General features: G+C 44.6%; 10 protein-coding genes across 19 annotated transcripts in view; 6 read left to right on the top strand and 4 right to left on the bottom strand.

Annotated features, from left to right (window-relative positions):
* The window catches only part of keap1a (kelch-like ECH-associated protein 1a), a 17,083-nt gene extending 7,060 nt beyond the window's left edge, over positions 1 to 10,023 (bottom strand). Inside the window, exons 1-5 of one of the 4 annotated variants that reach the window (XM_084200600.1) lie at positions 5,017 to 5,777; positions 3,946 to 4,929; positions 2,793 to 3,832; positions 2,363 to 2,562; positions 2,048 to 2,204 (exon numbers count right to left, since the gene is read on the bottom strand). In XM_084200600.1, coding sequence (XP_084056726.1) covers positions 2,048 to 2,204; positions 2,363 to 2,562; positions 2,793 to 3,002 — 567 coding nt within the window. In that variant the 5' untranslated portion in view covers positions 3,003 to 3,832; positions 3,946 to 4,929; positions 5,017 to 5,777. The other 3 variants (XM_084200599.1, XM_084200598.1, XM_084200601.1) reach the window with 3 other exon arrangements.
* Positions 10,024 to 27,310: 17,287 nt separating this feature from the next.
* On the top strand, positions 27,311 to 34,696 carry crlf1a (cytokine receptor-like factor 1a). The gene is made up of 8 exons (XM_084200581.1): positions 27,311 to 27,630; positions 30,130 to 30,408; positions 30,855 to 30,984; positions 31,081 to 31,250; positions 31,963 to 32,195; positions 32,272 to 32,365; positions 32,449 to 32,630; positions 32,755 to 34,696. The coding sequence occupies exons 1-8, from the start codon at positions 27,573 to 27,575 to the stop codon at positions 32,776 to 32,778; spliced, it is 1,170 nt and encodes a 389-aa protein (XP_084056707.1). The 5' UTR covers positions 27,311 to 27,572; the 3' UTR covers positions 32,779 to 34,696.
* On the top strand, positions 34,693 to 36,812 carry odf3l2a (outer dense fiber of sperm tails 3-like 2a). The gene is made up of 6 exons (XM_084200584.1): positions 34,693 to 35,118; positions 35,344 to 35,454; positions 35,670 to 35,783; positions 35,903 to 36,044; positions 36,122 to 36,308; positions 36,488 to 36,812. The coding sequence occupies exons 1-6, from the start codon at positions 35,073 to 35,075 to the stop codon at positions 36,644 to 36,646; spliced, it is 759 nt and encodes a 252-aa protein (XP_084056710.1). The 5' UTR covers positions 34,693 to 35,072; the 3' UTR covers positions 36,647 to 36,812.
* Positions 36,771 to 38,422, bottom strand: ebi3 (Epstein-Barr virus induced 3). Of its 2 annotated transcripts, none has more exons than XM_084200582.1 (5): positions 38,225 to 38,422; positions 37,826 to 37,982; positions 37,479 to 37,705; positions 37,213 to 37,379; positions 36,771 to 37,072 (listed from the first exon to the last, which is right to left on the bottom strand). In XM_084200582.1, the coding sequence occupies exons 1-5, from the start codon at positions 38,352 to 38,354 to the stop codon at positions 36,923 to 36,925; spliced, it is 831 nt and encodes a 276-aa protein (XP_084056708.1). In that variant the 5' UTR covers positions 38,355 to 38,422; the 3' UTR covers positions 36,771 to 36,922. The 2 variants fall into 2 exon arrangements, with proteins under 2 accessions (XP_084056708.1, XP_084056709.1); XM_084200583.1 differs by having other exon boundaries at positions 37,826 to 37,943; positions 38,225 to 38,419.
* Positions 38,423 to 39,513: 1,091 nt separating this feature from the next.
* Positions 39,514 to 45,332, top strand: yju2 (YJU2 splicing factor homolog). Of its 2 annotated transcripts, XM_084200579.1 has the most exons (9): positions 39,514 to 39,794; positions 40,019 to 40,895; positions 42,499 to 42,599; positions 42,721 to 42,865; positions 43,058 to 43,192; positions 43,288 to 43,469; positions 43,559 to 43,703; positions 43,790 to 43,961; positions 44,802 to 45,332. In XM_084200579.1, exons 3-9 carry the CDS (start codon positions 42,580 to 42,582, stop codon positions 44,915 to 44,917), a joined length of 915 nt encoding a protein of 304 aa, XP_084056705.1. In that variant the 5' UTR covers positions 39,514 to 39,794; positions 40,019 to 40,895; positions 42,499 to 42,579; the 3' UTR covers positions 44,918 to 45,332. The 2 variants fall into 2 exon arrangements, with proteins under 2 accessions (XP_084056705.1, XP_084056704.1); XM_084200578.1 differs by lacking the exons at positions 39,514 to 39,794; positions 40,019 to 40,895 and adding an exon at positions 41,934 to 42,083.
* Positions 45,333 to 51,828: 6,496 nt separating this feature from the next.
* LOC311126600 (SH2 domain-containing adapter protein F-like) lies at positions 51,829 to 60,106 on the top strand. 2 transcript variants are annotated; one of them, XM_084200594.1, is made up of 9 exons: positions 51,829 to 52,200; positions 53,009 to 53,255; positions 53,464 to 53,565; positions 53,709 to 53,961; positions 54,085 to 54,251; positions 54,332 to 54,437; positions 58,042 to 58,219; positions 58,338 to 58,457; positions 58,654 to 60,106. In XM_084200594.1, exons 2-9 carry the CDS (start codon positions 53,013 to 53,015, stop codon positions 58,838 to 58,840), a joined length of 1,356 nt encoding a protein of 451 aa, XP_084056720.1. In that variant the 5' UTR covers positions 51,829 to 52,200; positions 53,009 to 53,012; the 3' UTR covers positions 58,841 to 60,106. The 2 variants fall into 2 exon arrangements, with proteins under 2 accessions (XP_084056720.1, XP_084056721.1); XM_084200595.1 differs by having other exon boundaries at positions 52,067 to 52,200; positions 53,009 to 53,201.
* Positions 60,107 to 63,443: 3,337 nt separating this feature from the next.
* spmap2 (sperm microtubule associated protein 2) lies at positions 63,444 to 65,355 on the top strand. The gene is made up of 7 exons (XM_084200593.1): positions 63,444 to 63,526; positions 63,637 to 63,698; positions 63,958 to 64,024; positions 64,125 to 64,251; positions 64,537 to 64,693; positions 64,899 to 65,098; positions 65,181 to 65,355. The coding sequence occupies exons 1-7, from the start codon at positions 63,465 to 63,467 to the stop codon at positions 65,220 to 65,222; spliced, it is 717 nt and encodes a 238-aa protein (XP_084056719.1). The 5' UTR covers positions 63,444 to 63,464; the 3' UTR covers positions 65,223 to 65,355.
* A 1,302-nt stretch (positions 65,356 to 66,657) lies between these two features.
* On the top strand, positions 66,658 to 84,481 carry LOC311126598 (phospholipid phosphatase 2-like). Of its 2 annotated transcripts, XM_084200592.1 has the most exons (8): positions 66,818 to 66,898; positions 67,037 to 67,116; positions 80,733 to 80,884; positions 80,966 to 81,052; positions 81,183 to 81,358; positions 81,444 to 81,501; positions 81,607 to 81,783; positions 82,768 to 84,481. In XM_084200592.1, the coding sequence occupies exons 2-8, from the start codon at positions 67,050 to 67,052 to the stop codon at positions 82,951 to 82,953; spliced, it is 903 nt and encodes a 300-aa protein (XP_084056718.1). In that variant the 5' UTR covers positions 66,818 to 66,898; positions 67,037 to 67,049; the 3' UTR covers positions 82,954 to 84,481. The 2 variants fall into 2 exon arrangements, with proteins under 2 accessions (XP_084056717.1, XP_084056718.1); XM_084200591.1 differs by having other exon boundaries at positions 66,658 to 67,116.
* A 6,481-nt stretch (positions 84,482 to 90,962) lies between these two features.
* On the bottom strand, positions 90,963 to 102,298 carry LOC311126597 (TLE family member 5-like). 2 transcript variants are annotated; one of them, XM_084200589.1, is made up of 8 exons: positions 101,532 to 102,298; positions 99,762 to 99,859; positions 99,538 to 99,601; positions 99,341 to 99,385; positions 98,655 to 98,717; positions 97,968 to 98,042; positions 97,525 to 97,698; positions 90,963 to 94,362 (listed from the first exon to the last, which is right to left on the bottom strand). In XM_084200589.1, the coding sequence occupies exons 1-8, from the start codon at positions 101,556 to 101,558 to the stop codon at positions 94,276 to 94,278; spliced, it is 633 nt and encodes a 210-aa protein (XP_084056715.1). In that variant the 5' UTR covers positions 101,559 to 102,298; the 3' UTR covers positions 90,963 to 94,275. The 2 variants fall into 2 exon arrangements, with proteins under 2 accessions (XP_084056715.1, XP_084056716.1); XM_084200590.1 differs by having other exon boundaries at positions 97,525 to 97,695; positions 101,532 to 102,297.
* Positions 102,299 to 102,853: 555 nt separating this feature from the next.
* Positions 102,854 to 131,011, bottom strand: LOC311126596 (guanine nucleotide-binding protein subunit alpha-11-like). 2 transcript variants are annotated; one of them, XM_084200588.1, is made up of 8 exons: positions 129,981 to 131,011; positions 114,011 to 114,195; positions 113,562 to 113,716; positions 112,624 to 112,752; positions 111,937 to 112,065; positions 109,108 to 109,237; positions 108,373 to 108,526; positions 102,854 to 108,269 (listed from the first exon to the last, which is right to left on the bottom strand). In XM_084200588.1, the coding sequence occupies exons 1-8, from the start codon at positions 130,114 to 130,116 to the stop codon at positions 108,079 to 108,081; spliced, it is 1,209 nt and encodes a 402-aa protein (XP_084056714.1). In that variant the 5' UTR covers positions 130,117 to 131,011; the 3' UTR covers positions 102,854 to 108,078. The 2 variants fall into 2 exon arrangements, with proteins under 2 accessions (XP_084056714.1, XP_084056713.1); XM_084200587.1 differs by lacking the exon at positions 112,624 to 112,752.
* Between the last annotated feature and the right edge of the window lie 9,610 nt (positions 131,012 to 140,621).

The raw sequence follows: 140,621 nt of genomic DNA, 5'->3' as shown, positions 1-140,621 counted from the left end.
GTTCATTGGCAAACTTCAGACGGCCCTGTATATGTGCTTTCTTGAGCAGGGGGACCTTGCGGGCGCTGCAGGATTTCAGTCCTTCACGGCGTACTGTGTTACCAATTGTTTTCTTGGTGACTATGGTCCCAGCTGCCTTTAGATCATTGACAAGATCCTCCCGTGTAGTTCTGGGCTGATTCCTCACCATTCTCATGATCATTGCAACTCCACAAGGTGAGATCTTGCATGGAGCCCCAGGCCGAGGGAGATTGACAGTTATTTTGTGTTTTTTCTATTTGCAAATAATCGCACCAACTGTTGTCACCTTCTCACCAAGCTGCTTGGCGATGGTCTTGTAGCCCATTCCAGCCTTGTGTAGGTCTACAATCTTGTCCCTGACATCCTTGGAGAGCTCTTTGGTCTTGGCCATGGTGGAGAATTTGGAATCTGATTGATTGATTGCATCTGTGGACAGGTGTCTTTTATACAGGTAACAAGCTGAGATTAGCTCGTTACCTGTATAAAAGACACCTGGGAGCCAGAAATCTTTCTGATTGAGAGGGGGTCAAATACTTATTTCCCTCATTAAAATGCAAATCAATTTATAACATTTTTGACATGCGTTTTTCTGGATTTTTGTGTTGTTATTCTGTCTCTCACTGTTCAAATAAACGTACCATTAAAATTATAGACTGATCATTTCTTTGTCAGTGGGCAAACGTACAAAATCAGCAGGGGATCAAATACCTTTTTCCCTCACTGTAAGTAATACAGCACAAAATGTGGCAAAGAAATTTACTTTTTGTCCTGAATACAAAGCGTTGTGTTTGGGGCAAATCCATCACCGAGTACCACTCTTCATATTTTCATGCATGGTGGTGGCTTCATCATGTTATGGGTATGCTTGTCATCGGCAAGGACTAGGTAGTTTTTAGGATAAAAAACCCGGAATACAGCTAAGCACAGGCAAAAACCTAGAGAAAAATATGGTTCAGTCTTTCCAACAGACACTGGGGGACAAATTCACCTTTCAGCAGGACAATAACCTAAAACATAAGGCCAAATCTACACTGGAGTTGCTTACCAAGATGACATTGAATGTTCCTGAGTGGCCTAGTTACAGTTTTGACATAAATCGGCTTGAAAATCTATGGTAAGACTTGAAAATGGCTTTCTAGCAATGATCAACAACCAACTTGACAGAGCTTGAATAATTTTTCAAAAGTATAAAATGGGCAAATATTGTACAATCCAGGTGTGCAAAGCTCTTAGAGACTTACCCCAAAAGACTCACAGCTGTAATCATTGCCAAAGGTTTTTCTAACAGGTATTGTCTCAGGGGGGTGAATACTTATCTAATCAAGATATATGAGTGTTTTATTTTTCATTAATTTTTACTAAATGTTAGAATTCTTTTTACACTTTGACAGAGTATTTTGTGTAGATCAAATTACAATTAAATCCATTTTAATCCCACTTTGCAACAACGAAATGTGGAAAAGGTCAAGGGGTGTGAATACTTTCTGAAGGCACTGTACATGTACAAGAATGGTCAGAGAATCCTGCATATTTACCACCTCAAACCTGATGATAAGCATAAGCACATTTCTAATGCTTTCACTCTAGAACTGATGAAGGGGGATATACGGTGTACATGTGCATCCCTACATTGTGGAAGCTCTGGGATTCCTACGAAAACCATAACACCTTCAGTGGCTTCCTGCTCTTCACAGTGTAAGAACATCATGGATGCTGTAATGGTCTCGAGTGTAGAGTCTGTATGTCAGGGCCTCTTGGAGCCAAAATGGCTCCTCTAACGTCTATCAATAAAAGGCAGAATCATCTTTGTCTCGTTGATGTTTTATAGTCTTTATGACATCCTGATAAAATAGCTCATGTGTACAGCAATATGACAGCTGTTCGACAAACAGCAACATTATTTTGGCCCAAATCCAACCCACATCTGAAAGGTTACTTCAGGTGACTTCAGACACAGAGCCAGCCACATTGGCTACATTATGCGGGTGAGATACAAAGTGTGTGTGTGTGTATGTATGGTTCCTACCTCGTTGAAGTGTGTGTTGATGTACTCGCGGCTCCTCAGGTGCAGCTCAGTGCAGCCAATCTCCTCAGCGAAGCGAGCGATGCCGATCACGTTGGCAGGCTCCAAGTTTTTAGTGAGGTAGTCACAGCAAGCCTTAGCCACGTCTTCTATCTGGTACCTGACACACACACACACACACATTTTAGACATGTTCAATGAGGTAGTCACAACACGCCTTAAAAGTACAGAAGGATTCATCATATAAGACACCAGGAAGCACTTTATATATAGACCATCTACCAGTCCAATTATTCATGTCACCACATAGTCTCTTACCTCAGGGCGGCCAGTAGGACGTGCAGCACACACTTCTCCCCCACAGTGATGCGTGAAGTGTAGGCGAAGTCAATGAGCCTCCCTACCACCAGGGGGCAGACATCACGTAGCGTCACCTCAGAGGCGTGGCACTCCTTAAAGCTGCTGGTGAACATGGCTTTGAAGTAAGGGCTGCATGACGCCAGCACCACTTTATGCACCTGGTGGGGGAGGGGAGGGGTGGCCAATCTTATACATGTGGGTGGGGTGCAGGCTTTTACTCCAACCAAGCAGTAAAACACCCGATTCAACTAATAAAGTATTTGACAGCCTCTTGCTTTGATAAGCAAACCCCTGGGGTAAAGCGCAAGGTTAACGCTGTATTTTACAGTCAAGTATCACCTTACACAGCTTTTTATAGTATAGTAGGAACAAAGAGCAGCCCTCTCACCTTGAAGTCAGCGGTCATGTCCTTATAGGTGACGTGGAGGGTGATGTCACACAGCATCTCGTGCCTTCTGAAGTCCTCCATGGCCTGGAGGGCTCTGGAGGGGTGGGTCTCTATGGTGTAGTCCAGGTAACCAGACCCCCGCATAGACGGCACCGCGATGGCAGAGAAATCTGCATCCCTGGTGAGGCGCTTCTTCCTGGGGCACAGCATCCTGACCGATGGGGGGGTGGAGGGTGGAGGTTGTGGGAGTCTGTCTGTTTTAGGGATTAACCAATCAATGGACTAAGCATTGATTTTCCCTGAATCCCCCACGTCGAATTTTGCACCCGATGAATTCTTATTGAATGATTGTAACACAGTGCATAGTGCATAGTCACCCTCAACGCGTGATACTTATCGATACTACTAAACGTTCAGGAGGAATGGGATTTTCCACCCAGTATCTGTTATTACAAATCAAAGTCCTATACAAGTAACAGCCACGTATCCCTCCATTTGTCCGATTTGATTATTAGAACTTCCGCATCCATCACTGTTGGCCGTATTTCCTCGAGAGTCAATGTGTTGATAATATTTTCACCTCTCTAGCGTGGCTATCTAGTGACTACCCTGTTACAACACACACATCATCGACGCAAGTCAGTCAGATATCACAGAATAAACCGGTCATGTTACTGAGATTACTGATTTAATCCAAAGACTTCTAGTTCAGTCCAGCAATTCCAATTTCAGTCCAGAGATTCACATTTTTGTCCAGAAAGGCATAAATTAGTCCATATTTCAGCTTTTGGTCCTGATATTCCTGGTTTAAGAACAATTCCTATTTGGTCCATGGAGTTCTAGTTTAGTCCAGTGATTCCATTTTTAGAGCAGATATTCCTGATTTAGTCCATGAGATTCCAGCTTGGTCCTCTGGTGTTGGGCCTCCAGTTGTGGGGTTCCGGGATGAATCATTGGTTGGCCATTCTTCACTTGTTGTCCCCTAAATCCATGATGTCTAAGATAGCGACATCAGGGATGATCTGGTGGCTTCTGTTAGTCTGGGAACAAATTAAGAGAATAAAGTCAATAGGAGAGGTAGCATGTGTGTATCCAATGGAGTGTGTGTATATCAAATGTTTTAACGTATCCTTGAAAATTTGCTTTGGCATACCTAATGAATAGAACACAGCTTTGGTGACACCCCTGTCTCAAAAACACATGTTTTTCACCTCTTAAACTTTTTGAAAATGAAGCTTTTCCTCTCGACCGTGCCATTCTGCTCGTAAAATGATTACGAACTTTACCCTCTTCATGTACACTGAACAAAAATATAAACGCAACATGCAACAATTTCAAAGATGTTACTGAGTTACAGTTCATATAAGGAAATCAGTCAATTGAAATAAATTAATCAGGCCCTAATCTATGGATTTCACATGACTGGGAATACAGATATGCATCTGTTGGTCACAGATTCCTTAAAAAAGAGATAGGGGCGTGGATCAGAAAACCAATCAGTATCTGGTGTGACCACCATTTGCCTCATGCTGTGCAACACATCTCCTTTGTATAGAGTTGATCATGCTGTTGATTGTGGCCTGTGGAATGTTGTCCCACTCCTCTTCAATGGCTGTGCGAAGTTGCTGGATATTGGCGGGAGCTGGAACACGCTGTCGTACAAGTCGATCCAGAGCATCCCAAACCTGCTCAATGGGTGACATGTCTGGTGAGTATGCAGGCCATGGAAGAACTGGGACATTTTCAGCTTCCAGGAATTGTGTACAGATCCTTGCGAAATGGGGCTGTGCATTGTAATGCTGAAACATGAGGTGATGGCGGCGGATGAATGGCACGTCAATGGGCCTCAGGATCTCATCACGGTATCTCTGTGCATTGAAATTGTCATCGATAAAATGCAATTGTGTTCGTTGTCCGTAGCTTATGCCTGCCCATACCATAACCACACCATGGGGCACTCTCTTCACAACGTTGACATCAGCAAACCGCTCGCCCACATGACGCAATCTGCCCGGTACAGTTAAAACCGGGATTAATCCATGAAGAGCACACTTCTCCAGTGTGCCAGTGGCCATCGAAGGTGAGCATTTTTCCACTGAAGTCGGTTTCGACATCGAACTGCAGTCAGCTCAAGACCCTGGTGAGGATGACAAGCAAGCAGATGAGCTTCCCTGAGATGGTTTGTGACAGTTTGTGCAGAAATTATTCGGTTATGCAAACCCACAGTTTCATCAGCTGTCCGGGTGGCTGGTCTCAGATGATCCCTCAGGTGAAGATGATGTGGAGGTCCTGGGCTGGCGTGGTTACACGTGGTCTACGGTTTTGAGGCTGGTTGGACGTACTGCCAAATTCTCTGAAATGACAGCTCTGGTGGACATTCCTGCAGTCAGCATGCCAATTGCACTCTCCCTCAAAACTTGAGACATCTGTGGCATTGTGTTGTGTGACAAAACTTGTATTGTCCCCAGCACAAGGTGCAACTGTGTAATGATTGTGCTGTTTAATCAGCTTCTTGATATGCCACACCTGTCAGGTGAATGGATTATTTTGGCAAAGGAGAAATTCTCACTAACAGGGATGTAAACAAATGTGTGCACATCATTTGAGAGAAAGAAGCTTTTTGTGCATATGGAAAATTTCTGGGATCTTTTATTTCAGCTCATGAAAGATGGGACCAACACTTTACATGTTGCAATTATATTTTTGTTCAGTATAAACATGAAAAATTGCTCTTGGGTAAACTATATGAGACCTCGAGCATAGTTTCACTTCCTTATGGCTTATAAATAGATGAGAGGACAAACAATCATACCAGAAATGACATAGGCCTAGTGTGGTGTGTGTCACCCTAGAGCTAGCCTGATCACAAGTCACAAGACCTAAACCCACAAGCCAAGAGAGAGAGGGGGGAGAGAGTGTGTCCCCTGGTATTGAACTCCTGATCTGGCTTAACGGGTTTTAACACACCAGAACTAACCCTGTCGACACAGCAAACAGTGTGAAAAATCTACAGAGCTTCAACTACTGAAACAAAGTTACACCGCTGACTTATATGCTATACAATGTAACAAATACTAGTTGAAAATAAGATGCGGTTTTATAGTACACACTGTTCAGACACTGTGATAGTAGCCAAAAGTTAACCATTAACAGACTCAACAGTGGTTGTGTCCATGTGTAACAGAACCAACAAGAACACACAGTGCTGTTCTATCACTGAGGGTTGCATCTCATTACTTTCAAGTGGCTTCCTCTCCTCAGCTCACCCCCTTCATCATTTAACAATCTGACTAGAGGCTGGCTTCCTCTCCTCAGCTCACCCCCTTCATCATTTAACAATCTGACTAGAGGCTGGCTTCCTCTCCTCAGCTCACCCCCTTCATCATTTACCAATCTGACTAGAGGCTGGCTTCCTCTCCTCAGCTCACCCCCTTCATCATTTAACAATCTGACTAGAGGCTGGCTTCCTCTCCTCAGCTCACCCCCTTCATCATTTACCAATCTGACTAGAGGCTGGCTTCCTCTCCTCAGCTCACCCCCTTCATCATTTAACAATCTGACTAGAGGCTGGCTTCCTCTCCTCAGCTCACCCCCTTCATCATTTAACAATCTGACTAGAGGCTGGCTTCCTCTCCTCAGCTCACCCCCTTCATCATTTAACAATCTGACTAGAGGCTGGCTTCCTCTCCTCAGCTCACCCCCTTCATCATTTACCAAGCTGACTAGAGGCTGGCTTCCTCTCCTCAGCTCACCCCCTTCATCATTTAACAATCTGACTAGAGGCTGGCTTCCTCTCCTCAGCTCACCCCCTTCATCATTTAACAATCTGACTAGAGGCTGGCTTCCTCTCCTCAGCTCACCCCCTTCATCATTTAACAATCTGACTAGAGGCTGGCTTCCTCTCCTCAGCTCACCCCCTTCATCATTTAACAATCTGACTAGAGGCTGGCTTCCTCTCCTCAGCTCACCCCCTTCATCATTTAACAATCTGACTAGAGGCTGGCTTCCTCTCCTCAGCTCACCCCTTCATCATTTAACAATCTGACTAGAGGCTGGCTTCCTCTCCTCAGCTCACCCCCTTCATCATTTAACAATCTGACTAGAGGCTGGCTTCCTCTCCTCAGCTCACCCCTTCATCGTTTAACAATCTGACTAGAGGCTGGCTTCCTCTCCTCAGCTCACCCCCTTCATCATTTAACAATCTGACTAGAGGCTGGCTTCCTCTCCTCAGCTCACCCCCTTCATCATTTAACAATCTGACTAGAGGCTGGCTTCCTCTCCTCAGCTCACCCCTTCATCATTTAACAATCTGACTAGAGGCTGGCTTCCTCTCCTCAGCTCACCCCCTTCATCATTTAACAATCTGACTAGAGGCTGGCTTCCTCTCCTCAGCTCACCCCTTCATCATTTAACAATCTGACTAGAGGCTGGCTTCCTCTCCTCAGCTCACCCCCTTCATCATTTAACAATCTGACTAGAGGCTGGCTTCCTCTCCTCAGCTCACCCCCTTCATCATTTAACAATCTGACTAGAGGCTGGCTTCCTCTCCTCAGCTCACCCCCTTCATCATTTAACAATCTGACTAGAGGCTGGCTTCCTCTCCTCAGCTCACCCCCTTCATCATTTAACAATCTGACTAGAGGCTGGCTTCCTCTCCTCAGCTCACCCCCTTCATCATTTACCAATCTGACTAGAGGCTGGCTTCCTCTCCTCAGCTCACCCCCTTCATCATTTACCAATCTGACTAGAGGCTGGCTTCCTCTCCTCAGCTCACCCCCTTCATCATTTAACAATCTGACTAGAGGCTGGCTTCCTCTCCTCAGCTCACCCCCTTCATCATTTAACAATCTGACTAGAGGCTGGCTTCCTCTCCTCAGCTCACCCCTTCATCATTTAACAATCTGACTAGAGGCTGGCTTCCTCTCCTCAGCTCACCCCTTCATCATTTAACAATCTGACTAGAGGCTGGCTTCCTCTCCTCAGCTCACCCCCTTCATCATTTAACAATCTGACTAGAGGCTGGCTTCCTCTCCTCAGCTCACCCCCTTCATCATTTAACAATCTGACTAGAGGCTGGCTTCCTCTCCTCAGCTCACCCCCTTCATCATTTACCAATCTGACTAGAGGCTGGCTTCCTCTCCTCAGCTCACCCCTTTCATCATTTAACAATCTGACTAGAGGCTGGCTTCCTCTCCTCAGCTCACCCCCTTCATCATTTAACAATCTGACTAGAGGCTGGCTTCCTCTCCTCAGCTCACCCCCTTCATCATTTAACAATCTGACTAGAGGCTGGCTTCCTCTCCTCAGCTCACCCCCTTCATCATTTAACAATCTGACTAGAGGCATTTACAACATGGTATTAGCAATGTCATAGCATGCCTCTAAAGTATCCACGCAATGCTGCTTGACACCGTTATCCATGTCAATAAAATCATTTCAGCCTAGAGGTTCCATGCTGCGCAACCAAACATGGTCTGCAAATTAAACATGAACTGCCAACAAAGCAGTTCTCTAACTTGATAACATCTGTTTTGTCAGTGGGATCAAAACAATTGTTCCACTTCAGTTCAATTGGATTTGAGGAAAATTGTGAATTTTTCATAACAGGATGTGCACATGTACAGTACACACACATACACACACACACAAAGAGGCGACAGAGGAGAGGCATGTTTCAACACTATGCCTAATGAGAAGGTGGTTCTGACAGACAGGTGCCTCACTACAACACTCATAGAATAGGATTGTTTGTGTGTGTGTGTCACTATTTTACACTGTCATAAAGGTATCTGGCACAGACATATTTGACTACAAAGAAAATATTGTTTCCAAGAACATTAAAGTCAACATACAAGTCATACAATGATTAGACAATATATCAAACCATAGGCCCTAAAGATTAACAAAGTTACTGACCTGAACCCAGTTGTTACATAATAACTTCCTATGCAGGGGCAAGGTTAAACTGATAAAGTGCACATAATCTGGAACCACTCAAGAGTATACTTATAATGCTAATGTAAACATGCAAAATCAATACCTTCATCTTGTTTATGTTCATTCACAATCATGATGACTCACTCCATAAAAGTCAGCTATATTCTCCTTAATAATGAACGTATTCCCTTGAGATTGTAGTTATTTACACTAATCAGAATGTTTATATAGACTTAGTTCTCGAACGCATACATTTCTCTAAATTGTTCTCTGCTTCAAGGGCCCCCTACGGGCTGGGAACCGGGGCTTCAGACCCTGTAAGCACCTGCATTAATCAGTCCCTGAATACGCACTATGCAGCTGTTGCAAGAGCTCATTTTCACTGGCTGTCCACTGGTGGCAAAAACAATGATTGATAGGCAGCTTAAACTTCTTCAATTCAACCTAAGATGTCCAGGCAAGTTTAGATTGAGATCTATGAGCGGGAGTTAGTCATGCGTGGCGCTCATCTTCTTCTTAATCAGTTTTCACTTCCTTTTAGACTGGAGTGCATTCAACAACAATAGGACATGTCAAAAGTAAAATATTACACACACTGATGTAGCCTAGCCTACATGCTCAAACCAGTAGATACTCACCTCTCCTGCTTTATTATCTCTTAGGCTACAGGGATTTATTCCAAAATAGTAGTTTTCAACTAGTGTTCTTTTCGCGGTTAAGGACACAGAAAACAATGTGGCTACGACACATTCGGCTCACTGACTGTCAGTATGGAAATAAGGCTGTCAAACAGCCGACGCAGTTGTCCTTTGATGACGCAACCGCGTAGGCCTTATGTCCGCACAAAAACAAAACTTGCCACTTCACTTAAATGGCATCGCACCTATAGAATAAAACGAGTGATTTTTTCCGACACATTTTAGAAACATTCAGATGCACAATACCTCGTTTGAAGGTGGCTCCTGTGCTTTGTGCGCATAAACGCTGCGCGCTTCGCCTTGACGAGGGGCTTTCATATCACAGCAAATGTATTTTATGCACGCTGCACGATTTCTACATCACCATGACTTAGCAACTTCAACTTCATAGCTGCATAGCCCAGCAGCATAACTTCATTACTGACGCTCGGCAAGTAAGCACAAAACAACAATAACAGCATTCCAAGAAATTAACCAGATTACCCGACGATAATAACGCAAGATATGCCAAGCCTGCGCAGTTTAGCGTGGCTGGTAGGCTATCTATGACAGACATTTATACGCTCAAAACAAATAAACGCCCATATCCTAAGGTCCTAAACAGTTTCCTTGAGTCATAAATAAATATAGTGCTCTAGGCCTACTCAATAAAACACGCAGTACCTCATATTGAAAGTCAGTCAAATAGATCACGAAGTGTGTGTGTGTGTGTGTGTGTGTGTGCAAGGTCAGCAGTTTACGAACAAAGACACTGTACACATTGCTATGTGGATATGGGGATGCATAGTTTGATGGAACAGTATCATCAGAAAGTGCTGGGTGGTGGCACATTCTGATGTGGATGCATCATCTGATGGAACGGTTTAATGGAACACCATGGTGTTTGCTTGCATGCATTTCCCCTAAGAATTCCAGCCACATTCTCGACCTAGTGGTTGTGTATCCGTATTCGGTTCGTTCAATCAATGATTTGTCAATATGCATGATAGGATCACTAATAAACGTAGCTTGTGTGATGATGTATATTTATCTAAACCCCTATCTGTATCTGTAATTATAATGTCATTGTCATCTGAACATAGTGAAATGACTGTGGGCAGGCGTGTGTGTGCATTTGTTTTATTGACAGTACTGATAGGAGAAAGTAAAGTGAAACTACCATAGCACGGTGACACAGCAGAATGGCTGCATCTCAATCTATCTGAAGAGGATTCCTTTCTTGGGCTTCCTCTCGTTTCATTTCCTTCATCTGCACTTATGTGAAAGGATTGGACAGTTGAAAACAAATTCCTACTTTATTTATAATATCCCTCCCCCATTTCTAACCTTAAGGTAAGTGTGTATTATTCACTATGTATTATAAGCTGTTTGAGGAAGGGAACGAGTGGACCCAAAGGTCCCTAGCTCGAATCCCGCCTCAGCCAATAAATAATATTTCTAAACAACCACTAAGTGTTATTATTTATCACATTAGAATTTAAGATCACCTAAGTTAATGGAATGATCATGGTATCATAATCATAACATATAGAAGTGTTATTCTAATGAGGTTGGCTTATTACTGTACTATACTCCCACTACATTGTTTATTGAATTAGTATCTTCAATTATCAGTTATCTGTTGCGGTTTCTTGTGGACTGCATATTACCTGATATAATTATAAATACATCACATCTCACTGGGAACAGACGTCACTTCAACGTCTATCCCACGTTGGTTCCACGTCATTTCACTGAAATGACATGGAAACAACGTTGATTCAACCAGTGTGTGCCCAGTGGGATGTATGACAATTTCCTCTGAGAGCCACATACACGGAGTGTACAAAACATTAGGAACACCTTCCTAATATTGAGTTGTACCCCCTTTTGCCCTCAGAACAGCCTCAATTAATTGGGGCATGGACTCTACAAGGTGTCGAAAGCGTTCCACAGGGATGCTGGCCCGTGTTGACTTCGATGCTTCCCACAGTTGTGTCAAGTTGGCTGGATGTCCTTTGGGTGGTGGAACATTCTTGATACACATGGGAAACTGTTGAGTGTGAAAAACCCAGCAACGTTGCAGTTCTTGACACACTCAAACCCAGTGGAGTAAAGTACTTAAGTAAAAATACTTTAAAGTACTACTTAAGTCGTTTTGTGGGGTAGAGTGGCTTGCGAAAGTATTCACCTCCCTTGGCATTTTTCCTATTTTGTTGCCTTACAACCTGGAATTAAAATTGATTTTTTGGGGGGTTTGTATAATTTGATTTACACAACATGCCTACCACTTTGAAGATGCAAAATATTTTTTTCTTGTGAAACAAACAAGAAATGAGACAAAAAAACAGAAAACTTTAGCGTGCATAACTATTCACCCCCCCAAAGTCAATACTTTGTAGAGCCACCTTTTGCAGCAATTACAGCTGCAAGTCTCTTGGGGTATGTCTCTATAAGCTTGGCACATCTAGCCACTGGGATTTGTGCCCATTCTTCAAGGCAAAACTGCTCCAGCTCCTTCAAGTTGGATGGGTTCCGCTGGTGTACAGCAATCTTTAAGTCATACCACAGATTCTCAATTGGATTGAGGTCTGGACTTTGACTGGGCCATTCCAAGACATTTAAATGTTTCCCCTTAAACCACTTGAGTGTTGCTTTAGCAGTATGCTTAGGGTCATTGTCCTGCTGGAAGGTGAACCTCCGTCCCAGTCTCAAATCTCTGGAAGACTGAAACAGGTTTCCCTCAAGAATTTCCCTGTATTTAGCGCCATCCATCATTCTTTCAATTCTGACCAATTTCCCAGTCCCTGCCGATGAAAACATCCCCACAGCATGATGCTGCCACCACCATGCTTCATTTTCACTGACACCCAAAAGTACTCGTTACATTTTGACAGGAAAATGGTCCAATTCACACACTTATCAAGAGAACATCCCTGGTCATCCCTACTGCCTCTGATCTGGCAGACTCACTAAACACAAATGCTTTGTTTGTAAATTATGTCTGAGTGTTGGAGTGTGCCCTTAGCTATCAGTCAATTAAAAAACATTTTTTTATTGTGCTGTCTGGTTTGCTTAAATATAAGGAATTTGAAATTATTTATACTTTTACTTTTGATACTTAAAACCTCTACAGGATCGGTGTCCCTATACCGGGACGGTTGTTGCTAACGTGCGCTAATGTGACTAGAATGATGTTGTAAGTAACAGCAAACTTTCCAGGACATAGACATGTCTTATATGGGCAGAAAGCTTAAACTCTTGTTAATCTAACTGTGCTGTCCAATATCTCTGAGGGTCCCAGAGATAAAATGTAGCATAGTTTTGTTTGATAAAATCAATTTTTATATTCAAATGTAGGAACTGGGTTCTACAGTTTGAACCCCTGCTGTCTCTGGCTCCACACCCACCCACCCCACCCGGCCATCTAGATGTGTGAAAGTTAGTGTATAAGCTAATGATCCATCATGTATGACATTCCTGGGAGTGTGTAAACTTACATTTTTCATTACCATATCATTTTTGTATGTTCTCTATAGTTATGTAGTTGAAAATGTATCAGTTGACCAATTCGGCACATTTGGGTAGACTTGATACAAAATATTGTGCAGTATTGCAATGCTTCACTGGATCAGTCTGAAACTTTGCACACACTGCTGCCATCTGGTGGCCAAAATCTAAATTGCGCCTAAACTCCTATATGATATTATGGCCTTTCTCTTGCATTTCAAAGACAATAGAACAAAGAAATTAATAGAAAATGCATGTTTTTTTGTTTGTATTATCTTTTACCAGATCTAATGTGTTATATTCTCCTACATTAATTTTACATTTCCACAAACTTCAAAGTGTTTCCTTTCAAATGGTATATTTACTTTTACTCAAGTATGACAATTGAGTACTTTTTCCACCACTGCTCAAACCGGTGCACCTGGCACCTACTACCATACCCCGTTCAAAGACACTTAAATGTTTTGTCTTTCCCATTCACGCTCTGAATGGCACACATACACAATCAATGTCTCAATTGTATCAAGGCTTAAAAATCCTTCTTTAACCTGTCTCCTCCCCTTCATCTACACTCATTGAAGTGGATTCAACAAGTGACATCAATAAGGGATCATAGCTTTCACCTGGTCAGTCTATGTCATGAAAAGAGCAGGTGTCCTTAATGTTTTTTACACTCTGTGTAATTGAGTTATTAAAAGTGAAGAATGATTGTTCTACAATCTAGAAACATTATTATATATTTATTAATGACAAATGTGAAATGTTAGAGCTGCTTTAGAGCTGTCAAATCCACAAGTGGCTCCTTGTGTTACCTCCACTGTTCTATTGTAGGCTATAGGCCCTTCTCCCGATTACACTGATAGGCTTTAAATCCCCCCATCCAAATGAACATGAAAATTATGCAATAGCCTACACTTTCCATTGCCAGTTTGAACTTCTAACACGGCAGGGATAATAACCCACTGGGCACAGACGTCAATTCAACTGCTATTTCACGTTGGTTCAACATAATTTCATTGAAATGTGGAAACAACATTGATTCAACCAGTGGGTGCCCAGTGGGAAGGAAGGGAGTGGTTTGTGACACACAAGAGCAACCGCGGGTTAACGCTCGCTCCGACTGAATCAAGTCTCTAATTTTAGAAAGAAGATAAAAAGGTCTGGAGTATGGAAACTAGTGATGCGTTGCCACTTATCAAACCAATCAAGTTTTTTGCATAGGTGGAGTTGGCTGGCAGCAGACTGGGCTGTGGGTGAAGGAAGCAGGTTGGACTGTAGTGGGAGCAGCCTGGGTGGGGCTGGCAGCAGGTTGGACTGTAGTGGGAGCACCCTGGGTGGGGCTGGCAGCAGGTTGGACTGTAGTGGGAGCAGCCTGGGTGGGGCTGGCAGCAGGTTGGACTGTAGTGGGAGCACCCTGGGTGGGGCTGGCAACAGGTTGGACTGTAGTGGGAGCAGCCTGGGTGGGGCTGGCAGCAGGTTGGACTGTAGTGGGAGCAGCCTGGGTGGGGCTGGCAGCAGGTTGGACTGTAGTGGGAGCAGCCTGGGTGGGGCTGGCAGCAGGTTGGACTGTAGTGGGAGCAGCCTGGGTGGGGCTGGCAGCAGGTTGGACTGTAGTGAGAGCAGCCTGGGTGGGGCTGGCAGCAGGTTGGACTGTAGTGGGAGCAGCTTGGGTGGGGCTGGCAGCAGGTTGGACTGTAGTGGGAGCAGCCTGGGTAGGGCTGGCAGCAGGTTGGACTGTAGTGGGAGCAGCCTGGGTGGGGCTGGCAGCAGGTTGGACTGTAGTGGGAGCAGCCTGGGTGGGGCTGGCAGCAGGTTGGACTGTAATAGGAGCAGCCTGGGTGGGGCTGGCAGCAGGTTGGACTGTAATGGGAGCAGCCTGGGTGGGGCTGGCAGCAGGTTGGACTGTAGTGGGAGCACCCTGGGTGGGGCTGGCAGCAGGTTGGACTGTAGTGGGAGCAGCCTGGGTGGGGCTGGCAGCAGGTTGGACTGTAGTGGGAGCAGCCTGGGTGGGGCTGGCAGCAAGTTGGACTGTAGTGGGAGCAGCCTGGGTGGGGCTGGCAGCAGGTTGGACTGTAGTGGGAGCAGCCTGGGTGGGGCTGGCAGCAGAGAAGTCAGCAGTGCTGGTGGTGGTGGTGAAGTTATCCAGAAGACTACCAACTATGGGGTCCATTGCATAGTCCTCAAAATCAGTCTCCTCCGAGTCAGGGTCCATGTCCTGCATGGCCTTCCCAGTTTGCCTGAGCAGGTAGCCCACACACCAATCAGCTCTCCTGAAAATGAAATAGTAAACAGAATGCAAAACAAGGCAAAAATAGATGAATATGATTACTCACAATATCTTCATCATATCAAAACCACTGATACAGTTTTGTTTCTGCCATGTTTTAATGGATGTAGTGATATTAGTTAAGAAATGTTCTGAGGTTCCTCTTAGAGGCTATAGCAGAGAAGAGCACTTACAGAGGCTGTAGCAGAGCTGACGGTGCCCTGAGAGACAGCAGAGGCAGTGGTGGTCTTCACAGAAGCTGTAGCAGAGAGGGTCTGGGAGAAAGGCGAAGTGGTCTTCACAGAGGCTGTAGCAGGGGCCAGAAGAAAGGGGAAATTAAGATTATTATATAACCTAATATGAAAATTATTTGAGGGTAAACCGTATTAAAAACAAATATATACAGGCTGGTAGCCTCGGGGTTAGAGTGTTGGACCATTAACCGAAAGGCTGCTGTTTCTAAGACCGGAGCCGACAATGGGAAAAAATCTGTTACTGTGCCCTTGAGCAAGGAACTTAACCCTAATTGCTCCAGGGGCGCTGTACAAAGGCGACCCTGGCCATGACCCGACTAAGTTAAGGTTTGGTCTTGCTGCAGACACGAGAGCCCCTAAAACCTTTGCTCATTGAACTGCAAAAGAGAGAGAAAAATCTAATAGTCACAATGAAGAGAGGAGGAACCCAAGTCACCTGCCAAAAGGATCATTGCAGCAGAGCCATAGTAGTTGAGGAAAAATTATGTAACAAAAAATATAATATTTACCATTGACAACAAGTTGAATGCAGTCCTCAATGGAGGAGTCTGAACAGAAGACAGAGACGCAGGTACTGGCAGAGCTATAGCTGATGGCCCAGCAGGTCCACTGGTAGAGACTAGAGTATGGTATCTAATTTCATTAAATTAGAAAAGAGAATACATGTTTTTTAACCTGTAAGCTTGATTAATTTTACCTCCTGGGGGTGAAATCCACAGATACATCTCTGAAGCCCTCCGAACAGAGTTGTCCACGGACCTGCAGTGGGCAATTCTCTATCTGTAACAATACATCAGGAAGCCTGTGTTAGGAAGTCCCCTGCTAGTGACTTCACAATCTCAAAGCACTCTCAAGTAACTCACCCCACTACCCCACCCACACACCCGAAACCGGGAGTCAAGGGGTGATGAACTCTGGCTCTCGCTGGAACTTTCCTTAACCTGTTGTGATTGGTTGACAAGATCACAGCTTGGGAGTTTGACACTGTGTATACTCTCTGAAATGTTACTGTTCTATATCGTGGAGCTCCGCCCCATAGGGGAGCTCTGCTCCTATTGGTTTACCCCGCTGCCTAGGCAGCGAACAGCCTGAGACAAAATTATGTACACACCTGCAGCCAATAGGAGTACAGGTGTCCCTATAAGAGGGGACGCATCCCCTCAATCAGCCTCCCTTTATCTTCAGCGACTGGACTAGACTGAAGAGCCTACGAAGACGAAGACTCAGGACGAAGATACGCCGTCGATTTCCAGCTCTCAACGTCGTCCTAGAATGAGCACACCGGGAAGTTTTCCACCCCCAAAAGCTATTTTCAGAGCTCAATGCCGCTGCTCCTCCATGGCGGCTGCGGACTCCCACGACCTATGTTTCGTGTGTTTGCGTTCACAGCACACCAAGGACGGCATCAGCGATCCCCCTATTTGCGCCAGCTGCGCCCTCCTTCCATTGAAGGAGAGGAAGCAGCGCTGGGCGTTTTTTAGGGAGGATATCCCTTTAGAGGACGTGCTATCGGTGTTAGCTCAGCTTCTGAGGCATCATCCGAAGGCGCCGACTCTGGAGAAGACAGGGATGACGGGGATGAGATGGACATTCCTATGGAACTGTCCGTCCCTCTGACCCAAACCTTCAAGACCCCCTTTCCTTTGGAGAGTGAGAGGTCCTGTACTTCCCTGGGCGATGACGACACGGGCTCTGAGAGATCAGTAGCCCTGTCCTTCGCTGCAGCCTCTCTGCGCTCAGACTTTCCTTTGAGAGGGCTGCTAGACGTTTGGAGATAGCGCTGCCCCCCATTCCCTCCGGACCGGATGTGGACATGATGGAGGGCGGCCCCTATTCTCGGCCAAGGAGGGTGGTGGAGCCTCTGGCTCCAGCAATGCCCTCGCTTGCAAATTACGTTGAGGGCTCATGGGAGGCGCCTCTGGCGGCGCGTTCGCCGGCCAAGGCGTACCTCCCATTCACCAGAGTGGAGGGAAGGCAACAGGGCTTCACAAAGGGAATCCCCAGGCTAGAGAGCGCCCTGGCTGCGTATCTCGTTCCGGGTTCGAGTCCCTGGCCCTCTTCCAAAAAGCCCACTTTGCCGACGCAGAAGGACCGTTTCACAGCACAGCTGGTAGAAAAGTCCTTTACGTTGGGGGCCCAAGCTGTAGCAGCAAACAACATTGCCCTCCTAGCGGCCTCACTGTCCCGTCTAACCACGGGTAAGACTGAGCTCGACAGGGAGGAGATGGAAGAGGCGTCCAGGATTTCTGCCGCTATTCTCCACCTGACACAGGCGTCGGCTGTCTGCGCGGGGAGGTCCATGGCCACTTCGGTGGTTGCGGAGCGACACCTGTGGCTGTCATTAACAACCATGAAGGAAGCCAATAGAGCGTCGCTCTTGAACGCCCCCTTCTCTGACGACGGACTCATCGGAGTTGCCGTCAAAGAGGTGACGGAGCGCTTCATGAAGCTCGACGAGGAGAGGAAGCAGCTGGCCAGACACCTGCCACTGGCAGGGAGAGCAGGCCACGTGACTCCAAAACCGTCCACCTCCATCGCCTCTAGTAGAGCAGGCTCTACTGCGAGGTGTCGTGCCCGGCGCAAGACGGCGGCTTCGAGCAGCAGGAGAGAGGGTTCCGCCCCCCCAGCAGCACCTGAGGCCCCGATGATGCCGCCGACGAGGGAAGTCATTAGAGCGTCGACCTGGCAGCCTAAGGACAACCAGAAGAGACGGCACACGTGACGGGACGTGGGGGAGAGAATGGAGGATGGCACATCGACAAGTTCGACTGCACCCGCTATTCCCCCCCACCCTTCTGTTGAGGGTATGGAAGAGAATGTTTTTGTAGATGTGTGTAATAAAGAGCTGGCTCCACCTGACTTTGTCACAAAAGAGCCCCTTTTTCATAATACATCCGAGAGCTTTCGACTTTTCTCACCCTCTCTCTCTCTCACCACTCTGAGTGCAGCTCAGCCCACCTAGAGTGCGTAGCTGAGCACACACGAGGCAGGTGTAAAAAAGGTATCAAGGCGCTGCTTTGTGTGACCTCATAAAGACCTCACTTTACAGACTCCGGGGAGTGCTGTAGTGAGTGTCTCACATAGCAGGCTGTAGTCTCAGCCAGATAATGGCATGATGACGCGACCGCTATTCAAGGACGGCGCTCTGTCTCAGGCTAACACCTCAGTCAGTGCAGTTCAGACCCGTGCTCCGTTCACGGAGGGCCGGAATACGACGGTTACGAGTTTAACAAACGTATCGGCGCCCCCGTTTCTCTCAGAACGCGCTAATGTTTCCTCTCCCTTTCTTGGGAGGCCCGCTTTGGGCTGTTCCACCACTTCAGTGCTGGGGAACAGCGGCGGCGAGGGCCATAGAGGAATACAGGTCCTTCCTACTGAAAGTACCACAGCTTCGCGCTCTTCCGCTTTCTCTGTATTGCTGGGAGTGGCGGTGAAGCTGCACTCTCTCCCACTGGCTAGACCAGGTGCCGGAGAAGGGTTATGCCATCCAATTCCATCGGACCCCCCCCCCCCCCCCGTTCAGGGTGGTGGTGGAGACGGTGATGAAAACGCCCGAAAAAGTGGCCGCTCTGGTTTCAGAGATTACGGAACTTTTGGCGAAGGAGGCGGTCACATTAGTTCCCCGGGAGCAAAGGAACAAAGGGCTATATTCACCCTAATTCCTGGTGCTCAAAAAGACGGGGGGAATGAGGCCGATATTGGATTTACGCATTCTCAACGAGAGCTTAGCCAAACGGCCCTTCTGAATGCTAACGACAAAACGTCTACTGGAATGTGTCCAGAAGGGAGACTTTTGTACGAGCATAGACCTAAAGGACGCGTACTTTCATGTGCCGGTGCAGCCGCGTCACAGAAAGTTTATGCGATTCGCCTTTCAAGGGGTGGCGTACGAGTTCACGAGGATGCCATTCGGGTACGTCCTGGCACCTCGCACGTTTTCCAAGTGTGTGGAGGCGGCATTGGAACCGTTGCGTCGTCAGGGAATAAGGCTACTAGCCTACCTAGACGACCTACTGGTTCTCGCCCCGTCAGCAGAGCTGGCGTTCACTCACACGACACAGACAGTGATTCATCTCACGAGTCTGGGGTTCGCTGTGAATTGGAAAAAGAGCGCGCCCTGGCCCAGTCATCAGATTGTCTACATGGGGATACAGCTAGACACTGTAATGATGAGGGCTCAAATTTCGGACCCTCGAAGGGTAGCCCTGTTGCTAGCTCTGAGAAGGTTTTGTTCTAATCACACGGTAACGGCGCTGTCAGTTATGTCACTCTTGGGTCTCATGTCGCATTTGCGCACCGACCGTGGCCGAGAGTTCTCCTGTATGCTTTCCCACCGCTGTCCTGCATTCTCCCACTGTTAGCCAGGGTGAGATCAGGCGGGCTGTCAATCATATTGGTGGCTCCCGATCGCCCAGGGGCTCCATGGTTCGCGGAGATGATTCAGATGTTGATGGCGCCACCTTGGCCAGGCGGGAGGTGCGATAGGGCAATTGCCCATAATCGGCCAACCACTGAAGGCTTGGCTCCTGAGAGGGACAGGCTAGAGCGCCGTGGGTTATCTGATTCTGTAATCAGGACCATACAGGGTTCACGTGCCAGTTCCACTTCCAGGGTGTATGCCAGCAAATGGAACGTGTTTTCACAGTGGTGTGCCACAGAAAATGTGGACCCTGTGTGCTGTCAGGTTGAGAGTGTTCTCTCATTCCTACAGTTTTTATTTGATAAGCAACGTTCGCCCGCCACCATTAAGGTGTTTGCAGCGGCGATTTCGGCTTGTCATGAGGGGTTTGGCAGAGACACTGTCTTCAGCCACCCTCTGGTGAAACGTTTCCTTTTGGGAACACGGCGGCTTATGCCAACGCCTAGAGCCACGCTTCCTCAGTGGGATTTGGCTCTGGTACTCGAAGCGCTCTGTGAGTCGCCATTCGAACCATTAAATCAAATTCCCCTCAAGATGCTGTCTGTGAAGACGGCACTGTTGCTCGCTTTGACTACTGGTATAAGAGCCCACTCCACTCGTGGAGTGGCGGCTTCTACTGCCCTTTTCAGAGGAACAGGGGTAGAGGATATCTGTGCAGCAGCGTCGTGGTCGTCACCGTCTCCATTTATCCGTTTCTATCTCTTGGATATGTCTTCTAATTCTTTGGCTCGGTCTGTACTCAGCGTAGCTGATGGGAGGCCTTGAGCTAGGAGAAAGGAGTGCAGGACTAAAAGAGGTAGGTCTCTTTCAGGTCCGCTCCTGTTAGAGGGAGACATATATGACATGACTCCTGACTGACATGTTCAGTACAGTAGAGGGAATGTTATTTATCTGCCCACCAGTATTACTGGGTTGGGGCGGAATGATGAGGGAAATAGTTTTTGTAACTTTGTTACATTACTATGGACCGGTCATAAAATATTGAAGGAATTGTGACGTCGTCTATCTGCTGGTTCAGTTTAGTATGACTCGTATTCTGGTTATCTGCCCACTAGACATTGGCAATGTTACAGGCCCAACCTTTTCATTTAGGTGGGAAGTGTTGGGCTCGGCAGGGAGTACATTTTGGAATGTTGCGCTCCGCCTTAAACCAATAGGAGCAGAGCTCCCTTATGGGGCGGAGCTCCACGATATAGAACGATAGTTACCGGAGTTGTAACTCCAGTTCTATGAGTGGAGCGGAGCCCCATAGGACTTCAGGCCCTGCCGACCCTCTAGTCTCACTGAAGATAATTCTCGGGAGGCTGATTGAGGGGAAGCGTCCCCTCTTATAGGGACGCCTGTACTCCTATTGGCTGCAGGTGTGTGCATAATTTTGTCTCAGGCTGATCGCTGCCTAGGCAGCGGGGTAAACCAATAGGAGCAGAGCTCCCCTATGGGGCTCCGCTCCACTCATAGAACTGAAGTTACAACTCCGGTAACTATCGTTAACTGAAACGTTACCCTTAAAGTTCCCATGCTATCTAGCTTGCCCGGCAGCTAAGTTTAGCAGCAACTATTGACAGCCACAAGTTAGCAGTTGCTATATAAATTATACTGTTGAAAAACAAGTTGGCTCACAGTTGCAGTATTTCTTTTTTTAAAAATATTTTCTTATCTTGTGGTATGAAAAGCTGATATTCCAGGAGAAGGTTGACTAGCTACAGTTCTGTCTCAATCGTGCACTGTCTGGATGTCGTTATTTTTTCCCTAGGTGGTTGGCTATGTCAACCAATAGTCGCACCTCTCCATTTTTTGCACCCTGCTATAGGCTGTGTCTTTCTTCCAATGAATGAGAAGCTATACATGATTGGCTTTTAAACATGGAGCTCATGGTTGACAGCCTAACGTGAGTAAAATAGCGCCAGTGCCATGCTCTACCAACTGAGCTACTGAGGACCACGCTGAGTATGATATGCACTAATATACAGCCACTGACACGTACAGGACAAGCTTGTATGTGCTGCCCTCCAATGGATCGAAATGGAGCAACAGGCCCTCCCAGTCGTACTGTAGCTCCACATCGTTGGGTTGGGTAGTAGTCTACAGGTGAAAGCAGTTTGGCAGCCAGTATCCCATCTATCCAACCCAGCTAGTTCAAATAAACACGCACTTCACACGGACTTGTAATTCAGGCCATAAAACCAAAGGGATTTAACAGACAAAACCTTCATCCCCTTCTCCTCAATGTAGTCTTCTATGATTGTTGATGGCAGAGAATAGACCAACACATTGGGTCCAGATGGGAACAGAGGGAGAGAGGGTGAGAGAGAGACAGAAGGAGACAGAGAAGGTGAAAAATAAGATACGTTGGCATGTTTTGGAGGCCCTGCCATAAGAGAGACAGACAGAGAGAGGGATAATAAAGAGATTGATGTACATCTGTCATGCATTATTTCAGGGAAAGAGCGAGAGAGAGAGAGAGAGAGAGAGAGAGAGAGACTATGTGAGGAGAAGGAATGATTGGGTCTCTCCTTTTTCAGGGGTATAATCACCACACATACTCACAATCCCTCTGAATTCCTCAGAAAGGAGTAGCCCTGCTTTGTGTCTCTGGATGGAACTGGTTCATAACCAGGTACTGATGGTCTTCAAACAAACGTCTTCTTCTAATCAGGCTGGATTGGACCGCTGGGGCTCTGGGGCTGCCTCTAGGTACGTAGAGAGGAAATGATCTCTCTCTGCTTTTCTCTGATTACCTCTCTCTCTTACTTTGTATCTCTCTCTTTCTCTCTCCAACTCTTTGTCTCTCTATCCCCCTCACTTTCTTGCTCCATCTCTCTTTCTTCCTCCCTCCTGTTCTTTCTATCTCTCCCCTGGTACATCATCTTGTACTCAGATAGAATTGGAGTGGTTCCCAGTCCTGATTAGAGGGCTCTAACCTCTGCTAAAACCTCCTGCAGGGTCCATACACAGAGGAGAATAATACACCTATCTTCACAATCTATTCTATTCTGTTCTATTCTATGCTATTCTATTCTATTGTACTGGAATCTACAGTATTCTATTCTACTGGATTCCATTTTGATGTTCCCCTAAATGGGAACTTCCTTCCCCTGTGAGACCCAAACGTAGAACCAAATGAGGAAAACATGTTATTACCCTTCAGAAATACACTGCTCAAAAAAATAAAGGGAACACTTAAACAACACAATGTAACTCCAAGTCAATCACACTTCTGTGAAATGAAACTGTCCACTTAGGAAGCTACACTGATTGACAATACATTTCACATGCTGTTGTGCAAATGGAATAGACAACAGGTGGAAATTATAGGCAATTAGCAAGACACCCCCAATAAAGGACTGGTTTTGCAGGTGGTGACCACAGACCACTTCTCAGTTCCTATGCTTCCTGGCTGATGTTTTGGTCACTTTTGAACGCTGGCGGTGCTTTCACTCTAGTGGTAGCATGAGACGGAGTCTACAACCCACACAAGTGGCTCAGATAGTGCAGCTCATCCAGGATGGCACATCAATGCGAGCTGTGGCAAGAAGGTTTGCTGTGTCTGTTAGCGTAGTGTCCAGAGCATGGAGGCGCTCCCAGGAGACAGGCCAGTACATCAGGAGACGTGGAGGAGGCCGTAGGAGGGCAACAACCCAGCAGCAGGACTGCTACCTCCGCCTTTGTGCAAGGAGGAGCAGGAGGAGCACTGCCAGAGCCCTGCAAAATGACCTCCAGCAGGCCACAAATGTGCATGTGTCTGCTCAAACGGTCAGAAACAGACTCCATGAGGGTGGTATGAGGGCCCGACGTCCACAGGTGGGAGTTGTGCTTACAGCCCAACACCGTGCAGGACGTTTGGCATTTGCCAGAGAACACCAAGATTGGCAAATTTGCCACTGGTGCCCTGTGCTCTTCACAGATGAAAGCAGGTTCACACTGAGCACGTGACAGACGTGACAGAGTCTGGAGATGCCGTGGAGAACGTTCTGCTGCCTGCAACATCCTCCAGTATGACCGGTTTGGCGGTGGGTCAGTCATGGTGTGGGGTGGCATTTCTTTGGGGGGCCGCACAGCCCTCCATGTGCTCGCCAGAGGTAGCCTGACTGCCATTAGGTACCGAGATGAGATCCTCAGACCCCTTGTGAGACCATATGCTGGTGCGGTTGGCCCTGGGTTCCTCCTAATGCAAGACAATGCTAGACCTCATGTGGCTGGAGTGTGTCAGCAGTTCCTGCAAGAGGAAGGCATTGATGCTATGGACTGGCCCGCCTGTTCCCCAGACCTGAATCCAATTGAGCACATCTGCGATTTTGTTGTCAGCACATTCAACTATGTAAAGAAAAAAGTATTTAATAAGATTATTTCATTCATTCAGATCTAGGATGTGTTATTTTAGTGTTCCCTTCATTTTTTTGAGCAGTGTACTTTTAATAGGCCCCTGATTATGAAAATAATCTGATTTTTGATTTTCAAATTTATAGAACAATTTTCTGGAAACTTTGCAAAAGGCCACATTGGGCTTCAATGTATGAAAATTTTACATTAAGAAAACGGTGAAAATCTATAAAAATCACATCAAAATGAATCTAAAGCATTAACATGTGATGTAAAATCACATGTTTCAGCTCCTGAGTGGCGCAGTGGTCTAAGGCACTGCTTTGCAGTGCTAACTGTGCCACTAGAGATCCTGGTTCGAATCCAGGCTCTGTCGCAGCCGGCCGCGACAGGGAGACTCATGGGTGGCGCACAATTGGCCCAGGGTAGGGGAGGGAATGGCCGGCAGGGATGTAGCTCAGTTGATAGAGCATGGCGTTTGCAATGCCAGGGTTGTGGGTTTGATTCCCACGGGGGGCCAGTATAAAAAAAAAAAAATGTATTCACTAACTGTAAGTCGCTCTGGATAAGAGCGTCTGCTAAATGACGTAATGTCAAATGGTATATAAATCTGAATATAAGTCATTTTGTCTAAAATAGCTCATTTGAACATATATTTTTGAAAGGATCAACTATTTTGTGTTTTTTCTATGTATGGAGAACATCTAACCTACTTTATTTGGTTGTCCTTTCTGGCTGAGCTTGGAGCGATAACCTCCTATCTTACTTTTTACAACAAAATGAATGTTTGTCAATGGCAGTATTTTCACCTCATAAACCACACCTTTTTGTTTGTCTGTTCTTTTGATGTGTAGAGGGTACATCAAAGTAGCTATTGAAGTATTTGGTTGTCCATATTTGTAGAATTTGGAAGAGAAACAATCTCTCTAACCTTTCTATTAGTATATGAATGCAACCCTTTAAGCCCAATGTTGCGTTTTTGCATCACTTACAAAACTACCTCTAGCTCTGGCTCAGAATGTTTGTTTCTTGATTTTTTGTATTTTTTTTAACATAATCACTACATATTAGAGAACACAGATTTTTTTTTTTCAAGTAATGTACTTGCATGGATGGCTACCAACATACAGTATGCTTGTGTAAGGGACCAGTGTGGTCTCAGACAAGTAGACAGGTTTCTAATGTTTCAGAGGCTACTGATGCCACAACAATCATACTGACACACAACAAATACTAGTAAGAGATGAATCTGGGTCTAATGAGATGCACTAGGTAGTTTTTGACATCATTGTTTAGTTTAGGACCTGTACATGAATGTAGGCAGTGTTGCATTTTTGCAACCATGGGTCTCACAGGGTTAAGCCACTTTTTTTTGCCACATGCCACATGGTTTTGCCATAGGCCTATGTTCCCATCTATGTGGTCTGGTTTAAAGGGAATAAGGCTGTCTTCCCATGTCTGTCACAGTAGTACTGGATTGAACCATCTCCATCCTGTCCTCCTCAATGTTTCAGCATGGTTGTAGGCAGTCAGGTACAGATCCAGAACCAGCTTACCCTCAGTGTGTGTATGTTCATGTTTGCCAACTAACAGACCATTTTTTTGCATTGATGAGAAACATTCTCCTTTCAGTCCCTTCCAATCAATCAACACCCTCTTTAGCAAATCAGTTTTATTCTAACGATCTTAGAATGGCTTATAAATGACACAACACAGGGTTTTCTTGTTGCATTAGAATATTTTTTTTACACTTACGGGATGCCCGGACACAGTCGCCACACCACGAGCGGGAATCGCCTTGGGAACAACGGGCGCCTCTCGGAGCCGAGAGAAAGCATGGCATTGTGGGACATTGGCATCTGAATCAGTTAACATTCTTAGTCTCCGTTACACTAACTGACTCAAAGAAGAGAGGGAAAGAAAGAGAGAACACAAGAGAGAGAGAGCCAGAGGGGGGAAGAGAAAGACAGAGAGAGAGAGGGTGAGAGAGAGAGAGAGAGAGAGAGAGAGAGAGAGAGAGAGAGAGAGGGTGAGAGAGAGAGAGAGAGAGAGAGAGAGAGAGAGAGAGAGAGAGAGAGAGAGAGAGAGAGGAGAGACAAACAGAGAGAAAGACTGAAAGAGAGAAAGGAAGAGAGGTGGATGCCAACTTCTGCATGACTGTGGTAGTCATTACTCAAACATTAGTCATAGTGTCCATTGAGAGGTTCAACGAACAGTGCTTTTTTTTTTTATCCTACAAGACAATGCAGTATGATTAAATAGACTGGATGTTGTGACTGTAGTCTACCTTACATCACCGTTTCTCTCATGTGAATGAAGATATTTAGTGATTTATCCAAAGCAGCAGATGACACCCACTCTCACCAATCCTACAATGTACAATCAGTGATTACTTCAAGGAAAGGAAGGTAGGAATTAAAGAAGAATTGATGGAAGGAATGACTGATGAAAATATTGGTGAAATATTTCATATAATCGGGAAAAGTGACAAGTTCCAATCTCAGCTAGTTGGTGGGGGGGGGGATATAGACTCACTCAGTGAGAATAATATACTACTGTAAGACATAATATTTATTGTTCCCTGCCGCCTAAGGCATTGTATATGGGTTATGCAAGATACCACAATACATCCCTTTCACCACCTGTCAACCTAACATCAAAACAAACACAAATCCAACCACCAAACCATCTCAGATATCACACACATGCACAAGCATAGACACACAGACACACACACAAGCATGAACGTGCGTGCGCGCGCCCGCCCGCACATACACACAGACACAGACACACACACACAGTGTGGGAGTCAAAGTCATCATGAGGAAGTTTCCTATAATACTCTATGACTCAACACTCAACAGCCCCCCAGGCAGAAAAGAAGGAGGGAGAGAAACAAAAGAGGGTGAAAGAGTGATTCGGTGAAAGTGAATGGATCTGACTTCTTGACGCGTCACAGGCCAAGAGAGGGGGAGGGAGGGGGGATTGAGAGGAGGAGGGAGGGGGGATTGAGAGGGGGAGGGAGGGGGGATTGAAAAAGAGAGGAAAAGACTGGGGGGAAGAAAAAATGACTGGCGTTAGTGTGGGAAGAGAGAGGAGGAGCTTGAAAAGTATGAACTTGTGTGTGAAGACGCAGACAGACAGGAGGACAAGCACTAGAACACTAAACGGAGTTTGGAAAACCTTACGACTACCGATGGTCTCTTTAGAACCGGAGATGGTTTGCAATCAACTGAGCAAATAATAGGTTTGAACCAAGCTTGCCCATGAAAGACTCCTCTTCTCGCATCTTCGGAATTCGGTGCTATGACCTGTGTCAATTATACGCTATTAATAGAAGCGTAAAAAGTGGAGAGTTTACCGACTGAACGAAAAGAAGATAAAAGTTGCCATAAAATGTTATCATTATTCTTCTTGATTCTGTACATTCCTGCTGTGATGTCCTCATCGTCACGTAAGTACAGCAGCTCTTCCATGTGATAACACACGTTGTCTGTTTAGCTGGTTTGGTCGGATATAGCCTACTGTTAGATAATAGCCTACTGTCTGAATCCTTGTTTATGGGCTAAACGGTATTGTTTATGCAGGTTTCATAGGGAATTAATGTACAAAATAATTGCTCTAACAATGGCAAGTCCTACATATTTTGAAACGTATATCCATTATAATGTTGGCCTAAAAATAATATTGTGAGGTAAATATTAAGTAATTTGAAATAAAATGCTGGCAATCAGATTTAGTAGGCTACCCTATGTTTCCAACCATTTGAAATTAAATTAACAGGCTAAACTTAATTATAAAGCATTTCATAAAGAAATAAAATAACTGTTGAGATCTGTATCCAGCATCACAATATTTAAAGAATGTCAGTTCCATGAACAATCACTAGCCCTTCTAGATTTGATGAAATTGTGAAATAATAGTCCTAGACACAGATCTCGGTATTCTTGACCATGCTATTGAAAACGGTGTCCTAAGAGGTTGGATTTCAACAGGTCGGCTCATAATTCGTTTAACACATGTAGCACGGGGCTTTACAGAGGCAACACCACGGTGACATCATATGGTCGGGTCTCAGGGAATGTTAACCGCCAGCTTAATGCAAAGTAAAGTAAATAAATCACAGTTATGTGCTGCGGTATGTCGGCTAGATTTTGGGTCTGTGTCCAGTTTATTTGTATAGGTGAGGTCATACAACTCACGTAGGCCTAGATGATTATTGTCCAACCATGAACTTTTTATGTATTTTCAGGTGTTCCGATTAATGAAGAAATGAATGTATGCGACAGTAGTGAGCTTCTGCCTCTATAGCAAGAGGTCTTGGACTTTTATGGTACAGATGATTGTGCACTTTCCACAGAGTTGCTGGTTCAAGAACAAGACCCACTGCTGCCATTCCCCCCCAATTACTCCAGTGATAGATTCATAACAAAGCAATACACGTTTTCTGAAAGGTTCTTGTGCATGGTTTGGATGTGCATCAACACGCTCCTCACCACTGAAGACATTTAGGCTGCCCTGTGAACGGTCTTTCACCTTCCTTTCTATGTGATGTTGAAGCTCTCTAGTTGATGTTCTGTACTTGTTGTCAACCTTTGCAGTGAAACCCCCCACTCATCATAGTCAAAGTAACTGCCATTCAGAAAACATCACATGGCTCAATATGGCTAAATGTTGCATGACTTGTTTCAATTCACTCACATACAAGGCCTCCATCAAATGTTCCACATGTGGCTCCTTTGTCCCGTAGACGGACAGAAACACAGACTACCTTTGAACTGTTCCGTGCAGAAGCGAAAAGTAAACAGTGTTTTAGAAACCAGGGGATTAGTCGCTTTTCATGCATCCTTGACGACTGACATCCAGAACCAGGAGGGTCTAAAACTAGAGGCTATTTTTCATCTTCACAACACCAGTGCTGTAATACAGGGCTTTAGCTCGACAGCTTGTGTGTTTACTTAGATTAAAAGCAGTGCTTTTCACCCCTGAGAAATAAACAGGGTGTGCAGGCTTTTGTTCCATCCAAGCACTTAACACACCTGATCGAACTGATCACCATCTTGGCTCTGTGCCTGGATGAAACAAAACCCTGCACAAATTATCAATGCTCAGTCTCAGACATAAACGAAAACAAACATTCTGTACAAGCCGTATAATCGGTGCACAAAACACTCTTACCAGAAAAAATAAAACGTTTTGTACCTTCTTTCACCAAAAACACCTTTGCACCTTTAAACCATCATCTATCTGAGCAGCCTTACCTCAGGAGACCTCCTTTCTAAAAACAAATACAATTTTACAGCCCATAGTTACTTCTTCAGAACCAATCAGGAGAGTAAATACACAAGTGTAATTGCATCTGTCGTTGAGGTCTTTAGACTGAACGTTCTGCTCCTTAATTCAGGGGCATTCCCTCTGCCTGGCCCTTCCTGTAACACTGTGATGGTGAGACCATGATCGTTATGGAGCTGGATCGTTGTTTGATTGGCTAATCACGGCCTGGCTTCCTCTCCCTGATGACACATACACAGCATCAGCGTTGCCAGTGTTTTGGTGTAAATAGTGTGTGTGTTGTTGAGGAGTTTTGGTCAAATTAACGTCTTCGCAAGAGCTTTCTCAAAGCACAACACAGCCTTTATCTGAGGCAGCTGTTTAAGACTTGTGGCTTGAGGCTGAGACTTGTAGAGGTCTGACAATGTGATAAACACTCTGGGCCTATGGAAGTGGAAATCTGGGTTCACTACTGACCTGGGAGTTACTGCTGTGTTCTAGAATACAGTGGCCTATTTGTCGGATATTCTCTTCTGAATCATTGAATCAGTAAAAACACATCTCCCTCTACTCTCTCTCTTTCCCCTCTCATTTGTTTCTTTCCCTCTGATTACTAGGAATTAATAGTTCATGCAACCATTCTTTCATCCATTTATTCACTCCTCCCTTCTCTCCCCTCCAGAGATGGCAGGGATCTACCCCCAGGACCCAGCCCTGCCCATCGGCTCCACCCTCACTGCCACATGTTCAGTCAGCCCTGATCTGGGCCTCCACGCCAGCTCTCTGTTCTGGAGCCTGAATGGCCGCCGGCTGCCCAGTTCTTCCTACAGCGTGTTGAGCCCTACGGCCCTCAGTGTCACCCTGCCGGGCCTGCCAGCCTCTAGGCAGAGGTCAGGGGACAACCTGGTGTGTCACAACCATGGAGGACATGTTCTGGCCGGGTCCTGTCTCTACATTGGGAGTAAGTGGAGCAACACACACACACACACACACACACACACACACATCTAGCAGCAGCATCTAGCACACACACATAGCTAAAAGTTAACAGTGTTATACCAGTCTTATATCAGAGGACCAACCTGTGGTGGATCAGTAACTGTGGGGCCTTTAGTCCTGTTGACTCCTGTGTGACTACACCATGTTGTGGTGCATTACTCCCTCTATTAGTCACTGGACATGGAGTCTGACACACCCACACACACACACAGGTCTGATATACACACACACACACAAGCACACACACAGTGTTGTCATAGTGCCCTATTTTCAGCGTGACATCCCTGTTCAACACCTTGTGTTCAGAATGGTATGGAATATAAGTCCCAGAATTTTAACCCCAGACAGACAGAAGAACATTCTGGACTAAAATATATCCTCTCTCCCGCCACCCACCTTCTCCCTCAGTGCCTCCAGGGAAGCCAGTCAACTTGACCTGCTGGTCCAGAAACACCAAAGACCTGACCTGTCGTTGGGCACCGGGTGGACAGGGAGAGACCTTCATCAAGACCAAATACACACTCAAATACAAACTCAGGTACACACTCCTTACACACACTTAATACACACACGCATGCACACACATTCTAATACAGTCTGAGTCTAATACACGTGTGTGTGTGTGTGTGTGTAGGTGGTATGGCAGAGAGAAAGAATGTGAGGAGTACAGTGCCGCCCACCCATACTCATGCTACATACCTCGTGACCTCGCCCTCTTCACGCCCTACGAGATCTGGGTGGAAGCCACCAATCAGCTCGGCTCAGCCACCTCTGATGTCATCACCCTGGATGTCCTAGACGTGGGTGAGTGTGTGCATACGTGCAAGTGTGTGTGTATGAGAGAGATAGAGAGAGAGAGAGACAGACAGAGAGTAAGTCCCTGAACTTTGACCCTCTGGCTTTAGAGCTTTACATCTTGCCCCAGTTAGAAGTTGCTGTTGGGCACAGATCCAGGATCAGCTTACCTAGCCCAAGTCCTAACAGTAACCATTAGTGGAGAATCATAAAACTGACCTTAGATAAGCGTCTAGGACCAACTTTATCCTACTACTTAAATCCCAACCCAGGATTTTGGGGGTGAGGGGGAACACACGCACATACACAAATGCACAAATGGGGGAGGGCAGGCAGTGTGACGAATGGAAGAAGACCAGACACACCCTGCCTTTTGGTGAGCTCATTTCCCTTTTACTCACGCTGGGTGGGCACACACACACACACACACACACACACACACACACACACACACGCACACACCCTGCGGATGGGGAAGGGCAAGGAAGGTGGGCGATTGACGCTTGACACCACTCGAGTTCCTACTCGCTGCTCCCTCATTTCCCAACCTCCACACTGAAACTAATAACACACACTAACAGTACCTGTACTGTATGAGTTACTGTTAGGGTCAGAGCCAATTAACTCAGAGGAGAAAGAAATAAGCATTATTTTAGACAGATCTTGCTGCTTTAAAGTAGTTTTCTGAGTTACCCTACCTCTTTCCCCTCCCCGTCCACAGTAACGACGGACCCTCCATCAGGTGTGAGTGTGAGTCGTGTGGGTGACCTGGAGGACCACCTGAGTGTTCGATGGGAGTCTCCCCCAGCTCTCAAAGACTTCCTGTTCCAGGCCAAGTACCAGATACGCTACCGACTGGAGGACAGCTCAGGCTGGAAGGTCATGGATGACATTGGGAACCAGACATCATGTCGTCTGGCAGGCCTGAGACCGGGCACTGTGTATTTTGTCCAGGTACGGTGTGTGTGTTTGTGTTTGTATATGTGTGTATGTGTGTGTGTGTGTAGTAATCCCAGTGTGTTCTATGCAGGTGCGCTGTAACCCAGTAGGGATCTATGGGTCTCGTAGGGCTGGTATCTGGAGTGAATGGAGTCATCCTACTGCTGCTTCTACACCTCATAGTGGTGAGGACACACTCTCACACACACTCTCACACACACACACACACACACACACACACTCTAACCCCCTCTCTCCCCTCTTATAGGGCGTGTATTATCAGGTTCGTGTGACTCCAAGTCTGGAGACTCCAATTCTACGTTACGTCGAGAGCTGAAGCAGTTCTTCGGCTGGGTACGGAATCATGCGTATGGCTGCAGCGGCATGTCAATCAAACTCTACGACCAATGGAGAGTCTGGATGCAGAAGTCCCACAAAACACGCAACCAGGTAGATAAGGATCTAAGTAGAACCCACCCACACACAGATCTTATTCAATCATTTGTATTCTCATGTTTGAATCGTTCAGCTTTTCTTGCACAGAGAAATCCTCATAGGTTTTTCTCTCTCTCAGGTCCTACAAGGGGATAAGTCATAGTACGCATCACCTCTGCCTTTAAACAACCAGCAAAGAAGTCAAGACAACAAACGTGTGTGTGTGTGTTAAAAATGGTGTCCCCTGAGTGCTGTGGTTTTGCATACACCATTCAGTGATGGAGGAAGGGGGCAACAATACAAACTTGGGGACAGTGTCTCTACAACAGCTGCCCTAGACTATGCTGTAATTATTTAACAAGACATGGAGGAATAAGACATTGAGGAATAGTAATCTTCTTCTTACTGTGGAAACACTGGCAGCTCTGAAAAGCTAGAGATCCACAGCACCCTCTAGTGGAAGCTAACATACTGGGAGGAACAGTGGAGATAGAGGGCATAGTAATGTTTCTACTCACGTCCCGGTCTTAAACCATGATGACCCAGTCGGAACTGTCTGTGACCCACTATTTGGGAACCCTGGTCTGCAGGGGGGCACTGTTACAGGACTATAGACTGACATTGTTGTCTGTAGCAGTGTGGAGATCTGTCTTAATAATAAGTAGGGTCAGGAGGTTTTCCTGATCATATGGCCCTGCCCAGGAAAACCTCCTGACCCTAATGCTAATGTTTACCTGTGGAGGCAGTTCCCCACCTTTATTTTTGTACAGAATTGTAATATCATATTTAAACTGTTATATTTTGTTTTGTTACTAAGTTATGTTTAGTTAGTGATAATTTTATTGATTTAATTATGAATTATAGTTTTGTTTTAAAGAGTTTGGAAGTCATTCTATTCACCCGCATGCCCTCGCACACACCCGCAGACACACAGCTGTGTTCAGCTATTAACTTATAGCCTGTCATGTTTATGTTACTGACGTTACACTGGGGGAACAGGAATTATGTTCTCTATATGTAATCTATACATGACTCCATTAATCCAGTTTTTACATGACTGGGCTTACATCACAAATTACTCCTGTGCCCTATTTTAATCTAAAATTACTTTGTGACAGAAAATTGTATATGAGTCTAATTTTCATGTTCACAACAGTGGCAAGCTAGTGGCGATACGTAATTGATAGCAACCCGACTGTTTTCCAGCATGTTTAGGGTCAGCGCTTGCGTTGTCTGTCTGATGTTGATGACATGGCTGCAGGGTCCCGTTACTGCGGCCTGCGGTTGTACTGAGTCAGTGCCTGTTAATAATTAACCTGTGTTTGTTGGTCAGAGCTCTGCTCACAGTCTTTAGTTACCTCTCTCTGCCTCCCAACACCCTTTATGTAAAGATATCCTATACAGTAACTTAAAGCTATACTCAGCAATATGACATCATTATGCACTGCGGGTCAGATTTCTGCTTACAGAAACAGCAGCAATGCAAATTAGGAAGAGACAAAAGTGGCAGTCTTGATCAATCTGAATTCTGTTGTTGTTTATGTATGTATGTTAAGCGGGAAGATGCCCCAATATGTGCGATGATGTCATATTGCTGAGTCTCCATTTGAAGGGTCAGATTTGAAATACCTCCTGCTTTACAGTGTGTACCAGAGAGACAGAGGGGGCATTAAACGATTGCTGCAGGTGGGCAAAGTGTAGCTAATTGTCTATGTGTGACTAACTGGGTTGAAACCTTGGTCATCTGCATGCCACAACATCGTTAACCAGCTGAGCTAAAGCCTGGGCATTAGCTAAAGCCTCGACTAGCTACCGCAAGTCTTCAGGTGTCAGGGAAGCGTACTCACCACATGAACATGGAGCCACCTCTATGACACATGAACACTAAGACGAGAAGTGAGATGGTGATTTAGATGTACCCAGGGCTGCAGAATGGAGATAACGTTTCCTCAGCTTGTAAAGACCATCTATAATTCAGCCTTCGAGGCTGTGCTTTTCCTGAAGAGGCTGGATGTGCCGGAAGTGAATCAGTGACAGAACAGCAAAGAGTAAAGGGAAGAGAAGGAGAGGAGAGAGAGAGAGAGAGATCTGTGTGCACAGAGTAGAGTTGTCAACTTATTCTGGGATACCTTTCAAGTGAAGTGGTCTAAAGAAATAAATTATAGGAAGTGAAGCAGGAAGGACCCATACAGAGGACATGTTTGGACTAACAGGATCAAACCAGACAGAATCTCTTCTCCTGCTTGTTACTGTTGTGGTGATTGGTGATTGCATTTCTAGCTCAAGAGGCTGCCAGTGAATCACAGGGCTGCCCTCTCAGACACAACTGACTGCTCTGGGAGAAAGTCCTCAGCATTCTCTGAGGGTTGACAACCCTAGTTGGGAGTGACAGAAGAACAAAGCGTAAAGGAGGAAGAGAGGCGGGGGTAGGAAAATAGAGAGAGAGATCGACAAATCATGGAGGAGGTTAAGAGACGTCCGATAATCGCTGGCAGAGAGAAAGGTTCGTAGAAGACATCTATTATGTAACATGTTTAAATTAAAACTTTAATTTAGTTCACAGGGACAGTGCTCAACACTGTCATACTTCTGTTTTAACGTCAATGGAAAAGTGAAATGTAAACTGGAGTAGGATGAGTATGGAGGGTAAACTCACAATTGTATTTTTGTTTTACATGACTGGAAAATAAACATGATCATTATCATCACCATCGTTACTCATTGCTAGGGCCAGGCCCCGGTCGCTATGCTCTCCCTACAACCATTGGCTACATCAATCATGACCTCACCAAGCCCAGTAGCCCCGCCTACTCCTTCCACAGACGTATGAGCAGCAACAGTAAGTCTCTGAGGTCAATCTCAGTCTCCTTGCCTATTTCTCTTGTATGGTGAATAGACCTTATTCACACCACTGCCATGAGGATTCACACTCCAGGCTAGTAGGGCAGGAAGCAGAAGTCTATGGAAAATACTGCTGAAATGTTCCTCAAGTTTGACCTTTAAATTCACCTTTGACTTTTATTAATATGAATTATTGTGCGTTCTTCTCCACAGTGTTCTCTGTGGATTCCAGTCCAGGACCCCAGTACCACATCGATGCCAAGATGACCCGGTTCGGCCGCGTCGGTACCCCTTCTTACTCCATGCTAGGCAGGGCAAGACGCGCCGGTGAGACTAGCTACTCCCTGAATCAGATAAATTGTTCCATCAAACTCTATTATGCCAATGGGCATTTATTGATGGACATTCTCTCTCTCTCTCTCTCTCTCCATCACTCTCACTTCTAGCTGAACTCTTCCAGACTCCAGGTCCAGGTGCCTACAGCCCAGAGAAAGCTCCGCCCCTAAACGCTCATCTCAGACCTCCCTCCTACACTATTGGCTCTCGGACACACTACCGTATAATGGATTCTGTGCCCGCCCCTAACAGGTACAAATGAAAGAGAAGAGAGAGAGAGGGTAAAGAGGGACCCTATATCATTCATATCATTCTAATCATCCTCCCAGGTACACCCTCCCTAACCTGCTGGGTTCTCAGGTGCCCCACAAGCCGTCCAGTGCCAGCTACAGCTTGGTGGGGCGCAGACAGGTTGGTGCTCCATCAGAAGACCTGTCCATGACCCCTGGACCAGGACGCTACAACAGAACTGATCCCAGTGTCTACCTCACACGACAGCCCTCCTTCTCAATGCAGGTTTATAGCTTTATCTTTTATTCATTTATGTATGGTATTTAATTTGCCTTTTAGCTATTTATTTACAATTGAATATTTTGTATAGTATTTTCTTGCATATATTTTCCTCTAGACTAGAGTATTGTGATGTTTTCAATGCCCTTGAAATTATGTTGGATGTGATTTTGATTTTGATCCAGAGCCGGACCACCCGGCCGAGTGATCAGTCTCAGAAACCTGGGCCAGGGACCCACAGCCCGGAGAAGGTCCTGCTCCATCTCCCCAGACCTCCTGCCTTCTCCCTGGGCATCAGACACTCGGAGTTCGTCACTCCTCTGGTGGTGGTTGTTTCCGACTGATGTTTATTTATTTTTATTCTCTTTTTATTGGAGTTTCACACACAGAGTTTGTGGAAATGGCAGAGCCAGTTCTGAGTTAGGTACCATTGTGTTGTTTTAATGAGCACTTTTAGCACAATGTTGGGAAAGTGCCTTACAAATAAAGTGTTTTTATTATCATTGTTAAGCCAAGTTGTGGTTTACAAATGCGTTTGATCTATGCATGTGACCTGTGTGTGTGTGTGTGTGTACACATGAGCATGTGTGTGTGTTATCTCAGTGTGTGTGTGTGTGTGTTCAGTGTGCAGGCATAGTGATAGTAATAGGTAGACTCCAGTCACTGCTCTGTCCCAGCCCCATCAGTTCTATGGAACACACCTGAACTACATAAGACCTCCCAGGAAACAGCCCTGGTAGAACCTTCTTGGTGTCCTCAAATGGATCCAACTACAGAGAGTGGGAGAGAGAGAAAGGGAGACAGAAAAAATTGAGTGAGAGGGGGGAGGAGAGAGAGAGTGAGAAAAGGAGAGAAAGACAGTGTCACACACACACACACACACACACACACTATAAGAGTCTGTACTCACGGTGATCTCATGTGGGGTACCCTTGTTGTCCCAGTGGTATCTGACTTGGTACTTGAGGGGGAAGAGGGTGTGGTCAGACCAGGAAGGGGGAGGGGCCCACTTCACTAACAGCTTCCACTTCCCGGGAACGACTCGCACAGTCACATTCACAGGGGGGTCCGGCTTCACTACACACGCACACACACACACTGGTTCACAATGATCCTCCTACTAATATTCCAATAGGTGGGAGACACACAGACAGAGACAAAGAGACAGGTTTTTACCAATATCCTCTATTGTGAAGGTCTGTAGGTGGGAGGCGCTGCCATTAGGGTTGACTGCTGTGATGTTGAGCTTGTAAGACGTGTAGAGCTTTAGACCCTCTAGGACACAGAGCCTCCTCGCCCCTGGAGAGGAGCCATTCACCCCAGGGAGAGAGGACTCTGGGCTGGGGAGAGGCGGCATGGAGGTGGGGTAGGGACGGCACTGCTGGATCTCTCCGCCTTTCATACTAGGACATAGGGAGTGATAAACTGAGAAAGGGGGATGTTTTTAGCATCTACAAGCCTCTCTCTCTCTCAAACTCTTTCTCACACACACACACACACACACACACACACAAACAATTTACCTGTAGGTGGTGATGTACTGTATGGGAAGCGGGGTCTGTGGCGGCTCAGACCAGGAGCAGAGGGCTTTGAAGGGGTAACTGGGAGACCAGCAACGTACCTCTGGAGGGGAGGGGGGGTCTGCCAGGGGCATAGGATACACCCACTCAGAACTCACCCCTCAAACACCAACAGGGGAGAGGGAGAAAGCAGTGGAAGGGGAGAGAGAAGAGGGAAAGTAGGAAATAGGGGTGGAGAGAAGGAGGAGAGGGGAGGGGGCGAGACAGAGACAGAGAAAGGAAAGAAACAGGGAATATGGAGAGGGAAGGAAAGGAAAGGAGAGAAGAGAGCTATGTGTAAGGATTCCAGACAGGTCCTCATCTCTGAGGATGCAGTCTCACCCCTTTCTGCTCTGTTCTCACCTGACGGAGCTGTCGGAACCGTCCCATCGCTGCAGAGTACACCGGTAAGAAGAGTCACCACAGCACACGCACACAGCCAGAACAGAACACACATACAACGCCGGGGGGACACATAGTCCTGGACGTACATTCCTCTTATGTTAAAAACAGACAGGCTACAATGACTGACTGACTGGCTGACTAACTAATGTTCTAATATTGACAGTTCTGCAAAGCTGCCCACAATCCAAAGTCTCCTCTCATCGGCTGGATTCCAAATAAAGTCCCTACCCCCTAGCTAACAGTGCCTACCCCTAGGTTGATTTGAAATTGTGCAACACTAGGGTTGTAAAACTACAGGTAATTTACTAAAGTTAACAGAATGTTCAGTAATTTTGGTAATTAACAGGTAAGCTATGGCAAACTATGTTAACATTGGTAATTCATACTTGAATAACTTTTACAAATGTATTCATAGAAACTATTAATTATATATTTATTTTATTTTTACCAATGAATTTCTAGTGGATAGACCAGGGCTCTCCAACCCGGTTACTGGAGAGCTACCCTCATGTAGGTTTTCACTCCAACCCCTCTTGTAACTAACCTGATTCAGCTTATCAACCAGCTAATTATTAGAATTAGGTGCATATGGTTCAAGACAAAATTACGTAATGAATAAAAAAAGCATTTTAATCAACAATGACATAGTTTGCAATTAACTCTGCAATTGTCACCAGTTTGGCCAAAACATTTACCACAAAGACATATTGACATAGTAAAATAAATAAAATATTCTGAAAATATAAACAATATTTCATGCTAAAACTCTCAAACTCTTTACAAGCATTTCGCTACACCTGCAATAACATCTGCTAAATATGTGTATGTGACCAATACAATTTGATTTGATTTGATATTAAACACCAATGGTATTCAAGTTGATGGGTAATATCTAGGGTTATGTTTTACAGCTTTGTCATTCTATTTTATATATGTAAATAATGTTTTACAGCTTTGTAATTCTAGTTTGTATATTAAAATCATCATATTTTATCATTTTATATATTTTTCATGTTTGAAAATTCCATGAAATCCTCGAAAGTTTCCAAAATTCCGGTAGTTTACTGGTAAACTTAGAAAGTTACCGGTAATATACCATCCTTTTGCAACACACACGCACACGCACACACACTGTAATATTCCAGTACCATGAAGTAATCAGTAGTTACTGCTCCAGGACAGTAGATAGCAGTAATGATACTCTTTTACGCCGTGAACAGAACACGGAAATAATAACCACGCAAATAACACAGAAAACGCTTCCGTCAGGCAGGCTCATCTGTTCCATACTGTTTGGAAGAATACTAATTGTTGTCAACTTTCATTTTCTTCAAAATGTCCAAACTCCAGTTGTTGAATGTGCTCGTCACTGAACGACTAACAGCAGCTGCTGTGGAGATATTCGGGGCCGTGTAAAAAACGGTAGCAGAGTACCAGGAAGAAATCTCCCGTTCTTAAGACGAGAACGATCGCCTTCAAAGGCTGTTGGACATGGTGACGCAACCAGAGAGAAGGTTACACCGAGCAGGTATGTTGAGTTGAGTTAATGGTTATTGCCACTCAGGCGAAATGAATGGAGACTATTGAACAGCCCATATAAGAGACCAGGTGCAGACTCATTTAGGCTATGTACATGCTTTCATTAATCACAAATGTAGAGAACACCTCGTTGGATTGCTAACATTCCCTTGTTATTTGAGGAGCTGTTATTAATGATGAAGTCCAGAATGATAAGAATGTACCTCTCTCCAGACCCTCCGCATCTCTCTCCATCTGTCTCTGAAGAGGAGGTTCCACCTGAGCAGCAGCACTGTGAGCAGGAGTGGAGTCCCCATCATGGGCAGGACGACCCAGAGCCCACACAGATTAAAGAGGGACAGGAGGATCTCAGGACCAGGCAGGAGGAAAAGCTGCTCCAAGAGCTGGAGTTTGATACCAAAGACTCTATATTCGATCCTCCCTGTGTAAATAGTGACTTGGATCAGGAGGACCCACCTCAGCCCTCACAGCTTGACCAAACCCAAACTGTGGACAGAGAGAGGGGTACTCTACCCACCAACATAACTGAAGAGATCAAAACAGAACCTGATGGAGACGGCTACAGAGTACCAGAACCAACCAATGACACTCAGGTCTGTCAGTAAATCCAGACTGTTCTGCAAAGGAGAAACCATGTTGGTGTAAAGACTGTGGTAGAGGCTTCTACAATAATATAGGCTTGACTAATCATATGAGGATACACATGTGAGAAAAACTATTTCACTGCAAAGACTGTGGGAAATGTTACAATAACAAAGGAAACTTAACCGGCCATGCAAGAGCTCACATAGGGGAGAAATCTAATTGGTGCAAAGATTGTGCCAAATGGTTTGGCAACAAAGGAAACTTGACCATGCATATAAAAAGTACACACGGGCATAGAGAGGAAAATTCTTATCAGTGCAAAGACTGTGGCAAATGCTTCAACAAGAAGGCAAAATTTACTAGACATAAAAAACTACATGCAGCGAAAATTCATCGGTGTAAAGACTGACAAATGTTTCAGCACAAAGGTTTACTTAATCAGACATACAAAGCTACACTCAGGAGAAGATCCTTATCACTGTAAAGACTGGCCAATGTTTCAAAGGTAAGGAAAACTCTTGACCCTCCATACAATATATCACACAGGGAAGAAAGCTCACAGTTGTAAAGAATGTGGCAAGTGCTTCAACAAAATGGGAAATTTGACCATCCACATGAGATCTCACACAGGGGAGAAATCATATCAGTGCAAAGACTGTGACAAATGTTTTCCTTATAGGACAGGCTTGATAATGCATACCATGATTCACAAAGGGGAGAAATCATTTTGATGTAATGCCTGTGGCAAAAGCTTCAGACAGACAGCAGCTCTGGGAAGACATATTAAAAGTTGTCACAGCAAGTAGAGATAATGTTTTAACTGTAAGAATCTCTTGACACTTGACTGACCATACCTTATCTCACAGGGGAGAAATTATATGGCTTCATAGTCTGTGGATAACACTTGAATCACAGTGGGCTCTTGACCAAGCATATGATGTTAAATACAGGAAATTAATTGTATTGCTGTAAAAAAATGTTTCAGTTGCTCATTAGCTTTCATGCTATAATATGAGATCTCATACTGGGGAGACATCCTAAAGGTATCCTGTGTGAAATAAAGGCCTTATCACAATGAGCCATTTAAAAGATCTTCAGGTCTGTTTTTATTCACTGCTATAAACAACATGTATATTGTAGCAATCCTCGCTAATGAGCCACCTTGTAATTCTCATAAAGTAGGTTAACCCTGTTGGAAAGATGCAGTAGCGTGATTGCCTTTCACACCAGCAACTCTGGTTCTATTCCCGTTCCCTCAGTTCACTAAAATATTTTTTAAAGGTTTTCTTAATGGATGACATTCTAAAATCCTCTCTTACGATGGCAAATTTAATCCATAATTTAGAATATTGCTGTGATGCAGATCCATGTTGACACTCTATTACTTAGATACTGTGATAGGGACTCAGCCCCACATTCGGACACAATCATTGTTTTGAATGAAAATATAAATCATAAAACAATAGTTATAGATTTAGTAATATTAAATGCGTGCTTTTCTACATGAGGGACTTTTATTGTGAAGGCTGGACCTAGACCGGAAGCGGAAGTGATTCTCTGCTCTCCTCAAACATCGCATTAACGGCAAGCTAGGGAGCTATTTAGCTAACATTATCACAGTTTATCCTTCCATTTCGTCGCTAAAGTTAACGTTTATTTCCAATTAAGAATGTCAGAAAGAAAAGTTTTAAACGTAAGTACAATTATTGTTCACTATGTCTGGATTTATTCTCGATTTGCTGAAAACGGGCAGTAGGTTGCTAGCCAGGCTTGACCATTGAAGCAAAACTTTTCAACGCTTAACATGACACCTAGTTACACAGTAGTAGTAGCTAGCTCAATACGCTTAGCTAGCTATATAGCTAGTAGTCGTACTCATTGTAGCTAGCTAACTAGCTATGTTTCCTACCTATCTTTCCTTTTGAGGATATACTGATATAGAATAGGCTCTCGCTGTAGAATGTAGAATGTTAATCTCTTTATGTGAATTGTGTTATCTAATTCTTGTATGTTTTCCTCTCGTTGTTGTAGCTAATGACTGATAAAGGCAATGTGAATCAGACATTTGTAGTTAAAATACACTGCTGACTGTATTTGCTCTCCTGTAGAAATACTACCCGCCAGACTTCGACCCAGCTAAAATCCCCAAACTCAAGCTCCCTAAAGACAGGCAGTATGTGGTCCGGCTGATGGCTCCCTTCAACATGAGGTATGTCAACACTCTACAACCCTGCCCAGAAACAGCCCCTAGGCCAGTGGGGTACCATGAGGTGTGAGTGCATGAATGTGTGTGTGTGTTCTGACCCTGTCCCTGCGTGTGTGACTTGCAGGTGTAAGACGTGTGGGGAGTACATTTACAAGGGGAAGAAGTTCAACGCCCGTAAGGAGACTGTGATGAATGAGCTCTACATGGGACTGCCCATCTTCCGCTTCTACATCAAGTGTACACGATGTCTGGCCGAGATCACCTTTAAGGTAAATCTGTGTTTGTGTGTACTCACCCAGTGTGTGTTGTCTGTAGACTGATCCATAGAACACGGACTACGTCTTAGAACAGTGTGTGTGTACTCAACCAGTGTTTGTTGTGTCTGTTGACTGATCCGGAGAACACGGACTACGTCTTAGAACAGTGTGTGTGTACTCACCCACTGTGTGTTGTGTCTATAGACTGATCCGGAGAACACGGACTATGCCATGGAACACGGTGCCACAAGGAACTTCCAGGCGGAGAAACTTCTGGAGGAGGAAGAGAAGAAGATCACGAAGGACAGAGAGGAGGAAGAGTTGAACAACCCTATGAAGGTACACCTCTAGAAACAGTGCTGGAGAACCTGACAGACTGATGATATGTTCTCGGCCAGGTTCTAGAGAACCGTACTGATCGTGTTCCGTTCTAGGTGTTGGAGAACCGAACGCGGGACTCTAAGATGGAGATGGAGGTTCTGGAGAATCTTCAGGAGCTCAAGGAGTTGAACCAGAGACAGGCTTCGGTGGACTTCGAAGGAATGCTGGGAACATACAAAGAGCTGGAGCAGAGGAATAAAGAGAGGGAGAAGGAGGAGGACGAGAGGGAGACACGGTGAGTACAGAGAGAGCGAGGGGAGGAGGAGGAGAAGAACAAAGAGTTCAAGTAAAATAACAAAATGGTTGTGTGTGTATGTGTTACAGGGAGATGCTAGAGAGAGCTCAAGTGAAGAGGTTAAGAGACTCCGACTCTGACTCAGACCAGGAGAGCGAGAGCAGCAGACCAAAGAAGCCCAGCACAGACAGACCTACTGACATCCTCACCACGGACAGACTCACTGACACACAGGTAGCACACACACCGAACACATACGCAGGATTCACAATACATGTTAACCAACATGCCTACTTATGTCCTGTGTGTTGTTTCTGCAGGGCCTGTCAGTAGGGGGGGTGAAGAAGGCCAAGGTGGAGAGCTGGGAGAGAAGTGTGGGGGGGCTGGGAGGTGGAGGGGCACTGGGAACACTGGTTGTAAGGAAGAAACCAGCGACCTCTGTCCCTAAATCTGGTACCACAGTAACTCCTGCAGGCTCTAACACACAGACAGGTGAGCTATGGAGACTTTGACAGAAGCTTTATGGCAGAATCTGCAATATCGAAATGACATCGTATACACCAGGCGATTTTCCTGCTTAAGGCGTCAGCATGCTTCAGTTCGGCTGGCACCTAGCCAAACTCGGCTAACCGAACGAGTGTGCTTGTATACTCCCTTAAAAGACCTTCGCTTGAAAAATGAGAAAAAAGTGGCAATAGTACTTTATCCATTTTGAGACATTGTAGCCAGTTCCTCAAAATAGTCAAATTAATCTAAGATAACTCAAGAAATCTGTCATTCATTTTGACGTGGAGCTCTGTCGCGCAATTTTACATCTAACTAAGATGTTTGGTAAGTATTTCTCAATGAAAACATTTGCATAAAAAATAGTTGTCTCTCGTTGAATGACAACAAAGACTTTATTGAAGAATCCCTACTGTTGACCAATCACTGATGAAGGGGCGTAGACTTCGGCTCCGAACTTCGGCTGTTTGGGCACACACTTTTTTTTCTGGAGGTAAGCAAAAAAAAAACTCACCAAAACGAACAAAAACGTCACAAAATGTCGTCAGAATATATGAGCAAACTCTTCCGGCTGGGACGCATGCGGACGCCTTTACAGCAGTCAACAACAACAGGATTCAAGACACTCAACACTGTCACTGTTGGCTCTTACCAATGCCTCAATGGAGGGTGCAACCTGAGGAGACAATTGTAGCAGTCTTGCCAGATTAGGATTCTGTTGTCTGTTAGCACTGCAGGAAGTCACTCTGTTCTACATGATGTTGTATGGCTGAAGATACTTCTACTGCTGTTTCTGTCATTCTAACCTCGGTACTTCCTGCTTTGCAGTTTCAAAGGCAGCTGCTACAGTGCTGACGGAGGCTGCTAAGCCAATCACAGCACAGAATGGGTCGTCGTCACTCAGCCTCCTAGGGGCATATTCCGACAGTGATGACAGTGAATGAGCGAGAGGCTGGCGATGCTTTGGCTAATCCAAATGCTCAGTCATAGTCTGAACTTCGCTGACATGGAACAGAGTTGTATGTGATATGGAAATGTGTTGATATGATGTTGGGCAATTCACTTGTTCCACACAACCCAGAACAGTTTGGGATTTTTAAGATCACAACTCAAGGCTGGTTATTAGGTGTAAGAAAGGGGTTAGTAATTTGATGCCTGTGATGATTTAAAACTACTGTAGTTGTTTCAGAGTGTATAGGAGAGTTAGCGGGCTGAATTTTATCATCCTGCAATGTAATTTGTTTTCACCTGTGATTTTAGAAAATATATTTGGACATTTCTATCTACCCACTACCCTCCAACCCTGTAAAGGTGTTAGTCATGTTTTGGCTTTTCATTAAATAATTATTTTACTCTAAATCAGTGTTTCTCTAAATGTTTTCTGGCACTGTGGCACATTCTAAAGTATTTTCTCTTGTGCCCTACCCAATCTGGAAAAACTGATTTTGAATAAAATGTCTCAGTTCTGGAGTCATAAAAATGTAATTTAGGTCCTAGTTAAGTGTTTTAAAGTTGTGTGTTATAGGGCAGGGGTCTCTGAACTGGTCTTGGAGAGACACTGGGTGTGAAGGTTGTAAATGTAGGCCTATGTTGCAGATAGAAATACAAGGAATAGAGTTTACTTGATAACTTTACCCAAAGACCTCATATTCTCTGCTGTAGTAGGCTGCTTTTGTGAGTTTAGAACATGAAATCAATGTGACAAGCAGATAACTTGAAGTTCAATCAAGGAGCATTTTATGAAAAGTTATCACACTAAATTGGCTACTATACAGGCACTGGTGTGGACTTGACTCAACAATCAAGTGATTGTAACAATGGCAACAAAAAGAACTGCTCTCTCTCACACACAGTCCAGTCATACTCCCCAGTTGTCCTGGGGAACTAGAAAATTCAGATGTCCTCATTCTCCTCCACCTCCTCATCTGGTATGGAAAATTAGATTTGGCCCCTGTGCCTGCACATTCAGTGTGACACACTTGCGTAGTGTCTTGGCCTTGTTGAAATGGATGAGGTTGGGGCGGTTTGAATTTATTGCTGGCTGCATTCAATGCGTTTGGAATGTAAGATGAAACCATCAATACCAGACCAATAGTGCCATCTGCCGGTATGGTAGGGTATGTTCCTAAAGGGGCTTGACACGCTCTTTATTTGAGCTGCTGAGCTCTCCTGGCAGGCTGGCACGTGCACTGTGGTTGGAGTTTTTGTTTATTCCAAAAATATATATATTTTTAAGTGAATAGAAAATATATACAGTGGGGGAAAAAAGTATTTAGTCAGCCACCAATTGTGCAAGTTCTCCCACTTAAAAAGATGAGAGGCCTGTAATTTTCATCATAGGTACACGTCAACTATGACAGACAAAATGAGGAAAAAAAATCCAGAAAATCACATTGTAGGATTTTTTATGAATTTATATTTAAGTCTTCACAAAGTTTTCACACACTGTTGCTGGTATTTTGGCCCATTCCTCCATGCAGATCTCCTCTAGAGCAGTGATGTTTTGGGGCTGTCGCTGGGCAACACGGACTTTCAACTCCCTCCAAAGATTTTCTATGGGGTTGAGATCTGGAGACTGGCTAGGCCACTCCAGGACCTTGAAATGCTTCTTACGAAGCCACTCCTTCGTTGCCCGGGCGGTGTGTTTGGGATCATTGTCATGCTGAAAGACCCAGCCACGTTTCATCTTCAATGGCCTTGCTGATGGAAGGAGGTTTTCACTCAAAATCTCACGATACATGGCCCCATTCATTCTTTCCTTTACACGGATCAGTCGTCCTGGTCCCTTTGCAGAAAAACAGCCCCAAAGCATGATGTTTCCACCCCCATGCTTCACAGTAGGTATGGTGTTCTTTGGATGCAACTCAGCATTCTTTGTCCTCCAAATACGACGAGTTTAGTTTTTACCAAAAAGTTCTATTTTGGTTTCATCTGACCATATGACATTCTCCCAATCCTCTTCTGGATCATCCAAATGCACTCTAGCAATCTTCAGACGGGCCTGGACATGTACTGGCTTAAGCAGGGGGACACGTCTGGCACTGCAGGATTTGAGTCCCTGGCGGCGTAGTGTGTTACTGATGGTAGGCTTTGTTACTTTGGTCCCAGCTCTCTGCAGGTCATTCACTAGGTCCCCCCGTGTGGTTCTGGGATTTTTGCTCACCGTTCTTGTGATCATTTTGACCCCACAGGGTGAGATCTTGCGAGCCCCAGATCGAGGGAGATTATCAGTGGTCTTGTATGTCTTCCATTTCCTAATAATTGCTCCCACAGTTGATTTATTCAAACCAAGCTGCTTACCTATTGCAGATTCAGTCTTCCCAGCCTGGTGCAGGTCTACAATTTTGTTTCTGGTGTCCTTTGACAGCTCTTTGGTCTTGGCCATAGTGGAGTTTGGAGTGTGACTGTTTGAGGTTGTGGACAGGTGTCTTTTATACTGATAACAAGTTCAAACAGGTGCCATTAATACAGGTAACGAGTGGAGGACAGAGGAGCCTCTTAAAGAAGAAGTTACAGGTCTGTGAGAGCCAGAAATCTTGCTTGTTTGTAGGTGACCAAATACTTATTTTCTACCATAATTTGCAAATAAATTCATTAAAAATCCTACAATGTGATTTTCTGGATTTTTTTTTCTCAATTTATCTGTCATAGTTGACGTGTACCTATGATGAAAATTACAGGCCTCTCTCATCTTTTTAAGTGGGAGAACTTGCACAATTGGTGGCTGACTAAATACTTTTTTTCCCCCACTGTACATTTACCTAAAATATTACAAGCCTGCGTTAAATAGTATAAATATAAACCAATGTTTTTTTTGTTTTTTTTGTCAGTAAATTTTTTGTAAAATGTTGGCCTATTCATTCTCAGTTTTGCTCACACGTCACTATCACTCGGTCATCACTAGTTACCACAGCCACAAAGTCATAAACCACGCCTATTTCTAAAATGTATCTTCCTAAAATGTGATTTTAAACCTAACCTTAACCACACTGCCAACCCTATGCTTAACTTTAACCTTAAATGAAGACCAAAAAAATAAATAATGTTTTACGATACAGGCAATTTTGACTTTGTGGCTGTGGTAACTAATGGAAACCCTTCACTTTCTTGTAGCAAAACAGGTCGGAAGGGGATGGGAGACGAATTCTTCATTATGTTACTAGCTGGAAGGTCAGCCAGATGGCAAGTCGGCCCACCACATGTCACGCTTGCATGTAAGAGGCTACGAGGTCGAGAACAAAGGGAAAGTGAAGAAGCCTGGCGACACAGTGGATGTAGCAAGGCAAAGAAGTTAGATGTGATACGAAGAGAAATGTGGAGATGGACAGCGAGGAGGAGGGAGAGGAATTGAGTGCCGAAGGAGATGGTGGGGCGTAAAGTACAAACGGAGTGAGCTGTAATCCAGTAGCTTTGGAGGTGAAGTGGACAAGAGTGAGGATGAATTATCTGAGGAGGTAGATGTGGTGAAGATCTCTGAGCCCGAGCCTCGCACTGATTGTCATGATAAAGATGATTCTGGTCCAGTAGGAGTGACAATTTTGTAGAAAGTGGACCCCTGCCTTTTGGCTGACCCATATGTGGTTTCTGGTTGGGTGAAAATGGAATTGGGTACTGTTGAATCAGTGAAGGTAACCTGAAGTGGACTTGTGATTATTTGTGTGTGTTTCTTCCACCCAGAAGGAGCTGGGGACAAGACCTGTTAATTGCTTTGCTCTCAGAAACAAGGCGCCGTTGAAAGGAGTGATTACTGGGGTAGCGGTAACGGTGGAGGTGGATCAACTGAAATGGATGATTCCCGGTGTCTGTGACGCCTACAGTTTGGTCCAACGCAGACCCGGTTGTGAGCATGGTGAAACAGAAGTCACTGTCTGTCCTTTTTGAGTTTTAATTCTGAGTCATTACCTGACAAAGTCATGTAAGGCTATATCAGTTATCCTGTAAGAGCTTTTGTGCCGAACCCACTACGGTGTTTCAGGTACCAAGCTTATGGTCATGTTGCAGCAGTGTGTAGGAGGGAGATGTGAGAAGTGTGCAGGAGGGCATTTCGCTACACCCGCAATAACATCTGCCAAACATGTGTATGTGACAAATACAATTTAATTTGATTTGAGCTGCAACTGTGTTAAAGATGCTGCTTATAAACACGGCAAGATGACCGGGGACAATTGTATGGTTAAACAGTACAAATACGACCTACGCAGATCGATCAAGATGGCGAGAAACAAATTAAGGGACAAAGTGGAGGAGCCATTCAGTGGGTCGGACACGAGGCGTATGTGGCAGGGGCTTCTAACGATCGCATCGCGGACACCAACGCCGCCCTACCGGACGAGCTAAATACCTTTTCTCATGCTTCGAGTGTAACGACTCTGAGCTGCCGAGGACGGCACCTGAGGACAACGAGGGCTACGTATGTAAGTCAGAGCATGTGCAGACCAGCTAGCTGTTGTGTTTTCTGACATTATCTCTCTCTAACTCAGGCCGTTATCCCCACCTGCTTTAAGATGTCCACTATCATCCCTGTTCCCAAGAAAGGGAAAGTAACTGAACTGAATGATTACCGACAAGTGGCACTCACTTCCGTCATCATGAAGTGCTTTGAGAGGCTAGTCAAAGACCACATCACCTCCTCCCTCCCTGACACACTCAACCCTCTCCAATTCGCCTACTGCCCAACATTACCTCCTCCACACTGATCCTCAACATGGGGACCCCACAAGGGTAAGTCCTGAGTCCCCTCCTGTACTCCCTGTATACCCACAACTGCGTGGCCTCACACAGTTCCAACTCAATCATCAAGTTCGCTGACGACACGACAGTAGTAGGCCTCATTACCAACAACGACGAGACGGCCTACAGAGAGGAGGTAGGTACTCTGACGGCGTGGTGCCAGGTAAACAACCTCTCCCTCAACATCAGCAAAACAAAGAAGCTGATTGTGGACTTCAGGAGGAATCAGGCTGGGCACGCCCCCATCTTCATCAACGGGGCCGCCGTGGAGACGGTCAAAAACGTCAAGTTCTTCTGCGTACTAATCTCTGAGGAGCTGAAATGGTCAAACCACATGGACACAGTGGTGAAGAAGGCACGACAGCGACTCATCAACCTCAGGAGGCTTTAGAAATTTGGCCTGTCCCCGAGGGCCCTCACAGTGTTCTACAGGAGCACCATCGACAGCATACTGTCGGGATGCCTGGTATGGCAACTCCACCGCCGCTGACAACAAAAATATAAATGCAACATGTAAAGTGTTGGTCCCATGTTTCATGAGTTGAAATAAAATATCCCAGAAATGTTCCATACACATAAAAAGCTTATTTCTCTCAAATTTGGTGCACAAATTTGTTTACATCCCTGTTTGTGAGCTTTTCTCCTTTGCCAAGATAATCCATCCACCTGACAGGTGTGGCATATCAAGAAGCTGATTAAACAGCATGATCATTACACAGGTGCACCTTGTGCTGGAGACAATAAAAGCTGACTCTAAAATGTGAAGTTTTGTCACACAACACCATGCCACAGATTCCTCGAGTTTTGAGGGAGCGTGCAATTGGCATGCTGACCGCAGGAATGTCCACCAGAGTTGTTGCCAAATAATTGAATGTTAATTTCTCTCCCACAAGCCGCCTCCAATGTCGTTTTAGAGAATTTGGCAGTATGTCCAACCGGCCTCACAACCGCAGACCACGTGTAACCACGCCAGCCAAGGACCTCCACCATCGGCTTCTTCACCTGCGGGATCTTCTGAGACCAGCCACCTGGACAGCTGATGAAACTAAGGAGTATTTCTGTCTGTAATAAAGCCCTTTTGTGGGGAAAAACTAATTCTGATTGGCTGGGCCTGGCTCCCTAGTGGGTGGGCCTGGCTCCCAAGTGGGTGGGCATATGCCCTCCCAGGCCCACCCATGGCTGCGCCATTGCCCAGTCATGTGAAATCCATAGATTAGGGCCTAGTGAATTTATTTCAATTGACTGATTTCCTTATATGAACTGTAACTCAGTAAAATTGTTGAAATTGTTGAATGTTGCGTTTATATTTTTGTTCAGTATTGTTACAGTTGTAAATATGCATATATTATTATTATTATTATTATTTGTATTATTGTTTCATTCACTTCTCTTTTTGACTTGCACTGTTGGAGCTCGGCGCTTAAGAATTTCACTGTACCCTGCAATTACATCTGCGACCCTGTGCATGTGACTAATAAACTCATCTAATCTAACTGGTTAAAACAGTTTACAGTAAGTGTATATTTTGCATTATTATTTTGATGTGATATGGAAGTAGAGGGGGTTATGTTTCTAGAACTGTACTGCAATTGAGAATCGATTCACGTTTAGATGGAGTATTTGTCTGTTTTGACTTCCAGAGCCAATTCGCCATTTAAACAGAACATGTAAGGTCCTTGGCTTGGACTAAGGAGTAACGTTAGGCTCCTTTAGTCCAATATTGGGCTAACTGTAGGGGTGCTCATGTTACTGGGGATCAGAAGTGTCCAGTGCCCGAGAGGCAGGTTGAAGTTGCCAAAGTCAGAGTTGTACAGAAGATGTCATATGCTGAGGCAGTGAAGAAAGTAGAGGAAGATGTGTCAAGGGTAAGGGATCCTAAGAGGCTCCGGGTGAGTAGTATAATTTTGCCAGTACAGAGTGATAGGCCTACGAATGCAATGTGCCTGGTGTAGGATCAGATAGGGTCAAAATAGTGGAATGGGGTGGTGGGGTTTTAATGAGTGAAGGGTTAGTTGGCAATATTTTTTGATATTAGAAAGTATAATGGATTTATACTCCAGTCCAGTTGGTGGCGGTAATGCACTATTAATATTGGATGCTAACCGCCGTAAAACCCCACCAAAGAAGAATACTTTTTTTGTAGCTAGCTAAACCTTCTTATTATAGCTCAGTGAGCTAACCATCTCTGGCTAAAATAGTCAAATTAGTTAGCTAGATGGAAATTGTAACGTTAGCCAACTAGCTAGCTAACTGAAATAATATTCTCCAAAATGCATGATTTTTTTTATTTTTTTTGACTGACGTAGCGTAGTTAGTTTACGTTACGTTGGTGGTAGGCAAACTTGTTTTCTTCAGCTCGAGCTGAGGGAAGTTAACTACTGTAGCTAGCTTGCTAACGTTAGCTAGTTAGCTACAATGACATTTTAGTGAATTCATGGGGGGTGGACACACAAAATTAAATACGTAATTGGCTAACTGCCCCAATTTCCATCAAAACGTAAGTATTGACAGTGTATCGTTTTTATGTTATGCAAATATAAACTGCATAGCTAACGTTAGGTCTTCAATGTTTATCTGCAGCAAACATGACTAGCTGTTAGCTAGGTAACTAACGTCAGCTGATTATAGCTAGCCAGCCAATAGCCAAACGTTCGTAGGTAGACCGCTGACTAGCTTGTCTGTCGCTTAATAGATTCAAACGAAATATAGCCTTCTTCTTGTAAATAAAAGGATCTGGAAATAAAGTATCTAGCCAGCTAACAAACAGTTGCTACTCTCTCAAACGTTAGTTTGATGAATGCATTCCAGTTCAGCTACCTAACTTTAGCTAGCCCAGATCCTCCTGTCACAAAGGTAACATAGTTAGCTAGTGTGATTGAAAGATTACTTTATTTTGCTCAATATGTACTATATATGGGCCTTTAAACAACTATGTACTAGAGTTTTTCCTGCTCAGGTCTTGTGGTCGGGAAAAACTATTGTCCCTATCATGCCAGTCTTTACTCCTCCTCTCAGGTCCACCGCCAATACCAAGCAAGTTATGTCATTACCTACATTAGAATGTTAATATACCTCGTAGATAAATTGTCTGACCTACCCTGATCACTCACATTGTCCAGTGACTGACTGCCAGACCCAGTGTTTTATTCCCATATTCCCTCACACACCCAGCCTGATAAGCGTCCACTGAATGCCAGTGTGTATTGTTTTTACTGATTCCATTGTCACAGTAAACACATTATTGGAAGTGTTGACAGTGTTAGTTAGATATGATGTAATATTCTGCTTTATTCTCCTTCCCTCAGACCCATGGCAAAGTGGTTAAAGGACTACCTGAACTTCGGCAGCCGGCGTGACGCCCCCCAGCCTCCGCGTCCTGACTACACAGAGAGTGAGATCCTGAGGGCGTACAGAGCCCAGAAAGACCTGGACTTTGAAGACCCCTACCAGAGCGCAGAGAAACCACAAAATGGCTGCTACGGTGGCTGTAGTGGGACAGTAAGCCTGCATGCGTTGCCCGCCTTTGCTTCTGTGCTTCCCAACGATGCAGAGGTGGGCAATGTTATGTCTTATAGGGCATGAACATGTTGTGTTATGACTGTGTTACTACAGCAGAGGAGGCTGGTTGGCTGAGATATAGGAGGATGGGCTCAGTGTAATGGCTGGAATGGGATGGATGGAACAGTATCAAACACATGGTTTTGCAGGTGTTATGACCATATTATTACAGGTGTTTAAAGGTTGTTATAATGTATTCCAGGTGAAGGTGGTGTCTCCCAAACACAGGCTGATCAAGGTGGACTCTCAGGAGTTCAGTCGCAGTAAGAGCCCCCTCAGCCCCGTCACCATCCACCAGGAACCGGTATGACATGACAGTTGTTTACATTTACATTACATTTGTTGTTTTTGTTGTTGATCTTCTCCCTCTTTCATGTTCTTTGTATCCACATGATTCTCCTCATTTTCTCACGATCCCACCCACCCACCCTACATCACTCTCTCCAGGTGCTTCCCTCTGCTCCTGCAGCAGTAGGGGACTCAGACACTGACTACTCGGACCCGTTTGATGCCAGACCAGTTCCACGGCTAAGAGCAGATTGGGAGCCTAGCCCCAGCCTACACCTTACCTTGGGCCCCAGCCCCATCACCAGTCCTACCCTGGTAGCCTTCAGCCCTAACCCTATCCTAGGTCTCAGTCTCCGTCCAGGGGACAGCAGCAGCTACATGGAACCCTTTGAAGCCCAGAGGGTTGTCACAGGTTGGTGCTTATAGCTGTTGCCTAGACACCCACACCTTGGACCTCACACCTGGCTGTCTAAAATGACTGACATACATACTGAGATGCATAGACTTATAGTTAATTTATTGAGTGTGTGTGTAGCGCTCCAGCAGGACCCAGAGCGGGGCCGACCAGGAGTGGACAGTGGAAGGTCAGGGGTTGGGATCGGAGGTCAACTCTATGATGACCCCTACGATGAGAGGACTCGCCATCGCCCCCGGGGGGCGCCACCGCAGCAGCAGGGGAGAGAGTTCCTCAGGGACGAACCGGTAACAATCTTCATCTTCTTATTTTTCTCTGTTTTGGTTTCATCATCCTCCTACATCCTCTTCTTCTCATTCTCTTCCAGAGAGAGGTCAGAGAGAGCAGGCTGCCCCAGGACGATGAGAGACCAGCTGAGGAGTACGACCAGCCCTGGGAATGGAAGAAGGACAACATCTCCAAAGCTCTAGCAGGTAGATGTATACAGTGTATTCACCCCTCCTTGGCATTTTTCCAATTTTGTTGCCTTACAACCTGGAATTAAAATTCATTTTTTGGTGGGTTCTATCATTTGATTTACACAACAAACCTACTACTTTGAAGATGCAATATATTTTTTATTGTGAAACAAACAAGAAATAAGACAAAAAAACAGAACCCCCCCCCCCATTCCAAGACATTTAAATGTTTCCCCTTAAACCACTCGAGTGTTGCTTTAGCAGTGTGCTTAGGGGCATTGTCCTGCTGGAAGGTGAACCTCCGTCCCAGTCTCAAATCTCTGGAAGACTGAAACAGGTTTCCCTCAAGAATTTCCCTGTATTTAGCGCCATCCATCATTCCTTCAATTCTGACCAGTTTCCCAGTCCCTGCCGATGAAAAACATCCCCACAGCATGATGCTGCCACCACCATGCTTCACTGTGGGGATGGTTTTCTCTGGGTGATGAGAGGGGTTGGGTTTGCGCCAGACATAGCGTTTTCCTTGATGGCCAAAAAGCTCAATTTTAGTCTCATCTGACCAGAGTACCTTCTTCCATATGTTTGGGGAGTCTCTCACATGCCTTTTGGCGAACACCAAATGTGTTTGCTTATTTTTTTCACTAAGCAATGGCTTTTTTCTGGCCACTCTTCCGTAAAGCCCAGCTCTGTAGAGTGTACGGCTTAAAGTGGTCCTATGGACAGATGCTCCAATCTCCGCTGTGGATCTTTGCAGCTCCTTCAGGGTTATCTTTGTGTCTTTGTTGCCTCTCTGATTAATGCCCTCCTTGCCTGGTCCATGAGTTTTGGTGGGCTGTCTTCTCTTGGCAGGTTTGTTGTGGTGCCATATTCTTTGCATTTTTTTATAATGGATTTAATGGTGCTCCGTGGGATGTTCAAAGTTTCTGATATTTTTTTATAACCCAACCCTGATCTGTACTTCTCCGCAACTTTGTCCCTGACCTGTTTGGAGAGCTCCTTGGTCTTCATGGTGCTGCTTGCTTGGTGGTGCCCCTTGCTTAGTGGTGTTGCAGACTCTGGGGCCTTTCAAAACAGGTGTGTCTATATATACTGAGATCATGTGACACTTAGATTGCACACAGGTGGACTTTATTTAACTAATTATGTGACTTCTGAAGGTAATTGGTTGCACCAGATCTTATTTAGGGGCTTCATAGCAAAGGGTGTGAATACATATGCACGCACCACTTTTCCGTTATTTTTTTCATTTCACTTCACCAATTTTGACTATTTTGTGTATGTCCATTACATGAAATCCAAATAAAAATCCATTTAAATTACAGGTTGTAATGCAACAAAATAGGAAAGACACCAAGGGGGATGAATACTTTTGCAAGGCACTGTATATATAATAGAGGGAAGCATCACTGAAGTGTTTTGATCTAAATTATAAACCGGGTGGTTCGAGCCCTGAATGCTGATTGGCTGAAATCCGTGGTATATCAGACCATATACCACAGATATGACAAAACATTTATTTTTATAAATTGTACTGGTTGGTAACCAGTTTATAATAGCAATAATGCACCTCTGGGTTTGTGGTATATGGCCAGTATACCACAGCTAAGGGCAGTATCCAGGCACTCCGCATTGTGTCGTGCTAAGGAACAGACCTTTGCCATGGTATATTGGTCGTATACCACACACCCTTGGGCCTTATTGCTTAAATACATCATCACAAAAGCTTTAGCAAGTAGACCAGTGCTCTGATATATTCTGGTGTAGGAGGCACTCAGATGTTGCAGTTTTGCATTTATAATTTAGCCGACGCTCTTATCCAGAGCGATTTACAGGAGCAATTAGGGTTATGTGCCTTGCTCAAGGGCACATTGGCTGATTTTTCACCTAGTCTGCTCGGGGATTCGAAACAAGCGACCTTTTGGTAACTGGCTTAACGCTCTTAACCGCTAGGCTACAGTGGGGAAAAAATTATTTAGTCAGCCACCAATTGTGCAAGTTCTCCCACTTAAAAAGATGAGAGGGGCCTGTAATTTTCATCATAGGTTCACGTCAACTATGACAGACAAAATGAGAAGAAAAAAAATCCAGAAAATAACATTGTAGGATTTTTTATGAATTTATTTGCAAATTATGGTGGAAAATAAGTATTTGGTCAATAACAAAAGTTTCTCAATACTTTGTTATATATCCTTTGTTGGCAATGACACAGGTCAAATGTTTTCTGTAAGTCTTCACAAGGTTTTCACACACTGTTGCTGGTATTTTGGCCCATTCCTCCATGCAGATCTCCTCTAGAGCAGTGATGTTTTGGGGCTGTCGCTGGGCAACACAGACTTTCAACTCCCTCCAAAGATTTTCTATGGGGTTGAGATCTGGAGACTGGCTAGGCCACTCCAGGACCTTGAAATGCTTCTTACGAAGCCACTCCTTATGAAGCCACTCCTTCGTTGCCCGGGCGGTGTGTTTGGGATCATTGTCATGCTGAAAGACCCAGCCACGTTTCATCTTCAATGCCTTTGCTGATGAAAGGAGGGTTTCACTCAAAATCTCACGATACATGGCCCCATTCATTCTTTCCTTTACACGGATCAGTCGTCCTGGTCCCTTTGCAGAAAAACAGCCCCAAAGCATGATGTTTCCACCCCCATGCTTCACAGTAGGTATGGTGTTCTTTGGATGCAACTCAACATTCTTTGTCCTCCAAACACGACGAGTTGAGTTTTACCAAAAAGTTATATTTTGGTTTCATCTGACCATATGACATTCTCCCAATCCTCTTCTGGATCATCCAAATGTACTCTAGCAAACTTCAGACGGGCCTGGACATGTACTGGCTTAAGCAGGGGGACACGTCTGGCACTGCAGGATTTGAGTCCCTGGCGGCGTAGTGTGTTACTGATGGTAGGCTTTGTTACTTTGGTCCCAGCTCTCTGCAGGTTATTCACTAGGTCCCCCCGTGTGGTTCTGGGATTTTTGCTCACCGTTCTTGTGATCCTTTTTACCCCACGGGGTGAGATCTTGCGTGGAGCCCCAGATCGAGGGAGATTATCAGTGGTCTTGTATGTCTTCCATTTCCTAATAATTGCTCCCACAGTTGATTTCTTCAAACCAAGCTGCTTACCTATTGCAGATTCAGTCTTCCCAGCCTGGTGCAGGTCTACAATTTTGTTTCTGGTGTCCTTTGACAGCTCCTTGGCCATAGTGGAGTTTGGAGTGTGACTGTTTGAGGTTGTGGACAGGTGTCTTTTATACTGATAACAAGTTCAAACAGGTGCCATTAATACAGGTAACGAGTGGAGGACAGAGGAGCCTCTTAAATAATAAGTTACAGGTCGTTGAGAGCCAGAAATCTTGCTTGTTTGTAGGTGACCAAATACTTATTTTCCACCATAATTTGCAAATCAATTCATTAAAAATCCTACAATGTGATTTTCTGGATTTTATTTTCTCATATTTTCTGTCATAGTTGACGTGTACCTATGATGAAAATTACAGGCCTCTCTCATCTTTTTAAGTGGGAGAACTTGCACAATTGGTGGCTGACTAAATAGTTTTTTTCCCCACTGTACCTGTTTCCCCGGTATTTAAGTAGTTGGCTAATAAAACTCTCAATTTGTAGTGCAGTTTGAGGGGGCAGAGTGGGAGAGATCGTTAGCCCAGTCAGACCAGGCCAGACTACCCAGAACCAGCCCCACAGACCCAGACCCAGGGGGCGCAGCCAGCCTTCGGCGGCCCGGTGACAACCCCCCTATCCTGGGTGAGAGAGTGGACCCCTGCCTGCCCTTGGAGAGACAGGTGTAAGTACCTCCCCTCAACCTCTGACTCTCAGTATAATTCAAGAAGCCCCCCCGGCCGTGTGTCACACTGTTTTGTGCCCCTTGCTATGCGTCACACAGTAATATGTCCCCCGTGCAGGTGGTACCACGGTGCTGTGAGTCGTGCAGAGGCAGAGACTCTACTGACGTTGTGCAAAGAGAGTTCCTACCTGGTGAGGAAGAGCCAGACCTGCCCACAAGACTACTCTCTCTCCCTCAGGTACCTTTACACGCTCTCTCCCTCTCGCATTCTCCTGATGTTCTACATTATACCAACCACATCATCGTAAATGGGTTTTCCATGGGTTTTCCATATTTATCTAGGCCCTAATAAGGTGATAAGGATTTTATAACGCCGCTCTCTATTTCTGTCTCTCTCTCTCTTTTGCTCTCGCTCTCTCTTCTCTCTCTTTCAGGAGTTGTCAGGGCTTCATGCATATGAAGTTCACTCGGAGTTCAGAGGGTCGCTACGTCCTGGGAGAGAACAGTCCTCCATTCTCCTCTGTACCAGAGGTCATCCACTACTACACCATGCACAAACTACCTATCAGAGGAGCTGAACACCTGTCTCTGCTCTACCCTGTCATTGTACAGACTCTCTGACCCTTCTCTACTCATTATGTGCATCCCAAATGGCACCCTATTCCCTATGTAGTGATGTGCATCCCAAATGGCACCCTATTCCCTATGTAGTGCACTACTTTTGTGCTCTCTGTTCAAAAGTAGTGCACTATATAGGGAATAGAGTGGGACACAGCCTATTTATGATACTAATACTGAAGGTGCTGTCGTCTGCAGAGATGCTAACATGGCTGCTGTGGAACTATGTGATGTTATTCTAAGAGCTTCATAATGGTTCTGGGTGGAAACCACAATGGTCAAACTGTATTATATGGCCAAAGGCAAATGCTGTAACAGAGCAGGTTACTGTATGTCAATAGAGTATTATCAATCGTCCCTATGGCACATTGATTAGCTAGCTGTACCAGGGTGGGAGTGTCATCCAATAATGTTATACAGTAGAACACTACATCACTATAGTGGAAAGCTATTATAGAAATGTGCGCTTGAAAGCTATTTCAGTACTTATATGTAAGAATGCTGGTATTATACACTGAGTGTACAAAACATTAGGAACACCTTCCTGATATTGAGTTACATTTTGCCCTCAGAAAAGCCTCAGTTTGCCGGGGCATGGACTACAAGGTGTCAAGCGTTCCACAGGGATACTGGCCCATGTTGACTCCAATGCTTCCCACAGTTGTCAAGTTGGCTGGATGTCCTTTGGGTGGTGGGCCATTCTTGATACACACAGGAAACTTGAGCGTACAAAACCCAGCAGCGTTGCAGTTCTTTACACACTCAAACCGGAGCGCTTGACACCTACTACCATACATTTACATTTTAGTCATTTAGCAGACGCTCTTATCCAGAGCGACTTACAGGAGCAATTAGGGTTAAGTGCCTTGCTCAAGGGCACATCGGAAGACTTTTCACCTAGTCGGCTCGGGGATTAGAACCAGCGACCTTTCGGTTACTGGCACAACGCTCTTACCCACTAAGCTACCTGCCGCCCACCCTGTTCAAAGGCACTTAAATCTTTTGTCTTGCCCATTCACCCTCTGAATGGCACACGCACAATTCATGTCTTAACAAGTGACATCAATAAGGGATCATAGCTTTCACTGGTCAGTCTGTAATGGAAAGAGCAGGTGTTCCCAATGTTTTGTACACTCAGTGTAGTGTGTTAAAGTGTGAATGTTTTTTGGACTTTGATCATGAAAGCTAAGTAATAATAGGTAGGTTTGTTACTGTGGTGCTGTTTGTAAGATTTTCTCATGTTCTATGAAAATAAAGAGTGAATATATATATATTTTTTTACTTAAGTCTAACCACATACACAGGTAGAGGGTAGGGATAAGGGTTGTTGTTCAGATAAATGTATTTGCTACTTTCCATTGTCCATACTAGTATCATTGATTCATTCTAATTGGTATGCTTGTGTTTAAATTGGAATTGCAAGAGAAATCGAAAAAATACCAGCATGTGCGTTCAGTAATGGTTCATTATGAAAGCCTTTCACATCAATCAGTGCGTGACATGAACGATGACATAGATAACGGCGTCACCATAGCAACCACCAGGCGTCAGTATCAGCGCAAGCAGGGATAAACATCAATGGTGCGTTCGTAAATTCACTTTGGCTGGCTTTTTAGGGTGTGTTCATAAATCCAGTCTGGAGTGCCAGAGGGTGTGTTCGTAAATTCAGACCGTTGTCAGATTGTCCGTTCGTAAATTCAGCGCGTTTCGCTCTCGGAGCGTTCAGAGCGCACACTATGCTCTGGCGGAGGAGTAGGGTTGATCAGAGCGTTCTGACCTCACAACGGCAGTCAAGCGTCCAAGCTAACTGGCTAAAGTTGTCTAGCTTGCTAGCTAGCTACTTCCAGAGACAAATGAGAGAACACCTCACTCTAACCATTTTACTCGCCATAGCAGAGCAGGTTTTTTTCATGTTATCTAGAGCGTTTGTGACTAACTGTGCTGCTGGCAACAATTTCATTGTTTTTTTGCCAACGTCTACTGACACCGGTCATATTCAATGGGTGTTGCGCGTTCGTAAATTGATCAGTAATTCGGCGCTCTGGCACACTCAAACGCGAGTGCTCTGAAATTGGAGTAGATCGCCAGAGTGAATTTACGAACGCACCCGAGCGTGCTCTGAAATCTGAGTAGATTGCCACAGTGAATATACAAACGCACCCCTACTCCGATTTCAGCGCACTCTAGTCTGAGTGTACCAGAGCGCAGAATAACTAGCTAATGAATGTATGAACGCACAACACCTGTTGAATATTACAGGTATCAGGAAACGTCGGCAAAAAAACGTTATTAAATTGTTGCCAGCAGCATAGTTACAGTAACCAACTCTCTAGATAACCTGAAAACAGCCTAACCTGCTCTGCTAGGGCGAGTGAAACGGTCAGAGTGAGTAGCTAGCAAGCTAGCCAACTATAGCCAGTTAGCTGGGTGCTTGACTGACGTTGTGAGGTCAGAACGCTCGGATCAACCACACTCCTCGGCCAGAGAGTCCTGTGTGCACTCTGAATGAATGGACAATCTGACAAAGCTCTACATTTACGAACGCACAGAGCGCACTCTGGCACTCCAGAGTGAATTTACGAACCACCCCAAGTTGATTGCGAGGAAGTGGCAGGTAGGCTACGTGATAGAATAACGTGATAACGTGTGCAAATATTTTGAGCTGCTAATCGTGGATATAGGCCCTTTTCACGATGACGTCATCTAACTTCCGCCTTTCCGCGTAGCAGGTTAACTTCACTTCCGTTCGCCCGTAACCTGAGACTTCTCAACGAAAATACAACTGTTGACCACTAACTAGCAAGCTAGCTACTTGAAGAAATTCCAAAAGGTACGTTTAAGTTAAATTAGTAAAGTTAAGAGTAATAATGTTTACGTATATGCAATGGTTTGTAACTTGCTAACGTTATTGTTAATTCATAATTGTTCACTGCCTTAGTTACTTAAAAGTGGGCTAACGTTAGCTAACAACAACTTAGTACCAGATACCGATAACGTTAAAAGGTAGCGTTACATTGCTGCCTGGCTGTAATGTAACAAGTTTACTTAGCTAGCTATCTAACCCTTTGTTAGGCAGTTAGTTTATTCATGAATGTATAGTAACTCACCTATTCAAATACTGTTGTGCATGATAGCTAGATAAATATTGATTCCTGGTCAAAGCTGAATGTTAATTTAGCTGTTTCTTTTCTCCCGGTGTCTGTATCGCAACAGTATCCCATCCAACACCGAAGCATGGCACAATCTTCGAGAAGATGCTATTGCAGTGTACCATTTTGTTCAAACAGAAATTCCCGTATCTGAGTTTTCACGGTTTCCCTGTCTTATCGAAAATTTGAACATTTTGAGTTATCACAGAATCTTTCCCAGTCTTTATTGCCGTCAACAACCCACATCGGTTTGTAAGAATTTCGTTGTGTATTAAGTTTAATGATACAAAATCAGAGCTCAGACTGAGAAACAAACTGATCCACAGTGGAACTTTGTGGAATCATTCTTATTAAATCTGCAACCGCAGCAAAACACAACAAAAAGAAAACTTATCTATCTTAACCTATCTTATCATAATGTTAGAGAACTGTTTATCTGAGAAACCTGAAGCCGATGAGCCTCCTCATTTTTCTTCATGGACCTGTAACATCGCCCTCTCACTGTCACCTCACCGTTAACTACACTTGAGACTGTTTCAATACAGTGATTGGGAGAAAGGGCGCAGCATTAGCCATTAATACATTACTGACTCTTATCTTACGGTCGATACAAACAGCAGTAATATTAAAAAGAGGCTGCAAAACAGAAACTCGTCAGCTCATAACCTTCGCTAGCATAGGGCTAATTTAAGCTAAATAAAGATAAACACGTACCTTCATAATCAAACAGGTAACCTTCAACGAAGAACTTGTAGCCTTTATCAAGCTTCGATCTTGAAGTAAGGGACCACTTGTCAGCAAGTCGTTCTACGTCGTTAAGTCGTATTGGTGGCAGATGTGAAAGGGACTGGGTGAACTCCATAATGATGTGCTACTAGCTAAGCGTTCCTAAGCGACACCGGATGTAAACATAACCTGCATCGCGGCAGAACGGAAGTTGTCTGACGTCACGTGAAAAGGGCCTATTGCGTTTACTTTATAAAAACGTATCTGTTTAATACTGTGTACTCATGCATTGACTCACTAGCCTATGTGATCATTGTTCAAGGTGCATTTTTCCTGCTGTTGTAGTAAAAAAAAGTATTTGGCGCATAGTTGAGAGAAAGTTCAACTTATTTTCTTACAAGTGGTGGTCATTTTTGTCATTTAGCAGACGCTCTTATCCAGAGCGACTTACAGTTAGTGCATACATTTTCATACTGGTCCCCCGTGGGAATCGAACCCACAACCCTGGCGTTGCAAGCTGAGCTACACGGGACTACGACAGTGGTCATGACAGCTCTTATGTCATGTTTATGCCATTGTTGGGCTATTTCCATGTCATAATGAGGTGTTATTGTTACCCCTTTGACTTTGCTCTTGTCTCCAATTGAAGAAAAGGTGTGTGTAGCCTACTGTGTGTACTATTTTCAGAGACATTTAAAGGGAAATACAATAAACAGACATTTTAGTGTTATGCTTCAACAGCTCACGTATCCATGGCTACCCGGATGGAGCAACTCGCCCAGCCCAAACCCAACCTGCTCCGATTCCCCGACCGGTACTGCCACACACACACACACACACACACACACATACACACACACACACACACACATACACACACACACACACACACAGAGACTGATCATCTGCTTATTTTCCTTCCAGCCGGTCAGTCTACTGGCTAGATGAACTCCCACCTGAAAGAAATTGCTCCACCACCACATTTGGTAAGATCAAATCAAATTGTATTTGTCACATACACGTGTTTAGCAGATGTTATAGCGGGTGTAGTGAAATGCTTGTGCTTCTAGCGCCGACAGTGCAGTAATATCTAACAAGTAATATCTAACAATTACCCCACTCTCTTTCTGTTCCTATCCCTTTTTCAGTCTCCCGGCCCCTGTCTCTCTTTCTGTCTCTTTGATGTTTGTGTTGTGGATAATTGACTTTATAATGACCTTTTTAATATTATTGTTTTTGTTGTAGAGTTGACGCCCCGCTGGTCCCAGCTGTGTAGCAGGAAGCTGCTTAATGCTGGGTTTGAACAGAGCAGGTAAGACTTCATATTGTATCATAATTATTTATGTTAATGATGTGTATAATGCATGATGTCTATGATGACTCTTGATGACTCTCCTCTCCTCCCGCTCCAGATCATCTCCCCAATGGGAGGTCAGTGTAGCAGCTCTGAGGGCCTGTCCATCCAATAGAGTGTGTTCTCTGGCTTTACCCCGCCTCCCAACAGCAGGCTGGGAACCTGACCGCCCCCTGCTGGCCTCAGTGAGTACCACACACACACCTCAATTTATAACCCACTCTATCTCGGTCTATAATAATAATAATATGCCATTTAGCAGACGCTTTTATCCAAAGCCACTTACAGTCATGCATGCATACATTTTTTTGTGTATGGGTGGTCCCGGGGATCAAACCCACTACCTTGGCGTTACAAGCGCCGTGCTCTACCAGCTGAGCTACAGAGGACCACTATCTATCTATCTATCTATCTATCTATCTCTTGTTTCCTCTCTTTGTGTGTCTCTCTCTCGCTCTATATATCTCTAGTTGAGCAGAGCAGTGCAGACTGCAGTAGCCAGTCCTAGGGTCTGCCAGTTGGCCCGTCCCAAGCGGAGGCAGGGTCTCTATTCGCCCCATTTGTCCAAGACCTCACTGGCACCCCCCCACCCAGCTGCAACCTCCTCCCGACTACAGCTCCTCGCAAGTAAGACACTTAGAATACCTCGTATTTACCTCACACAGTAACGTTTAATAACGGCCACCTAACAACATTGCAAAGTACATGTAGTGTTCATTTTTTGCCTGAAAATTGTTGGTACTCTATCTACCTCTGTCTCGCACACACACTCTCTCTCTCCATTACTCTCTCTGTCTCCTTCCTCCTCCCCACCCCACCTCCCCTCTCCCAGTCCCTAAGTCTGACCACCCCCAGTACGCCCAGGACCGTCCAGTCAGCTGGCCAGTGCCGGGGCCGGTGAGGAAGGCAGTAGCCAGTGAGAGGGTGCATGTCCTTTCACGTCCCAACCAGCGGAAGGCGCTGTTCCAAGGCTACAACCCGTACACTGTTACCCTAGCTGCACGCTCCGCTAGCGCCTCGCCGCGCCTACAGGTGAGCTGTGTTTCTCTCATTTACTAATTTATTAAAATAATTTAATTTAAATGTCATTAGTTTGTCTGTTTGTTTGTTACAGGAGCTTTGTCTGCCCCTGCCGCGGAAATGCAAGGGCAAATAGACAAATGCATCTCATCTCACACCTCTACAGTACCTCCGGCCGCCTCTTCTTCAGATACTATATCTCCTATACAGCATGTCTATGTCCCTGATCACCACTGCTCCATAATAAAGACAATCCATGATATCAGTGAGACATGTTGCTGGGTCTTTATCTGGTCCAATGGGACCACTGGCTTTAGAAGGTGGATTGTTTACTCCTGCAACGTTCAACAGCGTGCTGTTCATTCAACTGAACTGAAGTGATTTTCTGTCACCAAAGGGGAGTTGTCCTGGGCCTAGAACATTACAACGCACATTACAAACATGAAGCGAAAACCACCTGAATGTAAAAGTGTACCTTATCTTTTAGTGTGTAATTGTAGTAGGTGACAGATGTAGGAAACCTGCAAAAAGCATGTCATATCCTTAATGAATATTCCCTCTCCTGTTAACCCTCTACTGCACATAGTTGCCCTCAGGCAACAGAAAACCATTTTCTCCCTTACACCCTCCCATGTGAATTGTTTTAAATTCTTACAATGTGTGATGACATGTCTGTAAACAATCCAATGAGGTGCAGAAGTTGGTATGACATATCAATTGGGGCAGGGAACTTCTTTCAGGAAGCAGAACAAAAAATGCATTTGACTACATGGTGTGAGCAAAGGGTAAGATACATTTAATTATTTTGCATGTTTAAAGCTGCAATATGTAACTTTTGTAACTCAACAAAATTCACATAGAAATATGAGTTACAGATCTGTCATTCATGTTGAAAGCAAGTCTAAGAAGTGGTAGATCTGTTCTATGTGCATTATTTCTATGCTTCCCGTTTTTAAGTTGAGTTTAGGCTACTTTTCAATGCAATATCATACTCAATGAAAGATATGTAATTTGATGTAAAATGATGGCCTTGGTCAATGTTTTTGCCAACATAACCACTGACATGTACAGGCAATGGACACAGGGACATTCTATGGGCGAAAGGAGCATAATGGAGCAGTAGGATCATACCCTCTGATAGTGAGGACAGTCAGCTTGAGGACAGTGACAGCGAAGAAGAATGTACCCCAGAATCAGGTTGGAAAAGCAGTGAAATACTAGGTTATGCCCAACATGTATTTTCTTATGAAAAGAGTGCTTGTTTCTACTATATTTCACTTAACAAATGTTCTGTATCTGATTTTCCTTGGTGTTTTAGCCTACCCTAATGGCACAGCGTTGCCCTGAGGCAACAAAAACAATTATGGGTGTGGGGGGTAAAAGTCATTTAATTTATTTATAATTATTGATATATTATCAGAAAGCCTAAATCTTCCATGATCCATCTCAATTATCTTGCAACTTATTTCTTCTTTTTTTCTGGATGTTGCTGCAACACGGCTTTATCTCTTCATCCTCTGACTCCTCCCTGTTGCCCGATTCACTTTTCATTTCACAATAGCGCTGACGTCAGATCTGGGGAGTGGAGAGTGAGAGAATGTAAACGCACACACACCTTCACTAGGAAAAAGTAGCCCATTCTCAATTTTCCACAAAGGAAACGATTTCATTTTTTTGTTATCTCTGCTTGCGTGTGGACAATGCGCTACCCACACATTTCCGTGCGTTGACAGCGCTGGACACTCAGTGTGTGTGGTGTAGACTGCAGTCGCGTCTTTCCCCGACTCACCTATAGAGCGTAGGCCTAAACAGGTAGGCCAGGTAGGCTACGGGAACGAAATCCGGAAGAACAAGCAAATCTCTTTGTTCACACTATTTTTATCTTACCTCTGCAACTAAACTTCTCCCAATAACGTTTATGCAATTTTGATCATTCTTCTTCTGAGAAAGTAGAAGAGTGAAGATGACGGAACTACCAGTTCACAAGAAAAATATGCTGATTCTAGTTGATGTTCTCTGTGTGGTTGTCGGTAAGTGCCCTATTTCTCTCTCTCTAATAACATGGCTGATATAACATTATTTGTTGTATTACCGAAGGACACCACGCTCTCTCCGCCGTCTACATGCCCAACGCAATAGGGTAGCACTAGCCACCGATAAATCAATCAAATAGTTGTTTATTGGGTAAATACTGGATAAGACTGAGAAGGTGGGGGACTTTGTAAACAATGTTTAGGCAAGCGACACACACAAGCCACAGGGCAAAGCCCAACATGCAGGACACTTTCCAGTAAGAAGAACAGGTGTTCTGTGTTACACACAGACACACACACAGAAAGACACACACACACACACACACACACACACACACTGCAATAGTATTGTAATAGGAATAGAGAGTCAGCATTGCTCGTGTTATATCTTGTTTCATTGATTCTTTCGTTGTCTGTCAGCACATTACAGGTGTTCACAGTGCCTGGTGGAGTGGTGTAACATTGATCTTTATTGATTCAAATAGATTGTAGGCTAAAGTCATCAGTCAGCATGGGATACTAACACAACATGCATAGTCACAATTACTATGATTGTAAGTTTACTATTTCACAGTTAAAATACATTTATGATGACCATTTAAAAATAAGCTGTAATGGCTCGTGTGTGTGCGCGCGCGTTTGTAACGGAATACCTGTTATTTTGACTGGCCTTCCATGGAAAGTGTCCTGTTTGTTGGGCTTTGCCCTGTGGCATCCAGTGTGGTTGCTGTGTGTAGAGCCGGGGTTTGCATGTTGGGACTTGCACTGGACTCTCAAGTCTACAGGATCTGTAGTTTAGAATAGATATTTGGGTGGACAGTCTCCTTCCCTCTCTCCATCTCCCACTCCATCCACCTCTTTCCCTCTCCATCCCTTTCTTTCTTCCCCCAATCCCCCACTCTTTGTCTTCCTGCCACAATCCTTTGCTATCTTTATTTTCAAAATTTTATTTTTTTATTTAAGCTTTATTTAACTCTTTATCCCGTGGTATTTAGTGAGTGAGAGAGTAGGGTTGTTTAACAGTTAAGCAAGCTGGTCCTTGTTAACAAATCAAATCAAATCAAATGTATTGATCACATACACATGGTTAGCAGATGTTATTGCGAGTGTAACGAAATGCTTGAGCTTCTAGTTCCGACAGTGCAGTAATATCTAGCAAGTAATATCTAACAGTTCCACAACCAAAAACCTAATACACACAATCTAAGTAAAGGAATGGAATAAGAATATACAGTGAGGGAAAAAAGTATTTGATCCCCTGCTGATTTTGTACGTTTGCCCACTGACAAAGACATGATCAGTCTATAATTTTAATGGTAGGTTTATTTGAACAGTGAGAGACAGAATAACAAAACAAAAATCCAGAAAAATGCATGTCAAAAATGTTATCAATTGATTTGCATTTTAATGAGGGAAATAAGTATTTGATCCCTCTGCAAAACATGACTTAGTACTTGGTGGCAAAACCCTTGTTGGCAATCACAGAGGTCAGACGTTTCTTGTAGTTGGCCACCAGGTTTGCACACATCTCAGGAGGGATTTTGTCCCACTCCTCTTTGCAGATCTTCTCCAAGTCATTAAGGTTTCGAGGCTGACGTTTGGCAACTCGATCCTTCAGCTCCCTCCACAGATTTTCTATGGGATTAAGGTCTGGAGACTGGTTAGGCCACTCCAGGACCTTAATGGGCTTCTTCTTGAGCCACTCCTTTGTTGCCTTGGCCGTGTGTTTTGGGTCATTGTCATGCTGGAATACCCATCCACGACCCATTTTCAATGCCCTGGCTGAGGGATGGTGGTTCTCACCCAAGATTTGACGATACATGGCCCCGTCCATTGTCCCTTTGATGCGGTGAAGTTGTCCTGTCCCCTTAGCAGAAAAACACCCCCAAAGCATAATGTTTCCACCTCCATGTTTGACGGTGGGGATGGTGTTCTTGGGGTTATAGGCAGCATTCCTCCTCCTCCAAACACGGCGAGTTGAGTTGATGCCAAAGAGCTCCATTTTGGTCTCATCTGACCACAACACTTTCACCCAGTTCTCCTCTGAATCATTCAGATGTTCATTGGCAAACTTCAGATGGGCCTGTATATGTGCTTTCTTGAGCAGGGGGACCTTGCGGGCGCTGCAGGATTTCAGTCCTTCACGGCGTAGTGTGTTACCAATTGTTTTCTTGGTGACTATGGTCCCAGCTGCCTTGAGATCATTGACAAGATCCTCCCGTGTAGTTCTGGGATGATTCCTCACCGTTCTCATGATCATTGCAACTCCACAAGGTGAGATCTTGCATGGAGCCCCAGGCCAAGGGAGATTGACAGTCCTTTTGTGTTTCTTCCAATTGCGAATAATCGCACCAACTGTTGTCACCTTCTCACCAAGCTGCTTGGCGATGGTCTTATGCCCATTCCAGCCTTGTGTAGGTCTACAATCTTGTCCCTGACATCCTTGGAGAGCTCTTTGGTCTTGGCCATGGTGGAGAGTTTGGAATCTGATTGATTGATTGCTTCTGTGGACAGGTGTCTTTTATACAGGTAACAAGCTAAGATTAGGAGCACTCCCTTTAAGAGTGTGCTCCTAATCTCAGCTCGTTACCTGTATAAAAGACACCTGGGAGCCAGAAATCTTTCTGATTGAGAGGGGGTCAAATACTTATTTGACCCCCTTTATAACATTTTTTACATGTGTTTTTCTGGATTATTTTGTTGTTATTCTGTCTCTCACTGTTCAAATAAACCTACCATTAAAATTATAGACTGATCATTTCTTTGTCAGTGGGCAAACGTACAAAATCAGCAGGGGATCAAATACTTTTTTCCCTCACTGTACACTTCTAAAAAAAATAAAGGGAACACTTAAACAACACAATGTAACTCCAAGTCAATCACACTTCTGTGAAATGAAACTGTCCACTTACGAAGCTACACTGATTGACAATACATTTCACATGCTGTTGTGCAAATGGAATAGACAACAGGTGGAAATTATAGGCAATTAGCAAGACACCCCCAATAAAGGACTGGTTTTGCAGGTGGTGACCACAGACCACTTCTCAGTTCCTATGCTTCCTGGCTGATGTTTTGGTCACTTTTGAATGCTGGCGGTGCTTTCACTCTAGTGGTAGCATGAGACGGAGTCTACAACCCACACAAGTGGCTCAGGTAGTGCAGCTCATCCAGGATGGCACATCAATGCGAGCTGTGGCAAGAAGGTTTGCTGTGTCTGTCAGCGTAGTGTCCAGAGCATGGAGGCACTACCAGGAGAAAGGCCAGTACTTCAGGAGGTGTGGAGGAGGCCGTAGGAGGGCAACAACCCAGCAGCAGGACTGCTACCTCCGCCTTTGTGCAAGGAGGAGCAGGAGGAGCACAGCCAGAGCCCTGGAAAATGACCTCCATCAGGCCACAAATGTGCATGTGTCTGCTCAAACGGTCAGAAACAGACTCCATGAGGGCCCGACGTCCACAGGTGGGGGTTGTGCTTACAGCCCAACCCCGTGCAGGACGTTTGGCATTTGCCAGAGAACACCAAGATTGGCATATTCGCCACTGGCGCCCTGTGCTCTTCACAGATGAAAGCAGGTTCACACTGAGCACATGTGACAGACGTGACAGAGTCTGGAGACGCCGTGGAGAACGTTCTGCTGCCTGCAACATCCTCCAGCATGACCGGTTTGGCGGTGGGTCAGTCATGGTGTGGGGTGGCATTTCTTTGGGGGGCCGCACAGCCCTCCATGTGCTCGCCAGAGGTAGCCTGACTGCCATTAGGTACCGAGATGAGATCCTCAGACCACTTGTGAGACCATATGCTGGTGCAGTTGGCCCTGGGTTCCTCCTAATGGAAGACAATGCTAGACCTCATGTGGCTGGAGTGTGTCAGCAGTTCCTGCAAGAGGAAGGCATTGATGCTATGGACTGGCCCGCCCGTTCCCCAGACCGGAATCCAATTGAGCACATCTGGGACATCATGTCTCGCTCCATCCACCAACGCCACGTTGCACCACAGACTGTCCAGGAGTTGGCGGATGCTTTAGTCCAGGTCTGGGAGGAGATCCCTCAGGAGACCATCCGCCACCTCATCAGGAGCATGCCCAGGCGTTGTAGGGAGGTCATACAGGCACGTGGAGGCCATACACACTACTGAGCCTCATTTTGACTTGTTTTAAGGACATTACATCAAAGTTGGATCAGCCTGTAGTGTGGTTTTCCACTTTAATTTTGAGGGTGACTCCAAATCCAGACCTCCATGGGTTGATAAATTTGATTTCCATTGATAATTTTTGTGATTTTGTTGACAGCACATTCAACTATGTAAAGAAAAAAGTATTTAATAAGATTATTTCATTCATTCAGATCTAGGATGTGTTATTTTAGTGTTCCCTTTATTTTTTTGAGCAGTGTATAAATATATGGATGAGCAATGTCCTCAGAGTGGCATATGCTAAGATGCAATAGATAGTATAGAATACAGTATATACATATGAGATGGGTAATGTAAGATATGTAAACATTAATAAGATAGTATAGAATACAGTATATACATATGAGATGGGTAATGCAAGATATGTAGACATTATTAAGATAGTATAGAATACAGTATATACATATGAGATGGGTAATCCAAGATATGTAAACATTATTAAGATAGTATAGAATACAGTATATACATATGAGATGGGTAATGCAAGACGACATCACCTTGTGGCATAACCATGTTTGTTGACACTGAGGGCTGTGTCTGGGCTGGGGTCTGACGACAGTAAAATCACTCCCTCTCTTTTCCTCTTTCATTATTTCCTCCCTCAATCTCTCCATCTTATTTTCCTTTCATCTCGTCTGCCTCCCCCCTCTCTCTCTCTCTCTCTCTCTGTAGTGGTCTAAGGGGTAGCAGTAATCAGTCTACAATTAGTGATAAGAAAACTATTGGGATTTTTTTATTCCCAGTTCAGATAAGAGTAAGACAGGGTTGTGTGTGTTTTATTTAGTGTGTGTGTGCATACATGTGTGTTTTGTTAGTGTGTGTTTGAAGGGCATAGCCCAGCTTCCTCACTGTGTAATTAATATGGTAGGAATGTGCTGAGTCCACAAACTGGAGCAGATCTGACAAAGCTTTTCCTCTCTCATGTTTTCTTTCCCTCTCCTCCCTCTCTTACTCACTGTCTCTCGATCCACTTTCTTTCTCTCTCTCTGTTTTACTATTTTCTCCTCTCCTTTGCCCCTTGTCCTTTGCCTTGTTATCACTGCAGACAGACACTTTACACACACACACACACGCACACACAGAGGCACATTGAGTTCTTTCTGCAACAGTCTTTCAACAAAAATACCAACCAAATGCCACCCAAACCAAGCAATCATCCCTTCTGCTGATATGTGCATAACAACAGGGCCTGACATATCCATCCTTCATTTGGACCTTTTAGATCGTTCAATATTGACTGATGATTGTGTGAATGGGTCAGATTGCTGATGTAAGACCTGTACACACACTCTGGAAGAATGTGATTGGAAGACAATGATCATGTTCATTCTAAGGGTCATTCTAAGGAATCTAAATTAAGGAAGTTTCACATTGTGTCAATGTTTTTCACTTTCTTCCCGGAACTTTGCTGTGATGGGGGTCACAGTCCTTTAAAGACCTTGGGTCATCAAACTTTCTCTGGAAGTGAAATATGAGACCTAAAACAGCTGCCGTTGCTCTGTCTGAGTTATTACTGTTATTTATGTGACTTGGGGTTAAGAAGAGCATCAGCATCAAACTATAGACTGATACCAACTTGTTGTTAGTTTGTTATTTATCTGTTTGATTTTCTGGGTTTTGCTGACAACTAGAGTTACAGAAGATACTCTCCTGCTGTTTTACTGACACACACACACACACACACCATCTCTCTGACAACTATTTGTGTGTGTGTGTGTGTGTGTGTGTGTGTGTGTGTGTGTGTGTGTGAGAGAGCGAGGGAAGCGGGGGGGTGTAGACTTTTCCTGTGTGGAAAATAACCAGGATTCTGACAGTACAGCGGGATTACTACAGCCATAGAGTACTGATCCTCTTCCTGATCTGTCTCCCTATTGGAATCTCTCTATTGTCTAGATTTAATCAAGCGGTGTGTGTGTGTGTGTGTGTGTGTGTGTGTGTGTGTGTGTGTGTGTGTGAGTGTGTGTGTTGTAGCTGTTGGATGTGACTAGTAGGACAGTAGGGTTGTGTACGTTTTTTGGCTTCTAGTCTGGAGAATAACAGGAACACTTCTTAGGTTCCTCCTTCCTGTGAGGACAGAGGTCAGGAGGAAGTTGATCATGTGTCATATCTCACTAGACATTCCTCCATGTTTGTTTTCTCAGGGAGGAATCTGGAAGTTTCTATCTAGCCAGATGAGATTGTGAAAGAGTGAAACAATGTTATCCCCTCTTCTTTCTCTCTGAACGCGCTGTCCATTCTGTTACTGAAGACATACTCCCTAGGCCAAGATCACTGTGTGGGGCAGGTGGTTAAAGAAGACAGACTATGGACTCTCCTTCCTGTGTCTTCTACTGGACACACAAACGCACAGCCCTCTGAGTCTGTGCAACATCGTTGTTCTTCCTACATCGCTGAGGAAGGTAGAGATGTGTGCTACAAACTAACCTCTTCAGAAGATACCGAAGAGAATACTTGAATCAGTTTTCCTTTGGGTTCATTAAAACGTCTCCAGTACCATTGGATCCCAGGTACAGGTCGTCACCAGTTCTGTTACAATATATGCCATTCAACAGGGTTGAATTGTTCAAAATCAGTTCCAGATTTACTGAATCAATTGTTACGACATTGTCTTAATAGTGTTGGCGTTTTAATCTTGCATCTATTTGTTCACACACTCCCCTTTCTCCTCCCTTGTTTTATCAAAGCCAGCTCAGCCCACTCTCTGGAGAGAGGAACAATCTTGGTTCAACCCAACCCTTGGCTACAATAACACTGGAGCAACAACCTTACTGGAATAAAACTGGAGATTACAAAAATTATATGTTTGTGTGTGTTTATTTCTCTGGCACTGCAGCGGAGTGCCACCCACCCATACACACACATGCACACTCACACCTCACCCTCACCACTATTCTCCAGAGAGCTGTCTTATCTAACTGTTATCCTAGCACCCTACAAAGTCGACATGACCTCAAAGTAAATACCAGTTAGTACACTTCAAAGTGGCTGAGTGCACGCTTGACCTAGCGGAATTAAGGTTGACCAAATAGTCATGCTGTTCATAAGCCGCTGATGAGTGACAGTGTGAGCAGGGCCGGCGCCAGAACGAATCAGTTGGATGGGCATTTGATTTCTATAGGCGGGCCCGTTTTTTTCACGGGACCTCCTGTGTGCACGCACTTGCACAAAGGTTGTTAATGGTTGTTATTAAAAAAAAAAAAAGTGAACCTTTATTTAACTAGGCAAGTCAGTTAAGAACAAATTATTATTTACAATGGTGGCCTATTATGATAAAGACAGCTTGTGAGTTTCAAGTTTGGGGAAGCTTACAAGTAATACAATTTCTACCTATCTGCGTGCCAGTTATGATTTTTATACTGTATTTGCATTTTCGTGGAACAGTTTCATTTCAATAATAACGTTTTTCGTTTCTCAAAACTATTGTCACATGGTTCATCATTAAAAATCGTAATAAAAATCTAAAAGTTAAAATTAAACTAATGCAAGAGCGCCAGCCTTTGCCATATGGACACATTGATAGGCTACAACGTGATCCATTGGAAGAAATGAGCGCATGGAACTCAGAGATAGCCTATAGGCCAATGCAGCAAGTAGGCCAATAACTTCCATCATCAACTAAGTAAAATACATAGGCCTAAAGCCGACAAAATAAAAACAGTAGAACATATCCTGATGAAAATTCTGGTTATTTCAATTGCATGAATCTCTACTCTGCCTGCCTTTCTATCAGTCTTGATTTGAGCTATGGCTAGTGAAGTGCAACATTGTATCAACTCAGCAGGTTGGTGTGCTCAGGCGTGGGCGCTCCCTAAATTATGGTTATGAAATAAATAAAAACTTGTTTCTCACAAGTGTAGCAGGTTGAACTCTGCAAACAACGTTTCCACTCTGAGAATGAGAATGGTAAATTACTAATACTGTGGCTTGCGAAAGTATTCACCCCCCTTGGCATTTTCCCTATTTTGTTGCCTTACAACCTGGAATTAAAATTGATTTTGGAGGGGTTTGTATCATTTGATTTACACAACATGCCTACCACTTTGAAGATGCGAAATATTTTTAATCGTGAAACAAACAAGAAATAAGACAAAAAAACAGAACTTGAGCGTGCAAACTATTCACCCCCCCAGAGTCAATACTTTGTAGAGACACCTTTTGCAGCAATTACAGCTGCAAGTCTCTTGGGGTATGTCTCTATAAGCTTGGCACATCTAGCCACTGGGATTTTTGCCCATTCTTCAAGGCAAAACTGCTCCAGCTCCTTCAAGTTGGATGGGTTCCGCAGGTGTACAGCAATCTTTAAGTCATACCACATATTCTCAATTGGATTGAGGTCTGGGCTTTGACTAGGCCATTCCAAGACATTTAAATGTTTCCCCTTAAACCACTCAAGTGTTGCTTTAGAAGTGTGCTTAGGGTCATTGTCCTGCTGGAAGGTGAACCTCCGACCCAGTCTCAAATCTCCTGAAGAATGAAACAGGTTTCCCTCAAGAATTTCCCTGTATTTAGCACCATCCATCATTCCTTCAATTCTGACCAGTTTCCCAGTCCCTGCCGATGAAAAATATCAACACAGCATGATGCTGCCACCACCATGCTTCACTGTGGGGATGGTGTTCTCGGGGTGATGAGAGGTGTTGGGTTTGCGCCAGACATAGCATTTTCCTTGATGGCCAAAAAGATCAATTTTAGTCTCATCTGACCAGAGTACCTTCTTCCATATGTTTGGGGAGTCTCTCACATGCCTTTTGGTGAACACCAAATGTGTTTGCTTATTTTTTTCTTCAAGCAATGGCTTTTTTCTGGCCACTCTTCCATAAAGCCCAGCTCTGTGGAGTGTACGGCTTAAAGTGGTCCTATGGACAGATACTCCAATCTCTGCTGTGGAGCTTTGCAGCTCCTTCAGGGTTATCTTTGTCTCTTTGTTGCCTCTCTGATTAATGCCCTCCTTGCCTGGTCCGTGAGTTTTGGTGGGCTGCCCTCTCTTGGCAGGTTTGTTGTGGTGCCATATTCTTTCCATTTTTTAATAATGGATTTAATGGCGCTCCGTGGGATGTTCAAAGTTTCTGATATTTTTTTATAACCCAACCTTGATCTGTACTTCTCCGCAACTTTGTCCCTGACCTGTTTGGAGAGCTCCTTGGTCTTCATGGTGCTGCTTGCTTGGTGGTGCCCCTTTTTAGTGGTGTTGCAAACTCTGGGGCCTTTCAGAACAGGTGTGTATATATACTGAGATCATGTGACACTTAGATTGCACACATGTGGACTTTATTTAACTAATTATGTGACTTCTGAAGTTAATTGGTTACACTATCTTATTTAGGGGCTTCATAGCAAAGGGGGTGAATACATATGCATGCACCATTTTTCTGTTATTTATTTTTTAGAATTCTTTGAAACAAGTACTTTTTTTCATTTCACTTCACCAATTTGGACTATTTTGTGTATGTCCATTACATGAAATCCAAATAAAAATCCATTTAAATTACAGGTTGTAATGCAACAAAATAGGAAAAACGCCAAGGGGGATGAATACTTTTGCAAGGCACTGTACATGCATTAACAGAAATGTATGTAACCAAATGACGGGGATTAATGGTAAATTTACTAGTCCTACTGGTTACAAATTGTAATGGGGAATTTATCAAAATAAACAAAGGGCAAACAAATGAAACAATGAATGTGCAAGAACTGGTGGGAGACAGAGGAGCACATTCTGGAGAGCTGAGTGCATGCATTCTGGAGAGAGATGCCCATATCTCCCCAACACACCCCTCCCCTTCTTCTTGTCTCAACATTTTAAATTATACTCAAAACACATTATAGATGCTTTTCGCTAAGCCTATTGCCACATGCGCTGCCCAGATTGATGGCTTCCCAAATAGCCTATACACTTCTGATTTGAAACATTCCACATTTTGTTTTTAAAACAAGTTAATGATCCTCTATGGCTAAGTCAAGCTCTCTGGTAAAGTATTTTGAATGATTTTATTTCCTTTCTAATTCGCAACTGGCTGAAACCAGAGATCTGTATATAATGACGAGATGCTCATGTCTCCGCCCTAACAATGTGAGTTGTTGTCCCAAAGGCGGGAATGCAGGCGACAAGCTTAGGTCCGCATACAGTGCATTCGGAAAGTATTCAGACACCTTCCCTTTTTCCAAATTTTTTTAGGTTACAGCCTTATTCTAAAATTGATTAAATTAATGTTGTTCCTCATCAATCTACACACAGTACCCCATAATGACAAAGCGAAAACAGGTTTTTAGAAATTTTAGCAAATGTATTAAAAATAGAAAACAGAAATAACGTATTTACATTCAGTGAGGGAAAAAAGTATTTGATCCCCTGCTGATTTTGTACATTTGCCCACTGACAAAGAAATGATCAGTCTATAATTTTAATGGTAGGTTTATTTGAACAGTGAGAGACAGAATAACAACCAAAAAATCCAGAAAAACGCATGTAAAAAATGTTATAAATTGATTTCATTTTAATGAGGGAAATAAGTATTTGACCCCCTCTCAATCAGAACGATTTCTGGCTCCCAGGTGTCTTTTATACAGAACGAGCTGAGATTAGGAGCACACTCTTAAAGGGAGTGCTCATAATCTCAGCTTGTTACCTGTATAAGACACCTGTCCACAGAAGCAATCAATCAATCAGATTCCAAACTCTCCACCATGGCCAAGACCAAAGAGCTCTCCAAGGATGTCAGGGACAAGATTGTAGACCTACACAAGGCTAAAATTTCAAAAAGCCTGTATGCTTCGTCATTATGGGGTATTGTGTGTAGATTGATGAAGAAAAAAACTACAATTTAATCAATTTTAGAATAAGGCTCTAATGTAACAAAGTGGAAAAAGTCAAGGGGTCTGAATACTTTCCGAATGCACTTTATTATAACCATAGAAACACAGCCATGCAATTTCCATATACAAACATTGGCAGTAAAATGGCATTACTGAAAAGCTCAGTGACTTTCAATGTGGCACTGTCATAGGATGCCACCTTTCCAACGAGTCAGTTCGTCAAATATCTGCCCTGCTAGAGCTGCCCTGGTCAACTGTAAGTGCTGTTATTGTGAAGTGGAAACGTCTAGGAGCAACAACGGCTCAGCCGCGAAGTGGTAGGCCATACAAGCACACAGAATGGGACCGCAGAGTGCTGAAGCGCGTAAACAATTGTCTGTCCTCGGTTGCAACACTCACTACCGAGTTCCAAACTGCCTCTGGAAGCAACGTCAGCACAAGAACTGTTCGTCGGGAGCTTCCTGAAATGGGTTTCCATGGCCGAGCAGCCGCACACAAGCCTAAGATCACCATGCGCAATGCCTAGCGTCAGCTGGAGTGGTGTAAAGCTCGCCGCCATTAGACTCTGGAGCAGTGGAAATGCATTCTCTGGAGTGATGAATCACACTTCACCATCTGGCAGTCCGACGGACTAATCTGGGTTTGGCGGATGCCAGGAGAACGCTACCTGCCCCAATGCATAGTTCCAACTGTAAAGTTTATTGGAGGAGGAATTAATGGTCTGGGGCTGTTTTTCATGGTTCGGTCTAGGCCCCTTAGTTCCAGTGAAGGGAAATCAATGACATTCTAGAAATTCTGTGCTTACAACATTGTGGCAACAGTTTGAAGAAGGCCCTTTCCTATTTCAGCATGACAATGCCCCCGTGCACAAAGCGAGGTCCATACAGAAATGGTTTGTTGAGATCGGTGTGGAAGAAAGTTGGTGGAGGATTATTTCTCCAAATCAGTAAATTGAAATCAATTCATTAGGCTCTAATCTATGGATTTCACATGACTGGGCAGTGGATCAGCCATGGGTGGGCCTGGAAGGGCATAGGCCCACCCACTTGGGAGCCAGGCCCACCCACTGAGGAGTATTTCTGTCTGTAATAAAGCCCTTTTGTGGGGAAAAACTCATTCTGATTGGGTGGGGCTGGCTCCCCAGTTGGTGGGCCTATATCCTCCCAGGCCCACCCATGGCTGCTCCCCTGCCCAGTCATGTGAAATCCATAGATTAGGGCCTAATGAATTGATTTCAATTTACTGATTTGGAGAAATACTCCTCCACCAACTTTCAAGTGACTGATTTCCTTCAATGAACTGTAACTCAGTAAAATCTTTGAAATTGTTGCATGTTGGGTTTATATTTTTGTTCAGTATATGACTGGTGGAAGTTCAGTTTGCATCAGGGGAGCATGTTGTCTAGTGACAGGGTTCATGAAAACAGGAAAAGGATTTTAAAGTTTACAGAGTTCCTGGCATCAGGGTGTCTAAAACCTTTGTCCTGTCAGATTTAAGAGAGAGAGAGAGAGTGTGTGTGTGTGTGTACACCATTGTATTGTCAGTTAAGAGACAGACTATAAAACTATCTTGGTGCCAGTCTCTCTGCTCTGGTCTGTGAGTCACTGAACTATGGGGAGAGAGCGAGGGAGTGAAAGAAAGAGAGAGAGAGCGAGGTTAAAGGAAAAGTCCAAGGTCTCTTCCGTGAGAGATCAGTTTAAGGGAATTTCTCATGATAACTTTGTGCATAAATAAATACACAATGAATGTCCCATTCTCTGTGTGTGCATGCATGCGCGTGTGTGTGTCACGTCCGGTAGTCAGCTCCCATGCCCTTGTCAGCAGAGCTCAGTGGGGAAAGTTTAAGGCTGTTATGCCTAACAGCGTATCTATGGTGATGGATGTGTTTGTGTGGGAGTGTGTGTGTGTGTGCATGAGCATCAGAGCGCACACAGAGATGATCTAAACCCAGATGCCTAACGTTGCAATACTTCCAGGAACGCTTTCGCCAAGCAGACTCAACAGACCAGACAGGGGTTTGGGAAGTCAATGGGAGAAGTGAAAAATGCTTCCTTAGCTGTTAATTTTCTCTAAATCTAAAGGCACAACCTAGATGTCTTAAATAGCTGAACGTGTTATTACTCCAACCTTGTGTGAAAGTGATTTTGATTTGACGGCCTGCAAATGCGCAGTTCGGATCGAGACGACCGTTAGACCCGATGACGTTTCTGAGCTTAGCTAGCCAATGTTGCCATGACATCGCCTACAAGCGTGATTGGGGATTTCTATTGGAGAAGCAGTTTCTAGGCATCGTCATACGATACAATCTTTGGAGCGCGTGTGTGTGGTGATAGCTAGCAGCTAGCAGCTTCCTCTCCAGGGGACAGAGGTCACTGATATACTGCTGACCAATAAGTGCCTAGATGTGCCTTCACAGTTCCTGTCCAGCTGATAGATTTAAACATGTCTGTCAGAGCCTGTTGAGCCAGTTTCTTAAACCTCAACCTCACCTAGGCCTATACAGAGACAAGTTCAGCACCATGTTGATACCGTCTCCCTTGACCCACTCTGACACCCCTCCTCTCTCTGCCTCTCCTTGCCCCTTCCTATCTCTCTCCCTCCTTCCCAGCGGCCCTTCCGTCAGCGGTCTTGACGTTGATGTTCAGTCCGTACCAGAGGGGTATCTACTGTGATGACGAGAGCATCAGATATCCTTACAGAAGAGACACCATCTCTCACAGGGCAATGGCTGCAGTCACCATCACCTCCTCCATGGTCATAGTAAGTTTGATGAACAACTCGATGGTTATGTACAAAATGGCACACTATGCTATGAGTTTGCCTCTCTCTCTCTCTCCATAGATAACTACAGGAGAAGCGTACCTGGTGTACTCCAAGCGTCTCCACTCCAACTCTAACTTTAACCAGTACATGTCAGCTCTCTACAAGGTCAGTTGGAACACAGGCCATAGTTTTGGGCCGACAATATGTGGTCTTAGCTTGGATTGGCTAGCTGCCTCTTCCCAATTTCATTGGTTTGGGAAAGTGGTTAAATTGGCCTGTGCTGTGCCTCTACTAGGTGGTGGGGACCTTCCTGTTTGGAGCAGCTGTGAGCCAATCACTGACTGACCTGGCCAAGTTCACCATAGGCAGGCCACGCCCTAACTTCCTGTCTGTGTGTAATCCCACTGTGTGTTCTGGGTACATGCTGCAACTCAACTGTACTGGCAACCCTCGAAACGTCACAGAGTCCAGGTCTGTCCGTCTTTCTGTCCGTCTTTCTTTCTTCTCTTGCTATGTCATACAATGTCAACGTGAGTTTATGTCCTCTATGTTCCAGATTGTCGTTTTACTCCGGACACTCTGCCTTTGGGATGTACAGCATGCTGTTTCTAGCGGTGAGTGTTTTTTTATATTTGTGTGAGTTTCATACACACACACACACACACACACACACACGTGAGATGACGATTCATGTCTGTGTATATGTCCTGTGTGTATAGTTGTATGTGCAAGCCCGTATGCAGGGGAAGTGGACTCGTCTGGTCAGACCCACAGTGCAGTTCTCCCTCGTGGCGTTTGCGGTGTATGTTGGATACACACGGGTTAGCGACTACAAACACCACTGGAGCGACGTACTGGTGGGACTGCTGCAGGGAACTCTCATCGCTGTGCTCAACGTGAGTGTGTGTGTAGGGGGTTGTAGGAGGTGTGTGTGTATAGGGGGTTGTAGGAGGTGTGTGTGTATAGGGGGTTGTAGGAGGTGTGTGTGTATAGGGGGTTGTAGGAGGTGTGTGTGTGTAGGGGGTTGTAGGAGGTGTGTGTGTGTAGGGGGTTGTAGGAGGTGTGTGTGTATAGGGGGTTGTAGGAGGTGTGTGTGTATAGGGGGTTGTAGGAGGTGTGTGTGTATAGGGGGTTGTAGGAGGTGTGTGTGTATAGGGGGTTGTAGGAGGTGTGTGTGTGTAGGGGGTTGTAGGAGGTGTGTGTGTGTCTGTGTGTTTGTACACGTCTGACTACTAGTGCTGAGCAATTAACCGAAATGTCTGTAATTTTTCGGTTTTTGAACAACTAATTGACTGATGTCGGTTCAATTATTTGAATTCCATTTCGTTTTTTTTTCTTCTGTTAGCTCAATGCACACATTGCGCAGTTTCTCTAGAGATAAATCAGATCAAGCCGAACTGTGCGATGTAGTAGGGAGTTGTAGTTTCCAGAAAATACATGATCTAAGTGATTGATAGTTGGTATTAAGCAGTCATAAAAGTATGCCTTATTTACTTTGAAGAACTACTAAAATAGGGATTTTGTCAGACAGCATAGGCAGCAGCTCTATAGAGATGAGATGATGACTTGGAATGAAATAATAAAGTCATCAAATAAAACAAATGTAATATACACAACATCTGAGATTTTATTAAAGTAATGTGAATAAATTGTGGTTAATAAGTGATGAGCAGTAATGGGCAGTCACTACCATCATGGGACTTTTATTAATTGTTTTAATCTGTGTTACAGCATTCAACCCACAATGCATAGTGCATTTAATGTTTTAAAAAACAATAGTGACCGAAATCGAAAACATAATTATTTTTTAATAATCGAACTGACCTCAAAAAGCAGTAATCGCTCAGCACTACTGACTATAAACTATCCTTTTCTCTCAGGTTTGCTACGTCTCTGATTTTTTTAAGCTCCGCCCCCCTCCTCGCTGCCTACGACCAGAGACAGCTGAAGACGAAGACCTAGAGGCCAAACCTGGCCTGAACACAGACACACAACTACACAACTACAGCCTGAACAGAGACACACAACACAACAACCACTACAACTACACCACTACCACAGCCTGAACACAGACACACAACTACACAACAACCACTACACAACTCTACACAACAATCACGGCAACCATGGGGCAGTGGCGTAGACAGAAATTCGGTGGGTGGGCCTTTAAAAAAAAATATTATAATGTTTTGTTGTTGTTGGGGAAAGGAGCTAACTTCCTGTACTTTTGCCATGGGGCAAAGAGAGAAATGTGCAGTATTATAGCTAATCTCATGCTATTCTACAAATTTTGCCGTGAGACTGAAAGAAAATGTTGCTGTTTTGAAAGCTAATTTCATGCAAGTTTGCCATGGGGCAGAGGAAAATGTGCAGTTTAATAGCTTGCTATGAATTGGTGGTGTTTACACGTTTAGGTAAAAAGACAGATAATTAGAGCCCGACCGATATTTTATTTTTGGGTCCGATACCAATTTTAGGGAGGTAGAAGTCACAGATATTGTTTTTTAGAGGTTGAATGAAAAACAAATTATTATTTTTTTCACAAACTGTGCTTCAAAGGATTAACAGGTACTCTAAATGATGATTTCTTAACTAAATATTAGAATTAACATTATTTAAGAACATTGTATTTGGTTTACAGGATATCCACCAAAAATCAATTATATTCTCTATAAATATGACAGTGAATACAAAACTTGTTTAGTTGACCTTCTTAGGTCAAAATGTCTATCTATGGCAGTGGATAAGAAGTATGAAAAAGTGTTTGTGCTAAACCACCGTAAGGGTGAGTAGATTTAATACAGTGTTTACAACAGTCAAAGGTCATGTAAACAAACACTTTATGGCAACCTTGCAATGAGAGTACGTTATGACAAGCACAAGCTAGCTGTTCATTACGACAATGTTTTCTTACAGAAACCATATGTACATTACACTGTTATTCAATACAAAATGTATTGGCTATAAATTTCAACTGCAAATGGCATGCGCTGATGACTGAAAATGTTTATACAGGCAAATTCTTGCTGCACTGGTTTTTGTCACATTCTAGTTTAGCGAGCTAGCTAACATTAGCTACTTATCTCATAATGAATGCAAGCACATGGCCTGAATGATAGACCTGCGCCACCTGTCTTGCTTTTTGAAGATTGCATATTTTGGAAAACTAACTAAATTAGCCCACTAGCTAACATAATAGGCCCTGACAGTATCAGTGTTCTTTTTGTATCAAGGACAAGTGTTTGCTTTGGCGCCAGTCCAGTGTTGGCACATACATAGCACAGATTGCTAGCTAAGCTAACTACCTTGCTGGCTAGCTAGCCAGCTAACGTTAACGAAGTGAGAATGTGATGAGGACAGGGCTGCTTGCTTGGTGAAGTGTACTTTTGATTATTTACTTATGCTGGCTGTGGCAAGCTACTCACCGTCAAACCACCATGCCTACTGTCTCTCACATTGTGGCCTAGGGCTGAATGATGTTTAATGAGATGCTGGTAGAGTGCCCTCTTCAGGCAACCATTGAAAATGGAGCAGACGTATTTGTTTATTCTATGTATATAATATTGGCGCTTTATCTGTGGAATAAAGGCCGCTAAAAATATTTCTGTGAAAGGCTAATATCGGCCGATAATATCGGTCGGGCTCTACAAATAAGGTCCCATTTTGAACAATGACAAGGAAAGAGCAGTAAAAAAATAAATTGTTTTGCTCAATGTGATTGGGTGGGCCTCGCTCCCCATGCCTACGCCCCTGCGAGGGGCTGTCTGTGTGAGAGAAGTGTGTACATCAGTGTAGGCTCATTGTAATGGAATTAATGGAACGGTATCAAACACCTCAAACATATGGAAACCGCGTTTGACTCTGTTCCATTTATTCCAGTCCAGCCATTACAATGAGCCCATCCTCCGATAGCTCCTCCCACCAGCCGCCACTGGTGTATATGAGTAGATATGTATGTCTATATGACCACTCACATGCACATGCATTTTAACTTTGTATTTTATTACAATGTACTAAAAGTATGGAGGATTAGACAGTTTTAACAGAGATAAATAATTACTGTGTAGTTCCCTAGATTTCAATTATGTTAACAGGAAACACTGAAACAACTGTTTAAAACATTTTTATGATTCATTTATATTTCCTGTGTGCAGCAGCATCAACCAGGTTATCTTCCTGGGATTTGTAGGTTTTCTTTGTGTCCTGTAGTTCTTTTTTAACCCACCCTCTAGTCTAGTTTGTATTTGTAAATTAGTTTGTATTTTTTGTGTCTTTGATCCCTTTGTTACATACACTGGAGCTAACCCTCTCATACTTCATCCATCAAGACAGCGGTCTCCATGCCTCGTCCTGGGGAGCTACAGGGCTGCAGGCTTTTGTTTCAGCCCAGCACCAACCTACCTGATTTAACTAGTCGTTAAGACCATGATTAGCTGAATCGGGTGGGTTAGTGCTGGGCTGGAACCAAAGTGTACTCATCCTGTAGTTCTCCAGGAGGGGGAAGACCAATGGTCTGTGGTGTTCAATATTAGGCCTACTGATACCTAGCATGTCTGTAGAAGTCATGTACAGTATATGGAATGTATAACAGTGTTGCATAGATCATTACTTTCTGTTTATTTGGTTTATTTCTGTCGTATCTCTAAGAATGTAATACCACTACTAGCCCACTGTGATGTTTTTTAAATGTTATTGACCCAACTTGTATTAGTTACTCGAGTTTATTATATATAAAGCTGTGTATGACCTGTATGTATGCACACACACTAGGTCCTGTGAGATCATGATGCCATGTGCCGCCTTTGAAATGTTGACGTTGACAATCGTCAGTGTGTCAATGATTGAATCACTCACTGATATGTTCTCTGAAAAACCATTACACAATGTTGGAACATTGCTGCGGGGACTTGCTTCCATTTAGCCACAAGAGCATTAGTGAGGTTGGACACTGATGTTGGGCGATTATGCCCGGCTCGCAGTCGGCGTTCCAATTCACCCCAAAGATGTTCGATGGGGTTGAGGTCAGGGCTCTGTGCAGGCCAGTCAACTTCTTCCACACTGATCTCGACAAACCATTTCTGTATGGACCTCGCTTTGTGCACGGGGGCATTGTCATGCTGAAATAGGAAAGGGCCTTCCCCAAACTGTTGCCACAATGTTGTAAGCACAGAATTTCTAGAATGTCATTGATTTCCCTTCACTGGAACTAAGGGGCATAGCCCGAACCATGAAAAACAGCCCTAGACCATTATTCCTCATCCACCAAACTTTACAGTTGGCACTATGCATTCGGGCAGGTAGCGTTCTCCTGGCATCTGCCAAACCCAGATTTGTCCGTCGGACTGCCAGATGGTGAAGCGTGATTTATCACTCCAGAGAACGCGTTTCTACTGCTCCAGAGTCCAATGGCGGCGAGCTTTACACCACTCCAGCCAACGCTTGGCATTGCGCATGGTGATCTTAGGCTTGTGTGGAAACCCAATTCATGAAGTTCCCAATGAACAGTTCTCATGCTGATGTTGCTTCCAGAGGCAGTTTGGAATGCGGTAGTGAGTGTTGCAACCGAGGACAAACGATTTTTACGCGCTAGGCGCTTCAATACTCGGCGGTCCCGTTCTGTGAGCTTGTGTGGCCTACCACTTTGCGGCTGAGCCGTTGTTGCTCCTAGATGTTTCCACTCACAATAACAGTACTTACAGTTGACCGGGGCAGATCTAGCAGGGCAGAAATTTGACGAACTGACTTGTTGGAAAGGTGGCATCCTATGACGGTGCCAAGTTGAAAGTCACTGAGCTTTTCAGTACGGCCATTCTACTGCCAGTCTATGGAGATTGCATGGCTGTATGCTCAATTTTTTCCACCTGTCAGCAATGGGTGTGGCTAAAATAGACAAATCCACTAATTTGAAGGGGTGTCCACCTACTTTTGGCCATGTAGTGTATTTTATTGTGATTGCATCCACACTAATCCTTAATAAGCTTGTCTGTAACTGAAACTGTAGCTGCAATCAACTGTGTGTATTTCTACTTGATGAGGAGGAAAATGGAACTTGATTTTATTGAAGTGACTTTCCTTTATAATCGGACAACTCATGCTGTGACGAAAGTGCATGCAGAACCACAGAGTTACTGCTGTGGAGGGATGGGTAGACGGATGAAATGAATGGATAGGACGTCTTCAACTTCATGGATTCATCCAAGTCATTCACTAGGACTTTCCAAATGTTTGGTTGGAGTGATAGCACACCAGACCCTGTGTAGAAGACATTGCACATGTTGTCATAGCTTTGTTTCAATTTGTTTTATTTCTATCCATTGCTTTTTTTGTAGTTTATACATAAAGATGAAATAATATGCCCTTTTTGCATCTGACTGATTTTTGAAAATGTTTATTAAAGCGAGTGTGTGTTAGTGGATTCTGTAGCCTAATGAGGGAATAGTTGCTGAAAAAGGTGCAGGTATAAATTCACTGTACCTCAACCAGGGTTGCTATAAAGCCCTGGGCATGATTTAAAAAAGATGTTAGTTTGGGTGGTCCTCGCAGACAAAGACTCTCTTCTTGTATACTCTATGCGCTTCCTCGTAAGAACAGACAGTGTCATGATACTGATGGTTTGTACGTTTGTGGCTACCAGTGCTTAGCCATCTAGATGTCTCGTTGGGGCTAAGTTGTTGACAACTGTAGAATATTTGCTAGGCCCAACCCTTTTCCTAACCTTAACCTCATTCTCCTAACCGGCTACGTTAATTATTCTAACCTGCCACGTTAGTTCTCCTAACCTGCTATGTTAGTTATTCTAACCTGCATTTAAAAAAATGTTTTGCTACACCAACATGTACTTGGATGTACTCAGGTGAAACACTATCCTGTTGACAACAGTGGAACTCCAAGATGCTGCAGGCATGTCCAGACTGGGGGGGTTGTGGGATACCTCTGTCAGTTGGAAAACAAACTCCGTAGGGGTATACTACAAGCAGAATAAATGAGTTTGCCAGCTAATTTGCGTCTATATCCTGAGAAGGTTTATTCTGTTTTTTTTAAGATAAGCTTGAAATGGGCATTCGCATTCAGAAAGTATTCATACCCCTTGACTTATTCCACTTTGTGTTACAGCCTGAATTCAAAATGGATTCAATTGTTTCTCACACATCTACACACAATACTTTGTGACGAAGTGAAAACATGCTTTTAGAAATGTCTGCAAATATATTGAAAATGAAATACAGAAAATGCCATTTACATAAATATTCACACCCCTGAGTCAATACTTTGTAGAAGCAAGTACCTTTGGTGGCGATTTACAGCTCTGAGTCCTCTTTGGTATGTCTATCAGCTTTGTCTTCTGGATTTGGGGATTTTCTCAAGCTCTGTTAACTTAGATAGGGAGCGGTGGTGAACAACAATCAAGTCTTTCCACTGATTTTCAATGGGATTCAAGTCTGGGCTTTGGCTGGGCCACTCAATGACTTCACATTCTTGTTCTGAAGCCATTCCAGCATTGCTTTGGGTCATTGTCCTGTTGAAATGTAAATCTTCGCCCCTGGTCTGTCATTTGCAATCTGAAGCAGCTTCTCATCAAGGATTTGCCTGTATTTGGCTTCATTTATTGTTCTCTCTATCCTTACCAGTCTCCCAGTCCCTGCCTCTGAAAAGCATCCCCATAGCATGATGCTGCTACCACCATGTTTAACGGAATGGATGGTGTTAATATGCATTCAGGCCAAAGAGTTACATTTTTGTCTCATCAGACCACAGAATCTTTTGTCTTATGCTCTGTCTTTTTGCAAACTCCAGGTGTGCCGTCATGTGCCTTTTTCTCAGGGATGGCTTCCATATGGCCACTCTCCCATAAAGCTCAGATGGGTGAAGTGCTGTAGAGACTGTTGTCCTTCTGGCAAGTTCTCCCATCTCAGCCAAGGAACTCTGTAGTTCTGTTAGTGGTCATTGGGTTCTTGGTCACTTCCCTGACCAAGGTCCTTCTTGCCTGGTTCCTCAGTTTGGTCAGACACCCAGCTCTAAGCAGAGTCTGGTTAGTTCCATATTTTTTCAATTTCCCAATGATGGATACCACTGTGCTCTTGGAAACGTTCAACGCTCTAGAAATTGTTTTATACCCTTCCCCAGATATATGCCTCGTCACAGTTATATTGAGGAGATCTACGGATAGTTCCTTGGACTTCAGGGTATAGTTTCTGCTCTGACATGCACTGTCAACTGTGGGACCTTATATAGACAGGTGTGTTTCTTTCTAACTCATGTCCAAACAATTGAATTGGCTACAGGTGGACTCCAATTAAGTGGTAGTGACGTCACAAGGATGATCTAAGAAAAGTGGATGCACCTGAGGGGTGTGAATTCTTATGTAAATGAGATATTTCTGTATTTCATTTAATACATTTGCAAAAAGTTCTGAAAACATGTCTTCCTTTCGTCGTTATGGGGTATTGTGTCTAGAAGGGTGAGAAAAAAAATCTATTTAATCAATTTTGAATTCAGGCTGTAACACAATGTGGAATAAGTCAAGGGGTATGAATACTTTCTGAAGGCACTATAATTGACTCATCAACCAAAAACACAGTGCCTTGCAAAAGTATTCAGACCCCTTGGATTTCTTCACATTGTGTTACAAAGTGGGATTAAAATATTTGTCATTTTTTGTCAACAATCTACATAAGACTGTCAAAGTGGATAACAAATTCATAACTAAAATATAGTAATTGCATAAGCATTCAGCTCCTTTGTTCAGGCAAGCCTAAATTAGTTCAGTAGTACAATTTGGCTTAGCAAATCACTTGTTTCATGGACTCACTCTGCGTGAAATAATAGAGCTTGACATGATTTTAGAATGACTAACCCTTCCTCTGTCCCCCATAAATACGACATCTGTAAGGTCCCTCAGTCAAGTATTGAATTTCAAACACAGATTCAACTACAAAGACCAGGGAGCTTTTCAAAAGCCTCATCAAGAAGGGCAGTGATTGGTAGATGGGTAACAATAACAAATCAGACATTGAATATCTCTAAGCATGGTCAAGTTAATAATTACGCTGTGGATTATGTATTAAGCCACCCAGACACATCAAATATACAGTCGTCCTTCTGAATAGCTGCAGGTCAGGAATGAAACTGCTCAGGGATGTTACCATGAGGCAATTGCATCTTGTGAGCAACAAGGCACTAATGTAATACTGCAAAGGAATACATTTTGGGGCCTAAATGTAAAGCCAACAAAACATCGCGGAGTAAGTGCCTCCTTATTTTCAAGCATGGTGGTGGCTGCATCATGGTATGGGTATGCTTGACATCGGCAAATACTGGGGAGTTTTTCAGGATAAAAAGAAAATGGTATGGAGCTAAGCACAGGCAAAATCCTAGAGGAAAACCTGCTTCACACCAGCGAATGGGAGAGGAATTCACCTTTCAGCAGGACAATAACCTACAACACAAGGCCAAATTTACACTGGAGTCGCTTACCAAGAAGACATTGAAGGTTCCTGAGTGGCCAAGTTAGTTTTGACTTAAAATCTGCTTAAATCTATGGCAAGACATAAATTGCTGTATAGCCATGATCCCCAACATCTTGACAGAACTTGAAGAATTTGGAAAAGAATAATGGGCAAATATTGCACAATCCAGGTGTGCAAAGCTCTTATAGACTTACCAAAAAATACTCACAGCTGTAATCGATGCCAAAGGTGTTTCTAACATGTATTGACTCAGGGAGCTGAATACTTATGCAACGACTATATTTGGTCATTACATTTTATCTTTTTTTTTTAACGGTTCACATTTCTCTTTGACAAAGTATTTTGTGTAGATTGTTGACAGAAAATGACAATTAAATACATTTGAATCCCACTTTGTAACAAAAAATGTGAAGAAATCCAAGGGGTCAATACTTTTGCAAGTTAATTTAAGCTTTCTTAACTCGAAAATCAACTATTATTTATAGTTGTTTATCAAGGTTACCTGGCTAACTCATTGATACTGCTTTGTAGTAGCCCCACAGGCATTCTTGTATGCAAACAGGCAAACAAATACACACACACAAATACAAAAACCACTAGAAACAGTCTCTCCGTTGAGTCATTTATTTGTAAGGCACCATAGACATTTCCTTACTGCTGAGTGCTTCTTTCAGTCATGTTGTGTAGTCAATGTTTCTGTTTGGTTGGTTTACTTTAGATTGGACTTTTCCCCGCCACGTCTTTTCTTTTAAATGAAGCTATAAGTATTGGTTTTTCCATAACACAGATGACATACATTATCGGCAAGTACACGCTTATGAAGTTTCACATACAACGACAAAATAAAGAGTTTTTAAAATTACATTTACAAAGCTCAACAAGGAGGCGACATTTCCTCAGCATTGTCAAGGGGGCAGGAGAGGGGGGGGGGGGTTATTGGATAGTACCTCTCTTTCCATAGCACATCGCATAATACACACGCTACACTGAAACGTCGTCTTCCATCACACGCATACACACTAAAAGCAGCTTTGAAACATACAAAAATGCTTAAAAAAGTATATATGTATATTGATATAGTTATATACGTATATAAATGGGCCCTTCACAACAGAAACACACAAACCATTCATGTCCGAGTTTTGCTCTAAATTCAATCAAACCTGCCATAGCAAAGTTTACAGTGTCTTGGTTTACAAACTACTGCCCGAAAACACACTTCTTATTCTGAAAACTTGAAGCATCTACCTGTAAGGGGACTCTACCTGGCAGTAGTAGTAGGTATTTCGGGTCCTGTGATTTCAATTTAACCCATCGGGGGAAATAGCTTCTGTGTAAATACTGAAATGGGGGTTTGATTGAATACAGCCCTGGGTCTGGTTTGGCATTGCTGCCACCTACTGTCCTGGAGAAGAACTACACCTTATCGCCTCAAATTAGAAAGACACAGTTATGCGTCTCCGGGTAGGTTATAGGTTAGTGCGCTACGGCTGTGCTCAACGGTTTGGCACCATGCTCGCTCACCACACATTCTAGCTCCAAGTGCTATGCTAACCAACAGAACGACATAGGCAAATGTATTCCTCTCCCTTTCCACCAATAGGATCTGATCTGAATGAGCACATGATTGAAGTGAAAGTTTAGGTCCCGTTAGATTTAGGCCCCGTCCAGGATCAACCCTTACCCCTCGGACACTTCCTCTGTCTAGGGGAAAGTGCCTAGGGGCTAGGGGTTGATTTGGGACTGGACCATAGACTTGGTCAGTTAAGAGAGTGGACAGACAGGGGCGGGAGGGAGGGAGAATACAAAAGGTGCTTCATAAAAATAAAACGTACGTTTGCACACACACACTCACTCTAGCTCCTATGACTTTTACACTTGACTGCGTCTTAATCAAGTGACCCTTTCAGAACACTGTCTATGAGATCAGTGAGCAGAGTTAGCACTAACTCTGCATCCAATCAGCAGAGACCTACAGGAGGAAGAGGAAGGTGTCCCTAGACACTGATCAAAGGTTTTGATCGTTTAAATCTGAGCCTAAGGGCAACATATACCAGGAGAAGAGGAATAGAGGTTAGGGGTTAAAGGGTTAGAGCTGAGATGGGACCAAGTCACAATTTTGCAAGTCCGAAGCAAGTCTCAAGTTTTAAGCTTAGAGTCTTGAGTCAAGTCCCAAGAAATAACGGGCAAGTCTCAAGTCAATTCCCACAGCTCAGGTCGAGTCAAGTCACAAGTCCCTAATTTTGGGTTTCGAGTCCTCAAGTCAATGGTTAAGTGTTTTATGCTAATTTCATTGCAGTGTTTTACAAACTGTCACCCCCCCACTCCCACAGTCTTTGAAACCGAATGCAGCAAGTTTTGGGACTGATCCAGATGATGCCCTGATGCAGAGGTGGCACCACAGTTCCCAGAGTGGAGGGGTAAATTGTTTTCCCTGGGGCTTGGACCTTTTCCTAATCTGGTAACCTAACCAGGTATAAAGCAGGACTTTATAGGGTATGACAGTGAATCATCAGTTGTAAAAAGGGTTTTATATGGGCAATGATGGGAGTGGGACCCAAGATTTTCTAATCAGGCCACATGTTTTTTGTTTTATTTTAAAAAGACTCCTGGCCCTAGGGAGGATGAAAACCCAGTCAAACTGCAGAATCCTTGTACTTGTTCATATGAATTATATTTAAAAACTAGACTAACAGGGGGGTTTCCTTTACACAGACAACCACTGCAATTGGACAATAGAACTCATTGGGCTGAGCTTGCTTTATGCAGGTTTGCATCGTGTAGGCCTCTGCAACTATAATTAAAAAGTAACTCACACAGTCCATTTTATCAGTAGTATTGTTTGATTAATTTCAATTAATCATTTTGGATTGAAAAAGGTCAAGGTAGCCTAGCCAGTCCATGTTTGAATATAGCCTAAACCAAATGTGATCACATTCACATTTTCTCCTAACACAAATAAATGGGCTATAAATAGGATATGTAACATTACCACTTTGTTTACCCTGGCCAGAGGGCAAGAGGGGACAGGGCACATTGGTTGTAGCCTATGCAGCTGTGGGCTACAGCTATTATCAGTAGCCTAGTTGATCAGACTGAGAAATCATCTCATTTTCTTCCTATATAGTTTAGGTGTAGGCTGCTGTAACATTTCTGTCTAGAGTTCTTGCTTGTGTTTGTCAGGAGTGATGTGTTATCACGTTTGCTAAATAAATACCGCAGGACAGTGGAGAGCGCCGCGCGCTTTGCTAGACAACGTGCTTTTGCCCGGCCTGCGAGAGCTGTGATTTCCGTGAAAATGATTGGTGAAGACAGAACAAAACGCAAAGAACCTGCAGCACTCAGATATGTAGGACAGATAGGCCTACATTGTGAGGGAGATGACAAATCGAGTCTCTCGACTCATTCAGCTCATCCAAGTTAAATCTCCAGTCATAGATGCTGAAGTCGAAGTCGAGTGGCAAGTGTTTGTTTCTTTTTGCCAAGTCAAGTCTCAAGTCATAGAATGTCCAAGTCACGTGACTCGAGTCCGCATCTCTGGGTTAAAGGTCAGGGTAGTATCTGTTGGCAATGGGTTGTCAGCGGCAATAGTGAACAGAGGAGGAAAGAAAAAGAGGAAGGAATCAAAACAGGGGAGACCTGTCCAACAGGCTTGGTGACACAAACTGATTAGATGATAAGAAAAGATTAAAAAGAAAGAAAAGAAAGCGATGGAGTGGAGTGGAGGCCCAGAGAGTTACTCTAAAGAGCTGAACCACAGGGTGACACCTACTGTACCAACACTCAACTACCTTCTCACCCACCCTCAGTCCCCTCCCCTCCCCTTAGCCCTCCCACAGTAGATCCACTCCTGGTTGTCCATCAGTCCAACTTGTCTCACCCTCACCCCTCTCTCCACTCCTCCCCATCCACACTCCTCCATCAGTCGGACTTGTCTCCGTCCTCTTCCCTCTGTTCTCTCTCTGCTGCATCTCTGGCCTTGTCTTCTTTAGCCAGCTGGGCCTGAGCCTAGTGGGGAGGAGACCAGAGAACAAAACACAAGGAGTGGAAGAGAGTCGTGAACTGTCATTTGTGTTTATTACCTGTAGAGGTGTGTGTATGTTACCGGTAGGGGTGTGTGTATGTTACCTGTAGAGGTGTGTGTATGTTACCTGTAGGGGTGTGTGTATGTTACCTGTAGAGGTGTGTGTATGTTACCTGTAGGGGTGTGTGTATGTTACCTGTAGGGGTGTGTGTATGTTACCTGTAGGGGTGTGTGTATGTTACCTGTAGAGGTGTGTGTATGTTACCTGTAGGGGTGTGTGTATGTTACCTGTAGGGGTGTGTGTATGTTACCTGTAGGGGTGTGTGTATGTTACCTGTAGAGGTGTGTGTATGTTACCTGTAGGGGTGTGTGTATGTTACCTGTAGAGGTGTGTGTATGTTACCTGTAGAGGTGTGTGTATGTTACCTGTAGGGGTGTGTGTATGTTACCTGTAGAGGTGTGTGTATGTTACCGGTAGGGGTGTGTGTATGTTACCTGTAGAGGTGTGTGTATGTTACCTGTAGGGGTGTGTGTATGTTACCTGTAGAGGTGTGTGTATGTTACCTGTAGGGGTGTGTGTATGTTACCTGTAGAGGTGTGTGTATGTTACCTGTAGGGGTGTGTGTATGTTACCTGTAGAGGTGTGTGTATGTTACCTGTAGAGGTGTGTGTATGTTACCTGTAGAGGTGTGTGTATGTTACCTGTAGGGGTGTGTGTATGTTACCTGTAGAGGTGTGTGTATGTTACCTGTAGAGGTGTGTGTATGTTACCTGTAGGGGTGTGTGTATTTTACCTGTAGGGGTGTGTGTATGTTACCTGTAGGGGTGTGTGTATTTTACCTGTAGGGGTGTGTGTATGTTACCTGTAGGGGTGTGTGTATGTTACCTGTAGGGGTGTGTGTATGTTACCTGTAGGGGTGTGTTCAGTGTGGGAGGTCAGGGCTCTACGCTGCCATTTTATACAAAGAAAACACGTGGGCCTAAATAGAAAATGTAGGCGTCCAATGAAAAGTAGTGGAGGTAGTGGTGGGATGTCTCTAGGGCTGGCACAATGACCTCATCATCATGGAACCACAAGAATTACTCATGGACAATATATTGAATTTACATTTTAATTCTTATCTCTTCTTCTGAAATATTCACCTGCCTCCTCACAGCCGATTGAAGCGCCCCGAGTATTGTTGGTCTTGATGAGATGTGCTTTTTGACGTGTTGTGTTTAACAGTGTCTTTCCACTTCACAATATTTCAACTTCATATTCATCATCTCCAGCACTATACCAACATGTGAAAATAGCGCATTTCTATGTTTGGTAGTTGAATGTACCAATTTGTAAGTCGCTCTGGATAAGAGCGTCTGCTAAATGATGTAAATGTAAATGGTAGAAAAAGAGAGAGGAAGATAAGGGTTTCCAATGACATCATCAACCAATTTACAATACTTGCTAAACATAAGCTTTGATTCACCTTCAAACTCCAACCACGGGAAAGCTTTTTCCCACTATTCGCTGTACTTGTATGCTTCCAGCTGGCAGTGGCACTGGTTAGCAGAGCAACATCGGTGCTAACGTCACTACTAGTGCTAGCTTGGTCTTCTTGTGTTGCTGGTGGCTCGACGACCATGGGCTCAGCCACATCCACGTCAACATCAGTATCACTGGCAGACTCATCGGGCTCCTGTTGTTGAGCTTGTCGCTTAAAGCTGCAATATGTAACTTTTGGGGCGACCCGACCAAAATCACATAGAAATGTGAGTTATAGATCTGACATTCTCATTGAAATCAAGTCTAAGAAGTGGTAGATCTGTTCTATGTACCCTATTTCTATGCTTCCTGTTCTTAAGTTTAGTTTTTTGCATCTTTTACTTTCGGTTTTGTACACCAGCTTCAAAACTGCTGAAAATATAATATTTCTGGTTATGGAAAATATTTCACAGTGGTTTAGATTGTACAATGACTATCTACACTATACTTGCTTGTTCTGTCACAAACTGAAATGAGGCAAACAATTAAAATGTTTGCAACCAGGTGGAGCGATTTCTGCATAGTGCAGCTTTAAAATAAATGGTGATCCTCTTCATCCTTCTCCTGAAAGAAGCCAATGCAGATCCTCTCATGGTAGCTATTCAAAGCCTTGCGTTTCCAGCCTACTGACTACATTAAGCTACGATTAGCTAATTGTGCTGTGTGTTGCATTATGGTATTCGTAGTTCTTTGTGCGATTACCAACCACGAAACAAAACGACAGTATTGGTTTTGAGGGTAGAAATCGCCACTCGCACGGATACTTCATTTTTGCCGTTCGCGCACATTTATTTTTAGTCACATATGCGAGTGAAATGGTCACACTGTAGAGCCCTGGAGGAGTGTGTTGCCTGTGTGAGGTGTGTGTTACTTGTAGGTGTGTGTGTTACCCGTGTGAGGTGTGTGTTACCCGTGTGAGGTGTGTGTTACCCGTGTGAGGTGAGTGTTACCCGTGTGAGGTGAGTGTTACCCGTGTGAGGTGTGTGTTACCCGTGTGAGGTGTGTGTGTTACCCGTGTGAGGTGTGTGTGTTACCCGTGTGAGGTGTGTGTGTTACCCGTGTGAGGTGTGTGTGTTACCCGTGTGAGGTGTGTGTGTTACCCGTGTGAGGTGTGTGTGTTACCCGTGTGAGGTGCGTGTGTTACCCGTGTGAGGTGTGTGTGTTACCCGTGTGAGGTGTGTGTGTTACCCGTGTGAGGTGTGTGTGTTACCCGTGTGAGGTGTGTGTGTTACCCGTGTGAGGTGTGTGTGTTACCCGTGTGAGGTGTGTGTGTTACCCGTGTGAGGTGTGTGTGTTACCCGTGTGAGGTGTGTGTGTTACCCGTGTGAGGTGTGTGTGTTACCCGTGTGAGGTGTGTGTGTTACCCGTGTGAGGTGTGTGTGTTACCCGTGTGAGGTGTGTGTTACCCGTGTGAGGTGTGTGTGTTACCCGTGTGAGGTGTGTGTTACCCGTGTGAGGTGTGTGTGTTACCCGTGTGAGGTGTGTGTTACCCGTGTGAGGTGTGTGTGTTACCCGTGTGAGGTGTGTGTGTTACCCGTGTGAGGTGTGAGTGTTACCCGTGTGAGGTGTGTGTGTTACCCGTGTGAGGTGTGTGCGCCACCTGGGTCAGGTGTGTGTGTGTTACCTGTGCATGTGCTGCCTGTGAGTGGGAGTGCGAGGCCAGGATGGAGGACAGGGACATCAGTCCGGCGCTGGAAGTTGGAGGGAGGCTAGGAGCAGACAGACCCATGGGGAGAGGGGCCATCGTTGGGAGGCCCAAGCCCTGAAGCTGAGACAACTGGTGCACCTGGAGCTGCTGCTAAACGCACACACAGATATACATGGTTATATACATTTTAGTCATTTAGCAGACGCTCTTATCCAGAGCAACTTAGTTAGTGAGTGTATACATTTTTCATACTGGCCCCCCGTGGGAATCGAACCCACAACCCTGGCATTGCAAGCGCCATGCTCTACCAACTGAGCTACAGGAGGCCTATACACATATTCATACACACGGTTCTCACACACACGTACTGTTAACACACACGGTCAATAGACACACCGTTAACACACACACCAGCCTACCCGTATGATAGAGTTCATCTCAGGAGGAGTGACCTGCTTGGCTCTCTCTATGGCCCCTAGGACCTGCTGCTGGTGCTGCAACACACACACATCCAAACACATTTTACATTTTCATCATTTAGCAGACGCTCTTATCCAGAGCGACTTACAAGTTGGTGCATTCACCTTATGATAGCCAGTGGGACAACCACTTTACAATATATATATATATATATATATATATATATATATATATATATATATATATTATTTTTGGGGTGGGGTAAGGGGGGGTAGAAGGATTAAGTTGCCAAGTTGAGAGAAACTTGCCCCACAGTCAGAGCAGGAGTAAGGCTTCTCTCCTGTGTGTGTTCTCTGATGAAGTTTTAGCTCAGTTGATGTTGTGAAGCATTTTACACAGTCAGAGCAGGAGTAAGGCTTCTTTTTTCTTCTTCTTTTTTTAAAGTCATTTTTTAGCAGACGCTCTTACCCAGAGCGACTTACATAAAAACATTTTTATTTCATACTGGCCCCCCGTGGGAATCGAACCCACAACCCTGGCGTTGCAAACGCCATGCTTTACCAACTGAGCTACATCCCTAAACACATTTAGCTATTGTACAGAATGAAATAGATTGACATTGTACAGCATGTTGATATGAGATTATGTTATCCTAGGAAAATAGTGTAGTGAGGAGGGTGTAATACCTCTTGAGATAGGTAGGGGAGCACCTGAGCACAGATCCCGTTTAGTCTCTTCACGATCTCAGCCTGGGGAGAAGAAGAGACAGACCGACAGTCAGAATCATAGAGAGAGGATTCTAGTGCCCAAAGGCCGTTTTAGCATGGCCAGCGCCATTGAGGACTCTCACCATTATGAAGTAGTCAGCTGGGTGGGACTTCCTATGGGTTAAGGAAGGATCACATAATTCCATCCAGGTCATCAGGAGGGATCAGCCAATTAATTATACTTGTGAGGAAACGTTTCATTACTGCAGGTGGCAGTAAATCGCCAACCTTGGCTTTATACCCGTTCAAACAACACATTCTATGTGGCCGTATGCACCCTTTCAGTTTGTTAACCAACTCAGAAGTAGTAGTAAAAGAAAATGTACTACTTCAAAATGGAGATGGCCTCAATGGTGCCAATGCTCTCACAGACGCCATAATGGGAAGGATACAATGTTGCGTACTCTAACTATCTCTATGGTCAGAATACAACACTGGCTTTACCATACGACACAGTACAGGAGAGAGAGGAGGGGAAAAGAGAGAGGGAGAGATAAAGAAAGAGAGGGGGGGAGAGAGGAATGAGGGGGAGAGAGGAAGGGGAAAGAGAGAGGAGGGCTAAAACAGAGGGAGAGAATGAGTGAGGATGAGAGAAAATAATTGACCTGTTTGTGCATTTCGATGTTCAGCCCATAAGACATCTCGTAGTACTGCAAAAAGAAGATTGGGGGGTTTGTGACGTAATACTTTAACCTACTGCAGAATTCCAAATGCCCTCAATGCACATGTGTATATCTGAGAGAATTGGAGCGATAGCCAAGGTATCCTAGGTTGGCTAAAAGTAAAAGAAGAGGTCACTCACCATGATGTAATGACGCTGCATCTCTGACTTCTCACTAGCTAGCTTGTCACACTCCATCTTCAAGCTGATTCGATAGGAGACAACATTTGGTTAGGGACATGTCTGTGTTTGTGTGTGTATATGAGTGTGTGCATGTTGGAATCTGAGTGCATACAGTGTAAGTGACGTGAGTGTTTGTGGGTATGTGTAGGTGGGTATTTTGAGCGTGTGTGTTTCAGTGTTACCTATGGTATTGTGCTTGTAGGAACTGAAACTCGTCCTTGATGCGGTCGCAGGAGTCGGAGGTGGTGAACTTGAGAGGCTGGGAGGACTGGGAGGAAGCCTGGGGGACAACACAACAATAACAAATGCAAAAGTCAGAATCCCCAAGACAACAACAACAAACAGTCAGACAATCAACAGCGAGAAGCTGCGTTTCAATTCCCTACCCTTCTGTATGTGCATTTCTTCACTCCCCCTGTATGTGGGACTGTATGTTTATCAGAAGGGACGTACATCTGTGTGTGTGTGTGTGTGTGATAGAAAGGAGGCGGGCACGGTTTGTGACTGTGTGTATGAGACAGATGGGGGTGGTATTGTTTGTTTAGTAACAGAGGAATTGAGCTCTGAGATTAACCTTATAGCAGGGGTTTTTCTGGGCTTTTACAGCACAGGCTGAGAGGATGTGTGCGTCTGTGAGTATGGTCAGGGTTAGATGAGAGTTTCCAGAGGTGACCAACTGACTAGAATGACCCCAGGCTGAGTCAGAGCCATAATCCAGTGTTAATCTTCTCATCAAGGCTTTACTACTCCAGACTGGTGGAAGGAGGCCACCACCCAAATTACACCAGGGATCTACAACTACCATCCTGGAGACTTACTGGCTGTGAATGCTTTTGCTCCAGCCCCTACACAAACACACTTGGTTTAGCTAATCAAGGTCCTGATGAGGTGATTAGTAGGGCTGGAGCAAAAGCCTGCACACCCAGTACGCACACACACACAGCTCTCCAGGAGGGGCTGGACATCCCTGGAATTGAGAGAGGACAAGTTTATGCAGGGTCAAACCCTGATAGTGTGAACTAGGATCCCAGCCTAGGACGCCAAAGAGAAAGAAGAGGCACCGAAATAGGCTCAACCATAACAAATCGGGTACCTTCTACATTATTTCCCACCCACTATCACCATTAGCGTACCAGTATTAATTGAAAAACCTTTAGGCCTAAGTTATATAGCTACAAAATCCTGTATGGCTCAATTGGTAGAGCGTGGTGCTTGCATCGCCAGGGTTGTAGATGCAATTCCCTGGGCCACACATACATAAAATGTGCGTATGAATAAATTGCTTTGGATAAAAGAGTCTGCTAAATGGCACATTTTACTGTATATTACATCCACTTCTGTTGTGATCCCACATGGCATAGTTGCTGGAAGTCCTTGGGACTTTGATTTGGATCCTTGATTACATTGAAGACAAATCCTTGATTGAGGATTCAATGGATAACTTTTAATCATGGATTGTATGAATTAACTGACTTAATCCCACATGCCCTTAAGAAGTGTTAGGTTTCTACAATCTAGCGAGCTTGCTACCAGTAGCTAGCTAACGTTGGCTAGGCTACGTTTTGTTAGCACATGCCACTTTACCTAGCTAGCTGAGATATCCCTGTTCCAGTATGTCACATTACTAATGAGTTGCAAACGTTTAGTATAGTATTATAGACTAGCTAATAAAGGTAAACATCCATTTGTAAAGATCATAATGAAAACTACTGTAGCTAACGTTAGTAATCTTGGCTAGCTAGCTAAGGTAGGACCTAGCCTGGAATGTAAACAAATGCCGGGGGCGCGTGACAGACAATAGATTGAATCCATCAACACAAATGAAAACATACCACAACTATGCCCATCGTAGATATCCCCCTTTATTCTTACATTGATAACGCTGAATTGCTACTGTAACTAGCTAGAATATAGCTATCATCTAGCTAGTTATGCTAACGTTAGCTACTTACCGAGTGTCTTGATTGTGGAAACATCATGTCAATGGATTTATCGGTGTCCCTCAGCAACCAGGATAAAAAATATCTAGACCCCAATTTTGGACAACTATAGCGTATTTCCTTTCTTGCTTTTTAGACAGTTACGTTAACTAACGTTAGCTGGCTAGCTATTTATCTTAACGTTATCTAGGAAATCAGTTACCCGGTCTCGCGTCGTGATTGTTTCACCAACGTTGGCTAGCTAGCGTTGGTTTTGATTTGGTTCCTTGATAAAAAAATCAACAAATTGTACCAAAAAGGCTCAACACCAAGACGTGTAACGTTAGATAATATGGCACCGATTACTAGGAATCTTAAAATAAATCTGGCTAGGTAGATGATTAATGTTGACTAAGTCACAGGAATATCCTTTCTTGTTAGCTAACTAACTAGCTAAATCTTAGCAAAGAGAAGCGAGCCAACGCCGTAAGCGTAGCTAGCAGATTTATATATTGTCCAGTTCCTCGTAGATATTCTAGCTACTGTCAAGTGGGGCAATCGTGTGTCGAAAATCTGTTCTTGAAAAGCGTCTTCAATTCCACAATATGTTAGCAACCTAGCTAGCTACCGTTAGCTGGCTGGCTAGCTAATGTCCACACACAACAAGCCTTGGTTCACTACTATCTGTAACCAACCCTTGCGCTACAAAATGTACGAGTCATCGATGAGCGGCCGTTGCATGTGATGAGAGAATGAGGTGGCGCTCCGAAGGCCCATTTTAGATGTCAAATGTATAAAATTACAGTTTGCGGAAGTGTTGCTGCTGTCGTGTGCCCCCGGTGGAAGGTGTGCAGAACTGTCCCCTGATGATGCACGCACATACTAGCTACGTCCACAAATGTGTGATGTGGTGGTTCCCTAACACTCATAACAATAGCCTACTCATTTAATGTATAATCACCCCATTCCCATAACTTCATAATCATGATCCTCATAATGTTGACGAAATATGGCCATCACTGATTATTTATATTCTGTGGCACTCCATCTATTTCACTATCAGAAGTCACAAAATGACAACTGACAATTCTGAGATGACAGCATTTCAATAATACCAAGAGAGGATGGAAAACCTCTATATAGACCCAAGAGCCATATTGTATAGACCCTCTTTGATGGAACAATGGCCAGGTCCAGAAACAACCCCTATTGTTCCTAATCATAGGCACTTGAAGGCCTACTTATCAAATCATCTGAGAACTACACAAGTGCATAGTGGCAAGAGGAGAAGGGCTTGGGTTGTTTCTAGACATTGGCATATGCCAGACTAGTCATGAACCACACACACCATCAGCAAGTATACGAACAAATTTATTTCAATTTAAAACAGATACCTTGTCATTATGTTCTCTCTTAGAAGGCGGCGATGATCGTAATAAATCATGTTCATGTTTGAATGAGGATCAGGCAACAGTGGTTGAAACAAATGCATGAAAACACATTAAAAAAAAGAAATATGGCGAGAGTAATGCAAATCAATAATCCATAATAACCAACCGATCAATCAATAACCGATTCCACCCGTTCATCAAAGGCTCTGCATCAGCCAATACATTTTTCTGAGCCTTCACCTCCTCCCAACACTAAACAATACATGCAATTATATAATTACACAATTTCAACAACAAAAAAATCCAGCAGGTTATTTTTTAATCTTCTTCACTCTTAAATACAGAATAAAGTCAATTTTTTCATGTGTACTTCTAGTTTTTGTTAGGGGTGGCGTAGTCGAACATGCCACATGTTTAGTCTCTGGTGTGTTCTTAAAAAGGGGACCATCCGAGATTACTGTCCTCTGATGATGATGTCAGCGTTGGCACTTAAGAGAGAAAGAGCCTGGCTCAATAGAGAGTGGGGTTGGCACACAGTATAATACATCATTTACATTTGGTTTACATACAAAAGAAACAAAAACAAAAACAGCATTTTATATTTTATACACCAACTAAAACATTTAACCCTCAGGTTTCCTTAGATTAAAAAATAAATCAAGTGGTCCTAAATACAATAGTGTTCCGGTAATGTTTTTTTTATCTTACAAAAAAGATTTAAAGGAAAGAAGTCAAGCTAAGTTCTCAATATGCACCATGTCCATGTTAATCTGACCAGGTAAAACGCTGGGTCCTAGTTACAGCCTAGGAAAAACTCTGGGCCCTAATGTGCAGACACTTCAGGAGTGCCAACCAATTAACCCACAGGAAGTGGTAAATAATAGATTAGTAGTGTTTCCTATAAAAATGACTGATTGGATCACCAAGTCAGATGATTGTAGTTAGGGATGTTTTCATCCTGCATTGTTGAGGCAGTACAGGAGCCCAAGTGCTTGTCTGTTTGATGTGCGAGTTGTATTCAACACATTGTTTGTGGGCAGGTCAACACGGAATTAAATACTGAATATCATACTTGGATAACATCCTCTAATACTGGCTGCAGTGTGCAGGCTTTAGTTCCAGTACAACACTAACACACTTGGTTCAAGTAGTTGCAGTCTAAATCCAAGACCATGACCGTGGTCCTCTGTAGCTCAGCTGGTAGAGCACGGCGCTTGTAACGCCAAGGTAGTGGGTTCGATCCCCGGGACCACCCATACACAAAAATGTATGCACGCATGACTGTAAGTCGCTTTGGATAAAAGCGTCTGCTAAATGGCATATTATTATATATTATTATTCTCAATCAGTTGACTGGGGTGTTAGTGCTGGTATGGAACAAAAGCCTGCACAGGTGTGCTAGAGCTGTGTGTTGCGCAGCTCTGCTTTAACTTGGAATAGCATTTTAACACCTGGTTTAACACCCTGCCTCTACTGTAGGAGTGTCTAACGACAATGTGCAAAATCTCCTCAACAAGCACAGAACACACCCCTGGATGGTCAAACTTGCAGTATGACAGTAGAAGGAAAGTTCCCCTTAACACTGATCTAAGGTCAGTTTTTCGTTCCCCCTTAATGGTTAAAGGCCCAATGCAGACGTTTTTACCTCAATATCAAATCATTTCTGGGTAGCAATTAAGTAAGTACCTTACTGCGATTGTTTTCACTCAAAATTGTCAAAAAGAAACAAAAACAGCTTCTTAGCAAGAGCAATTTCTCAAGCAAGAATTTGGCTAGGACTGTCTGGAAGTGGTCTGAGTGGGGAGGGGAAAACTGAAAACTTGCTGTTATTGGCAGAGAGGTTTGAAACTTTTTTTAAAATTGGTTTATTAACTAATTTACCGAATGGAGATATCACCAGGCAGGCCAAAACTCCATCCCACCAAAACAGGCAGATATTTCTGGTGGTCTTTTCAAACAGCTCTTACACAAATAGCATTATAATTATTTTCACAGTATTATTCCAACCTCAGTGTGGAAATATATATAAAACAGGAAAATCCAATTTGATGCAGTCAAAGGGCCTTTAAGGTTAGCATTGAGGGAGGGTAAGCTGATCCAGGATCCCACCCCTGATGATAACACATCAAACAGTGAAGTAGGTAACTTGGGGCTTGAGAGATTCCCTCATTTGGAGCTGGAAGCTTGTGTGATCCACTGTTGATCCAGATAAATAAAAACAAAAAAATTAACCTTCTTATGGTAGTGTTGGTCATGTATCCTACCACAGTTGCATTCACACACGGTCTTTGTTGAACACAAATGATCCCCACAAACACGCATGAGTGAATGGCTTAGTTGACCGTGAACCTAAAACCAGGAGTGCACAACCCAGCGCCTCAAAGTCCGCATTCCTGCTGGTTTTAATTTCTCCCTGGCATTTACTTGATCAATGAATGTTACCAATTGGCTGGAGATTGCAAACACCTGATTTCGCATGTAGAAATTCATTTTTGGTTATTAAGCAACAGAAAAAAAACCAGCAGGACTGCAGCCCTTGAGGACAGAACGCAGCCGTGCACCCTTGTCCTCTACAGCCCATCGTTTTCTAGGATTTTTGAATTCACTCATTGAATTTCAACTCACTTCAATAATAGAAAACCGAATTGAGCCCTGTCCTATACTAGTCATCTCCCCCATCTGCCTGCCTGTCTGATGTGTGGCGATAGCCCTTAATGAGAATAATGAAGAAAAAAAGTCGCCCGTAGAAAGAGGTTCAAAAGTAGATCTGCAATGTCACTGGTTCTATCAAAGCAAAGCCTCGGACCTGGAACTAAAACAACGACGACGCAAACTGTGATTAAATTACAACGATACGAGCAAGCATAGACCGTACTGGTCTCCAATCACTGGTTATAAAAATCCACCTACGTTCATATGGTACATTTCCTATGTATGCAGTTACAGCGCTGTGCCTATTAGAAACCCCAAGAGGAGAAATACAAGTTTATCATTGAAACGAAACAAAGTGACTTAATGTGAGAAGAAACCCATAGAATTTAACATGGATATAGATAGAATGACAAAGTACATCTGGAAATGTCTTAAGAGAAAAAAAGAAAGCAGAGATTTAGTCCATACTATAGTAGACGTTTGTTTTGTTACAGCAGTTTAGACTCAAGTCTAGCCAGACCGCATTTCAACATGATAGAAACGAAAGCAGTCAAATTATCAACACCTTCAAACCTGGTTCCATAAATTATTAGATAAATAAAAACAAATCTTTATTTAGTTACTCTTTTAATATCATGTCTTTTGTCAACATATTGTGAATAACTAATCTGCTCTAGTGTTAGTAGGGAGAAGCTGCAGAGGAGTGCCGTGGATCTAGAATGTTCTAAAAGGTTCTAGAATAGAAGGCTCCTGATTGTTTAGAACCTCCGTTCTGATACCGTTCCTTTCCTCTCACTGCAGCCCTCTGTGTGTGTAGTCCTCTTATAAATCAACTGATTATCAATAATCAAAGAAATCCAGAATCACAGTATAAATACTAGTAAATTCATAGGAAAACAAAAACAGTACACTATCGAGAAAAAAAAAAGGATTTTTTTTTGTTTTGCCAAAGATGGTGTACTGTACCACAGAGTGTTTTTGTACAGGAGCGTTTCTGTGTACATGTATTTACAAACAGAAATATACACAAACAATAACTTTTTGTAGACTTCAGAGTGGCTTGTCTGTCCATCTGGGAGAGACAGGATCCTACCTCTCCTGCTCCCACCAATCAACAACCACCTCTCATCAACAAACAAAAGTGTCTATACAGTAAAAAAAGGTAAACAACGTAAAGCTTCCTGTGTGTCTGGGATAATGGATGCCACCGTGTCATTCGTGGGGATGAATTGCCCAGAATCTCCAGAGCACATCTGATTGGGTCACTGGGCGACTTAATGCGTGATGTCATTTTTCACAGACTGATGTACCGTACGCTGATGACATCATCCATACATGACTCCCTCCCCCTCAGCAACTGTCCAATCAGACCATAGTAGCGAGTATCGGATGTTCAGTAATCTTAACATAGCGTGTATCAAACAGAACGTGGTACTGTGGATGTCAAACGGAAGGTTTCGGTCTATCAGTCAGTAAACCAGTGAAGGAGGGAAGCGATGTGATCAAACCTAAACATGAACAACCACAGCCGTCTGTAAAGGATAAAATTAGAGTCCGTTTCTGGTTACCATCTTGTTTTTGTGATATTTTGTCTATTTTGCAAATGTTTTAAATACGAGATTTAGTGATTTTGTTTTGTTAACCGCTTCTAAAACTTTCAAACGACTTATTAGCAACGAGTTACTATTATTAAAAACGGTTTGTAAAAAAGCTCAGCGATACACAGATTTCATAGATTTGCTTTTCCCTCTCTCTCTGGTGCTTTCAGTCTTAGTGTATTTTGTCTACATACGTAATTACTTTATAACATATATATTTAATTATATATTTTTTTTGCGTTTGCAACGCTCACTCGGAGTATACATTCATCGATGCGAGGTGGAAACAGGATCCTTGGTCTGCCCCCTCACTTCTGTGTGTGACATCACTTCCTGCTCAGGTCCTGGTGGCTTCCTTTGTTACCTCATTGTCTCCATCCCCCTCCCAGTCTTTAGCCCCTCCCTCATAGAGTGTAAAACGTCACCCCCTCAGGTGGTTTTTGCCTTGCGGTTGGTTCACTCCTTCCACCAATCAGAGGACGTGATCTCAGGCCAGTTGACTGAGGGTTCAAGGGTTAAAGACCCACAGTTCACTGACCGCACTGGTCCTCTTCCTCACCTTCTCACACACACACACAGGCGCAGACGCACACACAGACACACACACACATCCCATTGTTCCCTCCCGTAGTCACTGTATACTGCATGGCGTGTGTGTGTGTGTGGTGTGGAGAAGAGGAGACTGATAAGATGCTGAGAACGAGGGAGAGGACAGGCTTATGGCAAAAGGGTAGAAAGAGGGAAGGAATGAGAGAGCGAATGGGAGGAGAGATATAGGAAGAGAGGGGTCTTAAATCTCTGGAGTGAAAAGCAGGAGGGGGAAAGATCAACTAGACGTGTAGGTATGTGTAAGCTTCATAGGTATCCGTGTGTGTGTGTGTGTGTGTGTGTGTAGGCTAAGCTGTGCAACTGGGAGGAGTGTGTGCGTGCAAGAGTCTCTCAGACCAGGTTGTATTCTTTGAGGTTGAGCTGCAGGATGGTGTCTTTGACGGCAGCGAAGACGAAGCGGATGTTCTCGGTGTCCGTGGCGCAGGTGAAGTGGGAGTAGATGATCTTATCGCTATCCGGGTTCAGGTCCACAAACATCTTCAGGATAAACTCCCGGCCTGCCTGGGCATCTCGCTGGGGACCTGGGGCCGGCACACACACACAGTCAATACCGCATCACGGTAGTCAGAAACCATCAGACACACGGTGTATCCCTAAGGTAACTGTAGACACACACGCACTCACCATCAAACTCAGGGAAGTAGTCGACCAGGTGGGAGTATGCAATCTTCTCCTCCAGCAGATCCTTCTTGTTGAGGAACAGGATGACTGAAGAGTTCTGGAACCAGGGGTAGGTGATGATGGTCCTAAACAACGCCTTACTCTCCTCCATACGGTTCTGACAGAGGGACAGAGGACAGTTAGTAAGGGTGTTTGATGCGTGTACAGTGAGTATGTCGTTATGCGTGTGTAACAGTGTTGCTTCCGTCCCTCTCCTCGCCTCTACCTGGGCTTGAACCAGGGACCCTCTGCACACATCGACAACAGTCACCCTCAAAGCACCGTTACCCGTCACTCCACAAAAGCCGCGGCCCTTGCAGAGCAAGGGAAACAACTACTTCAAGGTCTCAGAGCGAGTGACGTCACCGATTGAAACGCTACTAGTGCGCACCGCTAACTAGCTAGCCATTTCACACCGGTTACACGTGCGGGCAAGTGTGTGGTATCAGTGACATAACCACATATCTAGGATCAGATTACCTTACCCCAACTCCAAACATGAACCATTAGGGGGATAAAGGCATATCAGATCCTGGATCAGTGGATGAGTCAAATTCTACCTAGTCCACCAGTGTTTCACTATGGGAAACAGGGAGGGCAAAAAGGTGAACAACCATCTCTCCCACCTTTCCCTTGTGTGTGTGTGTGTGTGTGTGTGTGTGTGTGTAAAGATGTGCATGCATGCATGTGTGTACACACCTCGTTGTCAGACTCCACCAGGACTTGGTCGTACTCGCTGAGGGCCACCAGGAACATGATGGAAGTGACGTTCTCAAAACAGTGGATCCACTTCCTCCTCTCTGACCTTTGACCCCCTACATCCACCATCCTGGAGCACGGATGGAGGGAGGAGAGGTGCCAGGACACGGAGGACAAGAGAGATGTTAAACAGTGTTGTTGTGTTTGGAGAACAACTAATAAGGCTGTCTAAAAACGCTAAAATGGCTTCCTGAATCCATCAATGCAGAAGGGTTGGTGCCAATCAGTCCTCATTGATTTTCTATGTCTGTGATTTAACGGCACTTACAGTTATGTATGGATGGATTTAACAGCTACATGAAGACTTAGCCCAAAACCCCACACATCCAGAGGATGGTGGCAAACTTGGTTTGAGATGGTTCAAAGTGAACTTGAGATTTAGAATCCTAATGGGCGCCATTTTGGCACCTAACGTTCCAAGACAATCCCATTCCACTGAGAATCTAAACGAGAACGTTTGGTGGCAACATGGAGGATAGTTTGTTTGCTGAACTCTGCCTCATCTATGGCCCTGAGAGGTCACAGTTAGAAGGCGAGCCTACGGTGGAAAACACACACATATAGAACATAAACGGACATATGTAATATACAGTGTGGAAACAAACGTAGGTAACACTTTACTTCTTGAAGATCTGCCTTTAAAACTGCTTATTATCATCACATCATTTAGTTGATGTAGGCCTAGGTTATAGGCAGTTTATAACCTTTTGTATCAATAAAGTGTTACCCAGTGATTGTATCATCAGTAAAGAGTGAGCTGTGCCCATCACCATTCTCAAGTTGTCCCTAACCTCAGATCTAGGATCAGATAACCTTACCCCAATTCCAAACATTAACCATAAGGGGGATGAAGGCATATCAGATCCTGGATCAGTGGATGGAGGCAAATTCTACTAGTCCACCCCGTGGTTCACTACGGCAAGATGGGAGGGCAAAAAAAAGCTAATCAGCTCTCCCACCGTTCCCTAGTGTGTGTGTCTGTGTCCCTGAAGCATCAGCCAAGCGCAATCGTGCAAACCTGGTGGAGGTTGAGGCGAGACAAAAAGAGCAGAACAGGAGAGGAGGTAGAGAGAGGACTAGGAACAGAGAGAGAGGAGGTAGAGAGAGGACTAGGAACAGAGAGAGGGGAGGTAGAGAGAGGACTAGGAACAGAGAGAGAGGAGGTAGAGAGAGGACTAGGAACAGAGAGAGAGGAGGTAGAGAGAGGACTAGGAACAGAGAGAGAGGAGGTAGAGAGAGGACTAGGAACAGAGAGAGAGAGGAGGTAGAGAGAGGACTAGGAACAGAGAGAGAGGAGGTAGAGAGAGGACTAGGAACAGAGAGAGAGGAGGTAGAGAGAGGACTAGGAACAGAGAGAGAGGAGGTAGAGAGAGGACTAGGAACAGAGAAAGAAGAGCAGATGAGGACTGAGGAAAGGAGGAGAATGAAAAAAAGGAAGAAGAAGATGGAGGGGGAGGGATACAGAAGGCACCTCTGATGGCGGGATTCCTTTGCTGGGTGAACGACAGGAGTGTGTCCTCCGAGTAGTTCTGACTGGAGCGTGAGTGTGTGTGAGTGAGTGTGCATGTCAAGGTTTCTTCCTTCCGGTTTTTCTTTGCCACTGTCGTCCTAGGTTATCTTTTAGGTTTTGTTAAGCATTCTTCTGTGTTAAATGATTCAAGTAGAAGTAAAGTTAAGTAATGCAATTAGTCTGTCTGATAAAGTTACATGATGTACCAGGAACTGATTCAGACCAGGTGAGACTTGTTCTAAGTCAGTGATATTAATCAATGATTTAACAACTAGAAGGCAACCAGCAACACTGTGGTCTTCGAGACCTAGATTTGCATAGTCCTGTCTTTGAATTAAACAGATTGTCTTTTTAAAAAACATTTCATTTATAGAAGTGAATGGATGTGATTTAATTTGAGGTGAAACGCCCTCCTGCTGTAAGCATGGGGTACTGCAGTCTACAGAGACCAAGAGCCAATCAGAGCCCTGCAGGACCCCAGGCCCCAAAATAACTTCACCGGGAGAGAGAGAGGACGACCTCCTTTCCTCTGCCAGGATGAACAGAGAGGAGGAGAGGAGAAAGAGAGGGTGACCCATTTTAAAAAGACGGGCGCCAGAATGTAGGACTTTGGACTCACGAGGATGTGTGTGAGTGTATGAGTAGAGAGAGTAGGAGAGATCGGGCCGTAATGGTGGAGATCAAGCCTATAACACATTACAGCTCTGTCCACTGCTGAGTTCAATGATAGTTATGGAACAACCAGAACGTATGACATGCGAGATGTACACACACATCAGTACGCCCTATCCAAATACTGATAAATAAATGCATCCTTCCTTGAAGTAACCACTAATCAATGACATGACTGGATCGTTGAAAGCTTAAAGTGGGACCCTACATTTCACCTATGCTCTCATGCCAAAGCTGTGATTACTTTGAGAAAAGGAGGATGCATTTTAAGACGTATTAGAGCATGGCCATGGGATGATTCACTGGTTAACATGACTTCACAAGGGCACTGATGCTGATGCTAGCATTCCCTTCCTGAATTATGCATTTGCTAGGCTAATGTTAGCACGTTAGCCTCTTCTACTTCAATAGGATGCTTTTTCTAGGCTAACGTTAGCGGCTCCACCTGACTGATGCTTTTGCTAGGCTAATGTTAGCACGTTAGCATTGTCTACCTAAAAATGATGCATTTGCTAGGCTAATGTTAGCTACTCCACCTGACTATGATGCATTTGCTAGGCTAATGATAGCACGCTAGCATTGTCTACCTGAAAATGATGCTTGACAAGTCGAAGGGGTACTCTATGATGCCGGTGGTGGGGATTCGCACCCTCAGAACATCTTGCTGGGTGGGCAGATAGTTGTTGTCTGAGATACGGTCCAGATCAGTTAGATAGCTACACACCGAGGGAGAAAGAGAGAGAGAGACAGAAAGAGACAGACAGACAGTCATATAAAGCACGGTAGACAGTAAGCATTACCGCCACACACCCCTACCAATCCAGAGAAGGTGGATCAGTCCAGTGAGGAAGGCTTAGGAGACCGTACCAAGTCTAGGAGAACAGTGGTGTTGGTCCGTATTAGGCTTCCACCACCACCCCGAGCGCCATACACAGACCCACCCATCCACCAAAGCAACTGAGACCAGCCGTTTCAGGTCTTTACCTTCACAATAAAAAGACCTTGAGGCTTTAGTTTAGTTGTTGCCATTTTTGCATCAAGCCAACAAGCCATTTTGATGCTATTTCGCATAATTTCTAGTTTGGGGGTCTGCAACAGTTTCATAACAGTTGGGTTGTCCTGAATGGGCCCAGTCTCAGAGAGGTGCTATGTGGGGACCTGGGTGTGTGTGTGTGTGTGTCAGTGTGTTGCAGGACAGTGACATAGTGAAGACGTTGGTGGCAGCAGCAGTGGCAGAGAAGGAGCAGTCCCTCGCCGCAGTACCGTGACGGTACCTGAAGATGCAGTTCTCCAGGTCAAACGGGTACTCTATGATTCCTGTAGTGGGGACCCGGACACGAAGCACATCCTGCTGAGTAGGAACATATCCCCCCGCCGTGACACGGTCTATATCACTAAGGTAACTGTAGACACACACAGACACACACTGTCTATCACTAAAGTAACTTGACAGTAGCACACACACACACACACACACACACACACACACACACACACACACGCAGACGCACACTCACACTCGCACACGCATCAAGGGAAGAAGAGACTGATTAGCTGTAATACACCAGGGTCTTTGCCAGGGGGCAGCGCTGGGAGAGACTCTTCAGCCCTGGTCCTGGAGATGCCCTGAGTGTGCAGGCGTTCATTCCAGCCTAGTCCAGCTCAAACACACCCAATTCAGCTTATCAAGGTCCTGACGTCCGATTAGCTGGTTGTCAGCAGAGATGGTGTCCTCTCATAACATTAACAGGCAATCAATCAGGAATCAGAGATCAACATTACACTCACACAATTCACTTTATTCTAAGGTTTGACTTGACTTAAAGGTCAGCAATAGATTGTGTAAATGGTAAATGCGTGTGCAGTCGTCATTTTATTGATTAATAAGTACTGGAGATTTATTCCCAGCACCTCTTAGGAGGCAAAGCAATGGTGTATGTTCAATTAGCTGAGTGTGAGGGGTGGAGAGAGCAGAGTGTGTGAACTGTAGTGTGTGTGTGTGTGTGTGTGACTGAGTCTCAGCCGCTCACTCTATTTCTAGCCATCAGCTCTCTGGAGTGGGGGCAACCAGTCAAGAGGCACCACAGTAAACCACACACACCAAAACCCACACGCATACCCCTTAACCCCAACACACACACCCACGTGCACTCACATCCACCCCTCCCCCACCCGAACAACCTCTTACACACAGAGACACACCAGGACATACTATTTAGTGGAGTCTGAAAGCTGGTATTCTCTGCGTCTGTCGTAGGCCTCCTGTATCCCAGGGTCGGCCCACAGGGTCTTGATGGCGCTGATGTAGGGCTGGTCGAAGCCACAGATCTTCTCTATGTCCACCTCCTTCACTAACATGGCATTAGACTGGGGAGAGAGGGGAGAGAGAGACCGAGAGAGAGAAACAGAGAGAGAGAGACAGACAGACAGAGAGAGAGACAGACAGACAGAGAGACAGAGAGAGAGAGAGAGAGACAGAGAGCGACAGAAGGGAAGATTGAGTGCAATGGTACTGGATTGTGTTTGTGTGAGTGACTGTAGATTAGTTCACACCAAGCTCTGGTCGTGTGTGTGTTTATGTGTGTCGTAAGCGGTTTTGATCTGGTTTTGGTTGTGTGTGTGGAAGGCAGTAGTTTTTATGGTTGCATTAGTACTTCCTACCCGGTTCTGTTCGTATTTGAAGGGGATCTTGAGGTTTTCTGTGGCTTTGATCATAGACTGCATGGAGGTGAAGATGTTCTGGTAGACCAGCCTGATGAAACCCCTCTTGTCCTCTTCTGTGTAGCCTGCCCCATGGATGATCCTCATCTGCTTGATGAATGTACTCTTCCCACTCTCTCCTGTACCTGAAGACACACAAACATATTACACCCACTGTTAGCACCACACTCTCCTGTACCTGGAGACACACACATAGAACACCCACTGTTAGCACCACACTCTCCTGTACCTGGAGACACACACATAGAACACCCACTGTTAGCACCACTCTCTCCTGTACCTGGAGACACACACATAGAACACCCACTGTTAGCACCACTCTCTCCTGTACCTGGAGACACACACATAGAACACCCACTGTTAGCACCACACTCTCCTGTACCTGGAGACACACACATAGAACACCCACTGTTAGCACCACACTCTCCTGTACCTGGAGACACACACATAGAACACCCACTGTTAGCACCACTCTCTCCTGTACCTGGAGACACACACATAGAACACCCACTGTTAGCACCACACTCTCCTGTACCTGGAGACACACACATAGAACACCCACTGTTAGCACCACACTCTCCTGTACCTGGAGACACACATCTACAGTGAGCTCCAAAGGTACTCGTTTTGACTCTGTACTCCAGCACGTTGGATTTGAAATGATACAATGACTGTCAGCTTTAATTTGAGGGTATTTTCATCCATATTGGATGAATGGTTTAGAAATGACAACTATTTTTGTACATAGTCCCCCCCCCCCCCATTTTATGGGACCAAAAGCATTGGGACAATTTCACTTATATGTGTATTAAAGTAGTCAAAAGTTCAGCATTTGGTCCCATATTCATAGCACACAATGATTACGTCAAGCTTGTGACTCTACAAATTGGATGCATTTGCTGTTTGTTTTGGTTGTGTTTCAGATTATTTACCATTCATTTCTATTGGGCACAAAATAATGTATTGTGTCATTTTGGAGTCAGTATTTTAGAACAGAATGTTTCTAAACACTTCTCCATTAAAATGTGGAAGCTACCATGATTAAGGATAATCCTGAATGAATCGTGAATAATGATGAGTAAGAAAGTTAGAGGCATAAATATCAAACCCCCCAAAAATGCTAACCTCCCCTGTTATTGTAATGGTGAGAGGTTAGCATGTCTTGGGGGTATGATATTAGTGCATATGATTAACTCATCATTATTCATGATACATTCAGGATTATCCGTAATCATGGTAGCATCCACATTAATGTAGTAGTGTTTAGAAACATTCTATACTTATTTAGAATAAAAGTGACTCCAAAATGGCAATACATTATTTACCATTAATTTAACATTTGTTTGTTTGTTGAGGGGTGTATTTGACCCCCTTTTCGTGATATCCAATTGCAATCCAATTACGATCTTGTCTAATCGCTGCAACTCCCCAACGGGTTCGGGAGAGGTGAAGGTCGAGTCATGCGTCCTCCGAAACATGACCCGCCAAACCTTGCTTCTTAAAACCCGCCCGCTTAACCCAGAAGCCAGCCGCACCAACGTGTCGGAGGAAACACTTTAACGGTTGTGACACAGCCTGGGATCGCACCCGGGTCTGTAGTGACGCCTCAAGCACTGCAATGCAGTGCCTTAGACCGCTGCGCCACTCGGGAGGCCCATTTACCATTCATTTCTATTGGGCACAAAATAATCCAAAACAAACAGCAAATGGATCCAACAAACAGCAAATGCATCCACACAGTTACCAACACCCTGTGCTGTGCAACAGTTGCGCTAATTTAGCGGGATAGGGGTGTGCTATTCATAAAATAAAAAAGGTGTGTTAACTGCATTAACCCTGCAATACATCACTGGAGAGCATAGTATACAGAGAGACAGACAAAGACAGAGAGGGCGAGATAGAGAGAGAGCGAGGGAGGGAGTTGTGCTGTGAGTGCCAGTGTGAAGGGGAATCCAGTGAGAGCTGTTTCAATAGTGTCGTTCCTTAACACAAACAGCTATGACAGCAGCAGACAGCTTCTAACAGAAGGAACCAGATGCTTGTCAGAGCTCCACAGCCATGTCCTCCTCAGACCACCGCCAGCACCACCCAGAGCTCCATTCAACCCAACCTGCACTGCAGTATCCATTCACCCCTATGGCCAACTACAAACCATAGGACGGTTTGGGGTTACTGTGAAATCCTACTACTGTATGACCACCAGTTAGACTCCCCTCACAGTTTCCAAAGTAGTGCTTGCTCACTCCCACCTCATGAATTTAAAAGCATTGGCTTGGTGTAGGCATGGGCTACAGGGAGTTTCCACTGCCTTCACATTCCTTCTTTCACCAGTCCATTCCTTTCCAATCCATGAAGTGGAATGAATGAGTGCACACTTCAGGGAGAAGAGTAAGAATCGTAACAGAGGAATAGGTTCAAATGAGGCTTTATCCAACCAATGACATACAGTGGGAAAAAAAGTATTTAGTCAGCCACCAATTGTGCAAGTTCTCCCACTTAAAAATATGAGGCCTGTAATTTTCATCATAGGTACACGTCAACTATGACAGACAAAAATGAGGAAAAAAAATCCAGAAAAATCACATTGTAGGATTTTTTATGAATTTATTTGCAAATTATGGTGGAAAATAAGTATTTGGTCACCTACAAACAAGCAAGATTTCTGGCTCTCACAGACCTGTAACTTCTTCTTTAAGAGGCTCCTCTGTCCTCCACTCGTTACCTGTATTAATGGCACCTGTTTGAACTTGTTATCAGTATAAAATACACCTGTCCACAACCTCAAATAGTCACACTCCAAACTCCACTATGGCCAAGACCAAAGAGCTGTCAAAGGACACCAGAAACAAATTTGTAGACCTGCACCAGGCTGGGAAGACTGAATCTGCAATAGGTAAGCAGCTTGGTTTGAAGAAATCAACTGTGGGAGCAATTATTAGGAAATGGAAGACATACAAGACCACAGATAATCTCCCTCGATCTGGGGCTCCACGCAAGATCTCACCCCGTGGAGCAAAAATCCCAGAACCACACGGGGGGACCTAGTGAATGACCTGCAGAGAGCTGGGACCAAAGTAAAAAAGCCTACCATCAGTAACACACTACGCCGCCAGGGACTCAAATCCTGCAGTGCCAGACGTGTCCCCCTGCTTAAGCCAGTACATGTCCAGGCCCGTCTGAAGTTTGCTAGAGTGCATTTGGATGATCCAGAAGAGGATTGGGAGAATGTCATATGGTCAGATGAAACCAAAATATAACTTTTTGGTAAAAACTAAACTCGTCGTGTTTGGAGGACAAAGAATGCTGAGTTGCATCCAAAGAACACCATACCTACTGTGAAGCATGGGGGTGGAAACATCATGCTTTGGGGCTGTTTTTCTGCCAAGGGACCAGGACGACTGATCCGTGTAAAGGAAAGAATGAATGGGGCCATGTATCGTGAGATTTTGAGTGAAAACCTCCTTCCATCAGCAAGGGCATTGAAGATGAAACGTGGCTGGGTCTTTCAGCATGACAATGATCCCAAACACACCGCCCGGGCAACGAAGGAGTGGCTTCCATAATTTGCAAATAAATTCATTAAAAATCCTACGTGATTTTCTGGAAAAAATTCTCATTTTGTCTGTCATAGTTGACGTGTACCTATGATGAAAATTACAGGCCTCTCATCTTTTTAAGTGGGAGAACTTGCACAATTGGTGGCTGACTAAATACTTTTTCCCCCCACTGTACACTGAACAAAAACAGAAACGCAAGTGTTGGTCCAATGTTTTATGAGCCAAAATAAAAGACCCCCGAAATGTTCCCTGTTACTGAGCATTTCTCCTTTGCCAAGACAACCCATCCACATGACAGGTGTGGCATATCAAGAAGCTGATTAAACAGTATGATCATTACACAGGTGCACCTTGTGCTGGGGACAATAAAAGGCCTATCTATAATGTGCAGTTCTGTCACAACACAATGCCACAGATGTCTCAAGTTGATGGAGCGTGCAATTGGCATGCTGACTGCAGGAATGTCCACCAGAGCTGTTGCCAGAATTTAATATTCATTTCTCTACCATAAGCCGCCTCCAATGTCGTTTTAGAGAATTTGGCAGTACGTCCACGTGTATGGCATCGTGTGGGCAAGCGGTTTGCTGATTTCAACATTGTGAATAGAGATGGCAGTGGGGTTATGGTATGGGCAGGCATAAGTTACAGACAACGAACACAATTGCATTTTAAATCGATGGTAATTTGAATGCACAAAAATACAGTGACGAGATCCTGAGGACCATTGTGAGGCCCATTTTTTTTTAAAGGTATATGTGACCAACAGATGTACATCTGTATTCCGAGTCGTGAAATCCATAGATTAGGGCCTAATTAATTTATTTCAATTGACTGATTTCCTCATATGAACTGTAACTCAGTAAAAAATCAATGAAATTGTTGCATGCTGCGTTTATATTTTTGTTCCGTATATAATCCAGGGGAGGCAGGGGATTGGTTCAAACAAAACTGTCACATGACCTGACTGCCAGAAGTAGACCCTTGTCTTTCCAGGAGAAACACGGGACCCTGCCATACCATCATCTCCTTTAGCTAATACAAGCCTCTCCAGGGCCCAGCCAGACAATCTAATTGATTTCGCTAAACTGTCCATGCTGTCAGATATGTCAAAGGCTCTTTGTCCCAATACTACAGCCATTTAAGAGAGCTGGAGAGGAAATAATACATTCTGGGATTCCTAGAAGATGGGGGACAGGGGGTTATGGAAGACGATAACAGCCATATCATTGGGTGAGATTAAAGAACTTGTCCTACATCTGAATGTTGAGCTGCTTGTCTTTTTAAAGGAGGGGTGTTCCCCTCCATGCCTAGAGGTCCACAGTACTGGTGGTTCTCTGTTCTCCCTGGTAATTAACTGATTGATTTGTGTCACCAACTGTCCTCACCTGGGTCGTGTCTAGTCCACATGAGACGGAAAGAAACTGAGTGAAACGGGGAGGTACTATCTGAACTTGTCCAATCAGACATATTCATTTTCTGATGCAGTGGTTTTATGAGAATTCACAAAACACACATTTGGCAAAGTAAACATTTTAGCTAGATTTACTTCACTCGCTGGCTAAACCCTCACTAGCCAAGGGGGCTGCTGGTAACCCATATTTCACAGCCTCTCTGCACCATATGCCCAGAAATACACATATACCCTGAGGCAGGCTACTGCCATGTCAATCCCTAAACACAGATCTGCCATATCTGCAAACTGAAAGAGACAGAGAGAAAGAAACACCACCACCTACATTCAAGGTTTTTGAAGAGCAGCCATATTTCGGTTGCCATGGCAACCCCTCTTCTCTCCTCTCCCTTTTTCTTCTCTTTCCTAGCGGATAGTAAATATAACTGTGCCTCGGGCTCTCTCTCTCCATCCCGCTCTGCTGCTATGTAGAAGGGCCCTGCTCCTCTCTTCAGTCTGTTAGATACAGTTCTGAGGAGGAGGATGAAGTTGTCTCTAGACGCTGCTGATGTAAGGTCAGTTTTGTATTTTCCCCTGTTACAGTATTGGGATGCAGCCCAAGGAAAGAGGACGAGGCTGTTACAGTATTGGGACATTGCCCAAGGAGAGAGGAAGATGCTGTTACAGTACTGGAACACGGCCCGTGTCCTCAGTGAAAGATCAGTCTGAGGTCTGATTTATTTCTCGTGACCCTGTCATAAGATCTCTCCCTTCATCCCTCTTCTGTTCTGTCGCTTCCTCTCCTCTACAGAGCACACTACCAGCCTCTGTCTCCCTCCCCCCTCTCCTTCTCTTCACCCAGCCTCGCCCTTACTCCATCTCTCCTCTCATGCCCCTAATCTTCGTCTCCCTCCTACTCCCTGAGGCTGGAAATCCACCTCCCCCATTATCATCCACCTCCCCCTCTCTTCCCTTCGCCTCTCCCCTCACTCTCTCATTCTCCTCCCTGTCAAGCATTTGGGATATTCAAAACTAGAATCTGTCCATTCTTTTTTTGGTGCCGACCTAGAAAAACGAGGTCACCTTTTAATAGATCACACTACTGGGTTTGATAACGCTTTCCTTCCCAGTCGGCAAAGAGAGAGAGCGAACGAGAGCAACGCTTACATATACACTCACACACCTTTTACTAGCTGACACTACTTGGGTCTTTCCAGCTAGTAGCGCGAGAAAGAAAGCAGCGCTTAGAAAAACGCCCACGAGGCTACGCCCACACACACACACACACGTCTGGTAAAGAGATGGGGTGTATGTGGTTTCAGATATGATGCTGGCCAGAGAGCAGAGTAATAGGGGAACATAGCACGGATACCTCAGCAAACACACACACACAGTCCTGATTTCTAGCGGACACTAAACACTATATTTGAATAATTATTTGGTAAATGCACACAAAAACATTGAATGCATTTGTTTAACATGCAATTCTTCAGGGAAACAGAAAGCTAGGATGAGGTCAGCTAAAAATCTGGACGATGTGTTGTGTGTTGAACTTGAGTAGTGTGTGTGTATTTATTGTAAATATCTCCAAAAGAAATACAAAAAGAAAGTCAACCCCAACAAACCAGACCAAAGTCTGCACATGCAGCCACAACCTGTAATATCTCTGAATGGATTTCCTCTGCTGACGGTTTAGTGCAATTTAACTACCTTACTATTAAGTTAAATACAGGTAATTCCTTTTCAACTACATTGGTTTGTTTTTTTATTCCGTTTCCACGTGTGGATTCTGTTTTTATAGGGCCCTACCTAGTGATCTATGTGTGTGTATCAGTGTGTATGTAAATCCAGAGGTAGACATTTGCATTGTGGTGAAGCAGACTGCTGATAACAGGCTAGGTGAGGTTAACCAGTGGTAAACTGTGGTTGATTATCTGTGGTTTATTTCTGGACTTCCCCACTGTGGGATGGGAACGTGATCATAGATGCTGCCCAAGCTTAGTCTACAATGTCTCACACCTGACAAACACTAAACTATTTCTTAGTGTCTGGGTATTTTTCTATTCGTTTTCCCCCCATGATGGTATTGTTGTATGATGGTAAGGCATACAACACACAACCAGCTGCCTACCAACTGTGGTTATATGGATCCTGTGGTCAGCCCCAGGCCAGTCAATCTTACCTACGCTATGATGACCCACTTCCCTTACTTGGCCTACATAAACAAACACACACACACACCCATACCCCCAAGCTTAGGGTAAGAAGGGGGAACAAACACATGTACCAGTGTATCAGTTCCGTTCTGACATCATCAACAGGAGGAAGGGAGGGAATCTAAAGAGACAGAAAAAGGGCGTGATGAGAGGGGGGGTGCAGAGAAAGGAGAGGGATACAGAGAGAGGGGGAGAAAGACACGTGTGGGTCTGACCACTGAGGTATAATAAGAACTGGAGACTGCATCCAAGATGTCCGCCCTTTGTTTTCAAGGTAATCTACTCACGTTCGCATACGCCGATTCATGAACCGCCTATAGCCGGATTGCATCCGGTTTATATGGACCAGCATCACGTGCACTAGCACTTAGTGCATACATGGAGCAGCAACGACGTCATCACGTTATCCAAAAATATGGCAGACATTGGATGAATATAAAATGTTAATATCGTCGGCTATGAGTGATGAAAAAAATATATATATGTAAAAAAAGAAGAAGAAAAAAGAAAAAATGCCTCAGCGACAATTATTTTTATAATTCAATGGATTTTTTGTGCACAAACGTGATGACTAAAGGGTCTTATTAGCAGGCCCGTAATTTCGTGATTTTAGGGGCAAGGCCTTTTGGCCTTCAAGAGGTGCCCAATCTGCCAGGGCACCAAGGCCATTAACCAAAATAGCCAATTTAAATTGGTTTGAAAACCGAAAAAAAAACACTAGCTATTCTGTTAAGAAAAACAGAAGTATGTAAATGTACATAAATAATTAGCCTACATGTCGAAGTGCAGGTGATAGCCTATGCGTATTGGCTACAGCATGTCATGTCCAGACCGATGCTGACATGAGGGAGGCGCCTGAAAATGTAGTCGAACTTTAAGAGAGACTTAATTACATATATAGGCTAAACGCCAGTCATGTTTGATAAATATAATGTAGGATCATTATTACTATCTAAAGGCTTGATTCTGTCGACATACTTGAGGGACCTGGAAGTTTATAATTTTATGAGGCATTTCTTAACATGTTCTGACCATAGGCATGTTAAGTGGATTCTTTTATAAACACTTCCTCATATGCCATTGAAACCAGTGTCTCATGTTCTCAACTTTCTTTCGTTGTCCAGCAGCCAAAGACACAATCCTAGTCATTAACAACCAATGCGTCTTTAGGTCTTCCCAACGCCTCGATCACACCGACAGCGTCATTGCATTTTGGTACATCAAAAGTACATTCATTTCCAATGGAACGCTGCGTTTGCCATGCAGCATTGCGTTGCAGAGGCAGTTGCAGTGAGTTCTGTGTGGTGCATAGGTTGGATTTATCGAACGTATGCGTCAAACTGTATGCTTAGATGGCTTGACAGAAATGGTAGCAGAAGGTCATATGAAACCACTCGCATTTGCAGTGCACTTTTGCCGCTAATTGCATTTTGGAACATTCATGCTTATAGCCTTCCTGCCGTGTGCGCATTGCTTCGCTTATAATGTGAAGAAAAATAATAGTTGATCAACATTTTAAGCTTAACGTTCTGATCTGTTGCATCAGCCTCATTGCTTTTTTTTTTTTTTTTTTTTAATGTACAGTGGTTGTATTAATTTGGATTTTATCGTGTCCCACAACTGTCCCAGAGTATGTTTGAGATATTTATAGAATAGGTCAACTTGTGTACTATGGGGGATAGTAGATTGACATAGGCTAGTGCTTTTGCTGTTCGTTAGGCCTACTTATCCTGTTGGCTGACGGAAAGTAAATGTGGACAGTTCTAACATCTTCAATATGCGCCTCTGAATTCGATAGGAATGGTGCGCGGTTGCATCCCTGATGGGTCCGTCTTCACTTGTAGCCTACTTCGGAGCTGCGATGCCTGTGAGAAGGACCCAATCACATGACAGGCATTGGCTAATATGAATTTAATTATCTGAGAGAGCCATGTGAGTGAGAGGTGCTTCGGAGCATGGCGATTGTCAGCTGGGAGAAGGGAAGAATAATTACTGTATTCAGCCCAAGGGCACAATGGCCACAAGGCATGGATTTTTTTAGGGGGCATCGACGGCCACCGCCGGGAAATTCGAGGCCTGCTTTTTAGGAATTTACTGATCTGACTTCTCTATATGGCCGTCTATGTAAATTACTTTCTGTGCCAGGCGTCAGTAAACTGCAGTACCGAAGCAAAGCTGTAGGAGCAGTCGAAACCGTGCTTCTAGAACAAAACCCTGGCCCCTTGGGTCTGACAAGGCGTAGTAAATGAGACAGTTTTCCCCTCTACCCTCACAAGGCTCAAAACTGCAACCAAAAAAACACTTGCATTTGCAACCATTTGACTTGGCAGTACGACACCGATTTTTCAATGGTCGCTAGGGTGCAAGTGAAAAAAGAAATGTAGTTGGTCACGTTAGTCTTTGGTTCACAATTAGCTTTTCAAACTATTATTAAGATTTATTCAAAATAGCAATGGGTATGTATGTAAACCAGGAATTCAATTTTTTCCTCCCGAGTGGCGCAGTGGTCTAAGGCACTGCATCTCAGTGCTTGAGGTGTCACTACAGACCCCCTGGTTCGATTCCAGGCTGTATCACAACCGGCTGTGATTGGGAGTCCCATTGGCCGGTGTAGGCCGTCATTGTAAATAAGAATTTGTTCTTAACTGACTTGCCTAGTTAAATAAAGGTTAAAAAAATAAATATAAATAAAAAACTATCAATGTAAATATGATAGTCAAGTTAAAATGTCATTATTTGTGTATGGGGGGGTAGGTCATTATAAGCTATAGGTCACTTGCTCAGCCTGCAAATTAAAGATAACATTTAAATGATGCGCGCATCATCCGCTTTCCCTGGCCAGTTCTCTTTTCATTCGGGCCAGTAGCTTTCAGTTGGCACTGGCCCGGTGTGCCACTGGCAAATGTGCCTGAATGTCAAGCTCTGCAAAGGCATGTTAATATAAAAGACGGCTAACCATTATTAGGTTCTGTATGGAACGCGGGTTCATTACGGGACACCGCCGAGCAGTGGTGAAAAATTGGAACGACCAAACCATGTGCTGGTGCCATCAACTGAAAAAGTTGGTAGCACCAGTGCCACCAGAATTAAAGAAGTTAGTCTAGAGCCCTGCCTCATAACGCCCCTACATCTCCAGAGAGAAATGCATGACCCCGTTTGGGCTGTGTGTGTGTGGTGTTTCATGAGGATTGGCGGCTGTGGGACGCACACTCGATTAAAATCCTCTTCATTAACAAGGTGAGCATCAGGGAAAGTATTTATAGGCTGGCTTCTGAGTGTGTGTGTGTGTTTGTCGGACTGTGAACCAGCCAGTCAGTCACTGTGGGTCAGAATCATAGAAAAAGTTGGGTGAACCTGGACACCTTGTTGATGGCCTAGGAGGTGCAAAAATGGCCGCTATAGAATTATGCGATTTTTATGTAATAGTATTTATGTAATTTTAGGTAATTTTATGTAATGCAAGTCAGATTATCCCTAAACCTGACCCTTGGCATGGAGGGATTTAACACACACACACGGCTGTCAAAACTAGCTCAAGAAGCATGACTACATTCCCTTATATGACCAAAATAAGGAGAGAACACCTGAGTCTTCTCTTCTCCAGGCTATTTCCACTCTGACCGTCACCAGGGTTTAGAACTAAACCCCTCAGCCTGCCCCTGGCTAGTGAGTGACCACCCAAATCGAACTTCATCTGAGCTAGTTTCTTCTCCATCGGGAGAGTCTGAGCCCTGCTAGCCCGACATGGAAACCCCTCCCATTTGGAGCGAAGCAGCAGGGCAAGAAAGTGACTGAGTAGGTAGCAGTTAATTTAGCCAACAGCCCAGGTCACCCAGGCCACAGATACACAGCCCCAAGTCAGGCTACAGAGGCCCCCAGCACAGCCAACACAGCCCCAAGTCAGGCTACAGCAGCCCCCAGCACAGCCAAAAGTCAGGCTACAGCAGCCCCCAGCACAGCCAAAAGTCAGGCTACAGCAGCCCCCAGCACAGCCAACACAGCCCCAAGTCAGGCTACAGCAGCCCCCAGCACAGCCAGCCAGCCAACACAGCCCCAAGTCAGGCTACAGCAGCCCCCAGCACAGCCAGCCAGCCAACACAGCCCCAAGTCAAGCAACAGCAGCCCCCATCCCAGCCAGCCAGCCAACACAGCCCCAAGTCAGGCAACAGCAGCCCCCATTCCAGCCAGCCAGCCAACACAGCCCCAAGTCAGGCTACAGCAGCCCCCATCCCAGCCAGCCAGCACAGCCCCAAGTCAAGCAACAGCAGCCCCCATCCCAGCCAGCCAACACAGCCCCAAGTCAGGCAACAGCAGCCCCCATCCCAGCCAGCCAGTCAACACAGCAGCCCCCATCCCAGCCAGCTAACCCCAAGTCAAGTTACAGCAGCCCCCATCCCAGCCAGCCAACACAGCCCTAAGTCAGGCAACAGCAGCCCCCAGCCCAGCCAGCAAACCCCAAGTCAAGTTACAGCAGCCCCCAGCCCAGCCAGCCAGCCCCAAGTCAAGCAACAGCAGCCCCCATCCCAGCCAGCCAACACAGCCCCAAGACAGGCAACAGCCGCCCCCAGCCCAGCCAGCCAACCCCAAGTCAAGCTACAGCAGCCCCCAGGCCAGCCAGCCAACCCCAAATCAAGCTACAGCAGACCCCATCCCAGCCAACACAGCCCCAAGCCTGGCAACAGCAGCCCCCAGCCGAGCCAGCCCAGAGCCTTCTCTGTATTTTGACCAAGTAGAGGCAAACACCACCAGAGCTGTGGAGCATGGCTGGTCCCATGGCCTGATATGGCCCTCAGCAGCACATGTTACAGGGGAGATGGGGGGAGGGGGGCAGTAGAGAGTGAGTGAGGTCGCCATAGCCTGTCCCATCTTCAGGCATTACAACTCAACTCTGGTCATACAAGCACTTCATACTCCAACCAACTGAGCCATAGGAACCCACAGTATTTGCATGTACAATCAACTCCTGATAGATGCAACAGCTTCGGACTGTTGTACTCGTAACATCATGCATTTAACAGGAGCGTGCAGAACTATGGAGCATTTAAAAACAATGTAATTGACCTGGAAAACCACACTCAGCCCTAGTGAAACGTGTGACTAATAGGAGTCAGTGACATATCAGGCTAAGCTTTAGCCATGTTTAACAAAGCCTATTATAGACCTGGACTAATCCTTCCTTACACCTCCTTATCCCCGCTCAGACACACAAATACACAGCCTTAACTCACTTAGAATAGTCTGTTTACAGCATGACTGATCACTGGGTACACAGAGGCACAGGCACACACTGCCTCTCACGGAAGTCCCACTGACTGACTCAAATCTGAAAATCTGATACAGGGAGTAGACTTCTCCACTGATCCCTGATCAGGGCTAGCCTGGTCTTCACAGGCTTTAGTTCCTGCAGAAGTAGTACTGGCTTTAGTTCCAGGCCTGGTCCTGCAGAACTAGAACTGGCTATAGTTCCAGGCCTGGTCCTGCAGAACTAGAACTGGCTATAGTTCCAGGCCTGGTCCTGCAGAACTAGTACTGGTTTTAGTTCCAGCCCTGGTCCTCGACTCACACAGCATTGCATCACAAGAGTAGGAATAGTCAGTAGGTATAAACAGAGATATATTGATGAAGTGAGCAGTCCCAACCCACACATCCATCATCTCTGTGCTCCACTCTGAAGCAGTAGAATTGAGACATGCAAGTGGGGAACAGTAATCCAACAGAGCATACTGGATAGATTTTGTGTGCGTGCGCACCAAAAATATAGACGCAATACACAAGAATTTCAAAGATTTTACTGAGTTACTGTTCATCAAAGGAAATCAGTCAATGGAAATAAATTCATTAGACCCTAATCTATGGAATTCACATGACTGTGAATACATATTTGCATCCGTTGGTCACAGATACCTTTTTTTTAAAGTAGGGGCGTGGATCAGAAAACCAGTCAGTATCTGGTGTGACCACCATTTGCCTCATGCAGCGCGACATCTCCTTCGCATAGAGTTGATCAGGCTGTTGATTGTGGTCTGTGGAATGTTGTCCCACTCTTCAATGCCTGTGCGAAGTTGTTGGATATTGGCGGGAACTAGAACACGCTGTCGTACATGCCGATCCAGAGCATCCTAAACATGCTCAATGGGTGACATGTCTGGTGAGTATGCAGGCCATGGAAGAACTGGGACATTTTCAGCTTCCAGGAATTGTGTACATTGGATGAATGTCATGACAATGGGCCTCAGGATCTCGTCAAGGTATGTCTGTGCAATCAAATTGCCATCGATAAAATGCAATTGTGTTCGTTGTCCATAGCTTATGCATGCCTATACCATAACCCCACCGCCACCATGGAGCACTCTGTTCACAACGTTGACATCAGCAAACCGCTCAACCACACGTCACCATACACCAGTGTCTGCCATCTGCCCGGTACAGTTGAAACCAGGATTAGTCTGTGAAGAACACACTTCTCCAGCGTACCAGTGGCCATCGAAGGTGAGCATTTGGCCACTGAAGTCGGCTACGATGCTGAAATGCAGTCAGGTCAAGACCCTGGTGAGGATGACGAGCATGCAAATGCTTCCCTGAGACGGTTTCTGACAGTTTGTGCAGAAATTCTTCGGATGTGCAAACCCAGTTTCATCAGCTGTCCAGGTAGCAGAAGAAGCCGAATATGGAGGTCCTAGGCTGGCGTAGTTACACGTGGTCTGCACTTGTGAGGCTGGTTGGACATACTGCCAAATTCTCTCAAATTACATTGGAGGTGGCTTAGAGAAATTAACATTAAATTCTCTGGCAACAGCTCTGGTGGACATTCCTTCAGTCAGCATGCCAACTGCATGCTCCCTCAAAACTTGAGACATCTGTGGCATTGTGATGTGACACAAAACTGCACATCTTAGTGGCCTTTTACTGTCCCCAGCACAAGGTGCACCCGTGTAATGACAATGCTGTTTAATTAGCTTCTTGATATGCCACACCTGTCAGGTGGATGTATTATCTTGGCAAAAGGAGAAATAGTCACTAACAGATGTAAACAAATTTGTGCACAGAATGAGAGAAATAAGCTTTTTGTGTGTATGGAACATTTCTGGGATCTTTTATTTCAGCTCATGAAACATGGGACCAACACTTTACATGTTGCATTTATATTTTTGTTAAGTGTGACATAGATATATTTATATTTTTACATGATCTAGGCCTAATATGCTCCCTACAGGTTCAAGTCAACACAATATAATCAAACAAAATTGAATCCAGTAGGATGGAATGTGATTAAATAGAAAAATCACAAAATTGCCTACAATAGAATAGTGTCTCTCTGTGTGGTTTGGTTTGGCCTATTTCTCAGAACTGAGCCAGGGTCTACAGGGAAACGACTGGAGAGAGGGGCAATCATACGTGTCAGACAACCTGGGATATGTTTTGTAAGCGTGAAACGGGAGCAAACGTTTCTGAAACAGAGGTAGCCTACTAACCGAACTGAACTTGTCCAATAGAAACACTAAAAGTAAAAAAAAAAAGTCTAAAAGACCGGTAGACGCTGGCAATCTAAGGCCAGTTATTTATTTTTCTCCAGTGGCTAAGGTTAGGATTTAGGAAAGATAAACTGATCCTAGAGACCTGTGTCTAAGGACAACTTCTACTGCCAGGAGTGTTTAAAATAGTTTCTCCTGATTTTGCCTCCATGCTCTCCGTCGTGAGGGTCTATAAAAGCACAGAGACACATATACAGACACACACACACACAATTATATTCTACTTCATGCTTCTGACTGATGTTGAGAAGCTGCACCCAATGTTTCAGATATACATTTAATTCAGAGAGCACACCAGAACTCTTTCCCATATAGAGTCTAGGCCTAGTTATATGAATTGTATCTGCCAGGTTGTGCAATGTGTGACCCCCTAGTCCTATTCATCCATTCAGCTCACCTGTATTCTTTATTTAGCTGTACAACTGTAACAATCTTTCACCTTCCAATGGATCATTCATTGGGGCTGGGGTTAACATACAAATAGCCGGGAGGGATCTGTTTTCTGCAATACAGTACCATCAACATGACCATATATGCTTAAATTCTTTTCACTATCAGATTCATTCTGAAATGGCCCTCTCCAGTCCTTGTAGTAATAGTATTAGTAGAACTTGGATTCAGTAATCGTCAGCAGATACAACAATGTGGTCACACTAACGTTGCTCATCTAATAATTCATAGTTAGCATAACCACTTGATTTGATTATGAACCATTCTCCCGTTCTAATAATTAAATTGAAGCCTAGCACTTAGCTAGCTAGCTAAACGTAGCTAGGCTAATTGACTAGTTAAACCAGGGGTGAGTGGATGGTAAGCAGGATACACAGTTAGCTAGCAAGCATGCAATGCCAGCAAATAGCTAGATGCAAACGTCAGGTTGCTAGTTGGTTAGCTAGCACTAACACCAAAAGCGACCAGATGTTGTCGAGTGGCTTGGTGATTTAGCTAGCAACAGAAGGTAGCTAGTTACCTACCCATCTGACTAGCTAACAAACTCGTTGGCTAACCAAACACATATCTAGCTAGCAAATGTTAACTAACTAATACATATTGACTGGTTAGCTAACATTAGCTAGCTAGCTCACTTGGGGAAAAATGGAGGCCTGAAGCTATCTAGCTAACCTATATTGTTAGCTAAATTGATATTACACAAAACGTCAACTAGCTAACTATGGTTAAAATAAACCCCAAAATATAGTTGACAGTTTGAGTTACCGAGAAGGAGCAATTTCAGTTCTCTCCTCGAGTCCCGCTTGTCTCGCCGGAGTTGTTTGTCTATCTCCGCATTGATTCGTTTCGATTCCTTCGCCTCTTCACTCAGGCAGCAAGCCATCATCGACTCCAAAGTCATCCCTCCTGGTTTTGGCAGCCCGCGGTTTAAAAGGGACTATCTGGATGACAGACTTCGGTTGGATGGGTTAACGTTAGCTAGGTATCTAATATCCCTACCCTTGCTTCTAATTAATGTCTGACGAGGAGGTGGACTAAGGGGTCTTGGATGGGAATGGGGGGAGGGGAGCTAGGGGCCTCGCTGTCAAGTTGTCCCCCAACCGAGAACTGTCCGACTTTACCCGTGTACGGATCTCAGCAAATCACGGGAGGATCGGGGAAGAGGGGGCAGTGTCGATGCGAGGGGGTGTGTTGAGGGCCTCTCTCCGTTGATGCTCGCTTCAAGCCTTGTTTTAGATTTCTCACGTTAGCTAGCTAGTTGGACAACTAGCTAGCTGCCTGGCTAGCTAACTATCCCTTTAGCCCGCCTCGATTGCGATACCCCCTGTCCACTGATTCGGCTCGTGCGTCCCTGGTCCCTGGCCTGACACAACGAACGGGGCTAACTGCACTGTCGCGACATCCAACAACAAGCTAGTTAGCTAATATAGCCAACTGTCCGCCTTCTCTGCGCTGTCCGCCCCCTAGCTAGAGCCAAGCCACAATTGTCAGTAAAATGCACACGAAGGCGCTGCATCCATATGGCCAGTCTTGCAATGGCACAGTCCCCGCTTCCCAGCAAATGTTCGTCCTCTTTTTCTATCCAACTAAACGCTAGCTAGGTTCCAGCGTTATTATGTCTCGTTAGCTGAACGGCTTCGTGATGTGTCAGAGCTGTGATGCTGGCAAACTGAGAAATGATCATTCCCCAGTCAGATTTGGCCGACTAGCTAGCATTGCCGCATTCGATTGAATCTCGCATCATTTTTGGCGCAGTTATCGAGCTATCTAACGTCAGCTTGCTAATACATTTCCCATGAAAACACAGCCGCTAATTATTTTTAATTTTTTTAAGGGTATTGGTGGCCTTCGTTCAAGAAGATGGATCCATCACTCGCTAGCAGATCGTTACGTCTCCGTTTCTGTGGAAAACCGTGGGCATGGCACACTCTAGATTGATGCCAAGAGGGTACTAGGCAACCAAAGTGAGTGACAGTGGGTTTGCGCGTTACATGAGCGGGAAAAGGGGCGGGACGTCATTTAATTCTGGAGATGGATTCTGAGAACCACTAAAGTTAGTCGATGCATTCAACAAACGGGACACATAAAATACAGCTAGAAGTCAACGACAAATATTTCAGATTTTTGCCATATTGCCTTATGAGTTCATAATGGATCTATTTAGGGAGATTACCGGTATTGTTTTTTCAATGGCATAGGGATCAACGGATTTATATCGCAGTTCCCACCCACTCATGATCTGCGGGTTTTCACTGCAAATGCAAGTTATTAGATAATGGAGTTTATGGACGTTAGGGTACTAGGGGGTAACTATCTAATTGCTGATACAAAAAAGCAACATTCGCACAAAATTGCACGTCACCATTAATATCCGCACTATGAGGGGATTTGATGTAAAGTTCCTCTTTTAAACTCAGGAGCAAAAGGTTTTCAATAGTTGTTTTTAATATATATATATATATATATTTTTTTTAAATCATTGGAATATAATATTGGAATGGAATATAACTAATAACATTAAATAACACTGGAATATAAAATGTAATAGCAATAACTCGTAACTAATTCATTCAGTGTAATATTGATGTGGAAACTCTTATGCTCTGCTATTGCACAATTCTAATTTGTACATAGGTCACAAATAAAGCTATCCCCAGTAAAAGTGGAGCACAACTCATGAGCCCACCTCCTGCACTGCTCACACCTAATCCAGTCCCCACCTGTGACTGAAAACAGGGGGAGAGATGCCAATTGAAAAGCTCTCTCTTAAAAACATAGCTAGCTATCTAGCTATATCAAATCAAATCAAATGATATTTGTCACATGCGCCGAATACAACAGGTGTAGACCTTACCGTGAAATGCTTACTTACAAGCCCTTAACCAACAATGCAGTTCAAGAAATAGAGTTGAGAAAATATTTACAAAATAAACTAAATTAACCATTTGATTAATTGTGCAGCATTCTTATGACTTGGGGGTAGAAGCTGTTAAGGAGCCTTTTGGACCTAGACTTGGCGCTTCGGTACCGCTTGCCGTGCGGTAGCAGTGAGAATAGTGTGCTCCCGAGTGGCGCAGCGGTCTAAGGCACTGCATCTCAGTGTTTGAGGCGTCACTACAGACCCCCTGGTTCGATTCCAGGCTGTATCACAACCGGCCGTGATTGGGAGTCCCATAGGGCGGCGCACAATTGGCCCAGTGTCGTCCGGGTTTGGCCGGTGTAGGCCGTCATTGTAAATAAGAATTTGTTCTTAACTGACTTGCCTAGTAAAATAAAAACATAAAATAGTCTATGACTTGAGTGACTGGAGACTTTGACAATTTTTTTACCCTTCCTCTGACACAGCCTAGTATATAGGTCCTGGATGGCAGGAAGCTTGGCCCCAGTGATGTACTGGGCTGTACGCACTACCCTCTGTAGTGCCTTACAGTCGGATGCTGAGCAGTTGCCATACCAGGCGGTGATGCAACCGATCAGGATGCTCTCGATGGTGCAGCTGTATAACTTTTTGAGGATCTGGGGACCCATGCCAAATCTTTTCAGTCTTCTGAGGGGTAAAAAGCGTTGTCATGCCCTCTTCACAACTTTATTGGTGTGTTTGGACCATGATAGTTTGTTGGTGATGTGGACACCAAGGAACTTGAAACTCTCGACGCGCTCCACTACAGCCCGTCGATGTGAATGGGGGCGTGTTCAGCCCTCCTTTTCCTGTAGTCCACAATCATCTGCTTTATCTTGCTCACGTTGAGGAAGAGGTTGTTGTCCTGGCACCACACTGCCTGGTCTCTGATCTCCTCCTTATAGGCTGTCTCCTCATTGTCGGTGATCAGGCAACCACCGTTGTGTCGTAAGCAAACGTAATGATGGTGTTGGAGTCGTGCTTGGCCACACAGTCGTGGATGAACAGGGAGTACAGGAGGGAACTAAGCAAGCACCCCTGAGGGGCCCCCGTGTTAAGGATCAGCGTGGCAGATGTGTTGTTGCCTACCCTTACCACCTGGGGGCGGCCCGTCAGGAAGTTCAGGATCCAGTTGCAGAGGGAGGTGTTGAGTCCCAGGTTCCTTAGCTTAGTGATGAGCTTTGTGGGTGCTATGGTGTTGAACGCTGAGCTGTAGTCAATGAACAGCATTCTCACATAGGTGTTCCTTTTGTCCAGGTGGGAAAGGGCAGTGTGGAGTGCGATTGAGATTGCGTCATCTGTGGATCTGTTGGGGCGGTATGCGAATTGGAGTGGGTCTAGGGTTTCCAGGATGATGGTGCTGATGTGAGCCATGACCAACATTTCAAAGCACTTCATGGCTACCGACATGAGTGCTACGGGGTGGTAGTCATTTAGGCAGGTTACCTTCACTTTCTTGGGCACAGGGACTATGGTGGTCTGCTTGAAACATGTACAGTGAGGGAAAAAAGTATTTGATCCCCTGCTGATTTTGTATGTTTTTCCCCACTGACAAAGAAATGATCAGTCTATAATTTTAATGGTAAGGTTATTTGAACAGTGAGAGACAAAATCCAGAAAAACCCATGTCAAAAATGTTATACATTTATTTGCCTTTTAATGAGGGAAATAAGTATTTGACCCCCTCTCAATCAGAAAGATTTCTGGCTCCCAGGTGTCTTTTATACAGGTAACGAGCTGAGATTAGGAGCACACTCTTAAAGGGAGTGCTCCTAATCTCAGTTTGTTACCTGTATAAAAGACACCTGTCCACAGAAGCAATCAATCAATCAGATTCCAAACTCTCCACCATGGCCAAGACCAAAGAGCTCTCCAAGGATGTCAGGGACAAGATTGTAGACCTACACAAGGCTGGAATGGGCTACAAAACCATCGGCAAGTAGCTTGGTGAGAAGGTGACAACAGTTGGTGCGATTATTCGCAAATGGAAAAAACACAAAAGGACTGTCAATTTCCCTCGGCCTGGGGCTCCATGCAAGATCTCACCTCGTGGAGTTGCAATGATCATGAGAACGGTGAGGAATCAGCCCAGAACTACACGGGAGGATCTTGTCAATGATCACAAGGCAGCTGGAACCATAGTCACCAAGAAAACAATTGGTAACACACTACGCCGTGAAGGACTGAAATCCTGCAGCGCCCGCAAGGTCCCCCTGCTCAAGAAAGCACATATACAGGCCCGTCTGAAGTTTGCCAATGAACATCTGAATGATTCAGAGGAGAACTGGGTGAAAGTGTTGTGGTCAGATGAGACCAAAATGGAGCTCTTTGGCATCAACTCAACTCGCCGTGTTTGGAGGAGGAGGAATGCTGCCTATGACCCCAAGAACACCATCCCCACCATCAAACATGGAGGTGGAAACATTATGCTTTGGGGGTGTTTTTCTGCTAAGGGGACAGGACAACTTCACCGCATCAAAGGGACGATGGACGGGGCCATGTAGAGTCAAATCTTGGGTGAGAACCTCCTTCCCTCAGCCAGGGCATTGAAAATGGGTCGTGGATGGGTATTCCAGCATGACAATGACCCAAAACACACGGCCAAGACAACAAAGGAGTGGCTCAAGAAGAAGCACATTAAGGTCCTGGAGTGGCCTAGCCAGTCTCCAGACCTTAATCCCATAGAAAATCTGTGGAGGGAGCTGAAGGTTCGAGTTGCCAAACATCAGGCTCGAAAACTTAATGACTTGGAGAAGATCTGCAAAGAGGAGTGGGACAAAATCCCTCCTGAGATGTGCGCTAACCTGGTGGCCAACTACAAGAAACGTCTGACCTCTGTGATTGCCAACAAGGGTTTTGCCACCAAGTACTAAGTCATGTTTTGCAGAGGGGTCAAATACTTACAGTGGGGGAAAAAAGTATTTAGTCAGCCACCAATTGTGCAAGTTCTCCCACTTAAAAAGATGAGAGAGGCCTGTAATTTTCATCATAGGTGCACGTCAACTATGACAGACAAATTGAGGGAAAAAAATCCTGAAAATCACATTGTAGGATTTTTTAATGAATTTATTTGCAAATTATGGTGGAAAATAAGTATTTGGTCAATAACAAAAGTTTCTCAATACTTTGTTATATACCCTTTGTTGGCAATGACACAGGTCAATCGTTTTCTGTAAGTCTTCACAAGGTTTTCACACACTGTTGCTGGTATTTTGGCCCATTCCTCCATGCAGATCTCCTCTAGAGCAGTGATGTTTTTGTACTTTTTTCCCTCACTGTAGGTATTACAGACTCGGTCAGGGAGAGGTTGAAAATGTCAGTGAAGACACTTGCCAGTTGGTCCGCACATGCTCTGAGTGCACGTCATTGTAATCCGTCTGGCCCCGCGGCCTTGTGAATGTTGACCTGTTTAAAGGTCTTGCTCACATCAGATACGGAGAGCGCGATCACAAAGTCGTCCGGAACAGCTGGTGCTTCAGTGTTGCTTGTCTCAAAGCGAGCATAAAAGGCATTTAGCCCCTCTGGTAGGCTTGTGTCAATGGGCAGCTCGCGGCTGGGTTTCCCTTCAGTGTTGCTTGTCTCAAAGCGAGCATAAAAGGCATTTAGCCCCTCTGGTAGGCTTGTGTCAATGGGCAGCTCGCGGCTGGGTTTCCCTTTGTAGTCCGTAATGGTTTGCAAGCCCTGCCACATCCGAGCCGGTGTAGTAGGATTCAATCGTAGTCCTGTATTGACGCTTAGCCTGTTTGATGGTTCGTCTGAGGGCATAGCGGGATTTCTTATAAGCGTCCGAATTAGTGTCCCGCTCCTTGAAAGTGGCAGCTCTAGCCTTTAGCTCGGTCCGGATGTTGCCTGTAATCCATGGCTTCTGGTTGGGATATGTACGTATGGTCACTGTGGGGACGACGTCGTTGATGCACTTATTGATGAATCCGGTGACTGAGGTGGTATACTCCTCAATGCCATTGGATGAATCCCGGAACATATTCCAGTCTGTGCTAGCAAAACAGTCCTGTAGCGTTGCATCCGCGTCATCTGATCACCTCCGTATTGAGCGAGTCACTGGTACTTCCTACTTTAGTTTTTGCTTGTTAGCAGGAATCAGGAGGATAGAATTATGGTCAGATTTGCCAAATGGAGGGCGAGGGAGAGCTATGTATTTGTCTCTGTGTGTGGAGTAAAGGTGGTCTAGAGTTTTTTTTTCATCTGGTTGCACATGTGACATGCTGGTAGAAATTAGGTAAAACAGATTTAAATTTGCCAGCATTAAAGTCCCCGGCCACTAGGAGCGCTGCTTCTGGATGAGCATTTTCTTGTTTGCTTATGGCGTTATACAGCTCATTGAGTGCGGTCTTAGTGCCAGCATCGGTTTGTGGTGGTAAATAGACTGCTACGAAAGGACTGTTTTGCTAGCACAGACTGGAACATGTTCCGGGATTCTTCAGACAGCATTGAGGAGCAGTGGCGGCTCCTGAAAAAATTCTCAGGGGGGGCAATTTTTCTGATGATTTAGGTGACCTACACACATTTTTAAAAAGATATGTCCAGCAACAACATGAAGACAGGGGCAGCATATAAGTCAATACCAGAAGCATTTATTGACTGATCTCAAAAGTGTTGGCTTACCAGGGTTGGTGGAGCCCTCAGTTTCATCTTTGCCTCGCAAAGCTAACTCAAACACTCCGCAAAACTTCACACACTGGATTAGCCGGCTGAGGATGTGGCGGTTCTTGCTAATGTCGTAGTAAATATATTTGTTATAGTGAATATGGAATATGATATGTTGAGTAAAATGTTGTGCTAAGATCTATTTAGGTCAGGAGCTGGTTATAAGTTCTGTTCCTATCCAATAACAATGGACAAAAGGGTCCTATCTTGTCAGCCTTGTCAGTTTCAGTTCTCCAGTAAACTTGTGATTATCAACACTAACCTCATCGTTGTGGCGGCGGACAGCTAGCCTGTATCCCTCATCCAGTTGAGTGGGAATGTTCACTCTCCCCAAAGCAGACAATCTCAAACAGCTATCCATGTGGGTCTTTGACAGCTCATGTTTCTTAATCTTTCCTGAAAGATGGTGCATGTCCGTTACACACCAGTCGCTGTCCAAGCGGTGCTGTCTGCCGTGCCGCCTTCAGGGTGAAAGAGTAAGCAGGGGGTAGCAGAAGACTGCATTAGCTACATCGCAGCCTGCTAGCCAGGTTTTTCGTTCGTACCAATTTTTGGAAAATCCTCGGGTGTAGGACTTCCCCCCTTTAGTAGAAACCTGTTGAATTATTAAATTTGGTCTGGGAGGTCCTAATTGTTTCGTTGCCAATTTATCTTCATTTGTTCGCCGACAAAAAGGAACTTCTTTCAAAGACACAATCGAGTTGCACTGAAGCCTAGCCATTTTGATAGAAGTAGTGAATTGATTGACGCTGCTACCCGCTCTTTTCTTAGTTACGTTCATGGTTATATGTTACGTATGACGAAAGCGCGTAAGTGCAAGCCCTCAGAAACCCATAGAGATTGTATTGAAAGCTCTGATATTTGAAAAAAATAGATTTTCAACCTGACTGAAATCGCCCCAAAAGGGGGGGGGGGGGGCATTTGAAGCACGACTTTAGCCTGATTGGACATTTAGTGGCACTGTGGCAGATCAGACGTCTAGATTACAACACTGATAACTACTGTTGCCGTGATATAATTGATTAGAAAAAAAATCCCTTCCTTTTCCCGTTTGGCAGTGCGTCGCCCATATCGCCCTATTGAACACACCGCCCCTGTTGAGGAGTACACCACATCAGTCACTGGCTTCATCAATAAGTGCATCGATGATGTCGTCCCCACAGTGACCGTACGTACATACCCCAACCAGAAGCCATGGATTACAGGAAACATCCGCACTGAGCTAAAGGGTAGAGCTGCCGCTTTCAAGGAACGGGACTCTAACCCGGACGCTTATAAGAAATCCCGCTATGACCTCCGACGAACCATCAAACAGGCAAAGAGTCAATACAGGTCTAAGATTGAGTCATACTACACTGGCTCTGACGCTCGTCGGATGTGGCAGGGCTTGAAAACTATTACAGACTACAAAGGGAAGCACAGCCGCGAGCTGCCCAGTGACACAAGCCTACCAGACGAGCTAAACCACTTCTATGCTCGCTTCGAGGCAAGCAACACTGAAGCATGCATGAGAGCACCAGCTGTTCCGGATGACTATGTGATCACGCTCTCCGTAGCCGATGTGAGTAAGACTTTTAAGCAGGTCAACATTCACAAGGCCGCAGGGCCAGACGGATTACCAGGACGTGTACTCCGAGCATGTGCTGACCAACTGGCAAGTGTCTTCACTGACATTTTCAACATGTCCCTGACTGAGTCTGTAATACCAACATGTTTCAAGCAGACCACCATAGTCCCCGTGCCCAAGAACTCTAAGATAACCTGCCTAAATGACTACCGACCCGTAGCACTGACGTCTGTAGCCATGAAGTGCTTTGAAAGACTGGTCATGGCTCACATCAACAGCATAATCCCAGAAACCCTAGACCCACTCCAATTTGCATACCGCCCCAACAGATCCACAGATGATGCAATCTCTATCGCACTCCACACTGCCCTTTCCCACCTGGACAAGAGGAACACCTACGTGAGAATGCTATTCATTGACTACAGCTCAGCATTCAACACCATAGTGCCCTCTAAGCTCATCACTAAGCTAAGGATCCTGGGACTAAACACCTCCCTCTGCAACTGGATCCTGGACTTCCTGACGGGCCGCCCCCAGGTGGTAAGGGTAGGTAACAACACATCTGCCACACTGATCCTCAACACGGGGGCCCCTCAGGGGTGCGTGCTCTGTCCCCTCCTGTACTCTCTGTTCACCCATGACTGCATGGCCAGGCACGACTCCAACACCATCATTAAGTTTGCCGACGACACAACAGTGGTAGGCCTGATCACCGACAACGATGAGACAGCCTATAGGGAGGAGGTCAGAGATCTGGCCGTGTGGTGCCAGGACAACAACCTCGCCCTCAACGTGACCAAGACAAAGGAGATGATTGTGGACTACAGGAAAAAAAAAGAGGACTGAGCACGCCCCCATTCTCATCGACGGGGCTGTAGTGGAACAGGTTGAGAGCTTCAAGTTCCTTGGTGTCCACATCACCAACGAACTATCATGGTCCAAACACACCAAGACAGTCGTGAAGAGGGCACGACAAAGCCTATTCCCCCTCAGGAGACTAAAAAGATTTGGCATGGGTCCTCAGATCCTCAAAAAATTCTACAGCTGCACCATCGAGAGCATCCTGACTGGTTGCATCACCGCCTGGTATGGCAACTGCTTGGCCTCTGACCGCAAGGCACTACAGAGGGTAGTGCGTACGGCCCAGTACATCACTGGGGCAAAGCTTCCTGCCATCCAGGACCTCTATACCAGGCGGTGTCAGAGGAAGGCCCTCAAAATTGTCAAAGACTCCAGCCACCCTAGTCATAGACTGTTCTCTCTGCTACCGCACGGCAAGCGGTACCGGAGTGCCAAGTCTAGGTCCAAAAGACTTCTCAACAGCTTCTACCCCCAAGCCATAAGACTCCTGAACAGCTAATCATGGCTACCCGGACTATTTGCACTGCCCCCCCACCCCATCCTTTTTACGCTGCTGCTACTCTGTTAAGTATTTATGCATAGTCACTTTAACTCTACCCACATGTACATATTACCTCAACTACCTCAACTAGCCGGTGCCCCCGCACATTGACTCTGCGACGGTACCCCCCTGTATATATAGCCTCCCTACTGTCACTTTATTTTACTTCTGCTCTTTTTTTCTCAACACTTTTTTTGTTGTTGTTTTATTCTTACTTTTTTGGTTTAAAATAAATGCACTGTTGGTTAAGGGCTGTAAGTAAGCATTTCACTGTAATGTCTGCACCTGTTGTATTCGGCGGATGTGACCAATAAAATTTGATTTGATTTGATTTGATTTGAAATAAGACAAAAAACTTGAGCGTGCATAACTATTCACCCCCCCCCCCCCAATACTTGTAGAGCCACCCTTTGCAGCAATTACAGCTGCAAGTCTCTTGGGGTATGTCTCTATAAGCTTGGCACATCTAGCCACTGGTATTTTTGCCCATTCTTCAAGGCAAAACTGCTCCAGCTCCTTCAAGGTGGATGGGTTCCGCTGGTGTACAGCAATCTTTAAGTCATACCACAGATTCTCAATTGGATTGAGGTCTGGGCTTTGACTAGGCCATTCCAAAACATTTAAATGTTTCCCCTTAAACCACTCGAGTGTTGCTTTAGCAGTATGCTTAGGGTCATTGTCCTGCTGTAAGGTGAACCTCTGTCCCAGTCTCAAATCTATGGAAGACTGTAACAGGTTTGCCTCATGAATTTCCCTGTATTTAGCGCCATCCATCATTCCTTCAATTCTGACCAGTTTCCCAGTCCCTGCCGATGAAAAACATGGACGGTGTTCTCAAGGTGATGAGAGGTGTTGGGTTTGCGCCAGACATAG

Source organism: Coregonus lavaretus (assembly GCF_964263955.1).
Source record: "Coregonus lavaretus genome assembly, contig: HAP1_SCAFFOLD_575, whole genome shotgun sequence".
Classification (NCBI taxonomy): Eukaryota; Metazoa; Chordata; class Actinopteri; order Salmoniformes; family Salmonidae; genus Coregonus; species Coregonus lavaretus.
Note: the sequence above shows the minus strand (reverse complement) of the source record. Positions and strands in the feature narration are given on the sequence as shown.

What these genes read in the sequence shown, in the direction of transcription:
- LOC311126598 (XM_084200591.1), top strand. Translation starts at nt 67,050, where the DNA reads ATGACGGAACTACCAGTTCACAAGAAAAATATGCTGATTCTAGTTGAT. An exon ending in TGTTCTCTGTGTGGTTGTCG is followed by an intron (nt 67,117 to 80,732) that starts GTAAGTGCCCTA and finishes CCTCCTTCCCAG; the next exon opens with CGGCCCTTCCGTCAGCGGTC. An exon ending in ACAGCATGCTGTTTCTAGCG is followed by an intron (nt 81,502 to 81,606) that starts GTGAGTGTTTTT and finishes CTGTGTGTATAG; the next exon opens with TTGTATGTGCAAGCCCGTAT.
- LOC311126597 (XM_084200589.1), bottom strand. Translation starts at nt 101,558, where the DNA reads ATGATGTTTCCACAATCAAGACACTCG. An exon ending in TGCAGCGTCATTACATCATG is followed by an intron (nt 99,386 to 99,537) that starts GTGAGTGACCTC and finishes TTCTTTTTGCAG; the next exon opens with TACTACGAGATGTCTTATGG. An exon ending in AGATGAACTCTATCATACGG is followed by an intron (nt 97,699 to 97,967) that starts GTAGGCTGGTGT and finishes GTGTGCGTTTAG; the next exon opens with CAGCAGCTCCAGGTGCACCA.
- yju2 (XM_084200578.1), top strand. Translation starts at nt 42,060, where the DNA reads ATGTCAGAAAGAAAAGTTTTAAAC. An exon ending in GAGGACGAGAGGGAGACACG is followed by an intron (nt 43,470 to 43,558) that starts GTGAGTACAGAG and finishes TATGTGTTACAG; the next exon opens with GGAGATGCTAGAGAGAGCTC. An exon ending in ACAGACTCACTGACACACAG is followed by an intron (nt 43,704 to 43,789) that starts GTAGCACACACA and finishes TTGTTTCTGCAG; the next exon opens with GGCCTGTCAGTAGGGGGGGT.
- crlf1a (XM_084200581.1), top strand. Translation starts at nt 27,573, where the DNA reads ATGTTATCATTATTCTTCTTGATTCTGTACATTCCTGCTGTGATGTCC. An exon ending in TGTGATGTCCTCATCGTCAC is followed by an intron (nt 27,631 to 30,129) that starts GTAAGTACAGCA and finishes TCTCCCCTCCAG; the next exon opens with AGATGGCAGGGATCTACCCC. An exon ending in GCACTGTGTATTTTGTCCAG is followed by an intron (nt 32,196 to 32,271) that starts GTACGGTGTGTG and finishes TGTTCTATGCAG; the next exon opens with GTGCGCTGTAACCCAGTAGG.
- ebi3 (XM_084200582.1), bottom strand. Translation starts at nt 38,354, where the DNA reads ATGTACGTCCAGGACTATGTGTCCCCCCGGCGTTGTATGTGTGTTCTG. An exon ending in GGTTCCGACAGCTCCGTCAG is followed by an intron (nt 37,983 to 38,224) that starts GTGAGAACAGAG and finishes TTGGTGTTTGAG; the next exon opens with GGGTGAGTTCTGAGTGGGTG. An exon ending in GTACCCCACATGAGATCACC is followed by an intron (nt 37,073 to 37,212) that starts GTGAGTACAGAC and finishes CACTCTCTGTAG; the next exon opens with TTGGATCCATTTGAGGACAC.
- LOC311126600 (XM_084200594.1), top strand. Translation starts at nt 53,013, where the DNA reads ATGGCAAAGTGGTTAAAGGACTACCTGAACTTCGGCAGCCGGCGTGAC. An exon ending in CATCTCCAAAGCTCTAGCAG is followed by an intron (nt 54,438 to 58,041) that starts GTAGATGTATAC and finishes CTCAATTTGTAG; the next exon opens with TGCAGTTTGAGGGGGCAGAG. An exon ending in GACTACTCTCTCTCCCTCAG is followed by an intron (nt 58,458 to 58,653) that starts GTACCTTTACAC and finishes TCTCTCTTTCAG; the next exon opens with GAGTTGTCAGGGCTTCATGC.
- spmap2 (XM_084200593.1), top strand. Translation starts at nt 63,465, where the DNA reads ATGGCTACCCGGATGGAGCAACTCGCCCAGCCCAAACCCAACCTGCTC. An exon ending in ACCGCCCCCTGCTGGCCTCA is followed by an intron (nt 64,252 to 64,536) that starts GTGAGTACCACA and finishes ATATATCTCTAG; the next exon opens with TTGAGCAGAGCAGTGCAGAC. An exon ending in CCGACTACAGCTCCTCGCAA is followed by an intron (nt 64,694 to 64,898) that starts GTAAGACACTTA and finishes CCCCTCTCCCAG; the next exon opens with TCCCTAAGTCTGACCACCCC.
- LOC311126596 (XM_084200588.1), bottom strand. Translation starts at nt 130,116, where the DNA reads ATGACTTTGGAGTCGATGATGGCTTGCTGCCTGAGTGAAGAGGCGAAG. An exon ending in CTGGAGAACTGCATCTTCAG is followed by an intron (nt 112,066 to 112,623) that starts GTACCGTCACGG and finishes CTCGGTGTGTAG; the next exon opens with CTATCTAACTGATCTGGACC. An exon ending in TGGTGGAGTCTGACAACGAG is followed by an intron (nt 108,527 to 109,107) that starts GTGTGTACACAC and finishes TCCCTCTGTCAG; the next exon opens with AACCGTATGGAGGAGAGTAA.
- odf3l2a (XM_084200584.1), top strand. Translation starts at nt 35,073, where the DNA reads ATGGAGGAGGTTAAGAGACGTCCGATAATCGCTGGCAGAGAGAAAG. An exon ending in AGGCAGGGCAAGACGCGCCG is followed by an intron (nt 35,784 to 35,902) that starts GTGAGACTAGCT and finishes TCTCACTTCTAG; the next exon opens with CTGAACTCTTCCAGACTCCA. An exon ending in AGCCCTCCTTCTCAATGCAG is followed by an intron (nt 36,309 to 36,487) that starts GTTTATAGCTTT and finishes ATTTTGATCCAG; the next exon opens with AGCCGGACCACCCGGCCGAG.